This window comes from Cupressus sempervirens, chromosome 5, assembly GCF_028749045.1.
Source record: "Cupressus sempervirens isolate cs-2001-9-10 chromosome 5, ASM2874904v1, whole genome shotgun sequence".
In the NCBI taxonomy this organism is placed as follows: Eukaryota; Viridiplantae; Streptophyta; class Pinopsida; order Cupressales; family Cupressaceae; genus Cupressus; species Cupressus sempervirens.
In genome coordinates, this window is record NC_143122.1 from 895,607,132 (window position 1) to 895,751,310 (window position 144,179).

Consider the following 144,179-nt stretch of genomic DNA (forward strand, 5'->3'; position numbering starts at 1 on the left):
CCAACTCTATTTTCTCTATCTTCACCATCCTTCAAGAAATGTCAGCTATCTCCTAAAGAATAAATCAACTGCAAGACTTCCACTCATCAAAGGATTAATTATCAGCCAATTTCTTTTAAACAAAGTTCTTCAAGCTCTGCAAGCTAAGAAATCTTAATACAAGAAATACCGAAAACTAGAACCATTGTGAATCCTCACTTGCAAGCAACATGTAATTCATAAAACTAAGTTCTTATACCAATTGAAGGGAAATGAGAGCACCCTAGAAAGTCATCTAAGATCAGCATGTGCATCCCATATACAATAGTTCCTTGAACAACTTCTAATAAGAAAATACAAGTGCATACTACTATGACATAAGAGCAGAAATAGACATTGTTGATCTCCTACAATTAAAACCTTAACGAAAAGTGATTGCAATTTACTAATCTAAATAAATTTCAGAAGCATTACGACATACAAATTATTATTCTGCAATCATGAAACTAGAAGAATGAGACAGAATAGAGAACATAGATATATGTGGAGAAAACCTTTCCAGGTAAAATCTCCACCCTCAAAACCATCAAGCTAATGTATTATTCAGCAACAAGTTACAATGCATTTTTAGCCTTCACATGGAGATTTACATCTTGCTCCATTCTAGAGAAAATCTAGCAGCATAACCTTGTGTAAATAACTTCTCATCTCTCTCTCTCTCTCTCTTTTATTCTCTACAACAATGCTTGTACTTATAGAATTCTCATACAAGAGAAAACAATTTCTGAAACATCTACATTCAATGCATCTACAAATTATTTTAGAAACTTCTTTTTGCACAACTCTTGCATAAAAAAAAACATAAGAGAATAAATCACCAAAAAATAGAAGATTTCTATTTTTCTAATCCAAGTCTTTTCTTGTGGAAGAAACTAGCTTCATTTAGAAACTTTATAGGAAAGCACAAATAAAGCAATAAAACATGGTAAGGTTGAGTCACGTTATTCCAACACATGCCAACCTTAGTTACAAATGATGTGAAAAGTCTATCTAGATTACAAGTCAATAAAAACAAGAGGTGTTATGTGTCAAAGTTCTTGTTTCAAAGAGACATGTTGTAAAGCAGGATGAAATAAGGAAGAAAGGGGATAAGAAAAATAAGTAGTGGTTGGAAGAGAGAGAGGGATGATGAATTTTGAGATAAGAGATAAAGATATACATAGAAATGAGTGAAACATTTGAAATCATTAGATGTGGGTGCAACATTTTTAAAGAATTATATTAAAAATTAATTATAGAAATTTGATTTTTCATCTAACTTTTAATGAGGTATGTACAATTATATAAAGTAATATTGACTCATGTGATAATATTTTAATAATTTTTTACGCAAGAGCTTATAGGACAATGCTAACTTGCGAGGGGTCTTCACTTTGAGTGTACTCAACCTTAACATATAATATTTAATTAATCTGACCAAATAATCTATCAATTTTTTGATACTTTTTATTATATAACTACTAAATAAATGTATTTTAATTTTTATTACATATTTATCATAAACTTTAAATACTTGAACACTTTCTTATTTTTTGATTAAATAAAAAAATTAAAATATTAATTAAACTTTGAAATAATATTTTATTTTTATTTAGACATGAAACTGATTTTTTTTAAATATTAAAAGAAATCATGCTTTAATTTAGTATTATATACATAAATATATTTATTCAAAAGATTAGAAACGCATTTTATTTTGTGAATAATCCTTTTGATAATAGAATATTTTATCAAATTGAAAAATTTATTATTTCAATTATATTTGCTTAAGTTAGTCATGTTTTGTACATATGGTTTATATATGTTTTGCAATTTAAATATGGAAAATTTTAATTTTAGCACAACTGAATTTAATTTATCAATAACTTGCTTCTTATATGAAAATAATTCAACTGTAGATAAAATTTTAATTTTGTATAGATAATAAATATAAAATGTTTAGAATCTTTAAAATATAATAAATTCTATAAGTAATTTTAAATGGATAATAAATATAAAATTATTTAAAATCTTTGAAATATAATAAACTCTATAAATAATTTTGATTATGATTAGAAATAGCAAAAAACTTATTTTAAAAATTTAAAATACATTAAAATTATATTATATTATATTACTATCTTTGTATGAACACGTAAGCATACAATCTATAAGAGTTGGTTCACGTGCCTTGTGACATTCTATCCACTTGACATTTTGCATGTTTTCCTATGAAAATAGTTCAAAGATAGTAGGTGCAAAAGTCAATGGTGTTTGGAGATAGAAAGGCTTCTCTATGATGTTTTCAACCTTGGTCTATTGGCCGCTAAATCCATTTATGTTATATTTCTGAAATGTTGCATACTTGCTATAGAAAATTATTATTAGGGAAAGCATTTGAATTCATGGAGTAGACAACGCCAGACATTAAAGAAGTTCTTGGTTATGGCGGCAACAATGTAACTGTAGTAATACGGATTTTCATTGCATGACTGATCATGTCATTAGCAAATGGCTTCCATGTGTTGGAAGGCTCTGGAGAGTCCTTCAGCAGCCAAGAAACTTCTAGCAGAGAGTTCATGAGTAGCTCAGAAACTTGGAGCCACGAAACTTCTAGAATCATACACAATATAAATTTAAAAGAATTATAATCTTAGCTCTTCTCTATAAAAAAAATTTAGTATTTATTTGCAATGAAAATTAATTTTCTCCCTTGCTATTTTTGCTTTCAACCAATAAAAATACATATAATTAACATTTATATAATTCAAAAAATATACAAAAATTAGTAACATAGGAAGTATGGATATGTTAAAAAAAATTCTTGAATATGATTGGCTAATGTAATTTGACAATTTGCATCACACGGATGCATATGTATCCTAGTGTAGCCATGAACTAATAATTTAACTACTAAATATATGGTGCAAAAAACTCTTAGACAAGTTGTATCTTCATAAAGTTTTCCAAATACAACCAAAATATTATGCATTACTTCATTTGTAGAGAATGATACATTTTCTCATATAAAATTGTTATCTTAGTCAAGGAAACTTTCTATGACATAAAATAAAAGAACTAGGGAGAAGGAAAAATGAGAATACAAAATTTGGGCTATATATTTTAAGTTCCTCCGGAATACTTATGCATTTGTGGCATGCATAAAACATAATTACTCTAACCAATACCATTTTAGAATTAAATCATTACTAAAGTATGTTCAATTTTTTATTTTTTTTAATACATTTAAAAAATTAGAAAATCATTAATTATCTAAACTTTTATTGGCTTCCATCAAAAAAGGCAAGGTGAAAAATCTATTTCCCCAAATCGAAATTGGAAAAAATATTTAAATAGAGTTTAGCATTAAAGAACACTTTTACTTTAGCTAGAACATTCTATCTATTTTTTAATAATGTTTCTTTACCCACCACCACATCTACCACCCTTATCTTCTATATCATTCTAAAATTGAGATCTCATCTGTATATGCACACCTCATCTATATTCTAGAATGCCAATTCTATCACTTAGTTTTCTCGAGCCTGCAAAGAGGGAAAAACATGTAGGTCTCCCATGCTTCAAGCTTTGCATCGGGTCGATGGGTATGTGCAGGATCATGGTGTACCAGACTATGGCCTTAAGTGGCAGTGAAAAATCAGCAAATCAGGGTTATGTCAACTTGACACATAATTTTAATGTGGTTCTGGACTTTATATCAAAAAATTGTAAGAAAATAATCTATAGGAAATTGAATATAGTTTCTAAACTACAAGGCCTTATCTGGAGAAAAAATTATTTGAATTGTCAAAAGTTTGGATTTTAATGCAGTACTACAAAAATTTCAGGGCAAAAATAAAAAGTAGGTGTATGTCTGACCACCTTAATCATAATCAAATGATAATATTTTTAAATATAATTTTAGATATAAAACGTAGGCTCATGCCTGGATGTGACGCATATTTTGGGCAATTTTTATTCCAAATAAATAATTAATTATGAATTTTCTACTATATTGTTTTTAGAATTAAAAAAATTCCGTGTCTAACCACCTTAACTAGTTCAAAAAAAATAAAAATTAAGTTTTTCTTTTTTTTTTCTTATACTAGTCGAAGCATATAATATGACGCATCTTTTGGATTTCACAAATCTTATACGGTTTGAAAGTTATAGCTATTTTTCAACCAGTATGTTAATCAACACTTTGTAGCTAACTCCATTAGAAAATAAGTAATAATTACTTACTGAAATCGTAATTTGACAAAACTTACATTTATGAAAAGCTAAGAACATTCTTAAGAAACCCTTTTCATTACATCAAATTTTGGTTTTAAAAAAGTCGTCAGCTACATGCTTGAAGTAAAAAACACATAAGAACATGCCAAAAACACATTTTCGAGATGTTTGAAAGATGACCATATAAGGTTGGTATTGAAAGATATAGTAGGAATTATAAAGGTATTAATTATTTTCATTTAGTATTAGGATGGGTGGGATAAAAGTGGGAATATATTTTGAAATTCTTTGAGGCATTTTAGAACTACATATTTTTCAAATCGCCACTTTTTGGCACACCATGATCCTGCACATACCCCGATATTTGAAATGAGATGTCACGCTAGAAATGGTGAGGGTAAAGGAGGAGGTCTGGCATTATGATAGAAAAATAGAAATGGTAGATCTGACTGTTTTCCTATCACAGGCACCTTCTACCATTGGTAAGACAAGTCATCCTGTATGGCCATTGTTTGCTGTTGTTTTTGAATTTTTTTTAAAAAATTTCTCAAAGTTAACTTATTGAAACTTTGAAATGAAAAAAAAGGGATCTTATATTCTGAATAGGAATTTGGGCATCGTTTAGTATTCTCTTTTCTATGACTCTAGATTTCTTTGTGAGCGCTCTTGCTTGATTCTGGACAAAAAAATAAGAAACTAAACTCTGAACCATCTAGATTTGATGACCAAGTATTTAGCCTCTTCAAATAATGATTTATTTTTCTCATGTACATTTGATGAGCCATTTATTTCGGTTTATTTCTATTATAGTATTTAGAGAAATAAAATTTTGAAATAATTTATGTAGCTTTGATAGCCAAGTATTCATTATTTCCTTGGATTACCAAACTATTTATTGGTGTTGTATACATGCTCTGCAAGATTCTGTCACAAAGAAACTTTGGGCTACAAATTATGAATTCAAAATACCATAAAATATAGCCATAAATAGCTATTAATTCATATTATATTTAACTATGGTGAATACTTCTTGAGCTCATGTCCTTGCTGGAACATAATCGATATTCTCTTTAGCGAGTTTGGTCATCTCCTCATCTAGACCTTCTATGAGCTTACAATCATGGATACTATGCATGTGTCCTTTACTACTCCATCTTAGGCTATCACTTGTGATACCCAAAAAAATCAGAGATCCATGTGAGATAATGCTTCCATTTAGACACTCTGAACCTATGATCCTCTATTATCTAATGGATTTCAAATTTCCAACAAAGTATCTAGGAGACTAAGGCTCATAAAAGAAAAACAACTAGACCAATGTATTACTAATCTAGCATCAATGAATCCACATTGAACATAGATTTATAAATGAATTTTTTTAATATGGTGAATCTGCACCAAAATAATGGTTGGCATTTAACTTATAGAAGTCTCCAACCTATTCACCTAAAGGTGAGAACAATACAAAACCTCAATATGAACCTGCATTTTCCCATGATTCCTGTATGGTTGGACTGAGTTTTGACTTCGTTGATGGGTGTATTTTAGATATGGAATTCCCACCTATAGAAGAACTCTGGCTGTACAATTGGACAAGCCTATTAGTTAGCATGCTTGTAGAACAATTCAACACAAATATTAGAGTTAGACCAATATATAAGGATAATGATTATTAAAAAGGTAGTATGTGTACCCTTTGAAAAATCAAAGAATCTATGAAAAATACCATCAATTACATCCTACGACCATTGTAATCCTTGTCACATTTGGGTAGCACAACTTGTGGCACTAATATTTTCGAGATGACTTCCTGCCATCACTAAGTTCTAGCACAAACACAACCCTTGATCCATCTGTACAATATGCCCATTCCATGCCATTCATATATTCATTTAGTACACAATGCACCCTTAAATCCATCTTATCTTTGGAAATAACACTCTGTAACTAATTTTCTAAATTAAACTCACTAAGATTCAATTGTCATCTCACAATGTTTTCATGGAGAAGTTAAATTGTAACATTATATATTATCTAATGGCAATGTAACTACAATCATTTTCCTACAATCAATGCTAGAACTATTCAATCTGACATGTTATTCCATTAATCTGTAGTAGGGAAGGCATAAGGATCCAATTCTCTCCAAAAACATTTGCTTGTAACGCATGAAGGAATGATGCCCATTTCCCATTACAATCAGCTCTTGCTTTTAAATTTTAAATTCTTTTTTTTTCTTGCCAAGTGTTCTTTATGAGATAGGTGTGCAAAATGGAAAGAATCAACAAGGCATGCAACTTTGTGCTTTACTTCTTTATGAGACAGGTGTGCAAAATGGAAGCAATCTCACACATGTCAAATTATTATCAAAGTTGTTTTTCACATTGAACTTAAATAAGTTTACTATTTTTACACTACCTTCATTTGCTTCACGCGGATCGCATGTTTTATATACCAATTTTTTTTTAATACACAACTTTGACACCTTACCATCCTTCCAAAAATGTGTACCAACATAAATAATATTTTTTATTTAATTTGAAGTAATTTTTTTATTACCAATCAAGGATAATGGAAAAATGATAGTTATTATTTGTAGCTATTTTTATGTCATTTTGAATTAATGTTGGAAGTATGATTTCCCTAATAAGGGTATTTATATATTTTATAAAGAAGAGATTAGTACAGTCAACTACCTCAATAGATGACAATGCAAAATATGAAATTCTAGGAGAGCCACCTGCATCATGAGGTGCATTTTAATGTTGATGATTTTATTATTATTGAAATTTATAATATCTAGGTGGTTTAGCAGTTAACAATTCTACAATATATTTAAATATTATAAATAATATCTTTTATTTTCTAAAGCAATATTTTGATGTGGATATGACTTCAGTACACATTGTAACTCATAAAATATCAAACCAATGTTGATAAATAAATTTTCACTATAGAATTTTATTACTATTTTATGATTTCAATCTTTGATGTTTTAATTGTCAATTATAAATTTTGAAAAAATATAGGTCAATATATGTATTTATGCAAAACAAGTAAAATTGGGATTCTCAACTTCTCAAGAAAGTTTATTTTTCCCAACCAATTATCTTAGTGTTAAGTTTACCTTTGAGAAAATCTACCTAGAATTTAGCAACTACCGATCTACTTAACCACCATATACAAAATGCATGTACCACTTTTTTTTTAAATATCTACTAACATAATTGTTATCTTGTCAAAGGAACATTTATGTTCTCTATCTTTTTTTTTTTGACCTATCACTTTATATCTTCATTTCATCCTCTTTCATATTTCTTCTTCCATCTCTCCCTATATTTATATCCTAAACTTTTTATTCTCATCTCCTCTTTCTATCCATCTTAACCTCTCTTGTTACATCTTTATCTATTTTTCTTTCTATCTATTTTCCTCATCCTTCTTCCATCCACTACTTCCACTTTCACTTCTATCTACCTTCAACTATCACATTTTAGGCAGGAACTTTGATGCTTTGCACCTCTTGTTTCTAATGCGTAAAAGTGTAAAATCATTTTTCTTAATTTAAAACCATTAAAACAAAACTTTAATTAATTTTCAAGAAGGGGATTGTGACTCACCAATAATCAGAGATGGAACATATTATTGAGAATCAATCCCAAAAAGGACACCAATTGGATAATACAAACCAATGTTAACACAAGATTTTTGTACAATTGAAGAAATATACAATCAACCTTCAGTTATAACATTGGCAATGGCTGATTTTTTTTTGGAAATGCGAGACAATATAGAATAATAGATATAACAAGGAAATTTCATGTTTGGAAGTATAGGAGAAAACCAATGAGTATAAGGACAAGAAGGAAATTTTAAAACATGACCAACCCCATTAGAATATTGATATTTTTGGTGTTCAATTTATTGCATAAATTCATATATAAATAGGTATGTAGTTTGAGAATATGTCTAGGTTCTAAGACAAATTACTAGGCAATGTGATGAATTTAGATCAACATAGTAGGTTTAAGGGTAGGAGTCACTTCTTAGGAGAGAAGCATTTCAACAAGGGTGACATAAAAACTACAATGATATTTAGGTTAAGATACTAGAGGTTAATCTATGGCTATTATTGAAAGTTAATGTAGTAATTTAGGTCATTAGTAATATAGGCATGAATGACTAGATTTCAATTGCTTCTCATTTACCTTATTTATGTTAAGTTTTTAGTGAATTTGCATGAAGAATGGATGAATTAGTTAAATTAGCCAATGTACACTTCAAAGAAATTTTAGTTTTGAACTTATTGTTTGTCAATTTTTTTATAAAAACATACATTTGTTCTATATGGGTGGTCTCCCTATTTGGTGCAAGCAATGTTGTGCATGCCCATTTTTTGTTTTGTGGCTTTAGAGAGAGGCATCAAGTAAAGTGTTAGTAGTAGAAGTAGGTAGACATGTTACAAGTATACATTGATTGGGAAAGATGGAATGACATGACATTCATTACATAGTGGGGAGTGATATTTTGTTGGTTATTGGTAGCCATATTGTTAAAGGAGGTGCAAATCAAAGACAAACAGAAGAATATAGTTAGGTGAAAATGGTAGAGACTTATATTCGGTAAGTGAAGCTCAGTTGACTTAGGTTTTTAGACCATGTTGTGAGGCAACACTTTTGCTACTATTTGTATCAATAATCTTTAGAGAGTTACAAGGAAGAGGTACAGACAACATGTTAGAGTACATTTTATTGATATTAGCATAGATAATTTTCTAAAGGATAGGAAACAATAAGATGTTGGATTACAAGGTAAAAATAAGTACCTTTTTATTGAATGCTTAGGTGGTTTTCCTTCTTTGAGTGATGTGATCCATGGTATTTTGTTGTTTAGTTATTTTGTAGATGCAAAATAGTAATTGGTAAGAAACAATAGTTGTAGAGATTGTGGAAGCCTTGCAGATGTTAATGTAACAAAAATTTGTTGTAAACAAATATCATTGGTCTATGTAGTTGTTTGGTGCAACTGATCTAATAGGCTCATAGTTATGAGTCCCACAATTTAGTTCACTAAGACATGAGAAGAAAAGGAATGTAATCAATAATTTCTAAGCATAATACATGTAGCCTCTTGTAGGTGGCACATGGTTATGTCCAAGATCATGGTGCGTAAAAAAGTGGTGATGTGAAAAAAGTGGACTTTGAAAATGTCTAAAAGTGTCTCAAAATTTGCTTTGACTTTTTTTCACCATCCTGATGCCAAGGCTAAAAAGTTAAGCACAAGCATTTTTTGGGTATAATATTTTTTATTGGGTATCAGATTTGAAATCAAATACTAAAAACCTACAACATAGATTTTTTAAAAATGAGAGCAATTTTTGCATTGTGTCTTTTATTTGTTTGGTACATTCTCCATTTCAGGCATCAAATAATGGTAATATTTTTTTGTATTTTTTTAATAATTTGTAGGAATATTAATATCAATTAGTTATTTTAAATAGAATTTTTTAGAAAATATTTTTTTTCATAGAAATTATTGAAATTTAAATTTTTTTAATAGAAATTATGTTTTGCAAATTAATAGGTATGGCTGACCCGAATGATGACAGTGAGCTAGGAAACAATGTTCCTCATAACCTCTACCAAATGATCCACTACCTCCTCAAAATTTTCCACCAAATGATCCCCTACCCCTTCAAAGCCCTCCTCGAATTGAAGATTTTATATTTGAAGATCTCATTGAACTAAGGGTTTTGCAAACCACATATAATAATATACATGCATTGACTCCCATTTTATCCATGTTAAATACCATAGTGGATAATACTCAAACACTTACCAATCAACAAAATTTTGCTATTCACTAGCGTAACCAAATGCATGTCATGTTTAATGATGGGTTGGACTATGATGAGATTGTGACCCTAAATACAACTAAAGAGGATATAGTTAGCCTTTTTATGAACCCAAAAATTAGTAAAAAAGCATAACACACAAAGCCCAAATCATCAATTAAATGGTGCACAAATGAGGCTATGCATGCAAACTGTTGGGACCATTGGTGGATGGTTTTTGACAAACATGCACACAACAATTTAGAGGTGCCATTCTATTTCATAAAACAATTGTATGCCAAATTTATGTTGCACCTCAAGGTGAACTACTAGGGCATGTGACCCAACATGGGTGTAGGAGGAGGATCTCCTTGGGATAGACTCTTTTCCCAATGGAAGAAAGCTAGCACTATTGTCCCACTACTAATTCCCCCACTCCTCTATTATAGAATCCTGATATAGTTGCAGAGGCTAGCTCTTTGACTATTAGAGTCATCCATAGTTTATGTAGCTTATTGATATCCCAGGCTAGGTCAGTGTTTCCTCCCCCTATTGATGATTTTTGTGTGAGTTCATCATCAATGAGCTCATCACATGTTTATGTGCTCCATACTTACATAACATGCAAAAATATTTGTCTAGGTCCCATAGGTGATCTTTTTGACTATCAATTTTTATTTTAGGAGGATACACCTGATGTGTGTATAGAGACTACACACCAATATGTGATACAAAAGGGGCATGTAGAGGCATAAAATCCTATTGTGTTAGTATGTGTATACATTTTTTTGTTATGACATATGTGATTTATAGTTAATCTTTATAATAGAGTAATTTTAACCAATATTGACTTATACATGTATGTGATCTTCATTCATGTTTAGTTGATGACCGAGGAGGAGCTAAGACAAGTTGATAATGTTACGCTCTTGGCTATTTCATTTGGCCTTGATAAATCTATGGTACATTATGTTGCGTTCTCATTATTTTTCTATTTGATATTGGAGCATATATGGTTTCTAATCTTTATTTTCTCTTGTAGGTATCACCTATTAGTGGGGGGTAGAGTGCAAGGGCTGAGGCAAAACCTATTGACAAGTGAAAGCTAATTATATTTTTTCAAATTGATTAAATATTGATGCATTCTTGTAAAATATTTGTGGAATTAAAATTTAATTACATTCTTTATTGTATAGGGTGTGGCTAGTGTTGAGGAGTCGAGTCAGATTTGAAGTTGTAGACCCTCTAGCATTTGCATTCATAGTGAGAGCCCCTATGTATGTATATCTATCATTTATTTATATTTTTTCTTATTTTCATAAAAAAATTAAAAACTAATTTCTATGGTATTAACAACTAGGCTTTTGTATCTCATAGGAAGCACCTAGTGCACAAGAGTTTTGATGTCAAATTTTTGGAGCTAAGATAGGTTGATGATGTCACATTCTCAACAATTTTATTTGGCCTTGAGACATCTACGATATATTATGTTGTGTTCTCATTATTTTTCTATTTGATACTGGAGCACATATGGTTTCTAATCTTTCTTTTCTCTTTTCGGCATCACCTATCAGTGGGGGAAAAGTGCGAGGGGCAAGGCACAACCCATTGATAAGGGAAAGGTAAATAAGTTCTTTTAAAGTGATTAAATATTCCTACATTCTTGTAAAATATTTATGGTAATGAAATTTAATTACATTATTTATTGTACAGGGTGTCGCTACTAGTGACGAGTCAAGGAAGATTTGACATCATCGACCCTCTGGAATTTCCATTCACATTGAGAGCCCCATCATATGTATAACTATCATTTATTTTTAATTTTCATTATTTTTATAAAAAAAATTCAAAACTAATTTTTGTGGTATTAACAAATAGGCTTTTGTATCTCATAGGAAGCACCTAGTGCATAAGAGGTTAGATGCCAGAGTTTTGTATCTTTTCTCATGTGTCCATTTATCTAGAGGAGGAGTCGACAAAGGTAAGTTGTAGTTTGAATTCTTTATTATATGCTATAAATTTAGTATTCTATGAATTATAATGTTATAGTTTAAGTTGTCAATCCATCTAAAAAATATAATTGAACATATACAGGCCACAACTGACTAGGTTCTAGGCATATTTATATATGAGAGGACTCTTGACCAGCATAAGAGGTTAATGAGAGAGGTATTTACTATGAAAGTTTAATACTTTAAATCTTCATTAAAAGATGGATCACTATGCATTTCAATAATTCAATGTTAGATACATAGAATCATATAAATTTAGTAGTCTAACTTTTCATTTTCCTCTTTTGTTTATGTAGGAGGCATCTGATCCACCTAGTGCAGCAAAGAGACTACATTTTAGTCATCCACTAGTTGCATCTAAGATAGTATATTTGTCATAGGATGCATCATGAGACATTTTGAAATGACATATGCCAAATTGTATACAAAATCATTGATATTATACACATTTTGTTGTCATGATTAGCCACATTTTGTATATGGATCTATGTATTTTAATATATATTTTCCTATTTTGTCTATGGATACATGAATTTTGATATACATTTACAACTTGAAATTTTTGTATTGATACATGTATTTTGACATATATATTTTTCATTTACATGTACAATGATAAACATATTAATTTAGTATAATATAGTTCAATTTATCATGGACAATATGTATTGTACATGTTTATGGAATATCATTCATTTTGGTCATGTTTTTTATACTCAATTCAAATGCAGTAATTTTTGAAGAATATTTTAACAACCTTTATTATAAAAAATTTATGCAATGTTTAATTTTAAATTATATCATATGTATTTAATTTGAAATGATCTCTACAAACTCTTAAGATGTTACTATGGTTCAACCGCCCAAAAGAACTTAGAGCACCTTGGAGACTCTTCAATACGAGGTGGTTGCAAACGATGGATATTCTCTAAAGCTAGAAAAAGAGTGTTACTAGGGTTCACCCACCCATCCAGAGCTAATGGTGTTGCCAATTTCATGCCAAGATCAGTCATTTCAAAGTTACTCAGTAATGCACTTGTGAACTAAGGCACATTATGAGTTTTGGCATTGAGCGAGATCGGTGTGCCAAATCCAAAAAAAATGTGAAATCTCAAAAATGAGAAAGGTTATTGTATCCCTTAGCATGATCTTATTTTACCATTTGATGTTTTACCAATATCCCCCACGAGTTTTGAGTTATGACCCTCGAAAGATCAACCTCAAAATGCACTTAGAGCACCTTGGAGACTCTTCAATATAGGGTGGCCACAAATGATGGAGGCTCTCTCAAGGTGGAATGATCATGTCACTATGGTTCACCCACCCATCTAGAGCTAATGACAGTGATGGTTCAATGCCAAGATTAGTGGTTTCAAAGTTACACAATAATGCACCTATGAATTGAGGCACACTACAAGTTTTGGCATCGAGCGAGATCAATGTGTTGAATTCAAACATAATTTGATTTCTAAAAAATAAATTATGTTATTATAGCACTCGAAATGACCATCTTTTTTTATTTGATATTTCACTGATAGCCCCCATGAGCTCCAAGTTATGACCCTCATAAGCTGACCTCGAAATGAACTTAGAGCACCTTGCAGACTCTTTGGTATAGGGTGGCCACAAGTGATGGACACTATCCATAGCTAGAATAATAGTGTCAATATGGTTCACTCGCCCATCTATAGATAATGGCACTAATGGCTTAATGCCAAGATCAGTTGTTTTAAAGTTACATAGTTATGCACATATGAATTGAGGTACACTATGAGTTTTAGCATCGAGTGAGATCAATGTACCAAATTCAAATAGAATGTGATCTCTTAGAAATGAGATAGGTTATTGTATCCCTTGGCATGAATTTCTTGTAGAATTTGATGTTTCACTAATATCGCCCACAAGATCCAAGTTACAACCCTCAGAAGATCAACCTCAAAATGTAGTTAGAGCACCTTGGACACTCTTTGGTACAGGGTGGTCATGAATGATGGAGGCTCTCTGTGACCAAAAAAAGGGTGTTACTAGGGTTAGTATTAAGTAAAATAATTATTTCTTTGGTCTCTTAATTTTTTAGCATTGGGCACAATACAAGTTTGGTGTTAGTATGTATTAAAATCATAATTTTTTAGGCCCCTCAACATGAATTGCATTAAGTAAAAACATCTTTGTTTCTTACATTAATTCAAAAAATTTACATTTACAATATCTCAAGTGTTCCATCATTATTATATCAATACAAAAACATCAAAAATCATAGTGTCAAAAATTGTACTGTCAAAAACTGTAGTGTCAAAAATAGAATAGAATTTTCTTCATTTTGCTCCTTATTTAATTTTTTATCTTCATGCATGGCTACTCTTCATGATGTACCTACATTCCCATATCATAAAAAATATTAGTAAATGATTTTATTAAACAAGATAATCATCAATTCACCGAATCATTATGAACAAAAGAACATAAGAAGTAAATATACCTAGTTGAGTGTTCTTGTAGGGTCCTCTCTTTGTTTTAGGGTCTCCAATAGCACTTGATGATCAACATTAGTAATACTAAAAAGTTCTTTTACTTTTGGTCTTCCTTGATGCTTCAACAACTTCACATTTGTTGCTAAAATAAGATGTGAATATATGAGAATTGTTTTGTGCTTCTAATAGTCTTTGAATCCAGGAATTTTATTGCTTCTAAGCATGTATGTTCATAGCCATGTTCCAAGAGCAACAACTGAAATAGTAGGATATGTGGATACATCATCATCTATGATTGATTGTCTAACCTTTTTTTTACCTCTTACACAACGTGCTAACAAATAATATGATTTCTCATCATTCCCCTATGGTGCAACCAATTCAAAGACATGTCCTAGCTAAAAAAGATTTGATAGATGGTTGTGCTCAAGTGAACTTTCCATGTCATCATTTATGATAGAGGGTATGATAGACAATAGTGTAAGATAATGTGGATCCCAAGTGTCCACCCACTCACTTGACTCAAAGTGATCCTAATCACACTGAAAATAAATAGGACAAAAATGAGTTAGCTATCATGTCCAAATGGTCCATGTACTAGAATCAAAGCTCTAGAATGAATCTATTTTTGATGAGCCTATAACAATAACACAATCTGATCTATCACCTATGGACCCTTCCTCAATCAACCAAAACAACTTGCACACTAATGAATCAAGAGTCCCCCCTATGATAATATTGAATTACATCAACCAACAATGCTACGAGCATTAAAAAGCTTTGCTCATAAAATATTTATTTACTCCTTAACTAGAGCTCTCGTCACACATGCCCTTGCTCCATCATGTTCCCCTTTCCCATGGATGGACTCAAAAGAACTCCAAATATGAGGCACCCCTCTCTCTATGTGCATCCTACACAACCAATTAATTATGTGAGCATTCTTGAATTGACCTATGCAATTATATAACCAAATGATATGTCTATCCATAGCAATGTCATGCTCGAGTAAGAAAACAAAATAATTCTCAAAACAATGTTGCACAAATTCATGAGAGTGAGATCTATCATCACTCATGTAAAAATGGTACTCTCTAATAATATTCTGATTATTTTCTGCACTATCAAGGGTATGTCTATATGTTATGTGGACAAAAATAGTAATATGAATGGAGTTGTAATACTAAGATTGTGTCTCACTTTGTGGTTGCAATGTGTAGTTTTTTGCAAAGTCAACAACTGATATGATAGTACCAATTTAAAAGTCTCCTTACACATTCTAAATTATTGATCCAACCACTAAGACCTATGACTATACCTTGCACACTTGTAGAAAAGATCTATCTTGAAATCTAAAATAAAACTAGCCACTGTGATTTCTTTTGCAATGAATTCACATCTAGAGCCATCACCTCCACTCTACAATGTGTATTTCACAGTTTCATATACCATTTGTTTACTATTGTCCTCCCAAGATCTTGTGTGCACCCCTCATGGAAACATATGTCAAACTTAGATAAGCCACCACATTCTAAACACTTCTCATTTAAGCAAGAATTTCTATAAAAGAAACATCCATCAATTGTATGACATAAAAATTTATCTAGCAAGTCTCTTGATGATTTTGGAAGCCCATTAGCACCACAATTCTTCAACATTTATTTATTATACAAAGTATAACAAATGGAGCATAATATTTCATTGTGTATAGAAAACTCCACATGATATTTGCAACATGTATTTCAAATTTTAAGTGGCACACAAGAAAATAACTTCAAAGATTCAAAAGCGCTCTGTGATAAATGAGAACTTGGATGAATTTTTATAGAATTTTTGAACAACATAGTTTGACTTACCTCCAAATAATGTTTAGGATTTGGTGTGTGGTATTTGATGCCAATTCTCAACTTCACCATGTTTATAGCATTGGGTGATACTCTTGAGGTAAAGTACCAAAACTATGTAATTTCTTGCTTCACATCATTAGATAGCTTTAAGTATCAAAATATGGAAGTCTCCCACCAAAAGCCCATGTTTCATTTTGGGGAGGATCATCAAATATTTTCCATCTACTAAGTGTTCTTCTCAAAGTAGTATGATTTATACTTAAGGAAATACACGTTTGTCTCATATATCTACCCTTTCTCTAGTGATGACTTACCAAATCTCTCTTATCCTTCTCCCTACTATTTTTCCCAATGCTATTGGTATTTCTTTCCAAATTTTTTATTGACATGAATCTTCAATTTGGAAATCATATATCTCATATTTTTCATCTTTAATAAGTGCATAAAAGGTTGACATTGCTCCACCACTATCTTGTTGCCAGAAAATATCTTATATAGTCTTGAAGCCCATAACTAAATGGTTCTTTTTGAATTTTTTCCTTCCAAATTGGTAATAATCATTTCATCAATTTCAATCTCTATTTTGGTGTTCTAGGACCTTCATGCCAATTATAATTAGGAGATATGTGGCTTTCATGTGCATTTTTATTTTTGACATGGTTAATCATGGCATTTACATTATGAATTGGTAAATTTTCATTCTCAAAATTTTCAATCCTAGCATTATGATTATCAATTGGTACATTTTCATTTCCCAACTGTACATATTCATTATTTGAATCTATGATTTCACCTTTGACCAATAAATCATCAATTTGATTCACATTTAACATACCTTGTCTCTCCCTTCGGTGATTTACCTTGTCCTTTTCCCTATATGCTGTAATGTCTTCATTCTATGCCTTTCTTTTGCATTTAGCCTTTTGACAACTGTTTCTCCCCATTTAGAGAACAATATTGGACACCTTATCATACATTATAGCAACTTTTTAAATTGTATGGGACCCAAGCAATCATTTTTCTCCAAACCCATGAAAATGGCCCAAAAGGAATGTCATTGTTGGGTCTACAATGACAGAGAATATTTTGGAAAAAGTATGCCATTATTTCAAGTATGCAATCCCATATCAAGTATTTGATCAAAAATAAGATCCGGATTTGATACCAAGTACCCAAAATGGTCACCCAAATTTCAAATGCAAGTCAAACTTTAGCAAGTGTAGATAATGTGAACTAAATTGTATATTATTATTTGTTAGTATTTATTAGTATTTTATTATATATAATATAAAAATTTATTATTATTATGATTATTATTAAATATATCATAGTAATATAATTATTATCATGAATATTATTATTAACTATAATATATTAGTATATATGATTATTATTATATTTAATATTTAGTAATATATTATAATTTTTATGTAATATATTGATGTTTTATTATTATAAAGAAATGGGGTTGTAGGTTAGGGTAATCCATCTATAATTGAAAAAGTTATCATTAAAAATATAGAATGGGTCTAAAGGGGCCATAGAATAACCTATGACCCCTTTTGATGCATTTCATGACTACATATATTCATAGGGGTTCTATCACCCATAGGGACCTATTTGGTTTGTTTGAGTGGGTCAAAAGGGGTCATAGGATAACCTATGACCCACTTCGATATATTTCATGACAACATATGGCCCTAAGGGTCCTATGATCCCTAGTGACCTATTTGGTTTGATTGAATGGGTCGAAAGAGATCATGGGGTAACCTATGATCCCATTCAATGCATTTCATGCCAACATATCTGCCTAGGAGTCCTAGGACCCCTAGGGACCTGTTTGGTTTGTTTGATGTTGAAATAATTGATTAATTGTGTATTTTCTTTGATGTTACACAAAATGTCATATCATTTTCTATGGCTACCAAACAATCTAGAGTTTTCCTAGTTTAGAAGGCAACATCTACCAAGTTCACTTGAGCTTCAAAGGAAAGTTTGTAGAAGGTGAGTGTCAACCAAGCTCACTTGATTAATGAAGGAAACATTGGATGGAACCACTATTAATTGAGCTCACTTAGTTATCAAAATAATTTTGCTAGTATGCAGTGTTGACTATATTTCAGTTGGTTAAAATAGGAAAATTATTTTTGACTTAGTATGTATAGAGTTGGTTACTCTAAGTTGTATTTTTGACTGAGAAGATGAATATTAGTTATTCTAAGTTGTATTTGAGTCAACTTGACAATATGAAAGATATAAATAAAAGGTCAAGTGGAGAGTGTAAAAAGTGTGAGAATGTGAATGCATGGAAGATTTTGAAGATGTAATAATGCAAAGAGGAAGAAAATTAGAAGGATAATTTGAATATCCTTGTGAAGCTGAAAAGATATATTCGATCAGGAAGGATCAAGTACAAGCCATAATTGAGATTTGTAATAAAATATTTATTTACATCTAAATTAGGTAATGTCATTGTTAATCTCTAGCCATTGTAGCAGTGATCTAAATCTCTTAAGAGAGTTAGCTTAACAAGTATTTGTAAATCTTCTAACAAGGCGATAGTTCTATTGAATTATCTAAAGACATCTAACAAGGCCACTCCTAATAGGATGATTGAATCCTCTAATAAGGTCACACCTAATAGTGTGTTTTGTGACCTTTAACAAGGTTGGATCCTAATAGGGCTCACTTTAGAAGAGTGAAAACAATAAGTAGTTGCAATTGTTGGTTTTTCTCAAATTGGGTTACCACATTCAATCTTGGTGTCAAATGGGTTCATGCTATTTATTTTATGTGCTTGCAACTAAGTTAAATTAATAATTAATCACAAATAAAATCTTAATAATTTTCATGTTAAGTGTTTGTCAAGCAATTATAGTGTTTACCAAGTTATAACATTTGTTTGTCTACCAAGCATCAACAAAATTAAGTGTTCACATAATTGTTTTGTACCCACATCTAAGAGATCTAAGATTTATTTTTGTAGTAACTAATTCACCCCTCCCCTCTCAGTTACTCCTCTTATATTTCCAACAATTGGTATTAGAGCTTGTGGTGATTGTAGAAAATATTTCAAGGACCTAAGCTAAAGATTAGCATGTCTTACAGAATAGAGATTTTCAAGTTGAATAGAGACAACTTTATAGCATGGCAAGGACTTATGAGATTACATATGCCAATTATAAGTGATTCAAGTTGTAAGTATCTTGATGTTTGATACAAGACTCCTACTAGAACATTATTAGTTGAAGATATTGCTGAAATGTAGAATGATAACATCATGACGATTAATATTGCATCTGCTCTTAGTTATGTTGAATTTGATGAAGTAAAAGACTAAAAAATAACTCATGTGATATGGAACAAACTAAAAAACATTAATGGAAGAGATGTAAATGTAAGAAGAGATCAAAAAAAAAGTTTTAGAGGTTAATTTGATTAGATGAAAATGAGGGAGGATGAAAACATTGCAAAATATGTGGAAAGAATCAAAGCAAGCAGGAGTGCAATCAAAGCATCTAGACGAGACATTGATGACAAAATAGTTGTAAGTAAGGTACTTAAAACTCTTCTTCCTATTTATGCAATTAGAGTGTCAACTATTTAAGAAATGAGATGTGATCCAAATAACAAAATAACTTTGGATGCTCTAGTTGGAAGATTGACATCTTTTGAATTGGATAACTATGATAACTATAGTCCTAGTTCCAAAATTATTGAGCTTGCATTTGAAGCCAAACTCTCACTCAAAGAAAAGTGTAAGAAATAAAAGGCCAATTAATCAAGAAGTGAAGAAGAAATAGACAAAATTTCTAACAATGATCTTGAAATTGTTGAAGCCCTACTTGCAAAGAAATACTCCAAAGGTAGAGGAGAGTACAAAGGTAAGATTGCTCTAATCTATTTTTCTTGTGAAGAAGTTGGTCATATTGTTGCTAGGTGTCTAAACAAAGAAAAAAAGGATGAGAAGAAAAGTAATAAGTACAAAGGAAAGAAGGAATTCAAGAACTACAAGGACAATGGTAAAAAATCTTGTTTTATGGCTAAACATTCTGATATCAGTGAAAATGAAATGGTATATAGTGTTGTAAAAGATGATTTTGATGATGAAGGAGATAAGATGGCACTTATCTCTCATGTTAGCAAAAATGATACATGGATTATTGATAGTGGTTGCTCACATCATAGGACTAGAGATAAAACAAATTTTGAACTCATGAAACATTATGATGGAGGTAGTGTAAGATTTCGAAACAATGAAACTTGTAGCATAGAAGGAAAAGGTCATATCTCATTAACCAATGAACTTTTATGTGATAATGCTTATTGGATTGAAGGACTAAAGCATAACCTACTGAGTGTAGCACAGTTTAATAACATTGGATTCAAGGTATAATTTACGAACAAGACAGCCAAACTACTGGATGGAAAAGGAAATCTGGTTGGATCTAGCAAAAGGTAACCTATTTTACCTCAATCTTAGTGAAAGTTCATGTTTTATTACTCAGGTAGAAGAAAGCTAGTTGTGACACAAAAGACTATGTCATGTAAACTTTGATAATCTAGTTAAGATAAAAAAACATAAAAGAGTTAGAGGTATTCCTAGCTTGAAGAAACCTAATATAGGTCTACGTAGGAATTCCTAACTTGGTAAGATGGGAAAGACTAGTTTGAAAAGAAAGAACTATCATTCTAAAGAAGTCTTAGAGCTTGTGCATAATGATTTATGTGGACCTATTGGAATATAAAGTTACAGTGGAGAAAAGTTTTTTATTCTTTTTGTTGATGATTATTCTAGAATGATGACTGTAGTGTATCTAAAAAAATTAGAAGCTTTTCAAAAGTTCAAGTGGTATCTAGCAAGAGTAGAAAAAGAAACTAGAAAGAAGTTAAAATGTTTGAGATTAGATAAGGGTGGTGAATTCATCTCCAATGAATGAAATGAATTCTACATTGATAAAGGAATCAAAAGACAAGTATTAATCCCTAGTACACCATAGCATAATGGTATAGCTGAAAGAAGAAACATATTCATCATGGATTGTGCAAGGACATTGATGATAGAAAAGAATATTGCAATCAAATAATGGAAGGAAGCTATCAACACTATATTTTATACCTTGAATAGAGTACAGCTAAAGAAAGACTCAAATCAAACTCCTTATGAAGTATGGTATGGCTACAAGCCTAATGTAATTACTCTAAAGTATTTGGTAGCAAATGTTATATCTTGAAATAATCTAGAAAAGGCAAATTTGATGTCAAAGGTGATGAAGGAATATTTCTAGGATACTCTTGCAGAAGTAGAGCATTCTTTCTTGGTAAAATACTAGTGTCTTGGACAAGCAAGAAACAAAATTGTATCTCTGAGTCCATAACAAAGATAAAATATGTGACAATAATAGTTAATTGTTCTAACATTGTTTGGTTGAAACAATTGATGACAAGTATGAAGGTAGAGATCAAGGATGTAGTAGTGATATACAATGATAACACAAGTTCAATCAATATATCAAACAATCTAATGGTGCATAGCAAAATAAAACACATTGCTATAAAATATCACTTCTTAAGAGAGTTGGTGCAAGATAAAGAAGTTAGATTGGAATATGCAAATAAAAAAGAACAAGTTGTAGGCATATTCATGAAGCAATTATCTGAGAAAGCATTTCTATATCTAAGAGGCAAGCTAGGGCTCATTCCCCTATATGAAGCTCACTAAATGAAGTTTAGTGATAAATCAACTAGAGCATGTTGAAGATCAATTAGTCGACGCAAAATTGATAAGGGCATATTGAAAATGACTCAGTACTTGACATACATTGATATTCATCGAGTATTTTCTTTTGCATGAGATTTTAAAGAGGGAGAAGTTTACTATCATATGTCATTAAAAAAAATTATTGCTAAAAAGAGGGAGAACTTTGCTGTCATAGAAAGAATTGTAAAAAAGGGAGAATGAACTTGGTAGAAGTTCTAAGAAATAGAAGTTTTTTGATAGAGGGAGAAACTAAAGGTAGAAAGAGTTCACACTAACAAAGGGAGTTCTGATGGAGGAGAATTAGAATAAAACTAAGGATATTTCCCTACTTTATTCTTGTTTCCACAAAATTTCCAAAGAGGGAGATTGTTGAAATAATTGATTAATTCTATATTTTGTTTGATGTTAAAAAAAATCTCATATACTTTCTAGTCAATACATGCCAAGCTCACTTGGGCATTGAAGACAATTTTTTGGGGCTACTGAGCAATCTTGAGTTTTTCTAGTTCAGAAGGTAGTACTACTGAGTTCACTCGGGCATCAAAGGAAAGTCTACAGAAGAAGAGTGTTAACTAAGCTCACTCAGTCTCCAAAATGAAGGAAGCATTGGATGGAACTAGTGTTAACTGAGCTCACTCAGTTACCAAACGAACTCTACTAGTATGTAGTGTTGATTAATTTTTAGTTGGTTAACATAGGAAAATTGTTTCTAAGTTAGTATCTACCAAGTAGGGTCAGCTAACAAAGGACTTTTTTATGGTATAATAAGTTTATTTGATTTATCTTTTGGTTCTTGCAGACTAAGAAGATGAATATTAGTTATTCTGAGTTATATTTGAGCTAACTTGACAATATTAAAGATATAAATTAAAGGTCAAGTTGAGAGTGTAAAAGGTGTGAGAATGTGAATGCATGGAATATTTTGAAGATCTAATGATGCAAAGAGGAAGAAAATTAGAAGGATAGTTAGAATATCCTTGTGAAGCTAAAAATATACATTTGATTAGGAATGAGAAACTATAAGGCATAATTGAGATCTATAATTAGTGATTTAGTTGCATCCAAATAAGGTCATGCTATTATTACTCTCTAACCATTGTAGTAGTGATCTAAATCTTTTAACAAAGTTCGCTTAAAAACTATTTATAAATCTTCTAACAAGGTGGTAGTTCTATTGAATTGTCCAAAGAACTCAACAAGCCCACTCCTAATAGGGTGATTAAATCCTCTAATAGGGTCACACCTGACACTATTTTTTGTAACCTTTAATAGGGTTGGCTCATAATGGGGCTCACTTCAAAAGAGTGAAAACAATAACTAGTTGTAATTGGTGATTTTTCCCAAATTAAATTTTTGCATTAAATCTTGGTGTCAAATGTGTTCTTGCTATTTCTATTGTGTGCTTGCAATTAAGTTAAAATAATAATTAATCACAAATAATAGCTTAAGAATTGCATGTTATGTGTTTGCTGAGAAATTATAGTGTTTACTGAGTTACAACATTTCTTTATTTGTTGAGCATCAACAGAATTAAATTTTCATAGAATTATTTTGTACTGACATCTAAGGGATCTAGGATCTATTTTTTTAGTAACTAATTCACCCCTCCCCCCTCAATTACTCCTCTTATATTTCCAACATTTTGAATGGGTCGAAAGAGGTCTTACAGTAACCTATGACCCCTTTCAATGCATTTCATGACAACATATGGCCCTAGGGGTTATAGGATTACTATGGAAATATTATGTTGGCTCAAATGGGTTGTAAGGGGTCATAGGATAACCTATGATCTCTTTCAGTCATGGACCTATTTGGTTTTATTGAATGGGTCAAAAGGAGTCATAGGATAACCCATGACCCCTTTCAATGCATTTTATAACAAAGACCCCTAGGGATTTATTTGGTTTGATTGAATGGGCTAAAAGGATTCATAGAATAACTTATGACCCCTTTCAATGCATTTCATGACAACATATATTGTTAGGGTTCCTATGAACTCTATGGACATATTTGGTTTGTTTAAATTGGTTGAAAGGGGTCATAGGATAACCTATGACCCCTTTTGATGTATTTTATGACAACATATGGCCCTAGGGGTCCTAGGACCCCTAGGGACCTATTTAGTTTGTTCAAATGGGGTGAAAGGTGTCATAGGATAACCTATGATCACTTTTGATGCATTTCATGCCACCATATGGTTGTAGAGGTCCTAGGAATACTACGAACCTATTTGGTTTATTTGAATGGGTCTAAAGTAGTCATAGGATAACCTATGACTACTTTCAATGCATTTCATGACAACACATGGCCCTAGGGTTCCTAGGACCCCTAGGGACCTATTTGGTTTGATTGAATGGATTTAAAGGGGTCAGAGATCCCTTTCAACTCATTTTATGACAACATACGTACGTAGGAGTCCTAAGACCCCTAGGAACCTATTTTGGTTTGTTTGAATGGATCAAAAGGGGTCATACGATAACCTATGATCCCTTTCAATGCATTTAATGACAACATATGGCCCTAGGGGTCCTAGGACCCATAGGGACCTATTTGGCTTTTCGAATGGGTCAAAAGGGGTCATAGGATAACCTATGACCCCTTTCAACGCATTTCATGACAATATATTTGAATAAACCAAATAGGTGATAGGGGTCATAGGACACCTAGGGATCTATTTGATTTGATCAAATGGGTTCAAACGGGTCATAGGATAACCTATGACTTGTTTCGATGCATTTCATGACAACATATGTACCTAGGGGTCCTATGACTCCTAGGGACCTATTTCTTTTGTTCGAATGGGTTGAAAGGGGTCTTAGGATTACCTATCAACCCTTTCAATGCATTTCATGAAAACATATGGCCCTAGGGGTCCTAGGACCCATAGGGACCTTTTTGGTTTGATCAAATGGGTCAAAATGGGTTAGAGGAGAACTTGTGACCCCTTTTGATACATTTCATGACAACATATGTCCCTAAGGGTCCTAGCACCCCTAGAGAACTATTTGGTTTGTTTGAATGGGTCAAAAGGAATCATAGGATAGCCTATGACCTGTTTCAATGCATTTTATGACAATATATGGCCCTAGAGGTCCTAGGACCCCTAGAGACCTAATTGTTTTGATCGAGTGTGTCGAAAGGTGTCATAGGATAACTTATGACCCCTTTCAACACATTTGACTATATTATATTTAAATAGAATAATAATACATTACTATATTATATAATAATAAAATAAATTAGTAGATTATATAATAATAATAATAATCAAATAATAATATTATTACTATATTATACTTAACAATAATACTAATAATCTTATATAATACTATATTATATTTAATAATAATATATAATATTAAGTTATATTTAATGATAATCATATATAATAATAGTGAATAATATTAATGCCCACCTTTGTTTCTTGCAATCAATTTTGATTTTGCTTCAAATCAAAGTTTGAAAAAAATTTGGACACCAAATTTGTACCCGATTTCAAATCAGGTATCCGATCTAGTTTTGGGTACCCAATTACACTTGGTATTTACCAAACCTCTTTGGTCAACTCAAAAATAATTTTTTAGATAGGTTTCACTAACATTCAAACTTTGTGTAGCCATCTGATAATATTTTTTCATTTAAATTCAATCAAATAAAAAGAGTTTTTTTATAAGACTCTCAATATTCCATTGATATAATTGTTCTCAAATTTTTATTTTGATAAGTAGTTATTAGTTAATTTTTAATGAAGATGTTTATAAACTATTGACTGTCATATTGATTGAAAAATAGCTATAACTTAGGTAAAAGCCTAGCTACAATGCAATGGTAACTTGCAAGCCTCTCATGTGGGAGGTCTTGGGTTCAATCTACCTTTGCTCAACATATAATAATAATTAATTTGAACAAATAATAATTAATTTAGGCTTCGACCGTTTATCGATAACTTTTTTTAAAAAAATAGCTATAACTTTCAAAGAGTATAATACTTTGTAATTCCAAAAGTTGCATCACATTCTATGCTTTGGCTAGTATAAGAAAAAAGAAAAGGAAAAAATTAATTTTGTAAAGTTTCAATTAGTTAAGGTGGTAAGAAACAAGAGTTATTTTAATTTGGAAAATTTATAGTAGAAAATTCATATTTAATTATTTAACTAGAATAAAAGAACTCAAAAATATGTGTCATGCCTAGGCATGAGTCTACTTTTCATATCTATAATTATATTAAAAAATACTATCATTTAATTTTGCTTAAGGTAGTCAGACATAAACCTACTTTTTATTTTTGCGCTGAAACTTTTGTAGTACTACATTAAAATCCAAAATTTTGACAAATCAAATGATTTTTTCTCTAGATAAGGCCTAGTAGTTTAGTAACTACGTCCAATTTCGTATAGATTCTTTTCAAAAAGAATTTTTTTTGATATAATGCCCATAACTACTTTAAAATAATGTGTCAACATAACCCTGACTTGCTTGTTTTGTACTGCCACTTAAGGCCATAGTTTGGTTGACCATGATCTTGCAGATACCCTATTCTAAAATTTCTTCTATTTGCAAAGATGGAAATATTTTTTCGTTGAAAATAATGTCATTACTTTCAACAACCTTTTTCTCCATTGGATCCCAAATTATTAACCCAAATTGGTCATCCCCATAACCAACAAAATAACCCTTTTGTTAAAATCTAGCTTAGTTCTCTTTTCTCTGGGCACATGTGCATAGGCTTCACACCCAAAGACTCAAAGATGTAAGTATGAAGCTCTTCTTCCCTTCCATTTCTCTTCTAGAATTTTGAAGATCAACTTGGAGGAAGGACTTTGATTAATCAAATGCATTGATGCATTACATCATTCAAGATTAAAAAAATAGTTTCTAAAACCTGCATTTGAAACCATAGACCGAACTTTCTCAAGTATAGTTAGATTAAGTCTTTCCATTGCCACATTTTATTTAGGGGTGTAGGGGAGAAATTTCACCCTTTTAATACCATTATCTGCACAATAATTATCAAACTTGAGCAATCAAAATTCTCTTCCATTATTAATTTTAAAGTATTTAATCTTATGACCTCTTTGGTTTTCAATAAGAGTTTTCAAAACTTTGAATTTAGAAAGTACTTCAGATTTATTGGCCATCATATATATCCAAACTTTCCTACCATAGTCATCAAGAAATGTAACAATATATTTTTCACCTCATAAGGAACATACCTTAATAGGGCCAAAGACATCCAAGTGCACACATTCCAATGATTTTGCCTTCATGTCATGCCCATCTTTGAAGAAGCTGACCCCTTTTTGCTCTCTATCTAGAGACAATGTTAAGGTGAAAGTACAAATGTGTGTCACCTTTTTGTAAAGGAAAAGGCTAACAAAAGTACAACTATTCACATTGAATGACATAAAATTGGTATTATTATTTTGAGTTTATAATTGAAGTAAACTAATGAAATGTGTAGAAATGGATGAAGTTTAGGAATATGATTTTTAATAATTATTTAGAATAAGAATATTTTTCTAATTTTTATAGATAATTTTTTAGCTATTGAAAAATGTTGAAAATTAGGGGTCTAGTTCTCACCATGAAATTATATGAAAATAAACTTCTTTCCCTTTGACCTTAGACAATGTTATAGATAACATATATATTTAGAAAAATAAAAAATAAAAAATTAGCTTTAGACCTATATTTGCTCCTTTATAATGATTAAAATTTCAACTCACCTGAAATTAATAGTTTTCATCTCCCACCACATTATTCAAAACAAATCTATTCTAACTCAGAGAAAAATTGTACATTCTAGAAGAAGACTCTCTCCTCTAGAATGTCATATATTGTTTGAATTTTTTTTGATATGATTTAATATTTTTTTATTTCTCAAAATTGACTTTTTTTTAGTGTTAAAATACTTTGTTATAATTTTTTTAATTATAATATACTATAACTAATTGTAAAACTATAAACTCTATATGAGAACAGTCTTGACTCTGAGCTCTACAAAATGGTATTTATATGTTATTAAAAAAAATTTATAAACAATAGTATGAGTTATTGAAATGACACTTTTGTGAAATAATTTTATTTCTTTAGTAGTTGGATACAAACTAGTATAAAACATGCAATAAATAAACATTTTCAATTGAAAAAGTGTGAGACTATAGATAACTTAGCTAGAATGAATTTATCTAGATCATATGTTTGAAAAAAAATAACTTTTACATAGGAATACTCAAATTTAGTCATTCTAATAAGTCAACCTAAAATGTGACATAGCTTTGTACTTTTATCCATTCACAAAACTCCATTTTTTTAAATTAGAGACCTAGTGGTTTATCCCTTTTGAGCATTACCTCAAGTCCTATTGTAATGCCCTACCAAGGGATAAAAAAGAACTAACCTAAAGTTTTACTAAGCTTTCCAAACATTTTCTTTTTAAAGTTAACATATAACAACAATTATAAAGTAGCGGAAGCAATAACATACAATCATACATAGGCAAATATAATAGATTACATTAATTAAGGATCCCAAAACATTGAATCACATTAAAATTTAATTACTGCTAAGCCAAACAAATAATACATCCATGTGAAAGAATAACTAAAAGTTCAATCCATTTTAATAATATACATTTGTTCTAAATGCCAGTTGGCATTAATTTAGAATACATAATCATCCATTGTACATGTCATAGGGTATGAAATAATGAAAGAATATACAATTATAAAATAGATTACATAGTCCCTTTCAGATCCATAACACATAATAAAATACAATAAGTAAAATCATCCATCATAATACACAAAGATAGAATAAAAGAAAATGCAACACAAGGAACTCTAGTCACGGTATCAATGGACAGATCTCGATGGTAAAAGTAAAAAGAACTACCACCCAACCTCTTGGTAACCCAAATAGGTCCACTCTCATTGTGTTGAGGAGATAGTTTCAAGTCCCACACATGATAACAATCCTAAAAATCAAAAGTAATATCTAGGTCAAGGAGAAACTTAGAAGTAATCCAACTCAAAGGTTCTAAGATAAATTGACATCTAAACCTAGAGGTAAATAAAGACACGTAGGGAATCTATACTGGTAGTGGGTAAGTGTCATTGCATGAACCAACTCTAGAGTTACCTGGCTAGTATTTTAATCCTCCAATCTCCTAGTGAATCTATGCGAAACTAGTATCCTTTAGTACTGACAAGGCATACTAATGATGCATGGTCACAACCAAGCATCCTCTCTACTACTATCTTAGTCTTTACTAGTGCTCGAAACATGCGTGAGGAAAGAAAAAGACTCTTATTAGTTTTATTTTACTGTCATTTAGTGTAGTATTTTCACTTATTAACTAGTTACAATAGGTTACCCATTAGCCTCTTTAGGACCTCAACCTCCAATTCAAGCCACTTCCCAACTTAACATACAAACTATCTACCCTAGGCTCATAAAAGTACAAATAAAAGAATCAAAGTTTTCACCTCAACCCTATACAAGTAATTGGAAAGCACCAAAAGAAAATTCACAATAACACTTCAGTATTTTGCAAGCGACTAGAAACCATCCAAAAATAACTGATCGAAGACTCAAAGGTTAAGTCAAATACGTCACACCATTCACCTTAGTTTCACATGAGAACACTGGAAAGCAATGATGAACAATAGATCCAAACTCATCATAGAGCATACCAGACACATTACCATGGTTGAGTATTAAAGATCGAGATCAAAATATCATCACAAAATTAGAACTTTAGAGCCTCTGGTAAACATCCTAGGACTGGTCAACACTCTAGTTAATCCAAACCTAAAACATAAGACAACATATAATTAACAGTGTATTTTCATAGTTTTTTTTTAATTTTGAAGACATACAGTCTAAGCAAATAGTAAGATTTAAGTTTTTGAGTAGACGAGATTTACATTTTACCATTACAACTTAACCCATTCTAGTTTTTGAACATATTTCTCACTTACCCTTATCTTATGACATTACAGGGATTATAATTAAATATTCTAAATTAATTTAACGATAATTATTTATTAGATTACTTAAATAATAATTATTGATTATCTAATAAAATAATTAATTTTTTTTTAAAAATCAAAATCATTAATAATAATAAAATAGATAAATTTAAATTTTATTAGATAATATTCATTATTAATTAATTTTAATTAAACTAAATTAATTAAATTAATTAATAAATGCTAAATTGTAATAGTAATTATTAGTTATTTATATTTAATTACTAATAAAAAGAACTATTATTAAAAATGATTAATAAAATTTAATTTAATAATAATTGTTTTAAAAAGTAAATTTTATAAATTTGAAAAAAACATACAACAAAAATCACTGCAATTTAAGGCCTGCTAGCTCGCTGCTAATGGTTGTTGTTCTAGTAGCTTGTGGTCGTAGCAAGAGTACAAGGTACTGTTGTTGTTGCAGTACCTACTGCGAGTAACCAGGACTAATATTGCCATCGGGTTAGGAGGTGGGGTGTGGAACCCACCTCCCACCCAATTTTAATTAATTTTCTTATTTTAATAAAATTTATTTTTAAAACAACCTCCCCCCCCTCCCCCTCCCCCGAAATATAAACATTGTGAATTTAGTTTGATAGGGAAACCTAGATAAACCAACTAAATTTTTGTTCTAACTTTTAATTTCATTTCAAAACAATTCGTTCTTAAAAAAACAAAATATTCAAATCTCAGTCTCTATGAAATGAACTCTCAATCTCTGATATGGAGTTCTCCCCTAAATTTAGGACACTAATTGTGTGATCACACGAGGAAACTCATTGATGACAATTTTTTAACTCTTTATTTACATTTTTAATATTCATGGACACTTTTTTCAATTTAAAATATCTTTAATAAATTAATTTCTATTTCTTTCTTTAATTAATTTTTAAAGCATTTTTTGATAAAATATTTAATAACTTAAGTAATAATAATATCTAGCATTTATTTTAAAATGATCTCTTAAATATATTATTATTAAAATAAATAAATATTATTACACTCTAAAACTAGGACAACTTTCTCTTTAAATTTAATTCTTTAACTTAATTAATTTCTCAAATAGTTAAATATAATTAAATATTGAAATTATCTTAATAATTTTCCATTAAATTAAATCAATAAATATTCTTTTAACTTGAATTAAATAGTAGAAAAATCACCAAAGACCTACAAGATGAAATATGAAAATCCATCATAAAATACCACATGCAAGATCAAACTCAAGGGTTATAATCATGAATTTACATCATATGATGAATTTGGAAGGGTAATCATCTCATAAACTCATCCTAATTTCTAGGAAATTTGTTTTTAAGGTTAGGATCTGGGCTCAAGAATTTATCTCCCCTCTCTTACCATTGAGATATTTCGATAGGGTATGCCCATCTTGGCAATTCAGAGAAGTTGATACTTAATACCTACAATCTGGATAAAATCCACTCATGTACAAACACATATATTATAAACTAAATAGGCAATGGTAGGAAGTGGTGCATTGTGTAGATCCCGATTAGTAGGTAACTATGACTCCCTTCCTTAACCAGACTAGAAACATCATATATAAAGAAAACATATACGGACACCATACACATGTAGTATGGGGTTAGTATCCATAGAAAACATGTATAAATAATTCATCTAACTAACATCATTAAATAACTGAAATCATAGTAAATAATCATCATCAAGATATAATCATGCATACATGAAGTAACTAGTACCAAAGTAGTCTCATCATATAATCAACTGAGTATGAAAAAAATATCCAATAATCTAGAAAATAATGCTACTAATCATCAAGAATAAACATAAACTAGCCTAAAAGAATTTGGCAATCAAATCAGAAAAGTTAACTAGGGTTAGCCATTACACCTATTTTACTCACATGGCCTAATCTTTGATGCCAAAGTGCTATATTGCTGCCCACAACTATCATAGCAGTACCTACTTTTGTAGGTCTTTCAAATAGATATAAACTACCAACTTTATTGCCTATGAAAATAATGATAGAAGATTTAGTGACTTTTCAAGAAGCCATATGAAAGAATGTATGATATCCTTATGCCAAAAGATGACTAAGAGAAATCACATTTCTCCTCAACTTCACAATATGATGAACATCCTTAAGCGGCCATTGGTTTCTTCCTTCTAGCTATAGCTTAATATCACCTTTAGTATTTCACAAGACTTATAGTCTCCAAGAAATGCTTCTCCAAATTGTCCTTCATAATAGTTTGTAAAATAATTTGTACAAGAAGTGGCATGAAAAGGAGCTCTGGCATCTATCATCCAAGAATTTGATTTGGTGTCACTTGTGGAAAGAGCTAAAATGCTTTCATCCTTCTCATAGGCTCTATTTGCTTTGATATTTTTCACCTTCTCTTGTGCCTTCTTCTAAGCTTGATTATTTCACTTTGAGTGGCCAGGCTTACCACGAATCTAGCACTCTGTATTCCTACCTCTTGACTTCGATCTATTAGGTAATTTAGATTTCCTTCAATTGTAATTGTTACCTCTATGATTGCTTATTCCCCTTGTCTCTGTGTTGACCATGGTAAAAGCATCACCAATGAGGAGTCTTTGTTACTTCTTTTGACATCTTTACTAAGTAAAGTGGCTATCATCATAATCCAGCTTGCTCTCTGTGGAATTTGAAGCACTGATGGCTATAACCATGGCATCCTAGCTGTTAGGTAAGGAACACCACAAGATGATAGCTTTAGATTCATCATCTTGAGTCATATCAACTGAGGTTGCTTGACCAAATAAGGCGTCCAAGTCATTTATATGATTTGACATTGCAGTCCCTTCCTTCATTTTCAGCTTTTAGAGCTTCTTCATAATAAAGATTTTATTTGCAGCCGATGCCATTCGATACATGTTTTGAAGTTTATCCCAACTTCCTTTGTTGTCTTTTTATTCAATACATTGAACAATAACTTCTGAGATAGCAAAAGAAAAATTGATGCCTTTGCCTTGTCATCAATCTTTTCCCAATTTTCATTTGTCATTGTAGGTGGCTTCTTAGTTTTTCTTTCAATTGCAATTGACACGCCTTGCTTAACCAAGAAAGAATGCACCTACACTTTCCACAGCCTGAATTTCTTCCCTTTAAATTTCTCTACTTTTGAACACAACATGAGATTTACCCTGGTTCACTACAAAAGTGACTATGTCCAGACTGAACAAAGTATTGTATATTATTGAGAAAAAGTTATTGAGAAAAAGTTATTCACAATGGCTCAGCAACAATATATATATATATATATATATATTTACTTTGAATTCGAGAGTTACATAATTGGAGGGAAAGCCAATTGTTACTGTTGGTTTTCACATTAACAATCATGAACTTCAATTTCTTTATTTGATTAATAAAAACAATCTTATCTGCATTCGCTGGATAGACAATACTCTTCGTTAAATTTAAGTTGATAAAGTACTTTTCGTGTATGTCTGTTCTGCCAACGGTGCATACAAACCTTAACCATAAAGAAACTCGCGGATGGTCATTTTAGGTTTCTTCCTGTCAAATAGTTGGCTCTTTAAACTCATTAAACCTACATTTGACGTAGGTGATTACCCACATGAACATTCTTCCCTTTGCCAGATAAATTTCCATCTGTCATATGCCGAGGAAGCCTTTTGCAAAGTACGATGAAAAATTAAATATTAGATTGCTTCCCGTGCAAGCCTCGCTCTATTAAACAGTCGGATTTCTCGTGAGGAAATTGAAAAGTGTTTAGAGGCATAGGTATAAAGCTGCATTGATGGTTGATTCTCCACATGAAAAATTCTTCCGTGTCAGAGAAGTTTACCACATCATTTTTCTTTCTAATGTCAGACTGTATAACAACAATACTTTTTCAAAAGTAGCATCTTCCAAAACAGTCTCAACTACTTGTTGAAGAGCCTTTCCTCTGTCTTTTGCAATTCCTCTCCATTTACTATTAGAATTATTACGACCATTGAATTTATACTGTATTGGACCCAAATTCCACATGCGTGCTACTTAAGGAAGTCCTATCTGAATTCAAAATTTCAGTATATATTTATGAATAAAAATAAAATACAAATCTTTAGTCAAAGTCGGAAACAATAACATCATGGATTGGAAATCTAATCTTTTTCCTATAATAAATACTATTCAAACGTACAATGAATTTTAAAGATCTTCAAAGCACATGAATGTTCTCCGAAATGGCCGCAACGAAGCATGTGAGACTTGAACACTATATTATGTAACATGCATTTATTGAATCTCTCAAAACAGACAAAGATCGTGACATTGTCAATTAACGTTTGAATTGATGTTGGAGTTTTCTCAAAGGTCACACGAAGCAGTGACACTTTGACAACAATGATGTCAACATTTTTATAGTTTATGAGAAATCTTCTACACATCCCATTAATTTAGGATTTTACAAGCAATGTATCACCCTATGAATAAACGTGATATTCTCCTATGCTCTTTAAGGCTTTGACAGAATCTTCGACCACCATTGAAGATTTGATGGCTTCATGTCAATCAAGCTTTTTCTACATATTTGATTTTACGAGTTTGCCTTTATTGACTGCTAAATATATCTGGTTGAACATTTTAATTAGGTTGCTATGGATTTGTTTCTTTTGCTTTACCGTCTTAGTTGGTCTAGGAGACATGGCTTATTAGGGATTGACATGAATGTGCAATTGTCATTTCACTAATCTTCCTTCCATTGAAATAATGCAAAGAAGGTGGATAACGTTTTTTGGTATCTGTCTTTGAACTGCCATTTTGTAATGTAACAAGCCTTATTCGAAAGAAAAGAACAATGAAAGTGGTGGACAATTGATTGCATATTCAAACAAGTAAATGCGGTATATCATTTATGTCGACTATGAACCGAAGTGTCGTTTTCAGTTTGGCTGATTTCAGCATAGTAAAGACGCACTACATTCTCCATGTGAGTGTGATTAATGGACTATAACGGCAGGAAACAGAAATATTCTCAACTTCAACGTCAATGGGAATTATAAAGCCTTTGAATTATACAATCTCCTCAATTTTCGGATTTTATGTTCTCCATGGTTTTTTAATACTATAGTTTCCTTATCCTTCGGTCATTGATTGGCGTTCAATTAACGGAGCCAGTTGACCTTAACGAGGGAATTCATGTAATCAGCTTTCTTTAATAAAATATATTATTTCAACTATATTAAAATAATATCTACTAGCTTATATATACCTCTATATATATTAGACCGAGAGTAATCATTCTCGAGGCGCCTATTTTCATTTAATCCCAAGGTTATTTTAATCACAGTTGGGATTTATGAAAATGAAAATAGGCGGCTTGAGAACGATAGCTCTCAGCGTAATATATATAGAGGAATATATAAGCTAGTGGCAATCGTGGCGCAATAGGAAAAGTATTTTTAAATTTTTTTCTATTTTTTTAAGGTAAGTGCTGAATTATTTTTTTCTTTTTAAATACAGTTGTATAAACTTACTATAAAATTATTCTTGAATATTTTATTTTTTAATTCTATATATGGTGTTTATTTGCATAAATTTAATTTAGTTTTACTTTAAGCATATTGTTACGTAAAATGTTATATTGAAGAGTAGAGTTATAGTTAGGGTTAGGGTTAGTGTTAGGGTTGGGGCTATTGTTAGGGTTTGAGTTATGGATAGGGTTAGAGTTACGGTTAGGAATAGAGTTACAATTAGAGTCAGGATTAGCATTAGGGTTAGGGCTAGGGTTATTTTTAGGATTATGAATCTTGTTAGGGTTATAGTTAAGGTTAGGTTTAGAATTAGAGTTAGAGTTAATGTTAGGATTAGGGTTAGAATTTGGGTTACAAATATAGTTAGGGTTAGAATTAGAGTTAGGGTTAGGGTTAAGGAAAGGGCGAGGGTAAGAATAAGGGTTTAGGTTAAACATATAGTTAGGGTTAGGATTAGAATTAGAGTTAGGGTTTGAGTTAGAGGTAGAGTTAGAATTGGAGCTCGAATAAGGGCTAGAGTTAGAGTTTAAATTAGGGTTATAATTAGGGTTAAAATTAGGCTTAAGGTTAGGTTTAAAATTAGATTTACACTTAGAGTTAGAGAAAGGGGTAGAGAAAGGGTTAGTTTTAGGGTGATGGTTAAGATTAGGTTTATATTTAGAGTTAAGGTTGTATATAGAGTTACACCAAGGTTAAGGTTAGGGTAAGGGTTTGAGTTGGGGTTAAGGTTAGGGTTAGGGCTATGGTTTTCATCTAGATTAAAGTAAGGGTTAAGGTTAGAGTTAGGGTTAGGTTATGGTTTTAGTGAAGGTTAAACTAAGGATTAGGGTTAGGATTAGAGTCTAATTATGGTAGAGTTAGATTTACAGTTAGGGTTATATTTAGGGTTAGAGTTAGGGGTAGGATTATGGTTAAAAAAAGTAATTTTCTTTTTGGCATATTGTAATGGAAAATGTTATAGTCAAACATAGATATATGGTTAGGGACAAAGTTACCATTACAATTAATGTTAACCTTAGGGATAGAATAAGGGTTAGGGTTAGCATTAGGGTTAGGGCTGGAGTTAGGGTTAGGGTTTGAGTTATGGTTAAGGTTAGGGTTAGAGTTATGGTTATGGTTATTGTTAGAGTTATGGTTAAGGTTTGGGTTAGAGTTATGTTTATGGTTAAGGTTAGGGTTAGAGTTATGGTTATGGTTAAGGTTTGGATTAGAGTTATGTTTATGGTTAAGGTTAGGGTTAGAGTTATGGTCATAGTTAAGGTTAGGGTTAGAGTTATGGTTATGGTTAGGGTTAGTGTTATAGTAAGGCTAGGGTTAGGGTTTGAGTCAAGGTTAAGGTTAGAGTGAAGGTTAGGGTTTGAGTCAAGATTAAAGTAAGTGTTAGGGTTAGGGTTAGAGTCCAATTATGGTAGTGTTAGATTTAGGGTTAGAGTTATGCTCATGGTTAAGGTTAGGGTTAGGGTTAGGGTTATTATAGGGCTCGAGTTAGGGTTATTGTAGGGATAGGGTTAGGGTTTTAGTCAGGGTTAAGGTTAGGTTTAGGATTAGGGTTAGGGTTTTAGTTAAGATTAAAGTTAGGGTTAGGGTTAGAGTTAGAGTCTAGTTATGGTAGAGTTAGATTTAGGGTTAGAGTTAGGCATAGAGTTATGTTTATGGTTAAGTTTAGGGTTAGAGTTATGCTCATGGTTAAAGTTAGGGTTAGACTTATGGTTATGGTTAGGGTTAGGGTTATAGTAGGGCCAAGGTTAGGGTTAGGGTTAGGGTTAGAGCTTGAGTAAGGGTTAAGGTTCTAGAGTTATGGTTAGGGAAAAGTTTTAAGCCAAGATTACAGTGAGGGTTAGGGTTATGGTTAGAGTCCAATTATGGTAGAGTTAGATTTAGGGTTAGAGTTAGGGACAAATTAATGTTTATGGTTAAGGTTAGTGTTAAAGTTAGGGTTAGGGTTAGTGTTAGAGTTAAGGTTAGGGTTAAGGTTAGAATTAAGGTTAGGGCTAGTGTTAAGGTTAGGGTTAGGGTTAGAGTTAAAGTTAGGGTTAGCATTAAGATGAAAATTAGGGTAAGGGATAGGGTTTGAATTAGAATTAGGGTTCTTGTTAGGGTTAGAGTTACAGTTAGGGTTAGAGTTAGAGTTAGGGTTAGGGTTAGGTTTAAAATTAGAGTTAGAGTTGGGATTAGGGTTAGGGTTAGAATTAGGGTTAGAAATATAGTTAGGAATAGAGATAGAGTTAGGGTTAGGATAAAGGTAAGAATTAGGGTGAGGGTTAGAATTAGGGTTACAAATATAGTTAGGGTTAGTGTTAGGGTTACAATAAGAGTTAGGGTTAGGGTTAGAGATAGAGTTAGAATTAGAGTTAGAATAAGGGTTGGAGTTAGAGTTAGAGTTAGAGTTAGGGTTATATTTAGGGTTAGAATTAAGGTTAGGATTATAATTAGTGTTAGAGATAGGGTTACAGTTAGTGTTAGGGTTATGGTTAGGGTTAGCATTAGGGTTAGGGTTAGGGTTAGTGTTAGGGTTATGGTTAGGATTAGCATTAGGGTTAGGGTTACAATTAGAGTTAGAGTTAAAATTAGAGGTAGTGTTAGTGTTAGTGTTAGTGTTCATATAAGAGTTAGAGTTAGAATTAGAGTTAGAGTTAGGGTTCAAGTTAGAGTTAGAGTTAAAGTTAGAGATAGAGTTGTGATCAGGGTTAGATTAGGGTTAAGGTTAAAGTTACCTGATTAGATTTAGGGTTAGGGTAAGAGTTAGGGCTAGGATTAGGATTAGAATTAGGGTTAGGGTTAGAATTAGCATTAGATTTAGGATTATAAAGGGTTAAGGTTAGGGTTAGGGGGAGAATTAAAGTTAGAGATAGAGTTAGAGTTAGAGTTAGATTTTGTGTTAATATTGCTATTAAGATAATTTTTAGGTTACTAATCATATTATACCTAATAAAATTATAATTAATAAATATTATTACTCTAAATTATAATGATAATTTAGAGTTAGGGTTAGGGTTAAGGTTAATTGTAATGACACTCTCTCTCTCACATGTCCCATTCTATAATCCCCCCCTCCCCCCCAATAATGTATACCCTTCCCACTCCCCCTACGTTGTTCTCTTTGTCCATCTCTTTCTCTACATATATACATGTCTCCCTCCATAATTATTGTCATTGTCTATCACTATCTGTCATACTCTTCCTCTCCCCATCATTGTCTACATCTCTTTTGGGCCTTATATATTCTTTTTCTTATTTAGCTCGTCTCTCCCTACTCCCCTTCTATATATCTACATCTCTTGCCCCTCCCCGCCCCCACTCTCTCTCTCTCTCTCTCCCGCCTCTCTCTTTCTCCCTCCTTATTTTTCACTGCATCTATCTATGTCTACCTCATGTCTCTCACTCTCTCGCCCTTGTCTCACTCTTTCTCTCTACCACATCACCTCATGTGATCTCTCTCTCTCTCTCTCTCTCTCTCTCTCTCTCTCTCTCTCTCACACACACACACACACACACACACACACCATCTTCATGTTTATATATCTCTAAAATGCTCTATGTATGTCTACCTCATGTCTCTCACCCTCTTGCCCTCCTCTCTCTCTCTCTCTCTCTCTCTCTCTCTATCTCTCTCTCTCTCTCTCTCTCACACACACACACACACACACACACACACACACACCCACTCATGGCCTCTCTCTCTCCACCATCTCCATCTCCATCTATTTTGGACCCTTCTTATGCTTTTTCTCTCCATGGCTCATCTCTCCCCCTCTCCCCTTTTCCTTCTACCCCCTCTAAGATTATCCTCTCTCTCTCTCTCTCTCTCTCTCTCTCTCTCTCTCTCTCTCTCTCTCACACACACACACACACACACACACACACACACACACACACACACACACACACACACACATTGCATCATGTTATTTATCTCACTCTTTCTATGTATCACATCGCCTCATGTTAATTCTCTCTCTCTCTCTCTCTCTCTCTCTCTCTCTCACTCACTCACACACACACACACACACACACACACACACGTCACCTCATGTTATTTGTCTCTCTTTAAATTTGATTCATTTCTAAAGTTTGTCCCAATTTATAATTTTTGTTTGTATTTCTATAATATAAAATCAAGTACATTTAATAGAACTTAATTATCTTTAATAGTTTTTTATACAATTAATAAATTTAGGTAAAATTTTATAATTTTTATATTTGATTTAAGTAATAATTTTATTATCTTTTCTTTCTTTAATATAAATATTATGTTAAAATTTATTTGTAAAATCTAAAATAATTTCTAAACTTCAATATTTTACAACATCCAAAATCTTATTATTTTAATAATAAAATAAAATTACATATATAAAAATCTTTATTTTTAAGATTTGAAAAAATAATAAACTTTCATATAAAATGAAAAGTGCAAGCAAAACAGTAACCAAAAAAGATTTATAGAAAGTTTTTCCTTTCTACTTTACAATTCATTACCAAAATAATAGCAGATTTTCAAAAGAAAGAGAATATTTGTGAAAATAAAAACTTTCTGCAGTTATCTCAAACTGTTATTACTAAGTTTTTCTAGATTTAGTACTATTCTCTGGATGAACTCAGAGATATTAATAATTAATATTTGTAATAATTAAATTAAAAACAACATCAAGACTAACAATAATTATAAAAAAAATTAAAAATAGTAGCAACAATAATAATAAGAAAAGAGTAATTTCTTTCAGTGTTTTGTCCCTTCCATGCACCATTTAATCTAATAGTCACACACCAATTCACTGAATAAGGAAGAGAATGTAACATGCAGTTTGAACTTTGAGTTTTTAGAATCATGAATTTACGCATGAAATACAGAGAATCAAGCAGTTATAAATTATTAATCACAAGTTCTATATCTGTCTATGTTTGTTATAACAACAGTTTCATAGGAATCTTGGGCCAGTCTCATTCGATAAAATTAGATTAAGTAAAAAGTTAGTCTTGATTGTAGTGTAGTTAAATAAGCATGTGAAAGTCCATATGAGGCATTTCTCAATATAAAATATGGCAATTGTAATATATTTTAAGCAGACGAATTAATACAAAAACTGAAATATTTTCTCCATTCTTGTTTTGCTATAGCAATTGTGTTTTTGATATTTTTGATAAGTGTTGTAGCATGTTATATTTAACATTAAATTAATCGTTATTATTATATTTAAGAGTAGTTTCAAACATTATTAAAAAGACTCTAAATACAACCAAATCACATAATCTAAGAACTAAAACATAAGTACCCATCACAGGAATAGTTAGAATGCCCAAAATTGTTAAAATAATTGCACCTACAACTGTCGTTATAGAAGCAATTTGTTTCTCCAATCTGTTATCTTTCTTAGACTAAAGGAGCACAAGAAAAAGTGAGATTGATATTATGAGTTACAAAAGAAATTTAAATGTATTTATAAGCATTTCTGCTCAGAGATTTCCTATAACATTGTGTTAAAACCAGATTTCCCTTTTTTTCAGTTATATTGCTAAGAAAATCACCATGGCCTCATTCTATATCTAGAGCAATTATCACAGTGGACAAGTCGTTCAGCATTGACATAATTATTCACACCATTTTCCAATGAAGAATCCCATTAGAATGCCATACGCTAGACATCCTGACAAAATTACAAACCGGTGGGAATGAGCTAGAACCTCTCAATCCGCACTTAACCAGATTAAACCACCAAAAGAATAGGTAGCAGGAAGGAACCTATAAATTGGAGCCATAGCAGAGCCAATTCCAAATGCATATCCAGATCCAGAGTTAGTCATTTATCTTTAATCCATTCCCATTCAGTCCCAGCAATGCGCTAATAGCGTCAGGAAGCTCCATGCATGAATAAGAAGAAAATAGATAGATCTGGTTAGGAAAGTACATATTGGACCAAAATATTTCAAAAATAGAAAAGAAGACACCCCTAAAACACTCCCATCAAGCACCATTAACAATGAAAAGTATTATAAAATATATATATCAAATAGATTTTGAATACAATTCTAAATCTAAATCAAACATGCAAGACTAAACTATTAAATGCAAGCCTAAATAGTTATGAACAGAATTCTAAATCTAAATGAAATTAATTAAAATTGAAATCTAAATCAAAGTAGAATATTATAACTAATTTTTAATTTCAATTTACATCTAGCTCTAAATCTAAATGAAAATGTAAATAAAAAATAGAAATCTCAGCTACAAAAATGTTACTCCTAAACTTCAATTTACTCCTATTCAAAAACTCCAATGTAATTCTCCAATAACCTCCATCTCTTCCTTCCTGCAAAAACATAAAATGAAAATGAAATGAGGAGCCTTGGTTTTATAACTTCTGAGAGGCTCCTCATATCCCCCAATAGATGTCTCTTCACATTCTACGAATTTGTTTCAAATTCCCCCACTCTCCACAAAAAAAAAGCATGAATGTGGATGCAAAATTATATTTAACCAAAAAAAAAGCATATTGAAATTATTTCGCCCCTATTTTTTCGGGCTCTATTTTTTCGGGTCCTACTTTTTTGGGCCCTACTTTTTCGAGCCTATTATTTCGGCCTCCATTTAGCTTCCTATTATTTCGGCCAGCTATTATTTTGAGAATTTCTTTTTTAATATTTAATTTGGAAGTTTGTAACCGCTCCCAATTCTTTTTTATTGACAAGGAATCTTGGCGTATTCCCGTGCTAGGCATTTGTGCTGCCATTGTATAGAATGCCTCTCGGCATAATTATTAAATATTTTTTAAAGAATTTATATATATATCTCATTTCTTATTATTTTTTAGTGAATTCTCAAGTAGGGATAACTTTAAGAAACCCCTCCCAAGAAAAATGCTGGCAAATTCAACATTAAATATGCAAGAAATTTTTTTAATCGAGACCATTTCTTTTATTCAAGCCCAGGAAGAAATTTATTTTCTATTAGCGAAATTTTCTTTTCCATATCAAAATTTAATAATAACTATGGCAAATTAACTTTATTTTATTTGGTATGAAAATAAATATATGCAATTTTTTTTGTTGGTCAAACATTTTTGTAATATAAGAGGCAAATTAATTATTTCTTATGACACAAAATATTAATATAGTTGGCTAATATGTCAATATCCAGAGAGAGATTATTTAATTTTTTGGTGAATTTATAGAGTCACAAGTGGTCTATGGCCCATATGCAAAGTGTACACTTTATAGTGTACTTGTAGTATGCCAATGCATTAAGATTCAATTAATAATGTGTCCTTTTTTATTGCCAAATTCGTCATCATCACTTTTAATGTTATCATTTTTATGGTGAAAGGAATTAATTTGGACTGTCGATGCAATATAGATTACTGGCTATAGATCTATTTTGGGCCTAATTTTAAACACCACACCATAAAGTCTAAATATTCCCAAAATTAGGACACGTCCCAAAGACCAAAATAGTTGGCTAAATGGGGGTAGTTGGAGACAAATGTTAGTATAATCATAGGTGACGCTCAACCTAAGGGAAAATATTATTTTATTTTAAGGACAAAATAACATTGTCCAATAAGAAAACATTAGGGAAAGGTTCGCGAAAATTTTAAAATAATTGTATTCTATATGTAGATTACATTGGTGATTGAACCAAGATTTTGGACCAATTATATGTAAACTAATGAGTGCTTAGCCTTAGATTTGGACCCAAATTATTTAATATCTCAATGACGTGGTTGACCCCATATGTAGGTTATATTCACTGAATTGTGATTAAAAAAATCATTATTCTCAAGAGTTATTGAACATAATTTATCAAACAATTAGAACTAAGCATTATATGAGGGGATTTACTAGGGCATAAACAATTTGAAAACTTTATTATCTTCTTTTAGTAAAATATTTACAATAACTAAGAGATATTTTTTACAAGAAGTCAAATTGTGATATTGCTATCAAGTTTTAACTATATACTTTGTGAGTCAAACTACACTTGTGTTTTCTAGTTTCTAGATTCGATTGTGTAGCTATCTTCTACTTACCATTTGATTAGCTTAAAGGGCTTTCTAATTAATGGTTCATAAGGGACAACACTTGGTGAAGGTTTTGCACATTGAATTTCAAGTAGAGTAGGTTTAACCATGGAGGAAACTTTGTAATTAAGTGTACTCAAGTTGGAGTAGTATTGGGATGGATGACCTTACAGGAAGTCTCAATGCTTCACCTCTGTGAGCATCACCTAGATCCAATGGGTGCTAAGTATTCCATTTACTTTCATAAGAGATGGATTCATCTGAATCACTACACATGAAACATGGGTCAATGTGTTTGACTCAAAAGCCACACAATTAAATCTTGATAGACATATTACAACTATTTACCATCTTTTTTTAATTTTAATTTTTTTCTGAAGTTTATAGTTTAAAAGAGTTTTTTCCTAAAGAGTGTTAAATTATTAACTTTCCAATTTTGCATAAATATATTGTGATTGACCCTTTCTCCTAGGTGACCTCTAATCAACTTTTCAATATTTTAGCTCATCTATGTTTGATTTATCGAATTTCTTCTATAAATTTTATCTTCATACTTTCATTGTCTCCTACAAAGTGAGTTGAAATCATTTGTCACACTTCAATGACTTGAAAATAATAGTAAAATATTATTACATAAAAAAGAAGAAAAGTTAAATTCACAAATGAGTGGCTAGAAGGGGATAGGGAAAATAGACATATTGTCCCTAAGGGTCAAAATGAAGAATTTGGATAGCATATTACATAATTAGGTAATCATTAACATGCATGTTGTTATGTAGGAAGTGTTTAGAGCTAGGTGCAACAATTATGATATATAATAGGCTAAGATATAAAATTAACATAAATGTATTGTAATTTCTTGTGGAAAGATAGAAAAGGATTTCTGATGAACTATAGAAGGATCCTCATTCCTTGTATAATTATCATGCATCCACTAGATTAATCAGAAAGTACATGTAATTGGCCAAGAACAAAGAAATTTCTCAGTTGCCTCTTATCTTTCAAACATCATTACTTTTGTGCTCAATGCTACACTGAAGCACAACCATTGCATGCAACTTAGAAATAGAGGACTCGAAGTAGTCGATAATTCTAAGGGTAAATTTTTTTCTACAGAGACCCACTTAGATAGTATCTTGAGTTGATATATGGATCACATGATGAATAATGGCCCTAGAAATTGGAAAATAATACTCCCAAAATTTTGAGCAATTTTAGGGTTTTTAGGAACTAAAAAAGCCTCATATAAAAACATTTTCATATGATATTTGTGGAGTGCAAATCTATTTTCATTGATATTTGAGGTCATCAAAAGATGCTATAAAATCATTAGTAATATTTAGGAGGCTTTTAATTATAGAACAATATCAAGATTCCATTTTCATCTTTCTAATAAAGTTTGTTGTATCTAATCCTAATATTATGGAGTGCTTCAAGATATGTTGAGTCCATAATGGCCTAACATGACTAGAAGACTCCCTATTGAAATTCTATATTAATCTTGTCTTTGATCCAACATAAAAATTTATAGTTGATCAATAAAATAGGGCTAGGTAGATTGATTCCCTCAATTAACATTTTGGGATTATACAAGAATCTAGTCAAATGTTAATACTAGAAAGTGATAATAGGAGATGACCAAAGTGAGAGTTACTTTGTAGAAATATAATTTTAATGTTGCTATCATTTTTCATTTATGAAGCTATGATATGTTGAAATACTTAGTGTCGCTAAGTGGGAGCATAAATTAATTACTTTTGAAATCTTCTATTTTAAAAAATAAATCAAGAAACTTAAAATAACTATGTGAATATCATATTCATAAAGTAATTATTAACAAAATAACAATATCAAACCACAAGAGCTATTGACACTAATAGTTGAAGTGAAAACCATTGAAAGGGTACAAATCCACTCTTGAAAAGCATTCTAAAAAACATCACGAATTAGTAAATTATAACTTAAAATCCACTCTTGAAAAGCATTCTATAAAACATCACTAATTAGTAAATTATAACTTATATGCCTCTCTGAAAATCCAAATTCAATATTGCATTAGCATAAACACCATGCATCTCTAGACTATATAATGCATTTTATCTAATGAAAAATCAAATTACAAATTGTGATCTATGGTTATGATGCAATTGATAAACTATTTGAGATTTTTTATTCAAATGAATAAATTGTAAGCTTTGTAGCTAAAATCTATATATGCATTTGAGTACATGATAATCTTGCCAAAATTGTTTTCCCACACTCATTATTTCATCATAGGTTTAGTGTGAAAGGAATTAAATTACATGAAAGTTGTTTTGATAAATTAAAACCACTAATTTCAATTAATAACTTTATTAAATAGATCCTCTGATATACTCAACACTTTGTCCTTGTATAAAAACTATAAATTATTTGATATCATTCTCACTCAAAAAAAAAATCATTAGCATGCATACAAGTGTTCCAAGATCTTATGTTTCCTTGTTTAAAATAGTCCTTTGGTTTGTGACATGGCTTAAATTCCTCCTATATATTCTATAAGCCTCTAGTAGTTGTATTGTATATTTGAATGTTAATTTTTTGGTGAAAAAGGCAATATCAAAGTTTGGTTATAGTATAAAATCCATCTATTTCACTAGGTGGAGGAATTTTACAAGGTGCACACTCTTGATATCTTTGTTTTAACTTATCCCTTGAGCTTTTTACAAGGTTTTGCTACCTCTTGTGGATTGTATAAGTATAGTACTTTATCTGGCATTGACATGTCCATCATTTAATATCATGACAACCACACTTTTAGAAATAAGAATATGAATCACTTATATATTTTAAGATCGCATTGATAAATATATTTAGAAATCAAATTTCCAAATTGCCCTAGACTCGTAGCATCTATCCTAAATTATAAATGGTGTATAGATGATTGAATTCATTTCAATAGAAATATTGATGAGATAATCCAATAGACACTTAAACATATGTTGAATGTTTAATATTTCATAAACACTTGTACACCATTCAAAAAATGAGTGTTGATATAATATATATAATATTATATGATAAGAAAAAGAATTAAAGAATATGTTTCACAAAGTAGTCTTATTTAAACATTGACTACCTAGTTTATATTTTTGTTACAATACAACCAATCTTGATTACCTTACTCACAATATGAAGCTATAAAATTTGATTGTAAGCATAAGAATGAAAAATATTTTACTATCAAGGATAATTAATTATTAAAAATAAAAATGGTCATGTTAAGTAACTAGACTTGTATTTTAAATAACTTTGTCTTTAGTGTCATCTATTCTACTCCAATAGAAGAGTCCTAAAATATGTAGATCCCAGTTATAGGTATTGATAGCTCACTAGAATAATATCATGGTAACTCAAGATACCATCATATCAACATACCTCAAGACTCAATAGAAACTTCGCTAAATACTAAGTCATTAAACATTGTCAATTTGGGATCAATTGAATGATTAATTCTATTAGACTTAGTGAGTTTTCTTCATATGCTAACCACAAAATGGTGACGAATAACATGTAGCATAAGAAAAAGTTTATATTTTTAATTGATTGGCAACTAGTAGAAGAGGATTGAGGCATTGTAAGGAAGTGCACCTACCAGTTGAACATATTTTTGGTGATTGGGTTGAAGTCATGGCAAGAGAATAAGTAAAGAAAGTATTGAATCAAGGATCAAGAATGAAGGGATGATGATGATTAGATAGCATGAAAGGATAATGAGAGTGTGATGTGACATGAATCTAAGTCAAAGAGGCTAATGGCTGCTAGGAATAAAAATTGGTCTATGTTTATAAAGGGACTGATATAGGTCTATAGGTATTATGTAACTATTTTAGGTATGCAATTCAGAATTGTAAGTCATCATCTTTGAGTGTGATTTAATTTTGGGTTATGATACCTAGAAATTGAAGAGAGTATAAGGATACATGAACTTCAATTTTCAAAGTTGTTACTCACACTGTGGATACAATTGAGTGAAGTAGATCACAATTGTTGAGTAGAAAGAAGAATAAAAGATTGGCTATTGAGGATAGATAGAAAGAGTGTAACTAGTGTAATTCACAAGAAAAGTCAAACAAAGGAAGAAGATAAATGAATTTTCAAAGGGTCACCACTAAGATCTACAAGGAAAGATCGTATTTTTATTTAGATTGTTAACATAGTTTTATTTCTTACCATTACAACTATTTGCAAGCTATTCACTGAGATAGCTTCAATAGTAAGATTTATAAATCCTCTCACAAGGTACCTCATAGAATGATTGGTGCTTGCAAATCCTCTAATAGAGTAGCTCTAACAAGACTTTGTAATCCTCACAAGTTATCTGTATTCCTAATTGAATGATTCCTCATAAAGAAAAAGCTCACCTTTATTACTTGAAAATGTATTACATGCATTAAAAGGATAGTTGGTAGACTTCTCCCACCATGATTTTTATCCTCTGATTGAAGGTTTCTATGTTCAAAATCCATGTGTATATGTTTCCCATTTGTAATTCCAACATTATCATTACTTTAACTTAGTTGCAAACATAGAAAGGAAATAACACGAACACATTTGACACTAAGATTTAACATGGAAACCCAATTTGGGAAAAACCACCAATTGCAACTAGCTATTATTTTCACTCTTTTGAAGTGAGCCCTATTAGGACCTAACCTTGTCAAACATTACAAAACAAACTGTTAAGTGTGAACTTGTTACAGGATTTAATCACCCTACCAGAAATGGCCTTGTTAGAGGTCTTTAAACAGTTCAAAATAACTGGCACCTTGTTTAGATCATTGGTACAATGGTTAGAGAGTAACAATGAGATGACCTATTTTGGATGCAACTAAATTTTTTGATTATAGATCTTAATTTTGGCTTGTACTTGATCCTTCTTGATTGAATGTATCCTTTCAACTCCAAAAGGACATTCTCCTTATCCTTCTAATTCTGTTCCTCTTAGCATCATCAAATCATTAATGTATTCTGACATTACTTCACACATTCTAACCCAAAACTTGACCTTATATCTTTCGTATTGTTTAGTCAACTAGAATACAACTTAGAATAACTAATATTCATCTTCTTAGCCAGCTACAACCAATAGATAAATTAATTGATCCCAATATGCCAAAATATGGAAATTCTTTGTTAGCTAGCCCTGCTCAGTAGACACTAACACAAAAATGATTTTCTTGTGTTAACAAAGCGAAGCTCAGTCAACACTGCATACTAGAAAAGTTCCTTTTGTAACCGAGCAAGCTCGGTTAGCACTTACTTTCCTTGGGCACCTGAGTTAACTTGGTAGGCATTATCTTCGAAACTAGGCAATCTCTAGATTGCTCAGTAGCCATAGAAAATTGTCTTCAATGCCTGAGTGATCTCAAAATACACTGACTGATAATGATAGGACATTTGTGTAACATTAACGATAACACATAATTAATCAATTATATCCAAAAAATTCCCTCTTTGGCATTGATGACAACACAACATGTCATAACACAATGAAATTTTTGGAAGAAGAATAAAGTAAGGAACATATCCTTAGTTTCCTTCTAATTCATATCCATGAGAACTCCCTTTATTATTGTGAAATATTTCTATCTTTAGTTTCGCACTTTGTCTGTAATATTTTGTCTGCAACAACTTCTCCTGATAGAAAACTCTGCCTTTGATATCAGACCAAGTTCAATCTTCTTAATTGACATCCCTTCATAAAATTTCTATGACAGTAAACTTCTCCCTCTTACAAATATTTTTTCCTAAAAAAATTTCTATGAGATGGGTGAAAGCACAAACCTATGTCACCATTTGTGATATTTGGAGGGGTTATGGCCGAAATGGTTTCAGCCCTAATAGTTACAGTTGAACAAGTTTTGGCCGTACATATGTGGCAAGTTTCCTCGTCGACGTGGCATGTTGGGTTACGACTGAAACACTTTCGGCTGAAATAGTTCCGGCCGTAACCCCCATGTTTCAAATGACTCAAAATATCATAAAAATAGCCAAAAAGTGATTGACGATAATTTTATAAGCTTGGGGGTTTCAACCGAAACTGTTTCGGCTGAAATAGTTTTAGACGGAACTACCTATGTAGCATCCTAGGTGGCAGCTACACAAGCAAAATATGAACTTCTGCAAAATTCTCACTTTGAAGGCCAATTTGACTTACTAAATTGAATTTTTTTAAAAAACTAAAAATATAGTTTTGTAGGTCTAGGAGTCAAGATTATGATTATGTAATTTTAAAATTTTTTAAACTATGGATAATATGTTATAATTTGAAAATAGTACAAGTAGGTATTTTAAGATTCAGGAAGATGTCTATTCAAAAATAAGAAAAAAATACTAAATCATGTTCAAAAATTATTATTTTTTAATGCTGCACTAGAGGAGAGAGTCTTCTTCAAGAATATATAATTTTTTTTAAAAATATGAAGATTTGATGGAAAAAGTTTGACAGGAGAAAAAACTATCAAATTTTTATAACTTTGACTTTGACCAGTTATAACTTCAAAAATATTAGTTGAATTTCAATTTTTCTTTTTTGGTGCACTAGGTATATATAACCTGACTCTAACATATTCCAAAATCAAACCAAAATATGAAAATTTTCATATATTTGTTTGACGGGAAAAAAACTCTATATTTTTAGCATTTAAAAAAAAATTAAAAAATAGATAAAATCTTCACTCATTTTTTTTCAAATAGATTATAGACATAAACTTCATCTAATTTTACACATTTCATTAGTTTACATCATCTTCAAATTCTAAGCACAAATGCCACTTTTGTGTCATTAAAGTTGAAGACTTTAAATTCTGATATCACTTCTCCTTTATAAAAGGTGACACAAGTTTATGCTTTTACCCAAATATGACAACAGACTTGTCTCTATTTGACAACACATGCCAAAGAAAATGATCAATGAATGCCACTATATCTTAAGTACTGATTCATTTGCAATATGCCCTTATCAATACTACACCAACTAATTGATTTTCAATATGGTCTAGTTGATGCATCACTAATCTTCATTTAGTGAGCTTCAGATAGGGGAATGACCCCTACCTTGCCTCTTAGATACAAAAATGCATCTTTAGGAAATGGCTTGATGAATATGTCCACAATTTGTTCTTTTGTATTTACATATTCCAATCTAGCTTCTTTACCTTGCTCCAATTCTCTTAAGAAGTGATCTATTATAGCAATGTGCTTTGTTTTGGTATGTATCACTGGGTTCTTTGATATATTTCTTGCACTAGTTTTATCACAATATATGACTAATGGATCCTTGATCTCTATCTTTATTCTTGACATCAGTTATTAGAAGCCAACAATGTTAAAACAATTGGCTATTGCTACCACATATTCTGCCTCTATTGTGGATTGAGAGATGCAATTTTTTTTCTTGCTTTTCCATGACACTAGTCTTTTACCAAGAAAGAATGTTCCACTAGTAGTGATCTTCCTATCATCAATACATCCTGTCTAATCAGCATCAGTAAATACTTTTAAGTCCAAATTACCTCCTATTTTGTACCATAAGCCATATTCTTTAGTACCTTTCAGATATCTCATGTTTCTTTTGATTGCCATCATGTGATTTTCTTTGGGATTTTTTGAGAATCTTGTCACCATATCGACTACTAATCCACTATCAGGCCTTGTATGTACTACATACTATAGTTTTCCAATTATTGATCTGTATGTGATCTGATCTGCCTCTTTGGAATCATCATTTTTGGAAAGCTTATGTATAGTAGACATAAGGGTTCCAATTGGTCTTGAGTCTTCCATTCCAAATATTTTTAGTATCTCCTTGATATATTTAGATTGATTAATATAGATACTATCTTTCTTCTATTGAATCTATAATCCAATAAAGAATTTTATCGCTCCAAACAGAGACATCTCAACTTCCTTACTCATTTCTTTTGAAAATGCCTTGCAAAAGTCATCAGTTCCTATGAATAATGTGTCATCAATAAATATTTGTACCAATGAAATCTTTTTTTCTAGTCCTTCTTTGATATATAGACTACTATTATCATTTGTTCTTTGAAAACCAATCTATACCAAGTAATTACGAAGTCTTTCATACCAAGCTTTATGAGCTTGCTTGAGACTATATAATGCCTTGTGTAATTTGCAAACCATATTTCTTTTGGTAGGATCTACAAAACCTTTTGGTTATTCAATGTAGACTTCATCATCAATAATTCTATTCTAGAATTTAGATTTAACATCCATTTGATAAACTTTAAATCCTTTGTGAGTTGCATATGCAAGTAAAGTTCTAAGACCTTCTAATCTTGGAATAGGGGCAAAAGTTTCACCATAATCAATACCTTCTTCTTGAGAATAACCTTTACATACCAACCTTTCTTTGTTTCTAGATACTTTTCCACCTTCATTTAGTTTGTTTTTGAACACCCATTTTGTGCCAATTACATTTTTATCCTTGGGTCTAGGAACAAGAGTCTAGATTTTGTTCTTCTCTATTTGTTCTATTTCTTCATTCATTGCTTCAACGTAGCCTTCATTATAGAATGCTTCTTTAATATTTCTAGTTCAAATCCAACAAGTAAACATGTACCTTTCAATTTTCTTCTCATCATTATTCTATCATATTTGTCTTTAATGATCTGATCAGGTGCATGATGCCTTCTGACATATCTTGCTAACATTGGGTCTTTGGATTTGGAATGAGTTTCACTAATTTCATTATGAACTTTATTATTAAGCTTAGGTCCAATTTTCTATGACTCAAGTCCATTAGACTTGGTTTTCTGTTGAAGTATCTTAATAGCCTCTAACTGTAACTCGGGTCCTTTAACTTGTGACTTGGGTTGCACTATCTACAACTCAATAACTATTGGATATTTTGGGGACTGGAGAGGTGAAGCCTCCTTTCTTTCAAATAGATTTTGCAGGGTATCAAGTTCATAGTGAAAAAATCTATTATAATCCTCTAGCTCTTTGTTGCTTTGTTCTTCACTCTTTTCTGCAAACTCATCAATTCTCACATGTGCACTTTCTATGATTTTATAAATAGAAAAATTTAAACATTTTTATGCTTTACTTCTATAGGAGTATCCTAGAAATATGCCTTCATCACCTTTGACATCAAATTTTCCTTTTCTAAATTTTTTCAAGATATAATATGTGCTACCCAATACTTCCAAGTAACTTACATTAGGTTTGTAGCCATACCATAGTTCATAAGGAGTTTCATTGGAGTCTTTCTTTAGCTATACTTTGTTCAAGGTATGAGTTGCAGTGCTGATAGCTTCCTTCTAGTATTTGATTGCAACATTTGTTTCTATCATCAATGTTCTTGCACTATCCATGATGGATCTATTTCATCTTTTAGCTATACCATTCTCCTCTAGTGTACCATGGGTTGATACTTGTCTTTTGATTCCTTTTTCCATACAAAATTCATTGAATTAATTTGAGATCAATTCACCACCTGCATTTGATCTTAAGTATTTTAATTTCTTTCTAGTTTCTCTCTCTACTCTTTCCAAGTACCACTTGAATTTTTGGAAGGCTTTGGATTTTTCTTTTAGATATATTATATTCATCATTCTAGAATAATCGTTAAAAAAAAAATAATGAAAATTTTTTCTCCACTATAACTCTTTATTTCAATATGTCCACATAAGTTTGTATGCACAAGCTCTAAGACTTCTTCAGAATGATGGTTTCTGCTTTTGATAGTAGTCTTTCCCATCTTACCAATTTGGCAATCTTATTGTAGACCCATATTAGGTTTAATCAAATTAGGAATACCTCTTACTCTTTTGTGTTTTCTTATCTTAACTAGATTATAAAAGTTTACATGACATAATCTTTTGTGCTATAGCTAGCTTTCTTCTATATGAGCAATAAAACATGAACTTTCACTAAGATCAAGATAAGATAGGTTACCTTTTGTTTGCTTGCCAAATCTAACCAAATTTCCTTTTTCATCCAGTAATTTGGCCTTTCCATCCATGAATTCTACCTTGAATCCAATATTATTCAACTATGCCACACTTAGTAGATTATGCTTTAGTCCTTCAAAAAAAAAAGAATTATCACATATAAGTTCATTGCTTGATGAGATACGACCTTTTCGTTTTATGCAACTAGGTTCATTGTTTCCAAATCTTAGACTACCTCCATCATAATGTTCCATTTGTTCAAATTTTGTTTTATCTCCAGTCATATGATTTGAACAACCGTTTTCAGCAATCCATGTATAATTTTTGCTAACATGAGAGATACGTGCCATCTTATCTCCTTCATCATCAAATTCATCTTTTACAACAATATACACCATTTCATTTTCACTATTATCTGAATCTTTAGCCATTAAATAAAATTTCTTACCTTTGTCCTTGTAGTTCTTGTAATTTTTGAATTCCTTCTTGCCTTTGTACTTATTACTTTTCTTCTCAACCTTGTTTTCTCTATTTGGACACCTAGCAACAATATGACCAACTTCTTCATAAGAAAAGTAGTTTAGAGGAATTTTTCCTTTGTACTTTCCTCATGCCTTTGGAGTATTTCTTTGCAAGTAGGACTTCAAAATTTTTAAGATCACTATCAGAACTTTCTTTTATTTCTTCTTCACTTCTTGATTTATTGGTCTTTTATTTCTTGGTCCTTTCCTTGAGTGAGAGTTTGGGTTCAACTATAGAGTCAATATATTTGGAACTAGGAACAAAGTTATCATAGTTATCCAATTCAAAAGTTGTCAATCTTCCAACTACAGCATCCAAAGTTATTTTGTGATTTGGATCACATCTCATTTCTTGAATATCAAAAACTGTAATTTCATAAATAGGAAGAAGAGTTCCGAGTACCTTGCTTAGAATAGTTGTGTCATCAATGTCTCCTCCAAATGCTTTGATTGTACTCACACTATCTTTGATTCTTTCCACATATTTTACAATATTTTCATCTTCTCTCATTTTCATCTAATCAAATTATCCTTTGAGACTTTTTTCTTTGGCTCTTCTTACATTTTCATCTTCTTCATTGATGTCTTTCAGTTTGGCCCACATTTCATGTGCAATTTTATGGTCTTTTACCTCATCAAATTCATCATAACTGAGAGCAGATGCAATATCAATCATCACGATGGTATGATTCTTATTTTCAGCAATATCTTCAATTGATAAGGTTCCAGTAGGAGTTTTATATTTAGTATCGAGATATTTACAACTAGAATCACTAAAAGTAGCTAAATGTAACCTCATAAGTCCTTGCCACACTACAAAATTATCTCTATTCATCTTGGGAATCTCTCTTCTCTAGGACATCCTGATCTTTAGCTTAGGTCCTTGAAACCTTCTTTGTAAGAATCAAAAGCTCTAATACCAATTGTTGGAAATATAAGAGGAGTAATTGAGAGGGCAGGGGTGAGTCAATTCCTACAAAAATAAATCTTAGATCCCTTAGATGTTAGGAAAATAACTCTATCAAAACATAATTTTGTTGATGCTTGATAAAAAAAGAAATGTTGTAACTTGGTAAACACTATGAATGCTCAGTAAATAACTAACATGAAAATATTAAGATGTTATCTCTGATTATCTATTGATCTCAGATTGATTTTGACAATTGAGTGTCAACACACTTAAGAGATTTACTTAGTTTATGTCAAACTAGTAATGCTTTTCAAGTATAATATGTAAATACAAGTATGTACCAAGTTGCAATGAGTGCCAAAAAACTCATGTGCCAAGTCCCTCAAGTGCCAAGTAGATAGACCATGCTGAATGATTTAAGTGTTGAGTAAGTAGTAGATGCCACGTAGTTTAGGTGCCAAGTTAGAAATAAAATTTCAGTATATGCCGAGCATAAATAACTTCAAGTGTTGAGAAACATAGATTTGACATACTTGTTTGTGATTGCACAAACAACTATGTAAACCATTTTCAAGATGACATAAGGTCAGATTTTGATTCTTTAAAGATAAGGATGAATCTATTTGTAGAATCTCTATGTGTTTGCATGTAGCCAATCAAAAAATAGGAATGACTAAGTGGCAAAAAGGATGAATCTCAGTCATAGATTCATAACTAACCCTAAGCCACCAAAGTCTTTATAAGGAAGATGAAACCCCAAATAATAACAAATAGAAAGAGCAAGAGATAATTTTATAGGAGGTAACAAGTGGGTAAATAATCAAATTTTCTTATAGAGCATTTCAAGGTTACTTAATAGTAAGAGTGAATTGTAGAATCAGTTAGAGGAGAACAAAGAATAGAAGGATACAACAATTGTTACATCAGATCAGAGAGGATCAAGGGTGACACTCTATGGATTTGATCTTTAATTAGACAACTAGAGACAATCATAAGATCTATGCTAAAACATCCTAACAAGTGATTTTGGTTAAATCCCCTAGGTGGAGTAGTCCTTAGAGATTGCTTTGAATCCTTTAACAGGGTGATATTTCAAGTGGATGTCCTAAAATCTTTTAAGAAAGCACACTTATAATAGGGTGTTGAAATCCTCTAACATGGTGGGACTTAATAGTCCTTGTAAGCCTTTAATAGGGCAGGCCTTTCATAGGGTAGATCATGTTTTATGGTCAAACCATTGTAACCTTAATTGGCTACACTTTATTGCTGCAATAGTGAAGATTTTTGATGTCATCCCCTCCCCAATTTTACCTTCTCTTTGGAGAGTTTTTGGGTAATCATATCTAGTGTTAAGTGTGTATGTTCAAATTGCTTACATATTTTAGATGCATTTACTTTTCATGTTATTTTCAGTTCATACATTACATTCATCTAATGAATGGTGAAAGTTTTAATAGCTAAAGTTTGAACTTTTGATTCACCCACCCCCCCTCACCCCCTCCACCCCCCGCACATTCTTAGAAGTATATGTTTCCTATTTGTAATTCCAACAATTGGTATCAGAGCTAAGTTCTCAGAAGAAGAAGCTTTGCAGCTTAAAAAAATTCCTAAAATTGAAGTCTATAAATTGGGAAAGACCATTGAGAACTAGGAGATTGAAATACATCTCATACTACATCAACTAAATGAATTTAGAGATGCTTTGAAGTTCCCTGAAAAGAAGGAAATAGATTGCTATAGCAAAAAATGGCACACAATACAAAGATATTTACACCACAAAGCCATTGGCAAATGGTAACTTTAATGAATTTGATGCAGCAATTGAAGATATAATGGAGAAGAATAATGCACAAGTTGAAGAAATCAGAAATATCAAGTTGGAGCAAGAATCACAAGCTATATTGTTGTGTGAAGTGACTGAACAAAAGAAAAAAGCTATAGAAGACAAGGCCATGATTGAAGAAGACAAAATAATTTTGGCAAATAGATTGGAAGAAAAGTCAAAAGAGCTATCTGAGATCCCAAACATGCAATTGGATACCTTAAGACAAATGATGAATGCTCATCATAAGTTGAATGTCAAGGACATTGAGATAACTACATTAAAGTTGTAGAATGACTTAAAAAGAGAAAAGGAATTTGTTGAAAGCTTCAACAAGCCAAATGAAGCCATCAAGTACTTTGAGAAATTACTAAAATCCCCTAGATCCAATAGAGATAAATCATGATTGGGCTACACAAGCACTGAAGAAGGAGAATCATCCAAAGTTGTTGAGGAAAGGAACAATAAAGGTAAGAACTCTAGACCTACTTTTCATCATTGTGGAAAGAAAGGACATACCACTAATGTGTGTAGGAACAAGAATACAAATCAAAATGCTAAGCCTAAGAACATGGTCCACTATCATAAGTGTAATAAACAAGGTCATCAGGCACATGAATGCAAAACTAGAACCATGCATGAACCAAAATTTGAATGATATTACTACAATTGTCAGAAGTATAGACATAGAGTGTTTGAATGTAGATCCAAGTCCACATAGTCATCAAGTAAGCCAAGAAAGGTAAGAAACTCTAGAAATTCCTATAACTCGGACTACAATTAGACAAGATATAGTTGTCACTATTGTCAAGAATATGGACATGTACCTAAAAATTGCATTAGGACTCACTTCAGTGGTAATTACAAGAGGTGATTGAGTCAAACTACATATTTTAACTATTTGAAGACTAGTCATATTAGTAAACATTGTCCAACTAGGTCCAATGCACCAAGTTGTAAATTTGATAAAGGTAAAGGCAAGGAAAATGTTGAACACATCAAGAATGAGATGAATAAGACATGGAAGAAGAAAGATGGTTGTAGTACATCAAATGGAGAAGGGATCACTTTACCCAATGGGTCAAGTGGTCACACCTCATAAAACTAAGCAAACAAGAGGTATGCGGGATTGATACTTAAAGAATTATATAATACATCAGTTCCAAAAATAAAATAGCATTGAAAAGAATAGATTAGCATGAAAAAAGATGCATGTTCAAGGTTAAACCTTTTAATGTTTTCATGTTGTTGCTGACCATGAAAAGTTCTTTGTGTATGCTAAGTGAAATACTAGTTAGAGCTAACCTATTAGTTAAGGTTGAGCCTACAGTAGCTACCAAGTGATGATCATGTTAGTAGATGATGAATGAAACTGAAATCATGTTGATGTTGAGTTTATAGTTGTGCAAGCATTAAATTCAATGTTTTGGAGGGTATAAGGTCATTTTTCACTCATTGTTCATCATTTCAAATTCAAGCAATTACAAGGAGAGTAGAAGGTGACTTGAAAACCAAGTTTGAAGTGTTTGCATATATTTTAGCAACAATCCAACATTAGTTCATCAAAATTTAAAGGTATTCTTCATAAGCCAAGTCACACAGTTTGAAATTTGTTAAACCCTAGCTTGTCAAAAGGTATCTTGTTCAAGGAATGTAGAGGTTAAAGAAGTTTTGAATGTTTAATTAGTTACTAATGAAGTGAAGCAACCAGTCTTTAGAGAAATTCTTGACATTGGATATAAACAAGATCCATTAGGTGCACTTTCCATGATTTCTCTAAAGGTCATAATGGTCCAATATGTCAAAAAATGCTATAATAGCAAGATAGGTGGAATAGGAGACATAGAAATAAGGCAAACATATGAAAAATTGTGTGAAAATGACATTTTGAAAGAATAATTTAAGATTGTTGAAAGGAAGGATTTGATCCATGGCCTAGATTTCCCTATGGTGATTAAAATAGAATGGATCATGATAGTGCTAAGCAGAATAAATGTTGGTTGCTTATGGTTGGAAGATGGTCCCATTAAAATTTGAAAGAGAGTAGTTCATAGGGTAATTGGTTTTCAAACCCCAGATCAGTCAAAGACTACAAAGTGACTCAAAGGAAGTTATTAAGAAAAAAATAGGAGCAAAATGGAACAAACATGGAATGACTATTGATACTATCACAAATCCTCTACTAGACTTTGCCATAAGGATAATTTCTCACAAGTTTTATCAATCAAGTAGGTTAAATAGTGTACACTACATTGCAGTAGATATGGGCTATAAAACTGTAAAGAAGGATCATACTTATGATCTAGCTGAACTACAATTGCAACAAATAATGAAAAACCTAGGTGGCATTAGAAAAGCCAAGAGTGCACAATGTAAGTTTGAAGCCATCATAATTTATATATTTTTCTGTGTTCAAAACACATTCCCATCTTTTGGCAAGGTGAGTTGGAAGAAAAATAGATCAGTTGTAGTTCAAGTCAATGAGTGTATTGAGCAAATGGGAGATAACTTTGAGACTATCATGACCAACTATTTTGAGGACTTCAAGAAGTCTATGAAACAAAGGATGAGAATACCAATTTTCTTGGTTGAATAGAATTATAATGACATATGCTTTCTTGTTGATATTGACTATACACATGTATAGGCTGTCATACCTAGGGTAAGATGCCTAAGACCCTTAGGCTTTGGGATTAACGTTGATGAAGCCTTAGATACCAACACTGCACTTCTTGCTAAAGAAGTTGATAAAATAGCCAAAATCTTTGGCAATTATGATGTCATGAAATCCAAAGTTGAGATGAAGTTGAAGACAACATCCACATTAAAGAAGAAAGAGAAATTGGTGAAGAAATTAAAGGCAAAATTTGGTGAAGGCACAGGTTAAGAAGGTGATGATGATGATGAGGATGAAGAGGAAGAACATGAACAAACTCATGAACCTCTTGTGCTAACCCACGGATTGGGAAGAGATAATGATGAAGAAGGAGTAGAAGGTGTCAAGGAAGTAGATGAACCATTAGTACTGGGAGAACTAAAAGAGAGAAAGGCCAAAGCACAGCTTGTGGCAAAGACAAAGGCTAAGAAGATTGCTAAGCCAAGCCTAGAAAATCCAACAACACCAACAACTAGGGCAAGCACATGGTCCACCACACAAAAGGCCAAGGCTATAGAACAAGAAGGGTCAGAGCAAAATAAGCAAAGAAGTAAATACATTGCATAGCTAGAAATTGATGACGAGAGGACAAAATCATAGGATACAAGCCAATTTATAGTGATAAGTCATCCAACAAAATCTGATCTTGAGAATCTCTATGAAAATGTTAGAAATAATGCAGATTTGTCTAGTTTGAAAAGTATTAATTTTGAAAAACTTAGTAGAGAAGAGTAAAATTTGATTGAAGAATCAATATATGAAATGATGTCTAAGCTCAAGAACACCCCACTTGAATTAGATTACACTATGCAAAAATAATTATATAATATTGTTGAAAATAATTGGAATTATTGTTTAAACCTAGAAAACAAATTTAGAGAATCCACACTAGCCTAGGTAATGCCCGAATTATCAAAAGGGCTGATTATCAAGGCCAACAAGAAATATGGTGGAAGGTTTGCACCAAAATACAAGGCATTCAACATACTTCAAAAAAATATTGAAGATGTTGTGAAGAAATTCACACAAATGTGGAAATTGATTTATGGATTGACAACTATCAAAAGAGGAGAAGAAGATCCCTTCGAGGGAAGAAATAATGGTGATGGTAACCATGATAATGAGGAAGAAGATAAAGAAAAGGATAATACTGAGGAGGAGACACAAAAGAAATATCAAGACATGGCTACAACTAAAGAACAGTAGTAAGAATAGAGTGTGCAAGACACACAAATGCCAACTATGAGCCCTCCTCACGACACCAGTATACTTGCAGACACAATAGCTATTAAGGATGTTCCTGATAGCTCAGCTTAGAACATCAATCCTTTAACTAAAAAATATTTGAAGAAGATTATTCACCAATCTGCTCTACAAGCAAGAGTATGTGAAAATTTAGTTTTGGTCAATGTAGATGAGCTTCAGAAGGTAGTAGCTAACATAAAAACGGATAGGGTGAATACATAAGAACCACCTTATTCCATCCCTTTAGCTACTATTGATCAACCCTTAATTCAAAAAACTAAAGATACATCTATCAATGTTGACACAAGTGTCAAGGCTGAAATAGTTGAGTAGGGGCAGACTGCCAAAGAAGAGGAAAAGGAAACAACAATAGAGAAAAAAGGACAGATAGACACATTTGTACCTACAAGACAACCACAATGTACAACTCAAATCATTGTGATTAATGGAAGAAGATCTGAAGAAAGAAATGATAGACCAAAGGAGAATGAGCAAGAAGCTATTCAAGCATTGGTAACATTACCAACATCAAGCACTCCTACAAAAATCCTTCAGAAGTTGAGCATAGAGGAAATACCACTAAAAATTTCAGCACTAGGCTCATGCTCTACAAAAGTTGACAAGGTAACTCACTACAGTAATATAACTTTAGATGAAGAAATAGTAATAGCTCTATTTGATTATGCAATAATGACACTAGAATAAATAAATATGTTGCAACAATCTTTTCAAACAAAGAAACATCAAGAAATACTTAGAAAGGAATTTAGGCAAAGGCAAGCATTACAAGACATAAAGGAAATCTTCTTAGATGGATTCAACCTACCTACACGTGAAGAAATAAAGGCTCTATTGGAAAATTTGTTAGAAATTGTTGAGAGGGTTAATAATGAAGATATTGACACAAGTGCAAAACTTCTTGAGTGGTCAAATAAGAAATTGTAAGATAAAGTAAACGAGAAAATATCTAGAGAGATTGCACTCACTGAAGTTGCACTAACCAAAAAGGTTGAAGATGTGAAGAAAGTATTGGAGAATATTTTTGCATTATACACTAAACTATTTGAACCAAAACTCTTCACTCAAGAAACAAGAAATATAATTCTAAGTCTGGAGAGAAATCTCAATGTATCAGGTATGCAACTACCTTAAAACCCAGCTCAGAGTGAGAAGCATTTTCATGCATTTCTTTAATCATAGAGCCAACTAGCTATCTTAACAGAAAAAGAGGCTAATATAAGAACTAAGTTGACACAAATTCAAGCCTCCCTCAACCCACATATGGAAATACTCCATAAAGAGGTAGGATATGTAGAAACTTTGTTAAAGAAAGATCCTCATCTTTCTACATCAAATGGACTAGTTCACCTAGTTGTCAAGCTGGCAATCTAACTCAAGTAACTAGATGTTGCATGTGACAACTGGCATGCAACTCTAAAGATAATTATGGAGGTCCACATATCCTTTTTGTAAAAATATACTCTAAGTATATAGACCCTTTGACATAAGTTTCAAAAAGGGAGAGATAAAAGAATGAAATAAAGGAGATAAACAAAAAGGGGAAGATAAAGAAAAGAGTAAGGGGGAAATCAACCAAAGGGGGAGGAAATAGGGAAAGGAGTAGATAAAGAAAGAAGAGAATAATGAAAGGGGGAGCTAAATCAGTTTTTGATGACCCCAATGATATACATTTTGAGGAATACAATTCAGAAATAAACACAAAGAAAAGCACATATTAGATGAAAGAGCATCAGTTGAAAATACATTGAAGACAAAGAGTATTAGCAAGAGACAAATGTACTTAGAATGGGGAACATATTTTTGATATAGATTAGGCATATTAACTTAGGGGGAGTTATAAATTTTGAGGTACATAGGTTATTACAAAATTTTGAAATTTGGAAGTTTTGTACATAAGCTGAGTTGTGAATATGATTATACTCAAGAAGATTAGATTGATTATGTATAGTTAAGTTTTTTTGACACTCATGTCAAGGGGGGAGATTGCTTTTGATAAGAAAAATAAGTTTTGAAGGGAGCATGAAACCCTTTTTGAATATGTTTATACTCGAGAAGATTAGATTGATTATGTATAGTTTTCTTGACACTCATGTCAAAGGTGGAGATTGTTTTTGATAAGAAAAATAGGTTTTGAAGGGAGCCCGAAACCCTTTACAAATCAATAAATTTTCAATGAAGCCCTAACCAAACAAAACATCAATCCTAAGCTGAAAAAAGTCACCAAACAAGACATAGTGACCAAGGTGGCATAAAAAATGACATAGTACTCTTCAGCCACACAAATAGGTTTCAAGTGGGTAGTTGAAACCGCAAACAAGTTTTGAATGGAACTTGAAACCCTAAACAAAACAACCACTAAAGGTGAAATGAGTCACCAAACAAAAGGTGATCTATGTGGCAACAAAAATAAAAATAAAAAACTACAAACATAAATTAGGTTTTGACCAGGATCCTGAAACCCCCTAATGAGATACACTACAAAGAACTAAAGGCCAAAAGATAGTACAGAGACAACTGGTCAAAAGCCAAGTATCAAAATTTTCCTTTAGAACACTTCTTATTAGATTGTAGTTCCATATCAAAAGTAGGATTAGATGGCTTGACCTTTTTCCTTTTACTGTAGTCTATCCATCCTCCACCAAACTAGCAGCCTTTTGCCACTTCAAATTAGCTCCTTTAGAACCAGTTCTAGATACCCCTAAAGCTAGGGAGAAGGTTGCAAAAGAGGAAGTGATAGCAAAAACATCACCTAGAAAAGGAACCATAGGAGGAACTACCTAAAAAACACCAAAAATTAGAACAACATAATCAGATGGACCAACAACCACCACTTCCAACTCTAGATCCACCAACAAGATAGGAGTGGATGGACAAATAGAGGCACCAATAGAGTCCATGCAAGAAACCAAGGTAGCAAAATCTAGAGATGGACCAGTTACCATCATACAAGGAGCTATAGGAGGGGATGAACTAAAAGGGACAACAACAGAATCCACACTAGAAGTTGGGATAGTAGAATTTAGAGATGGACCAGTTGCCAACACAAAAGGGGCTAGAGGAGGATTCTTCCTTTGAGAAGATATTTTTTGAGAAATAGTAGTAGAATCCACCACTAAAGTTTCTTGTAGAGAGTCACCATTCCCCATAGAAGGGACCTTGTGGAACATGTAGTGGTCTTCTGAGACCCCCTTCCACCAAGAAGGGGACATTTTTAGTTTAGATTTATTGAAAGAGCACCTTGCAGCTAGGTGACCACTCAAGTCAAAATTCCTACAATGGAAGGGGATGCCCTCATAGTCTAGAAGAATATTCAAAGAACCAAGAGTAGAGTCCAATGAAATCATTTCTAGGAGTCCCTTAGAAATTTTGATCTCAACTAGCACGTAAACATACACCATCCAAAACAGTTTGGAAGCAGCCCTATCAGACATCGCAAAGTATCCAAGGGTATTCCCAACCTCCCTTAGGATAGATCATCGCCAAAGATGAAGGGGGATATTCAATAGCCTTACCCATAGAGGGAACTTATTAAAAGTTTCTATCAATGGGTTGAAATCCTTATGCAAAATTTTAGCCATCAAGGGAAATTTCTCATCTTAAGAAAACTTGTTGCTAAAAATAGCATTTCTTTCTTCAATAGTATTAAATTTCACAACAAAAAAACCCCTTGCCAAAGGGTCAGTCTAGGCAGTCTCTAAGATGAAGGGCTCCAAAACATAAGAAATCCATGCATGTAAATCTGAAAGAGAAGGCTAGAAACCCTTAAAGTGAAAGATAACAATAATATCCTCAAAGTCTACCATAATGATACAGATCTTATCAACTATAGTAGAATTTAAAACAAGCCTTTTAAGGTTACATACTACAACTAGCATAATGTCATGGAGCCCTAAATGCATAGTATCACAATACACTAGATGCACCACCTAACCACCAATATCAGCCTCATAGGCTACCACATCAGCATAAGAAATAGCTGAACCACCCACAACACTTGGTGAACAAGTATTCCCTCTAGGATCAAGAGAAACCCTAGCCCAACAAGCAAGACTAGAAGTGATCACAATAAAGTTAGACACGAGAGTAGAAGCCAAAGTGACCAACAAAAAGACAAACAAAACAAGACAAATCTAGATGTGGAAGATAGAACTAGACTTAGGAACCAAAGTTGAAGCTAGGTATAGAAGCTAAATCCAAAGTCGAAGCCAAGCATAGGATGTAGGAGCTAGATGTGGGAACCAAAGCTGGATGCAGGAAACCCTAAATCATAGCCTCAAAGGGGGAGATTGTTGATCTTAGATTGGTTTTGACAATTGAGTGTGAACACACTTAAGACATTTACTTAGTTTATGCCAAACTAGTAATGCATATTGAGCATAATATATAAATACAAGTATGTGTCGAGTTGTAATGAGTGTCAAGTCACTCAAGTACCAAGAAAATAGACCATGCCAAGTGATTCAAGTGTCGAGTAAATAGTAGATGCCGAGTAGTTCTAGTGCCAAGTCAGAAAAAAAAATTTAGTATATGCTAAGCATTAATAACTTCAAGTGCCAAGTAACACAAATTGGACATACTTGTTTGTGATTGCACAAACAACTATGTAAACTATTTTCAAGCTGACATAAGATTAGATTTCAATTTTTTGAAGATAAGGATGAATCTATTTTCATAATCCCTATGTTTGTATGAAGCCAATTAGAAAATAGGAAGGATTAAGTTGAAAAAGGAATGAATCTTAGCTATAGATTCATATCTAACCCTAAGCCACCAAATTCTTTATAAGGAAGATGAAACTCCAAATAATAACATATAGCAAGAGTGAGAGATAATGTTATAGGATGTAACAAGGGGTTGAATAATCAAATTTGTTTATAAAGCATTTCAAGGTCACTTAGAAGTGAGAGTGAATTACAAAATCAGTTGGAGGAGAACAAAGAATACAAGGATACACAAATTGTTACATCTGATTAGAGAGGATCAAGAAGGACACTGTATGGATTTGATCTTTAATTAGGCAACAAGAGCCAATCACAAGATCTATGCTAAAACATCCTAGCAGGTGATTTTGGTTAAATCTACTAGGCAAAGTAGTCCTAATAGACTATTGTAAATCCTTTAACAGGATGACATTCCAAGTGGATGTTCTAAAATACTTTAACCAAACACACTTCCAATAGGGTGTTAAAATCCTCTCAGAAGGTGGGACTTAACAATCCTTGTAATCCTTTAATAGGGTAAGCCTTTCATAGGGTAGATCATGTTTAACCATTGTAACCTTAATTGGCTACACTTTATTGCTGTAGTAGTGAAGATTTGTGGATGTCATCCCCACCCTAATTTTACCTTCTCTTTGGAGAGTTTTCGAGCAATAATATCTGGTGTTAAGTGTGTATGTTCAAAATTCTTAAATGTTTTAGATGCATTTACTTTTCATGTTATTTTTAGTTCATATATTACATGCATCTAATGAATGGTGAAATTTGCAATAGCTAAAGTTTGAACTTCTAATTCACCCCTCCTCCCCCCCTCTTGGAAGTATATGTTTGCCATTTATAATTCAAACATTATCGTTACTTTAACTTAGTTATAAACATAGAAAGGAAATGGCATGAACACATTTGACACCAAGATTTAACATGGAAACCCAATTTGGGAAAAATCACCAATTGCAACTAGTCACTATTTTCACTCTTCTAAAGTGAACCCTATTAGGAGCCAACCTTGTTAAAGATTAAAAAATACACTATTAGGTGTGAACCTATTAGAGGAATCACCCTATTAGGAGTGGCCTTGTCATACGTCTTTAGAAAATTCAAAAGAACAACCACCTTATTAGAGGATTTATAAATAGTTGGTAAGCCAACTTTATTAAGAGATTTAGATCATTGGTACAATGGTTAGAGAGTAATAATGAGATGAACTAATTTTGATGTAACTAAATTTGCTAATTACATATCTCAATTTTGGCTTGTAATTTATCCTTCTTGATTCAATCTATCCTTTCAGCTCCACAAGGATATTTTTCTTATTCTTTTGATTCACTTCCTTTTAGCATCAACAAATCATTAATGTATTCTCACATTACTTCACACATTCTAACCCACAACTTGACCTTATACTTATATCTTTCATATTGTTCACTTGGCTAGAATAAAACTTCAAATAACTAATATTCACCTTCTTTTTTGGCTAGAGCCAATAGATAAATTAATTGATCTCAATATGCCAAAATAAGAAAATCCTTTGATAGTTGACTTTGCTCGGTAGACACTAACTTAGAAATTATTTTCTTGTATTAACCAAGTGAAGTTTGGTCAACATTGGATACTAGAAAAGTTCATTTGGTAACTAAGTGAGTTTGGTTAGCACTAGTTCCATCCAAAATTTCCTTCATTAACTAAGGGAGGTTAGTTAATGCTCATCATCCACAAACTTCCCTTTGGTTCTTGAGTTAACTTAGTAGACACTGCCTTCAGAACTAGGAAAACTCTAGATTGCTCGATAGCCATATAAAACTATCTTTAATGGATGAGTGAGCTCGGTATACACTGACTGATAATGATATGACATTTTTATAGAATGAAAGAGAATGAACAATTAATCAATTATATCCAATACAGGGAAGATCTAATTGGAACATTTAGAATCTAGAAACAACTTGACAAAGATTTTGACACTATTAAGGGTTTCAAGGATAAGTTGGGAGAGTCATTAAGAAAGAGAAAGAAGAAAATAAAAAAGATCAATAAGATTCAAAAATTTATTGAACACTTTGAAGATCATAATGGATCATAAGGTTCTAATGAATACCTAATTGATCTCATGAATGATAATAAAAATCTTAAGTAAACCAATCCATATATGGAAAAAGAAAAGGAAGAGAAAGAAAAAATAATGAGAAAAGCACAAATGGGATGATATATTCCCATTCTATTCAAGTATGAAGCTGAGAAAGCACTAAGAATAACCCTAGAGGATAAGATAATAACTAAGCAAGAAGTATGAAGAAAAGATTCATAAATAGTGTAGATTGGAGAAGAACACAATCATCCTTGTTGGAAACTTGAAATTGGAACAATTATTGCTTTGTCAATGGTGTCAAATCTATTGGTAAGACATATTTATACCTAATATAAACATCATATCCATTTGATTGATGAAGAGGATTGGATAAATTGCTCATAACAATAGCTATGAAGAAGAAGGGTATGTGCAAGATCATGGTGTGCCAAAAAGTGGCGATCTGAAAAATATGTAGTTCTGAAATGCCTCAAAGAATTTCAAAATCTATTCCAACTTTTTTCCCACCCATCCTAATACTAAATCAAAATAATTAATACCTTTATAATTCCTAATATATCTTTCAATACCAACCTTATATGATCATCTTTAAAACATCCTGAAAATGTGTTTTTGGCATGTTCTTATGTGTTTTTTACTTCAAGCATGTGGTTGACGACTTTTTTTTAACCAAAATTTGATGTAATGAAAAGGGTTTCTTAAGAATGTTCTTATCTTTTCATAAATGTAAGGTTTTTCAAATTATGAGTTCACTAAGTAATTATTACTTATTTTCTAATGGAGTTAGCTACAAAGTGTTGATTGACATACTAGTTGAAAAATAGCTATAAATTTCAAACCGTATAAGATTTGTGAAATCCAAAAGATGCGTCACATTGTATGTTTCAACTAGTATAAGTGAAAAAAAAAAAAAAAAACTTAATTTTGATTTTTTTTGAACTAGTTAAGGTGGTCAGACATGGGAGTTTTTTAATTCTGAAAATATTATAGTAGAAAATTCATAATTAATTATTTATTTTGAATAAAAATTTCCAAAAATATGCATCACATCCAAGCATGAGTCTAATTTTTATATCTAAAATTATATCTAAAAAAATTATCATTTGATTATGATTAAGGTGGTAAGACATACACCTACTTTTTATTTTCGCCCTGAAATTTTTGTAGTGCTACATTAAAATCCAAACTTTTGGCCAATCAAATAATATTTTCTCCAAATAAGGCCTTATAGTTTAGAAAATAGATTCAATTTGCTACAGATTATTTTCTTACAACTTTTGGATATAAAGTCCAGAACCACTTTATAATTATGTGTCAAGTTCACATAACCCTGATTTGCCAGTTTTTCACTGCCATTTAAGGCCATAGTTTGGTACACCATGATCCTGCACATACCCAAAAGCTACAATGGACATTTGATTAGATAGAATTTGATAAACAAAAGTGATTTTTTATGTCAAAAAATTTATGTGAAGTTGAGAAATAGAGTAAAAGGCTAAGGAATTTTAAGTGATGCTAGTGTCAGCTGAGCCATAGTAATTGCTAACCAAAACTAGTATTGACCAAGTGTTAATATTGATTGACTAAGATAGTCGATGTTGAGCCATAAGATTTACATTGACCAAGTAATTCACCGATGACCAAGTGTTAGATTTTGGAGATTTCTAAGTAATAATGTTAAGAATAAATTTGATGAAATCATGAGATCTAACAAAATTAGTTGATTCCCTAGGGGGTGTAAATCATGTTGAAGATAAGATTGATGAGTTGGATCATTATATTCAAGGTAAGGATTAGGTGAAGACCTAATAGATATATTCTAGAGAATTTTCTAGAAGAAGATCAAGAAGATGGATAGATACAATGAATTTTGTTGAACCTTATCATAAACCCTAAGATCTACAATGATCATGAAAAATAAAAAAGGAATGACTTCATATTTAAAGAGGTATAAAGCCAAAACAAATGGTTGTTGAGATTTGATTGAAAAGATCATTGTTGAGAGAGATTATTGAAAGAGGGAGATTGTTGAAGAAGAATATGTGTTTTATTCATTGTTTTGTCACTGATGTCAAACTTTCTATTTTCTTGTAAAACAACTACATATAAGTTTCAGGTACTATCACTTAGTTAACTAATGAAGAGGATTTGATCAATAAGACGTAAGAAAAGAACCTAGAGGAAAGGTTGAGTTAAGATTATGTAATGAAGTACATGGATAAATTGAGATAATGATGACATGATGTATTGATAATCTACTCAAGGTTACAAATGTTGGCTACACTTAGAAAGTGTAGAAGAACAAGTTACAAAAAGTTTGTCTACCAAGCTTGATCGAGTGGATAGAAGGTATCAAGAAAAGTTAGTGAAAGCCAAGTATAAAGTTAGTTGGAGCTGAGTAAAGGTAAAATTATAATGGATGCCAAGAAAGATAGTTGATCCCAAGTAAAGTTTAGTTCATGCCAAGCATTAGTGAACTTTAGTTGATGCTGAGTGATTTCATTATAGATGCCAAGCAATGCAGTATGTGCCAAGCATCAAAAGGTTTTCAATGCCATGCTATTGCATTATTTTAAAGATCAAATATTCACTAAATCTAAGCTAACAAGTTTATTTTATCAAATCTTGAGAACTAGGTGGAAGATAAGGTTGATGAGTTTGTGGCACAAAATTTGAGGTAAACCATTTTAAGGCAAATTCAAATGGATTCTAGGAGAAGTTTCAAGAAGAGATATGAGATATGGTGTAGATACATTGTATCCTATCTAATCCATCCAAACCATAAATTTTGACAATGGAAAATGAGTGGGAAAATATCCTAATTTCCTATTTATAGGAATGTCTGGTCATGAAGTAAAGTTGTCATGTGTAAGAACCTAAGGAAGAGAAGGAGTTAAGGGTTTTGCTTCATCAAGTGACCTAAGAGTATATTCTACAATGGCATGTTAAGCAAGAAGCCTTAAAGAGATGAATTCTTGAAGGGTGAACAAGCTATCAGAGCTACAAAGTATGAAGCTCAAGCAAAATTGGGGATTGAATAGAAATATGTAATCTACAAGAGAAGTTGTAAGTTGTATCAGATCAAAACTCTACTATTACTCTCTAACAATTATCTCAGTCTAGTGTAAATCATTTTCTTAGGTGGCATTCTAAGTGAATGACCTAAATTCCTCTAATAAGGCTCGCTTCTAATATAGTAATTGAAATCCCTTAACTAGGTCACATTTAATAGTGTGTATTGCAACCTTTAATAGGGTTGTCCTTTCGTAAGGCATCACTTTAGAAAATTGAAAAGGAGTAGCATGTTATTGGTGTTTTTTCCCAAATTGGGTTTCCACGTAAATCATTGTGTCAAATGTGTTAATGAATCTATTATGTTTCATGATTTACATTTATGTAAGTTGATTTGATAGTAACCTACAAGTTTTAGTGATTGCATAATCTTAAGGATGCATGCATGGATATTTTATGGGTTCACTAAGCTATGAAAAGTTTTATTTACACATTTAGACCTTGTATAATTGATTGACACCCCTCCCCTCCATTTATTTTAAAGTTATCAGAGCCATTTACTTAAGAGGACTAGTTTTAAGGTACTAGAAGCACAAAGATGAAGATGTCTAAAAGAGAAGTACCCAAGCTCAATAGAGATAAATTTCCTACATGGTAAAGTTTTATGAAGCTATGCCTTGGAGGACTTTAAGATCATGCATAATCTACCATTTTAGTGAAAAATGTTGATCCAATAGGACTCCTGACTACTAAAGATATGAAGAAGAAGAAACACAATCAGGTGATGTTGGAGATTGCCTTTGCCCTAAGCTATGCCAAATTTGATAAATTCAAAGGTCTTGACAGTGCAAAGAAAATGTGGGATTCCCTAGCCACCATCTATGGAGGGGATAAAAATGTTCAAAGATCCAAATCTAAAAGTCTCAGAGGTAAGTTTGATGATATGAGAATGGAAGAAGGTGCGAGTATTGCTCAATATGTTGCTAGAATAAAAGAAGTTGTTAGTGCAATAAATGGAGCTACTGGTCAAATAGATGATGGTAATGTGTTAAGAAAAGTCTTGAGAATCTACTACCTATTTATGCTATTAGGGTTCTTTTGGTTTCTAGAAGATGACAAGAATTGGCTTTTTCAAAATTCAGATTTGAAAATTTTTACATTTTTTCTAAAATTGGTAAAATGGAATTATTATACCAAACTTCCAATTTTGCCTCAAAACTAGGTTTTCTAACTTCTTACTAGCAAGTAGGAATTGAAAATCAAAACCTAGTTATGTTTTTTAAGGAGTGTAAAAACAATAGATTGGACTAAGTTTTGAAATTTTCCTTCAACTCCAAGCTTAGAAATAAAAATGTGTCTTCACATGCATCTTCTGAGTGGAAGAAATGGTTCAAGTAAAATCCCAAAAATTGGAATGAAGATTTGCAAAACCTTGATTGGCTAAACCAAAGTTTGTAGAAATTCAAGTTTTTTAAATTCCATGAACCAAACAGACTATTAGAGTTTTTGCAATTCAAGAAATAAGACATGTTCAAGAAAATAATCAAAGCCTTGAAGGTTTGGTACATAGACTCATTGCTTTTGAGCTATCTAAATTTGATAATTACAAAACTAAGAGTCTTGAATCTACTTTCAAAGCTAAGTTGTTATTGAAAGATTCTGATAAGGTGAAGTAGAAGAATAAGAGAAAGATAAAATATGTGTCTTGTGATAGTGATAAAGATGAGGAAGATGTTTAACAACTAGAATCACTATAGGAAAAACTATTCCAGAGAAGTAAAGACAAGTTTGAAGTAAAGGCAAGTTCAAAGGTAAGTTACCCTTCATTTGTTTCAATTGCAATGAGGTTGGTCATATTGCTACAAGATGTAGATAGAAGAAGAACTACAAAGGTGGTAATAAGTAGAAGATTAGAAGAGAAGATGATAGCAAAGATTACAAAGATAAAGGCAAAAAGTCATGCTACATTGCAATGAACGATGAATCTACTGAAGATGAGGCAACTACACTCGCAACTTGTGTAAACAAAAATGATAGATGGATCATTGACAGTGGATGCTCACACCATATGACTAGAGACAAAAGTAAGTTCATTACCTTAAATTGTTATGATGGAAATAGTGTAAGATTTGGTAATGATGCACCATGTTTAATAAAAGAAAAAGGTTCTATCAAACTCATAGAAAATATTTCATGTAATAGTACTTACTATGTTGAAGGACTAAACTATAACCTATTGAGTGTGTCACAATTGAACAATTTGGGATGCAAGGTTGAATTTGAAAACAAGATTGCTAAGATATATGACACAAATGGGAAACTGATTATAAAAGGTCATCAAACTAGAAGTAATCTATTCTATCTTGATATAGAGGATGCTAGTTTTTTTGTTGTAAAATTTGATGATGCATGGCTTTGGCACAAAATGATATGTCATGTTAATTTTGATAATTTTGTCAGTATAAGTAATATGAAGAAAGTTAGAGGTTTGCCTAAGTTGAAGAAGCTTGATAATGTAGTGTGCAAACAATGTCAGCTAGGCAAAATGACAAAGTCAAGTTTTAAGAGTAAAATTTATACCTCTAAAAGAATGCTAGATATTGTTCATACTAACTTGTGTGGACCAATCGAGGTGCCAAGGTAAAAAGGAGATAGGTACATAATGCTATTTTTTAATCATTACTCTAGGATGATGACAGTTATGTTTTTGAAATAGAAATCTAATTCTTCTGAAATGTTTAAGTGGTACTTGAAAAGAGTTGAAAAGGAAATATGTAAAAGTGTAAAATGTTCAAGATTTGATAGAGGAGAAGAATTTGCATCAAGTGGATTCGAGATGTTCTATAATGAAAAAGGAATCAAAAGATAGACATCTGCCCCTAGGACCCCTCCACAAAATGGAAATGCTGAAAGGAGAAAAAAATCTATAATGGACTATCCTAGAACACTCATGATGGAGAAGAATTTTACTCTAAAATATTAGAGAGAAGTTGTAAGTACAACTATCTATAACTTGAACCATGTGCAAATCAAGAAAGATACTCATTCAACACCTTTTGAACTATGGTATGGATATCCACCCAATGTAAATACTTTAAGGTATTTAGAAGTAGGTGTTACATTATTAAAGACATGAGGAATGAAAAAATTGATGCAAAAAGTGATGAAGGTATATTCCTAGGATACTCCACAAGAAGTAGAGCTTATAAGTATTTGAATACTAACACTAACAATATTGTGGAAAGTGAAAATGTGAGTTTTAATGAATATACAGAGGTACATGAGGGTGAACCTATGAAAATCTAGACGAATTCAAATCATTTGTATACTTTTATGATGGAATGCCTACTGGAGAAGATTCTAAAAATCAAGTTACAAATCAACAAGTTACTGTGACTACCGAGTCACACACTATGAATGTCAAGTTGCATTCAGGAACTGAGCTAGATTCACATGTTGAGTTATCGAATGAAGTGAATGCACATTCTAATTTTGATATTAGTACACATGAAAGAGATGCTGAGATACTTGACAGAGATACACATAGTGATTCTAAAATTGAAAGACAAAATGAAGAAACAAAAGTTGAACCAATATTGTTTAAGTATGTCAAAAGACATCATGCTACTACTCAAATAAATGGAGATGAAAATGCTAGAACAATGACAAGAAATAGATTGAGAAGTGAAACATGCTTGTTGAGCATGAAAGAACCTAAAAAAATAAAAGATGCACTAGAAGATGTTGAATGGTACATAGCCATTGAAGAGGAGATTGAACAAATAAAGAAGAAAAAAACATGGAGTCTAGTTCCTAGACCAGAGATAGGAATGTGATTGGCACCAAGTGGATATTCAGAAACAAACTAGATGACAATGGTGAAGTCACAAGAAATAAAGAAAGATTAGTTTGCAAGGGATATGCACAAGAAGAAGGAATTGACAATGGGGAGACATTTGCCCCTATTTCTAGAATGGAAGGAGTAAGAACTCTACTTGCTTATGCTGCATACAAAGGTTTCAAAGTTTATCAGATGGATGTTAAATCTGCATTTCTGAATGGCATATTAGAAGAAGAAGTTTACATAGAATAGCTAGAAGGTTTTGTTGATGATCTAGCAATAAGAACATGGTATGTAGACTGGAAAAAGCTCTATATGGTTTGAAACAAGCACCAAGATCATGATACAAGAGACTTCATAACTATTATGTAAAGATTGGATTTGAAAGGATTGATGATAACAATAATTTGTACATAAATATAGAGAATGGAAAAGGAATTTTGTTATTTGAAATATTTGTTTATGATATCATATTTGGAGGTCAAGATGCTTTATGTAAGTATTTTGCAAATTAGATGAAGAAAGAATTTGAAATGTCTATGTTTGGAGAAATCAAATTATTTGTGGGTTTTCAAGTCTATTAGATGAAGTATGGTATACACATCACTCAGTCAAAGTATGTCGAGGAGATATTGAAATATTTTGGATTAGAGGATTTGAAACTAGTAAGTACACCTATGGTGATAGGATATAAGTTGTCAAAGAATGATGACTCAACTAAGGTAAACCAAACCATGTATAGGTCTATGATTGGCAAATTGCAATATGTAGTACATAGAAAACCTAATATTGGATTATTTGTAGGGACATATGAAAGATTATCTACTAATCCTAGGGAAAATCATTTAATGGCTATGAAGAGAATAATGAGATATCTGAAAGGAATAGAATAATTTGGTCTATACTACAAGAAGAATGAAAAGTTTGAATTGAGAGCCTACATTGATGCTGATTGTGCTAGAAACATTGATGACAAAAAAAGCACCAATGGAGGAACATTTTTCTTAGGAAAGAGACTAGTTACATGGACTAGCAAGAAACAAAGTTGTACTTCACAATCTACTATTGAAGCTGAACATGTTTCTCCTATTGTAAATTGCACAAACATTGTATGGATCAAACAACTAGTCAAAGTAATGAAGGAAGAAACCACAAAAACTATGATGCTTTATTGTGATAATAAAAGTGCTATCAATATATCAAACAACCCAGTGATGCACACAAAGAGAAAGCATATTATTGCAATTAAGTATCATTACTTGAGAGAGTTAGTTCAAGATAAAGAGGTGAAGATGGAATATGTTAGCACACATGAGAAAATTGTTGATATCTTCAAAAAATCATTACCTAAGGATGCCCATGAGTATCTAAGTGGTAAATTAGGGGTCATACTGCTATCAAAGGCTATCTAAGTAGCAAGAAGAGTGCCCTACATCAAAAAAGTTGATATTCATATAATATAAATTGATGCAGTGGACCTTACTTTAGGATTTGCTTAAATTAATCATAAAGCTAAAACTTCAAATCAGTCACAACCAAGGTGATAGAGGGAGAAACTAAAGAAACTACAAAAGCTTATATCTACACATTTAAGATGAAAAGATGATATATCTTTGGCATTTTTGTCAAAGAGGGAGATATTCTACTAATCAAGAGTCATAATAGATATGGAGATATTGATCAAGAGCTAGAAAATAGGGAGAGATTTACTAATCAAAAGGGACATAGATCAAAGCTAGAATGTATAATCAAAGAGGGAAGTATCAAATGATTATTACCAAAAAGATGAAGAGTGTTACTAATCAACAATATCAAAAGAAATCACATATGATGAAAATGATACAAGAAGGAACTTAGATGAAGTCATAAGAAGGAGTTTTGTAACCTAATCAAAAGATGGAGAAATTTTGATACAAGTTTTCTTTTTTGGTATTTTCTTACTAGTTTAACCTAGTCAGTTTGGTTGAATAATATGTTCATCATTTGATTGACTCAATTGATTAGTTTGATTTGCCCTCAATGCCAAAGAGGGGGATTGTTGAAAGAGGTTATTTAAAGAGGGAGATTGTTGAAGAAGATTATGTGTTTCAATCATTATTTTGTCACTGATGTCAAACTTTCTATTTTCTAGTAAGAGATCTTCTTATAAGTTTCAAGTATTATCAGTTAGTTGATTGATGAAGAGGATTTTATCAATAATATATAACAAAAGCACCTAGATGAAAGGTTGAGTTATGAATATGTAATAAAGTACAAGGATCAGTTATGACAGTGATGACATGATGTATTGATAATCTACTTAAGGTTACAAATGTTGGCTACACTTAGAAAGTTTAAAAGAACAAGTTACACAAAGTTTGTTTGTTAAGCTTGACCGAGTGGATAGTATGTGACAAGAAAATTTAGTTCAAGCTGAGCAGAAAGTTAGCGAGAGTTGAGTAAAAGAAAAATTCTAGTGGACATTGAGCAAGACAGTTGATGCCAAGTAAATTTTAGTTGATGCTAAGTGATTTTATAATAGATGTCGAGCAATGCAGTGTGTGTCGAGCATTAGAAGGTTGATAATGCCAAGTTACTACATTATTTTAAAGATCATAGATTCATTGAATATGAGCCAACAAGTTTTTTTTCTTGAATTTTGTGAACAAGGTGGAAGATAAGGTTGATGAACTAGTGGCACAAAATTTGAGGTAAACCATTCTTAGATGATTTCAAATGGATTGTAGAAGAAGTTTCTATAAGAGATATGAGATATGGGGTAGATACATTGTATCCTACCTAATCCATCCAAACCCTAATGTTTGACAATGGAAAATGAGTGGAAAAATATCCTAATTTCCTGTTTATAGGAATATTTGGTCATGAAGAAAAGTTCTCATGTGTGAGAACATAAGGATGAGAAGGAGTTAAGGGTTTTGCTTCATCAAGTGACCTAAGAGAAGAGTCTTCAATGACATGTTAAGAAAGAAGGCTTAAGAGACAAGTGCTTTTAGGATGAACAAGCTATCAAAGCTACAAAGTATAAAGGCCAAGAAAAATTGAGGACTAAATAGAGATATGTAATCTACAAGAGAATTTGTAAGTTGTATTAGATCAAAGCTCTACTATTACTCTCTAAAAATTGTATTAGTCTAGGGTATATCCTTTGGAGTAAGGTTGACCTAAAAGTCATTTGTAAATCCTTTAACTAGGTGGCATTTCATATGAATGGCCTAAAGTCCTCTAACAAGGCTCACTTCTAATAGAGTGCTTGAAATCCCTCAACCGGGTCACATTTAACAGTGTGTATTATAACCTTTAGTAGGGTTGTTTTTTTGCAAGGCATCACTTTAGAAGATTGAAAAGAAGTACCATGTTAGTTGTGATTTTTTACCAAATTGGGTTTCCACATAGATAATTATGTCAAATGTGTTGATGAATCTATTATGTTTCATGCTTTACATTTCTGCAAGTTGATTTGACAATAAACCTACAAGTTTTAGTGATTACATAATCTTAATGATGCATGCATGGATATTTTATGGGTTCACTAAGCTATGAAAATTTTTATTCTAAAGTGTTCCAAAGTGTTCCAACAATGGTGTGGTGTGGCATGTATGTGAAAGAGGCAAATATAGAAAGGTGGATCAGAGATGCAAAAGGGTGAACACATGAGTGTGTGTGAATATGAAGCTAAAGAGGATTACTTATATAAATGCTAATTTTCATAAAGAATATAATAAGAAGGCTTACGTGTTTGTAAATGGAGAAGGTTGATTGCTTGAAGGGTTGCAAAGAAAATCAAGATTAGAGATGATAATGGGAGGATTATCAGTGAATCAACACATGAACTGCACAATGATCTAAACCTTTTAAGTGAGTTGGAATCATATAGATCAAAAATTAGTGTTTTCTTTCTAATAATTTTAAATAGCTTGTATAGAAATCCTTTTAATAAAAGTTGACCTAACTGTCATTTGAAGGACTTAACAGTCTATGTAAATCCTTTAACTAGGGGACATTCTAAATGGAATGATTAAAGTCCTTTTGTAAGGTCACTCCTAACTGGGTGATTAAATACTTCAATAAGGTCACAATAAATAGTGTGTATTGTACACCTTTAATAGGGTTGGCTCCTAATAGGGTGCACTTCGAAAGAGTAAAAAATTTGTGACATGTTTCCTAATAATTGGTATCAGAGCTCAGTGCTTATAGAGAAAAGGTTGAAGTTACTTTAAGCCAAAGATCATGACATATAAGAGAGATGTATCCAAGCTAAACAAGGAGAACTTCCTTGCATGGTAGGCCTTGATGAGATTTCACATAAAAATTATTATTAATGTTGCTATCACCTTTGTGGAAAATGAGTATCTAAAGGTAACAACCACTTCTCTAATAGAAAAACAACCTAAGTAGAAGCAAGAACACAATCATTCAATGTTGGAGATTTTATTAGCCTTAAGTTATGTCAAGTTTGATGACTTAAAAGATTGTGACTATGCAAAGAAAATGTGGGACAAATTAAAAACCATATATCAAGGTGATGACAATGTCTTAAGAGCCAAATCATAAAACCTAAGAGGAAAATTTGATGACATGATAATGATCGAAGGTGATAATATAGTACAATATTGCATAAGAGCTAAAGAAGTTGTTAATTCTATTCATGGTGCAAATGGAGAAATCAAAGATGAAACAATAATAAGAAAGGTATTGAGGACTATACTACCTATATATATTATTAGAGTTTCTACAATTCAAGAACTAAGATGCACAATAGGTGAAACTTTGACCCTAGAAGGTGTAATTAGTAGTCTTACTTCTTTTGAGATCAAGTCTAACTTTGATAACTACGCAACTTCTAATATTGGCAAGTCTAATTTTGGCTAAGAGATGTAATTTTTCCACCATCCATATCAAAGGTGATTCTCAAGTAATTATAAGCTCTTTTTTGTCACGTTATTATCATACCTATAAATTAACCCATATCCTTCAACAATGTTGGGATTTAATTGATTCTTTTCATGCTACTTGTTTCTCTCATACTCTAAGGGAGCGCAATAAACAAGCTAATTGTCTAGCTAATCTTGGTTGTGAAGGCTCCATATTTGAATCTTTCCATGTAGAGGTTATTTTTTTGAAATTCCCATGCTTAGAAAAGTGTCATATTTGGGACACAAAGAAGATTAATGAAGCTTAACAGAAACTAGTGCTATAGTTGTACGACACACTTATAATTTATTTACCTATTAGTTTTCAAACTCTTTGTTCATGAGGATTGATATTTTTGCTAAAAATGGGAAGTATAGAGTTAGCCTTCATGGTTCATGTCCCAAATGATGATTTGGATGGTATTTTTTTGTTTCACAAATGCTCCAATTAGATAGGCAGTTCACCACTCTCTTGATTTTAGTAAAATCTATTAGAAAGGGAGGTTCATTGGCATAATTTGACCCTAATCAATGTAGAGTATTTGTATATACCATGTCTTGGGACTCTTTCTCAATGTAGAGTAATTGTATTTTGGTGTAGGTATCAACCTTTAGCACTTTTTTACTTTGGCAAGGATTTAGAATTTTAATGCTAGTTCTTTCTCTAATGAGCCCTTGAACTAGTTTATTAATAAATATAATATATAAGTGCTATGCAAGGTTTTGATTACAAATAAATTAAAAACAATGTGTTAATTTTGTCTTAATTATTTTCAACTTTGAATTTTTTTGAGCTAGACTAGTTTTTCCATGGGTATATATTGACCTACAAGAAATTTTTGTTTCTTTACAAACTTTATGAGAATTTACTACTAGATTCAAGACTAGTGTTAATAAAGAGGTTTTCAATCATTCATTTTTAGCATGAGATCAAATGGGTACAATATGTAAATCACATGAACTCATAAAAAGATACATTTTAATGAGTTTGACTCAAAAATTATATAGGTAAATATTAATAGTAATAACGTAATTTTTCAATACTACACCTTGACAATTGTAACTATGTTGAATATGTACCTAATTAATCATATTGATTATGATTACAAAATGTCACCGATATAATTAATTCACAACCTTTTATAAGGAGAACATTCTCATTTTCTTCTATAACAAATATCTCGTAATCACAAGGAAATCTTCTCCAAGGTCTAATACTCTAGAATATTAATGTGGTAGTATACTATCTTTTTTAGGGTACCAAGTTTACTAAGTTGATTTATTGTAAGTTCTCCTAGGGGTAGTTTATCATTAGGTGCCAAAACAAGAACCCTACATATATGTTAGTCATGGGCATTTTTTCCTTTAAATTTTTGACATTTTTCTTTAAAATCATGAATCATTTATTTAGTCATTTGTTTGGGTGACTAATTATTAGTGACTAATTATCTAGTCATTTATTTGATTACTTATCTTGGTCTAAGCTTGTGATTTTACTTGATGGCCAAAGTAGTCATTTATTTAGTCATGTATATTCATACATTGCAAAATATTACTAGATTTCGATCACTTTAAATGATGTGACTAGAAATTTTGGTCACAGGACTAAAAGTTTTAGTCACATAGTCATTTATTTACCAAGATTCTTCTAGTGACTATATCAAATTTTTGGATGACAATTTAGGAGATTGGCATTGCCGTATTATAAAATACCCATCATATAATAGTTGTGAGGCCATTATCTACTACTTCTAGGATATTAAGAGAATGAAGAAAAGTGAAATAAGGATGATTCCATTGTAATACTTCAATGAGATAGTCACTCAAAAATGACAAACAACTTCAACTCTTTGATGTTGTGTCTTGAAGGAAAGTAAATGTTTCTATCTTCTAATATCAATGTGTTGGCCCACATATAGACCCTGAATTAGAATCTTCCAAAATAAATATCTTCTCTTGTATACTATTATGTGATAAATAAAATCTCTCTAAATCTGCATAATATGAAGTGTAAAATAGATGGCCTAATAGAATCTTTGCAACTTGCAATAGATGAAAAAGTCTTTATATAACTGGTGATAAAGTAGAAGGAAAGTATTTCCAAATATTTGCAACCTCAAAATAGATTCAAAAATCTAAAAATGATATTGACTAACCAAATAGACTTGGTGGTTTGAAGAACAATATCAGTCCTTGGAATCTAGTCAAAGACAAAATAATAGAATTCCTTGAAATGCAAATATTACTTGTAGAATATGCAAAAGATATTTTGAATAGTATACTTGAGTCCAAATGCATGATGTCATTATAAAGTTAAATGGCTACATGAGGTCATTAAAAAGGTAACTAACTCTGTAATGCCATCCAAGCTCAAATGAAAAGGTAAAGGAATGTAGTAAAAAAATTCATTCTATCACAATAGTCTCTCAATAGGAAATTGATGAATAGATGTCTTTATGATGTTTTGGAGTAAAATGCAAAGAAAATTCTCATCATTTGAGAATTTAATAAAAATATTTAATGTACAATCATAGAATATTATGGATTTCCTTACAAATAGTGCACTATGAAGGCTTCATTCATTGATAAGTCTCCTACTTACATTAATCAATGGTTATACTGGTGGTATAATAATTATTAGAAGAAAAATAATGGCTTGAGGCTAAATTTTTGAGGGAAAACCATACATAGTTGAAGATACTAGATAAAAGTATGATCCATACCTAAAGTATCGAATTACAGGCTTGGTGTGGAATCCTATGATATAGATAAAAAGAGCCATGATATTTCATGATCATGAATAAATGATACAATAGGGAAATATGATAATAAACCAAAAAACTTGGTACCTATCAAAGATCTCTAAGATTGATATAACCAAAAGCTCCCACATTTTATTGAGCATTGGGTTTTCAATTTAAGAACAAAAAAATATATCACTTGTTAAAGGATTCTAAATTCAGCCACATTAAAGCAGTAGCAAAAACCAAATCCTTCAAAAGCCAACATACCATAGCATCTTGCCATAGGCATTAAAGGGAAAATCATGTGGAGTAATTGTACATAATTCATGACATATGTAGATGTTTATGTTTTACTTGACAGAAGAATTTAATGGATTTCTAAGTATGGTAATGTATTCAAAATAAAATCATACTAAGATGAAGATTTCAACCAACGACACTGATTACAAACTTAGAGTGCATTCAATGCATCTTTTTCTTGAGCCATGTCAAGGATTCCACACACATGCCAAATATCCAATTAGGTAGTACATAGACATCATTTTATATTAGATATTAGTTAGATTGTTTTGTAACATTAGTTTTCTATGAATAGTCATTTTATATTAATAAATAATATACTAAGAGTATAATTCATAAAAAAGGGTTGAGGGATACAAGATCACCTTGTGAATAAGTTCACATGGTCGTAGCCAAAATTAGACACTATTCATAAAAAAAAGCATATAAAGAAACCTCAGGTGGCCAAAGTAGTGCTAGTTGAGGGTGGTGGTTCATCATAATCATGAGAGCCCCAATCATCTTTGGGATTGGGGGGCATGCTGGGAATAGTCTAGCCATCATCAATAGTAGTAGCAAGAGGATCAGTGGTAGCCTTTATATCTTATCTCTAGCCATGGAGGAGAAATCACCTAATCCAGGAGAGGCCATTTCCCAAAAAGCACCTTCCAAGCACCAAGAGGAGGAGCTAGGGACCTACTAGAGCCACCATGGGGTGAGGAAACTAAGTGACACCTCCATCCACTATTGACACTACTAGGAGAGTGACTGCAGGAAGCCTGGGAGTGCGAGGTGCATGAGTGGTGACTGAGTAATGGCTCCACTGATGACAACCACAAGGCATAAAAGTATCTACTGAGGAATCTAAAGGAACTCTAGCAATAGTGTAGGGGGCATTACCCTAGTGATTTAGTAGCTCCTATAAGTGAGCCACCTCTAGGGAAACATTATTTGCTTGTACCTAAATTTGCATAATTACATTATTACATATGCATGTCTTAGTGTACATGGAAATATTAATATCAAAAAAATTGTGGTATTTGCAACCATCTCTTTCTCAATGGAGAAAACACTTTGATACCATTTGAAGAGCTATTACATAACCCAAGTTTGCCATTTTTCTTGGTGTCTTTCCTTCTAAGGTCTTCCCTTGGGGCTTGGGCTCAAGAAAAATGGTAACATTAGTTTTGACTAGGTAAAGTTGCAAACCATTTGACAAAATGTTAAAAATTAGACAACTTTACCAAGGTTAGTAATGGTCAAAAGTAAAGTCTCCAAAAATTTCTTGAGCATAATGTTATCAGGAAAAAGAACTCCCAATCTACCTAAGATAGGTATGTGATTGAGATAACTACATAATTCTAGGCTTTTAAAGTCCATAACTCAAATGATGGTAAAAACTATTCTCAAAGGAAGTGTGATAGAAGGTTTTTGATGGAGACATAACCAAACACTAGAATAAATGCACAGGAAAAGGGAAATCTTATTATCAATGAAAATTCCCTATGGGCTTATAATAGTATGATTCTGGAGAAACAAATCCTTCGCAAAATACCTTCTCTCTAACTCCAATGGGAGCTGCCTTTATAATGCCAGAAGTGTTCTTAAATAAGCCCCAAATGATTTAGGGTTAGGAATACATTCTAGAATATGCCAGTTGGCATCCAACACCAAAACAGAAGGTTCCAACAATCACATTAGTAGTCAGTGTAAAATTAGAAGAATCCAGAAATGGTAGTCCAACTTTCAAGAGGCATAACTTTTGAACCATGACTTTGATTGATAAACTATTTACATTTCTGGAAAGCTATCAAAGCACTCTACAACCTTGTTAACTAGCTTCACTTGTCCCCCATTTTTGGCCCCGTATGAGGCCATTTAGTGCTCCAAATCTAACTTTGAAGCACTCTTAGGAGGTCTTTAGGAAAATTAGAACTACAATAATTTTCTAACCATAAAGCCTTTTGACCTAATTCTTTTTCTAAAGCACTTTAAACTACAATTCTAATCATCCCTCCAAATTAAACCCTCTAACTCATCCTAATTTTTGCTCAATTAAAAAATAACTCATTTTTTGCATTTACATATATCCCAAGGTGCTTAAGGTGCTTAAAAACTCTAACCCAAAAAAGTAATAGTGGAACTGTGAGTTTTGGAACATTTATTTGACCCAAATGGGTATCTAGAAATGAAAACACATTAAACAGAAACTATCTCTAAGCATTTTTTTTTTCGGGGTGATACATGATTACCCTTACACTACTGGATGCTCCTACATAATTCTTTCAATATAAATTGTACCTAGTCTCAAGATTATCAAAAGATTTCTAAATATCTTTATTAATCATTAATGGAGTCATAACTACAATCCAAGGACTCAAATTTAATGGAGATCAAGTTGTTCATGCCATACACTAAGAAAAATTAGGCATTGAAGACCTTGAATCCAAATTTTTTTTGCCTCCTTTGGGATTTAGTTTGGGGTTAATTCTTCATAGGATATGCTTCATTTAGATGGGTATTTCATTTTACACTTGGTAAATTTTACATGAATGCAAAATTTGTGAAAAGGTTGGACAAGACTATATAAAACACTATGATAGTCATGCTTAGGGTCATAGAGGTGTGGCCATTGAAACCCTCCAATTCAACTATCATCAAGAAATGTCAAGGAAGTAAAGAAAAAAAGTGATGAAGATGGTTTGGAAATAGAAGAAAACATTTGATACCATGTCATTATCAGAAAATCTTAAGTTTTAGGTGGTCTTGCAATGAAAATTTTCTATAGTTACAACAAATTGAATTTTTTTTAGAGGATATTGTTCAAGTAGATCTAGAAAGGCTGATACTTAATGATAATTATCTTATAGATGCACACAAAATTGATATAGAATATTTATCATATTTTGAAGTTAATGTGGTTGTTGCTGGTATCATGGAGCACATTAAACAAGTCGGGATATACCTTGGAGATTTAGTATGTTCACTTCTTTAAAAAAAATCTATAATATTATCTTTATTTTCTATGTAAGTTTTTTATTTCATTCTTCTTACTAATAGTATATTTATATGTTGTTAACTTACTACATGCCTTGTGAATAGGTAAGGATTATAGTGGTCCAAGATCTCATTAAAATAGTGATAAGGTTGGGGAATTAGGTGAGACTTTCAGATTGCAAATATATGAGTTCCTTCACATACTAGCTCAAGGTGGAATGCAAACAAATTTTATGGAGACACATCTTAGTAATGGTGAAGACTAAGTAGAAAGTGGCATTGGTCTTAGTTCTATAATTTCTCTAATGTTTAGGGTCCTAGATAAGATGTACAAATCACAAGATAAGTTGATTAAGTGAGTTCTAAAATCCTTTTGAAGTATAAAAAAATTACAAGTTATTTATCTATTTTTTTTTGTTTGTCAATGTTGTTCACTTTATTAGTTTACATGATTAGAGAGATGAGGAATAATGAAAACAACAAGTAGGAGTGGATAGTGATGAACTTTGAAATTTTTATGAGACCCATGAGCATCTTCTCAATCTTTTTCTCTTTATTTTTTAATCCTCCCCATTCCAAGTATTTGCCTCTCAGTCCAATAAGTTCAAAGCTAATTGATATTAATCAAAATTTTCACTATATAGATGTTGCAATTGGCTTTAATGGTCCAACTATTGTACAGGGTATTTATGATCTCATTCTTGATAGAAAAATTGGGCAATCTTAATATACATTAGTCAATATGGAAATTGCAAATGCAAGGGGTGCACATTTTAGTGATGGTTTTTTGGGTGATGATGCCCCAGGTCTTAACTTGGTAAACAAATATCTTGTGGGAGTAGGTATTGATGCTCCTAAAGTGGAAGAAGAAAACTTAACCTCTCATGCATTTGTTAGTTATGATGATATGTTTGTAAAAACACTTCTAGAAAAATGAAATGGGGAGGAAGATGATGCATGATCTTTTGGGACATCCTCCCCCAAATCAATTGCATCATTTGAAACCTTAGTTTGATTTTATTTTTCTACTATGAATTATCCATCATTTTTTACCTTTGGATAGTATTCTTATGGAACAACTTCATGAGTAGAGCATAAGTCTGTACCTAGACAAATTAGATTAAGTAACCTTTCAACTATAGATGAGCTATAAACACAAGAAATTTTAGAATTAGTAAAGGCTTATAAGATCTCTAGTTTTCCTTGAAAGTATGTTGGCTTTTATAATTATTCTTTGATGTGGATTCAAGAAAAACATAAAACTTGGTTTTCTACTATATCAATATTCTATTTGAGGAAATGATTACATGGATGACAAAAAGGGGTGAGCTATCTAACATCTTCACTCATATGATCTTCATGGAATATTCCTTAGAGTATAAAAGCTTATGTTGTCTTAGCTTCACACTTAGATGAAATTATACTTTTCTTGGGTATTTTATAAGGGTACTTTTTTTTATGATTATTGAGTAGACAATAACTATGTTTATTTTAATTTTTACCCCTAGTGCCTTTTGAGGATTCAAATTGGAAATAATTTCTTCTAGTGTGCATTTGATATTCTGGCTTCTTCATATTTATTGTAAATTTAAAATTTTTATTATATTTATTATGATTTCAAAATCTACCATTTTTTAAATGGATCTTATCTAGATAGATTTTAATATTGAGTCAAGGTTCTCATTTTTTCATTTACAATAGACTTATTTATATTTAAGATATTTTCCCACAAAAATTTTCTTGAAACTATGTGACAAATAGATGACCAATAGATGAAATGTGATTGTAATATCCCTTAGTTATTTACAATTAACATTCCCTCTTCAAAAGAATTTCATTAGATAGTTTGCATGGTCTCAAGACTCAGAGAAATTTATATTTGGATATTCACTATGACATTTGTTATACGCCTTCTTAGTTTTCTTACCATATATGTGCATAATAATATCCCATATTGGAGAGATACTACGAATAGAACTAAGTTTATATAAATCTTGTTTGAAACAATATATTCTACTATTGTTTTGAAATTATGCATCTTAACCATTCATGAAACCTACCTTCTGACTCTTCTTTTTGTTGCATATGTTATCGTAGGATATCACTTCTAGATGCAAAGTATCGATGGCAATAGAAATAGTATGCGTTATACCTATAATGATCAACTTAAGTATATTGTTATTAGTTGTATCTTAATATTTATAATATAAACCATTGTTGTAATAGCTATTTCATCTGAGGGGATTGTATTCATCATCTATAATACCTAACCATGGTGGTTTACACCTATCTTATCCTATATATACTAATTATGGAGGCTTTAACAAGTAGACTCACTCTAAATAGTGGCCTTCTAGTATACAATCTATAGTGTACATTGTAGTTATGGGAGTTGGTTGTAACCTCAACTATCATATGTGCTTCTATAGTAATCTTCTCAAATATAGTCACCAATAATATAAAACTCTTATTCTTTTGGACAACAATGTTTGACTAAGGAATAAGTCCAATTGTGTTACATGATATGTTTAAGGACAAGTGGACTGTGACCAAAATCAAAATGTTTGATAGCCCACTCAACATAATGCAAAATACTATTCTATAAACTTGTAGCTATAAGGAAAGAACTGTTATAACTCATGTAGTGAACATCTACAATTCTATCCTAATTTATACCATACATTTTTATTCCAAATAAATTTGAAGTTAAAGCCCTTCCTATTAGAACTCATAAAAATATTTTTCATCATATGTATCTATGGTGTCACCTCATATACCATTTTCTTAATCTTTATCCATTCAAGCACAAAAAATTGTAGCCCAATATAGTTCAAATACTAATGCTCTTACAATGCTCTCCCAACATCGTAATGTCTATCATTGACTTCCATGTAGAAACCAATCTAATATTTACATTTATACATGCTTTATGTAGTTTGTATATACAATGTTCTCATCTTGTCTATTTGGTTTTCATTACATCTATCAGTGTTATGCCTTTCTTTTGGCCCCCAATCATAGTAAAATGATGTTGAGCAGTGTATTTCTGTGCAACTCCTTCCATTTTTGACAATGCAGGCTCATTTAGAGATGCCTTGTTGCTTATTTTCCACCTAGATATATGAATGAGAAAAGCTCAATTATAAATAATTAAATGATATATTAGATAACAAGACCTCAACAAAAGTATATGACATTCAATCATACAAGTCTAAATCAAGAGGGAGAAAAACTACCAAGTCAACTTCTTGTTCCTCAATGACTCCTCATATTTCACAAGCCGAGCATCATCGTTTTCTCTATTTGAAAAGCTTTTTCTTATTTCTAAAAGGGTTGGGCATTTTGTAGAGAGTATTTGATTGTCAATTCTCACAATTTTACTTAACTAAAATCCCACAAATAATTAACAGTCAGATCACCAATGATATTCAAAAGAGATAAATTGAAATATAAATTTGTAGTTTTCTAGATGTAAAGACATAGGTTAATCTCCCTTCTTTTGGAAAAACAGAACTTACCATAAGTTGAAACAATAAAAAAAAAAAAATGCATTTCATTTCATAGTTGGAGACAATCTTAACATCTAAAAAAATTGTTAATTGAGCTCAATTACTTCTTAACCTATTGATTGTCAATTAATTGGAATTTCATTAATGAAAAATTAACTCCTGATGACATATCTACGATCTCATTAACAAATTTATTGAAACTATTGACATATCTTGTCTTGTAAATTCCATTTATTCAACTATAGTAATCTCGGTATTCTAATAGGGATAATCATCTTAAAGAATAATGGAGATTTCATTTTGATAGTTCATTTTCTAAGTTTGGCAAAGATATGAATTTTATAAAGAAATTCACCCTAGTTGCAAGCCATACATATTTGTTGCATGCATGGTGTTTTTTAGTATTGGATTTGTTGTTGTATAACTAAAAATTGTCCCCCTAGTAATAATTTAATCACCAACCTTCAATGCAAAGTAACTCAATCAATTTACCCATCCAATGCTGCCAAGATATTAGAGTAGTAATAGTAGTCTTGTGCACATGTTGTTTGTTGCTGCAACACCATGACTTCCCCTTTCCAACATCATAGACTTGTTGGAACTTTTTGTTGTGATAGAAACAAGGAACTAGTACCATTTTGGACCTCCATGGGAATAGGTTGAACTAAAAAATGAGCATTCAAATGGGTACATGTCTATGCATGTTTTCTTTCCTAAAAGTGAAGTATTGTGTAATCCATAGAAGAAGCACAAATTTGAATCCAAGAAAATTAGGTGTATTGTACCCAATATTTTTTGGTTTGATATTTTTTTGGTCTCATGGTTAATTCAAATACATTTATGTTGAAATCTATGTTTTTGAAAGTTTTTTGGATGAGGCTAGAATAAGTTTGCAAGAGCTTGTGGCAGGAATGGAACCTAATGCTCTAGAATTGGTACATGTGGATTTTATCAAGGGTTCAAATATGAAAAGATGTTAACCCAAATAGAAACACTATTTTGGATGGCTTGGAACCATTGTTGAAAATTTGACAAAGGAAGATGCTGTACATTTTCTAAGTGATGTTCTAAAGCTATTGGATTCACTTGCCAACTGCTTATCACCATGGGTAAGACACCAATGATACCATATTAATTGGTTTTAGCATTTTACCTATATGAATCTAAAGATGATTTTTAATTGTGCATTTTGGGATAACTTTAGCATTATATTTGTTTCTTGATTCAAAAAAGTAGCAATAGATTCATTACTTATAGTCAACATTACTAAGGTTTTCTATTATCAAATTTCTATATTCTGGGTATGTGCAGCTAGTTTCTAAACTACTAGGACTTATCTCAAAAAAATAAAAATTTATTGGTCAAAATTTTGAACTTTAATGCAATATTACAAAAATTTTAGAAAAAGAAAAAGAATTAGATGTATGTCTAACCACCTTAATCAAAATCAAATGATAATAATTTTTAATAATATTCTAGATATAAGTAGTAGACTCATGCCTAAATGTGACACATATTTTTGGGTATTTTTAATCTAAATAAGTAATTAATAATTAATTTTTGACTTTAGTATTTTTGGAATTAAAAAACTCCCATGTCTGACAACCTTAACTAATTCAAAACTCTATAAAATTAAATTTTTCATTTTTTCTCCTTACAGTAGAAGAAACATAGAATTTGGTGCATCTTTTGGATTTAAAAATTGTTGTACCATTTGAAAGTTATAGTTATTTTTCAAGTAGTGTGTCAGTTAGCACTTTATATGTAACTCCATTAGAAAATAAGTAATAATTAATTACTAAACTCATAATTTGACAAACCTTACATTTGTGGAAAGATAAGAACATTCTTAAGAAACCCTTTTCATTTCATCAAATTTTGGCAAAAAAAAAAGTCATCAGCTACATATTTGAAGTAAAAATCACATAAAAATAGGCCAAAAGCACTTTTTTTGGATGTTTTTAAAGTTGACCGTATAGGTTTGGGATCAAAAAATATAATTGACCTTATAAAGCTATTAATTCTTTTCATTTAGTATTAGGGTGGGTCGGAAAAAAATTGGAATAGATTTGTAAATGGTTTGAGATATTTTTGAACTACTAATTTTTTAGATCACCACTTTTTGGCACACCATGATCCTACACATACCCTTCTACAACATACCCATATCAGCAAGGTATGAAATTTTTGTTAGTTAACATTACTTTCAGTACTTGTTCTTTAGTTTTGATAGTCATTCTTGGTTTTGCACTATTACTATATGAATCATTAAGTGATAAATACTTATAATGTCTCTTTAGTTTGTTTGGCTAAATTCCCTTTCCCCTTACTTGGGTTATTAAGAGTGGCATGCGATCTTCAAGTCACATTCATCCATCCCATGTCTTCAATATACATCCAAACTATTTAATCTCATGGTATGAGTACCATGGCAACATTTCCATTCCCTAAATCCCTTTCTTTTTTCCCTTATCAAAATGAGAATTTCTACTCATAGAAGAAATAATTTCTAACACTAAAGATTTTTATGCTTATTAGATATGTGGAAGAATCCTTAAATCCTTTATTCAACATACCATGACAAAAAGGGAGTAACTGGGTGCTACATTAATGTATTCCTCCCATTCCCCATTTCTAAACTAGAGTAAAGAAGCATCAATAGTAAATATTGGGTTACTTTCTCTTCACTAGTCTCAACAGATACTTCTTGAGTTGTTCCCTTCCCACTTCTAATTCTTGGAATGATGTTAGTTGGTGTTGTTCCAAATTAATGAAGAGGACTATAACAATTGCCTATCATGGATTATACAAAATCTTCCAACTCCTTGTAATTTTTATGATTATTGATGCAGGAATAGTGATAAGTGATATGTCTATTTCTTGAGTTCTTTTGATATTTTATAGTAACGTATACTAATTATATATAGAAATTAGGTATAAATCACAAAAAAAATTATTGGGATGAACTCAAAAGATAAGAACCGAGATAATGTAAAAAATTACACATTGTATGATCATTTTTTAAAAGGTGCTAGGTCAATGGAAGAGCACCTCCTTTACAAGGAGATGGATGCCAGTTTGATTCTATCATACCCTATTATGTCTAAATACACTATTAAATATGTAACTAAATATTTTATCAAATATACTAATAGATATGATACTAAATGTACCACTAAACATTTGACTAAATAAACTAAATATGTGACCAAACATACAATTATATATGTGACTAAATCAACTGTCAAATATACAAATAAATATATTATTAAATATACTACTAAGTATGTGATTAGTCACATCATTAAATATGCTACTAGATCAATAACAAAATCAATGATCAAATACATGACTAAAATTGCTTACTAGTAAATTTAGTAGTGTTATAACTTACTAGATATTAACTACTATTAGTCACGTGGCTAAGTTTAGTCACATATATAAAAAAATTAGTTTTTTTTTTAGTCACATATTGTTGTTTTTGTACCAATGAAATCAAGATAGATTACAACAATCAAGTTCTCACGTTTTGTTCAGTAATGGAATGAATATTCTTTTATTTTATAGGAGAATTCCTAGGGTTTCTACCCTTCAATTGGCTAGAAGAATGACCAATTACTACATAGATTAATAGAATTTACAAAATACTTGAGGGTAAAGGTAATGTCATTATGTGGGAGTTTTCAAAGATCCTTAAAAAGGAATTACATTAGCATGAAATGATTAATGTAATTCTCATTGAGAAATAAAAATTAACATATGCTTTATGGAAAACATAGGCACATGAATTGTGCAAGTTATGCAACTAACTCGTTAGTTAAAACTAGTTCAATATTGAGAAATTACTAGCTATACTAGAAAATGTAAATCTTACAAGCTTTTGAACCTCTACAAAGATATGAGATATGTTTCTCAACTAGAAAGAGGCATGGGAAATTATTTCTAAGAAGAAAACAAGAAGCCAAGTAACAAGGTCATACAAAGCCATAGAAGCTGAAGAGATAGATCATGAATAAATGCAAGTTAAAATTACAAGTGGATTCCCACCAAAGACTAAATTTTATATGGTTGAGAAGGAATCCCCACTGATACCATGGGAGAAAGGTTCGTTAGAGATGGAGACTAATATTGAGGTAAGAAAGATAGAGAATAAAGTTAAGAAGAAACCACCCATACTCCCATTACATGAAAATATAGATGATATAATGAAGAATAAAATTTATTTAAATGTGAAAAATAGATTCTCTAAATTTAATAAATAGAAAAAGAATAAAATTATAAAATAAGTACTAGAAAACTCAAGATCCACTAGTAAGTGACCACGATAAATAAATAAACAACTACCTAGGGATAGAAGAGATACAATATATGAGAAATTGAGAACATGTGTGCAAATATTTGTAATGATGCTCTATGATTATCTATCCAAATTGAGACAAGAAATAGAGGAAATGAATAAAACGACACTAATAGATGTATACCAGAAAAATTATAGTATGAAGAAAAACATATCAAAGATAATCATTGAAAGTCAGTTTCCAAGGAAATAGATGAGGTCATAATAAATAATTGGCAAGGAACCACAAAGGAACATGAGGACTCAAAATTAAAAAAAATGAAGAGTAAACAAATAAGAAAACTGAAAATAATGGATAGGGAAAGGCAAAAGAAATAGGTGAGGTAGGAAAAGTTGAAGTCACAACTATTTCTATAAGAGAACAAGTGTCATAGGAGGTGGACACCATAAAGAGTCCCAAGTCACTAGTAAAGTTTAGTAAGGAATAACAAGAAGAAATTATTAAGGAAGTATCCCCTAGGCCACTAGAGAAATAAAGTGCAGTAAATATTCATACTCTTTACTATGAATGAGAAAGTAGTGATCAAATGGATACATAGGACATAGTGCTAGTAAAAGATTCCCAAAAGGTCTAAAAAATAAAGATAAAAGTGAATCACATATCATCACGACTCAATGTGGCATAAAGGAGACCATCAGAGTGGCTACAGAAGAAGTCAAGTCATCTTCTAATATAGAATAGGAACTAGAAAATGGGAAGTTTCCTAAAATGACATAGGTCCTGGCTAGTGAAGACATACCACTAAAGGAGAAAGATACCAAATAGGAGAAAACAAAAGGACTAGAGGAGTCACTAAAGAAAGGAAAGTAAAACTCAATAGTAGAGGAAGTGTAACATGAAAAAGTAGGGTCACCTACAAGAAAAGTGAAACTATTGAGATCCAAGGTGTCTAAAAGAAAGACACTTTGATAGAGAATTATAGGAAGTAAGTTGAGGATAAAGGACGTGAACTAGAGAAGAAAAGAAGATGGAGAAGTTTATGTATGTCACCTTCATTATCATCATCATACATCTTAGAGAATGAAGGATAACTATTTGAGTGTGGTGTACAAATTAAAGTAAAGAAGACCTCATTTGATGAGTTAATTATGAAAATGATGAAAATAATCGAGAGAAAATGAGCCTACTAGAGCTCATGGAGTACTCAAGACTAATTGTAAAGAACAAAAATCTTAAGGTAATGAGTAAAATATAGCGAGGACTAAAACACTAGCCAAAACTAGAGACATAATCACATAGCTAGCTAGCTTTAGAGACCACCTATGATCCTAAAACTGATTTAATAATTTAACATACTCATTTGAGTCCATAGTAGAAAATAAAATACAAAAAAAGAGAGTTAAGAAGATCTGGAACCCCATCAAGCTTACAAAAGTGATGTGATATATGAGATAAAAGATTAAATGATAAAACCACTTATTTAGAGTAGACAATATAGAAATTTCAATTAGAGCTTCAATAGATACAAAGGACATTCAACTCAATAAATAATTCAACTACAATATATGAAGCTAAGACTTAGAAGACTCATCAACCAACTAAAAGAGTAAAAGATGAACAAGAAGATAAGACCCTTAAGCTCTTTGAACATCAAAGAATTTTTTGACCACTGATAGGTATAATCTAAGGGCATATTATAGATGTAGAGGAATTCATCACCTATCTACTGATTAGTACACTAGATAGGATTAAGAAACACTTGGCTAATATTAGAGATGAGGCCATTTCCCTCACCTATCTAAAGGCATCATAGGCAACACACATTGCAAGTGCATAAAGTCAATACAAATATATATTTGACAAACTATAACCATTTTCTAGTGATCATGAAATTGGGGAGAATGAACAAACAGAATGAACAAGGAAGAAAATGATACCAAAAATGAGAGAAATCATGTGAAAAGAGGAGAATAATTTGAAAATACATGAATGGGGGAGACTGAAAAGACAAGACAATGAACAAGGAAGAGGGTAGGTGCAAAAAGTTGTGGTACCAAAAAGAGGGTATACGATGCCACCTTTTTTGCTAAAATAAATAAATTCTAAAATTTTATGAGAATTTGAAGATAGTTACACTACCAATTTCAAGATATGACTAAAAAAAAGGTTGTAGTCTTGTGGATCTAGTTTTTAAACTACTATTGTTTTTTTTTAAATGATCTATAAAAACATAACATAGGGAAAATTTTGGTTCCCCAAAAATCCTCTTTTTTGAAAAAAAACTTTAATCGCTCCGGTCAAAAGTTAGCTAACATCATTTAGTTTATCACATATTTTTGGGGTTCCTTTTTAATGTATATTTTCCTTTTATGAATTTTGTAAGTAAAAAATCCTAAAAACATGAAATATCTATTTGCTTCCCCTAATAATCATTGAGAACTAATCAAAAATCAAAAAAATAATTTTAAATTGTTTAGAATGGAGTCTAGTTGAATTTTTTTTTGCAAAATTAGAAAAAGGGGCTAAAAATCTAACCCGCAAATACTACACATTGGGTTTAGACAGAAAATAGACATACATTAGAAATAAATTATAGTTGAAAGGCATAAAATAGTATAAAATAAAAATAGATCATATGCTTACATAGCTAACATAGAGATCTACAATATCATGCAACATGATTTTATCAATATTCAAGCACTGTGAAACCTGGTGGAGAGCACAAAACAAAATCATGGATTATTGGTATGCTTGTTGGAAATCACATTTCAGACCAATTTGACAAGACCAATCCTTTGGGTTGGATCTACAATGAAAATATAAGCCTAAGGTTTGGTAAATTTGAATACATTATAAGGTGTGTACATGCTATAGAATGTCCACATTATGTAAAACATAGTGTGACTACACTATAGTGCATATACCCTATAGGGTTTGTGTCCTACTAAGAATACTAACATAGGGAAAAGATAAGGAGGGAGGTAGATAAGGTGATAAGAATAAAGAGGTGGAAAATGATTAGTATAAAGAGACATAGAGAGAGGATACGATGGAGAGAGAGAGAGAGAGAGAGAGAGAGAGAGAGAGAGAGAGAGAGAGAGAGAGAGAGAGAGAGAGAGAGAGCATCATTATTTAGGTGTTAGCATGTTGGACAAGATAGGCTTCCATTAAAGAAATGAAGAAGCATCATTCTATATAATGATTTTTTAAAAATAAATTTAAAGTGGAATAGAACCATTCACATGCTAAAAAATCTAGAAAATGTGAGAAAACCATACATCAAACCATTCATGTAGAACTAGTCACAAATTTGAACAAAGAATTCAAAAAACATAAAGGTACTGAACTTTGTAAACTATTGATAACTATATATATCTAAATGCACAAACATCCCCATAGGTTTAACACAATTTGCATTAGGAAATTTCTTAATTTTCCAAAGAATTGCATCTTAAAATTCACAACCATCAAATCTTAACATCCAATAATACAAGAATAAAATCCAATGTGATAACATAAACTCAAAGTTGTTGCCATAAGCTCTAATAGTTTCAATATCCAGCAATCTCATACAATGTCATATAATTTCATACATCAATAATCTAAAACATCATAAGAATATGTCTAATAATTTCATGCATGAAATATATGTGAAAAACGGAATACATCAAAAACAATATACAAAATATATGTCTAATAACACCATATACACATTAAACATACATCCCTCAATATCTACTCTTTCCCACTAGGGTAAGAAAAAAGTTCCTTGGTTGTCTTTGATTGCTAAGAAGAGGGAGATGTTGTGGATGACAGTACCTTCCTAACATGCTCACTAGTCGATCCATCTAGACTGTTCTATAACTTGACCTACTATAGTCAAATGTATATGTGAATCAATAGCTATTATATATTTAAAAAATGAATTATTTGTCCACATAAAATAAAATATCTTCTTACCACTAGATGATAATCCCTATGTACATCCATCTCAAGGGCATTTGGATGATCGAGAGTAATAAGACCCTATGTAACAATCATCAAAGTTATCACTCAATTATACTTATGAATATCATATCTAATATCAAAACTAAGTAAATTATAATACAAAATCTTTCATACCCGAGTTAGTGTTTTACAACTAGCAACTACAATAGTGATTCCTTGATGAATACAGTGATAAAGATGTGGATGAGTCTCTAATGCCAATAAGTGAAAATGAGTAGAGTACAAGAATTAGCTATAGTCATGAAGAATAAATATTTTCTTATGCCACATTACTAATTAAAGTATTTGGGTACCTCTATAAATGTAGTACCACATCCTTCAATGTGTGGTCTCGATCCTAAAGGTGCAACATTTACCTATTGAACATGTATGTAATTCTATTAGGCATAACATTAATCACATTATGTCGAAAATAATGTACTATAGACATATAAATTAAAATGCATTAGAACTGTTAGGAATAACCTCAAATAGAAATAACAGTTACATGCAAATATAACCAATATCAACAAATAGTAGATCACAAATAAGAGAACAAAAGACACCAAGATTTAACATGGTTCACACAATCGCCGGGCTAAGTCCACCAACAACAAGTCCAATATTATTATGATATGATGTAGGAGCATCCAAAGGTATAAGGGCAATCTTGTGTCACCCAAAAAAAATGTACTTATTCTTAGTTTCTATTTCATTTTTTTTTCATTTTTGGATAACCATTTGGGTCAAATAAAGGTTCCAACTCTCACAGTTCCATTATTACCATTTTGGGTTAGAGTTTTTAAGCACATTCGGATACGTGTAAATGCCAAAAAAATAGGACTATGTAATTGAGCCATAATTATGGTGAGTTGGAAGGTGAAAATTGGAGAGATGATTAAAATTATAATTTAGAATATTCTAGAAAAAGAATCAGGTCAAAAGGCTACACGATTTGAAAGTTATCACAATTTCTTAGTTTTTGGAGACCTCCTAAGAATGCTTCTAAGTCAGGTTTGTGGCATTAAATGACCTCATACAAGGCCAAAAATTGGATGACAAGTGAAGTTGGTCCTTAGGGCTATAGAGCGCTTTGAGAGCTTTCTAGAAATGTAAACGGTTCGTTCATCAGAGCTACAGTTCAAAAGTTATGCCCCCTGAAAGTTCGGTTACCATTTCTGGATTCTTCTAATTTTATGCTCACTTCTAATGCAACTTCTGGAGCCTTCTATTTGGTTGGTGGATGCCAACTAGCACTTTTTAAAATGTATTCCTAATACTTAATCCTTTGGGGTCTATTTAAGAACATTTCTGGAATTGTAAAAGGTAGTTTGGAGTGGAGTCTAAGAGAAGGTATTGGGAGAAGAAATTATCTCCAGATTTATGCTACTGTAAGCCCATAGGGCATGTTTTGGAGTTTGTTTCTCTGCACTAAGTGTACTAGCATATTTTCATAGTTAATAAAATTTTCCCTTTCCTATTGTGTCCATTCTGTGCTTGGGTTGTTGTCCCCATCATGATCTAATGATTACAACCTGATTAAAATCTATAATCCCTTACAACTCAATACTACTGCAAGAACCAAATTTTGCATCACACATTATGAAAATCTTTAACCCTAAGCCTTTTTATACAATATTTTTGCCACTTACAAAATTAGAGATAGAATAATAGAACAATAGTAGCCAATGCCTTTTACAATATAAGGTCATTTTTAGCTTCAGGGGTGCTACCCCCTTAAACCCCCACAATGGCATTACCCCTTAAGCCCACCTTGTACTGCTACAAGGAGTGCACCTAGGACACTATCCCAGGACCCTACAATGGTGTTGTCCCTTGAACCCATCTTGGGGGAACTACCCCAAACCCCCATAAATATAATTTGGAGGAAAATCATGCTAGATAATTGTATGAGGCTGATTAGGCTCCAAATCACAAAAATCTCCCACTTGGAGATTGATCATACTCCACAATAATAACCTCCCACTTGGAGACTAATCATAGCACTACTAAACCTAAAGCTCCCATTGGAATATTAAACCACCCTGGACTCTACTCTTCTTTGAGTCATTTTAGTCTAGAAGACCAATTGAAGTTGAAGAGGATTTCAACATCTCCCTTGTCACTACCTTGTAAACATATCTTTTGGATTTTCATTTTTATGTATCTTCTCTAGCTTTAACTATCCATCACTGAAAACTAATTGAATGAAATGGTACCACAACTATATGTGTTTTGTCTTTGAATGGAAAGCTGAATTCTTTGTAAGATGAATGGTACTCCAACTATCCATGAACAAATAATTATCCATCTGTGGGTGTCCCAATTCTTCCATGAAGAAATGAAGTCATATCATCTCCTTGGCTACCTTTGTAGAAGCAACATACTCTACCTTTGTAGTGGATAAAGCATTAACCTACTCTAAGAGAGAAACCCATCTCACTATTGCCCCATCAATAGTAAATACATAACCTATAGTACTCCACCTAGTATCAATATCCCCTACCAAATCTAAGTAAACATATCCCTATAAAGTATTAGTAGAGCCCCCAAAGTGTAAACACTTACTCAATGTTCCTCTCAAATATCTCAGAATCCATTTAACTGCACTCCAATACTCAGTTCTTGGATGACTCATATACCTACTAACAACTCCCACTACATGTCCAATATCTAGCCTAGTACATACCATAGCATAGATTAAGCTTCCTATAGCTGAAGCATAGGTACCTTAGACATCATGTCCTCCTCTTCTTGTGTATTTGAAAACATCTCCTTAGTCAACTTCAAATGACCAAGTAAAGGTGTGTTGATAGCTTTAACATTCTCCATAGAGAAATATTGCAACACCTTCCCAACATAATTAGCCTAAGATAAGGTCAATTTTCTATTCTTCCTATCTCTACAAATCTTCATCCCAAGGATTAGTTTTGCTGCCCCCAAACCCTTCGTAGCAAATGCATGTGCTAACTAGTATTTCAACCTCTTAATATGATCCATGTTAGACCCCACTACAAGAATATAATCAACATATAAACATAAAATAATGTAGCTATCATCATCGAACCTCTTAAAATAAACACAATGATCTGAACAATACTTGCTATATCCATGTTCATGCATAAACCTATCAAAATTTTGATACCATTGCCAAGGTGCTTGTTTCAAGTCATATAAACTTTTCTGTAACTTGCACACTAATTTCTCCTTACCTTTAACCTAAAATCCCTATGGCTATGCCATATATATATCTTCATCTAAATCACCATGAAGGAAGGTTATTTTAACATCAAGCTGCTCTAAATGCAAATCTTTAGGAGCAAAAATACTTAAAATAGTGCAAGTAGAAGTCATTTTAACAACAAGAGAGAATATCTCATAAAAATCAATTCCTTTTCTCCATGCAAATTATTTTACAACTAACCTTGCTTTAAATTGTTTCTTACATCCATCCTCTTCTTTTAACCTATAAACCCATTTATTCTACAAAGCATTTTTACTCATAGGCAACTTGCATAAATCTCATGTCTTATTTTTCAGCAAAGCGTCCATTTCTTCTTTCATTGTAGAATCCCACTAAATCTTTGTATCTACCAACATATCTTCATCATAACATTTAGGTTCAACAAAATTAGTAAGTAAAATGTAATACAAGGAAGGAAAGAATCTTTATAGAGGTCTTCTTATCCTTGTTGATCATCTAACATTCACTGGGCAGTGTGGTATTTGTTGTTGTGGTTGTTGTACATCATGAGGAATTGTTGGAGCATCATCTTTTGGAATATCATCTAGTACTACATAATCATCTTCTTTCTTCTCATGTTGCTAAAACAAATCTTTGTACAATAGTTTCTATTGAATATGACATCCCTACTTCCTACAATTTTATGATTTTGAAAACCCCAAAGCTTATAACCAAATTCATTAATGTCATATCCAAAAAATACACATTCCTTTGACTTACCTTCCATCTTGGTTCTATTTTCAAAATCTATATGAGAAAATGCTTCACAACCAAAGGTTTTGAGAAAAGAATAACTCACCTTCTTACCAGTCCATGATTTCTTTGGAATACCACAACCCAAAGGAGTAGAGGGACCTTTATTAATCAAATATATTGTAGTATTGATAGCCTTTGCCCACATGTTTAAGGGTAACCCTACTTGCAACCTCATGCTTCTTTCACGGTCCATTATAGTCTTGTTCATTTGTTCAACCACTCCATTTCCTTGTGGAGTCCTTGGAATAGTTTTTAATCTATGAATACCATTAGCGAAGCAACAATATTCAAATTCATGACTACAATACTCACCATCATTATCAAATATGAGGCATTTCAATTTCTTTCTAGTATCATTTTTGACCAAGCATTTCCATTTCTTAAAAGTTTGAAATATATTAGATTTATGTCTAAGGAAATAAACCCATACTTTTCTAATTGCATCATCAATAAATGTAACATAATAATGAGAACCACCAAGGGAAGATACTTGTGCTGGTCCCCATACATATGTATGCCCAAGCTCTAATCTCTCACTTCTTTTTTCCTTCCGGATCTTCACAAAATTCACTCTACTTTTCTTTCCATACACACAACTTTCACATAAATCCATATTGAAACATTTTAAACTTGGTAAAACTTTCTTTGAATTTAGGACTTTAATACCTTTCTCACTCATGTGCCCAACTCTACTATGCCACAATATTGTATCAAAATCTACAACATCTATTTATTCTCCCTACTCACCTACAACAACTATTCCTGGACATTCATTTTCCTTGAAAACAATCAAAGTAGAAGGAACAATATAACCTATACAAAGATATAAGGTACCTACTTTCACACCTTTTCCTACTACAAGGGAACCTTATTAAACCTTCCATTTTTTATCATTAAAAGTAACTACACAAGCCTCATCATCAATTTTCCCTGCTAAAATTAAATTCCTACTTAGCCTTGGAATATGTCTTACCTCATGTAGTAGCCAATGATTCTCATTTTGCAACTTAATCTTAAGTTTTTATTTTTTAACAATCTGATAGGATTGATTATGCCCCAGATAAACAAGCCCAAAATCCCCTTGGACATAATCAATAAAATAACCTCCATGAGGTGTAGCATGAAATGAAGTACCATAATCTAAAACCCACGAATCATCAACACTTTCTAAAGATAGAAGCAAAGCATCCTCTTTAGATTTGTTACTTACCACATTTTCCTCCTTGTTATGTTCTAGTTTATCTCCTTCATTTTTCTTCTGAGTCCAACAATATTTCTTCTTATGCCCCATTTTACCATACTAATAGCAATCTTTTGGTCCTTTGGATTGATACCTCTTCTGATTTGACTTTCCTCTTGATCTCCCATGATTTCTAAAATTATTTCCTCTCTTAATAATTATGTCTCTACTTTGTGCATTCAAAGAACTTCCTGATGTAGATCCACCTAAGGATTTCCTATGAGTTTTCTCACTCAAAATAACATTGATCACATCATCGAATTCTAGGGTATTAGATCCAGAAACAGAATTACTCACAACCATTACCAAGCCATTCCAACTAAGAGATCCCTAATTTCTTTATCAAAATTAATACTGAAACAAGATAACTGACTACTAATAGTATTAAACTCATTTAAATGATCTGTAAAAGATTCACCTTCTACCATTTTCATACTAAATAAATGCTTCATGAGAAATACCTTATTTGAAGGAGAGGGCTTTTCATACAATTTTGCTAGGGTTTCCATAAAATCTTCCATCATCTTCACTTTTGTAATGTTAAATGTCATTGATGGTGCCAAGAATAATCAAATGCTTCCAAGTGTCTTTTTGTCTAAAATCTCCCAATCCTAATCTAACATAGTTCCTTTTTTCTTTGATTTTCCTTCCAATGGCTTCCATAAATCCATTTGATAAAGATACACTTTCATTTGTATCTTCCATAACTAAAATTTATGCCCATTAAACTTCTCCACCGTTAGCTTACCCTCGTCTAATAGAGCTCCCACTCAACTATGAGACCTTCTTGTAGAGGATCACTAAAAAATATTGATGATGGTCTAGCTTAAAAAAATTGATGAATAACTTGGCTCTAATACCACTTGTTAGGATTAACCTCAGATAGAAATAACAGTTACATGCAAATATAACCAATATCAATAAATAGTAGATCACACATAAGAGAACACAAGACACTAATATTTAACATGATTCACCTAATCCCTGGGCTACGTCCATAAACAAAAAGTCCAATATTATTATGATCCAATGATTAAAACCTCATTAGAATCTATAATCCCTTATAGCTCAATACCGCTGCAAGGACCAATTTTTGCATCACACATTATGAAAATCCATAACCCTAAGCCTTTTTATACAAGCTTTTTACCACTTACAAAATTAGGGCTAGAATAATAGAACAATATTATCTAACACCTTTTACAATATAAGGTCATTTTTTACTTTGGGGGTGCTACTACAAAAAATCCTCACAAGGGCATTGCCCCTCAACCTCACCTTGTGCTTCCCCAGGACTCTAGCTCAGGAGTGCTACCCCCAAACCCCTATAAAAATAATTTGGAGGAAAACCACACCAGATAAAACTATGAGTCTGACTAGAATCCACATCACAACAAGAACATGTATATACCTTTGGAGAAAATGAACTCATCTAAAAGCTAGGTGAGTCATAAACAACATAATCATTAAGACTCTGACTCTTCTTATGATCATGAAATAAGAAAAATAAGCTAATTATTCATTCACTTATTAAATATACATATTAAATTGAATCAAATTAAAATACAAATGAATATACCTCTACATGAGTGGTATCGTTCCCACCCTCATAATCCACTGTGAATGTTGATGGTCTAGCAAAAAATTAGTACACATGAAATTTTTTTTTGAGTCAACCATTGATATGATTAAATTATAAATAGATATATTTATTTAAATGAATACATTGATACAAGCTTGTGGAGTTTTCAACATGGTGTAAAATGAGGGTAGGGGAATAGTGCTAGTGCCAACAATACTCTTACACTAAATTTCAAATAATGTCAAGACATAGTAATTTATTAGTCATTCATATACATATGAGATGTTATCAAAATAATTTGAAATATAATTATTTATATTTAAACATGTGTATCAATGCCAAATGTTGGATTGAAGAAGTCATATGTCATCATCCCATTATCACCATCATCTCTATTAGAAGTGTTATAGATACATAGAGATCCACATAATGTGCACATGTGACCAATACTTTGAGTAGGATCATCTATAACCAAAGGAGTGGCACACTAAATGAGGCTCTGAGTCAAAGATATAATTATTCCTATAAGTTTGACTTCTATGTGTTCCTTTATAATATAAGGAAGATTAAAATGCTCTACCTGTGGCTTTCCAATAGGTGCGCTAACAATAGTATGGTCACATAGTTCTCCTAACCTATCAAATAATGATCCCCCACCTCTACCTTGAGAAGGAAGAATATCAAAATAATTAGGGATTTGATTAATTAATTTGTCATCATCCCATTATCATTATCCTCTATGTTGGAAGTGTTAAATGTGCATTTCATAGAGATCCACATGACATATACATGTGACTATTACTCTGAGTAGGCTCATCAGCAACCAAAGAAGTGTTACATTGAAAGAGGCTTTGAGACAAATCTCTAATAGTTCCTAGAGTGTGAGCCTCTACATATCCCTTTATAACAAAAGGAATAGCAATAAGCTCCACCTATGGGTTGCCAAAAGGTGGAAAAATAATATTAGGTTCAAATGATGATTCCACGCCTCTACTTTGAGAATGAAGAATATCAAAATAATTGGGGATTTTCACATGGACATACTAATAATAAAATTTTAGAAAGAAATACTTTGTAACCTCAAGATTGTTACAAGGAGGGGCATCAAACATCATCCACCACCTATCCCAAAAGTTATTTTTAATACCTTCATGAATGCATCAATGGACAGGGAACTTTTTTGTTGTAGTTATTAATGTATTTTGTTCTCTAGGATTTTTAAACAAAGCATGTATATTATCTTGGGTAATTTTTTAATTTTTTTTATATCTTATTAAAATAATTTATCAACATAATATATTCTTTCTTCTTCTATTTTACTATTCCATAGATTTAGTTGACTGTTAACAGATACTACCTAACCCACAATGGTCTCAAGGGATTGTGCCAACTGTGCTCTACTAGGATTATATTGAAGGAAAATCTTTAGACTCCTAATAATTTTTTTTAACTTAGTTCTTCCTCTTTTAGTTTCATTCATCAAATTTTATTGGGTCCCTAGTTCAGGTATTTCTATTGGTGGAGGTCATGGAAGTGGTTTCTCTTCACTTTGAGGGTTTTGTGGTAGATTTTGTGGATCTTGTGGTGGATTTTTCACACATGGATTAGTCAGTGGATTGTCTACATTACTTGAAAATTAAACTAATACTATTTTAAAAAACTAAACACATCCCAATTGAAATTCAAAAAATCTATTTATCAACACAAAATTTAACAAAAAAGACAATTAAATCCATACCTCTTTGAGTGGTTTGTGATTTCTAACAATGTAGAGCCATCTCTAATGAAAATTGGAGTTAAATACTACTTTGCACGAGGTGTTCATGCTCCTTGGGTATAAGAGAAGTGGAAACCTATGTAGATAAGAGGGAGAAGAGTGAGAAATAACACTTAGACTTATTTTTTATAAAAAATTTCAACAACATCATCACACTATAGCATTCATGTAGTGTGGCTTTGATTAGAAATAAAAAAAACTTTGGCATCTTTTTGGTCCACAACATTCTACACTTACCCATGAATCAGATGATAAGTATAAACAAAGTGTGACAATGAAATAAATTTAAGGCTAAAAGAAAAGAAATAAAACAAAAGGAAATCCAAGAGTGGAGACAAGGGGAGAATTAACAAAGGACACATCCAAATTATAGGGGTGAAGTAGATCCAAAGAAGAGTATAGAGAGGGACTCATAGAGAATCTAGAGCCCTACTAGTAGGTTTCATGGGAATTTTGTGACTATCCTGAGTATGCAAGTCAAAATTTGATTCATCTACTTTTTACAATATTTCCTTTCTGGTTATAGAACCTAGACATTGAAGAGTGTAAAAAATACTTGAACTTCATATTTTGAATTTTTACTTTACATTGTGAGTGCAAACTAGTGAAGGATATCACAATTATAATGTAGAGAGAAGAATACTAGATTGGCTATTCAAAAAAAAATATAAGAGGTGAAATAGCACAATTCACAAGACAAAATGGAGAAAGAAAGAAGTGTTGATCTCATTGTGGTTTTGACAAGTTAGTGACAAAACACTTAGTCATTATTTCGCAAAGTTAGTTGATCATCACTATGACTGAGCTATTACTTAGGTAGAGAAAATTGAGCAAGTTGAGCATAAGCATTTAGACAATACAAGTCAGACTTCAATATGATAAGTTAGTATATGCTGAGAAAATGGAAAATGTTGAATCATTTAGGCATTGAGAAAATAGTGAATTCCGAGTCAGTTAGGCATTGAGAAAATAATGAGTATCAAGTCATTCAGGTGTTGAGCAATAGTTAATGTCAAGTTATTCAAGATCCAAGAAAAGGTATGTGCTAAGCTATTTAGAGGCCAAGTGACAACAAAGAGCATAGTTAGGGCCCAACATCAGAAATCTATTTATGTTGAGCAACCAGTTTTGGACATGCAAGTTTGTAATGGCACAAACTTATATGTATGTAAACCATTTTTGGCCAAAATAATCTTTAATTTATGATACTAAGAGATAAGAAAGAATTCATGTCATGCATCCCAAGATTACCTAAGCAATGAATAAGAAAAAGGCTAGCTTAGGGGAGTAATAATAATCAACCATAGCCATTTATTATGACCTAAGATCATCTCCAAATGCCTATTTAAAGAGGTAAACCCTAAGAAGGAGTTACATGAAGAGAAGAGAAGTATCATATGTGAAGCAGAGTAAATTCTAAGTGGAGATAAGGCATTCATGATGGAGAATATGCTTAAGTGAAGGATCAACAATACAAACCCAATTGATAAGAACAAAGTCAGTCGAGAAGACAAGTAGTGAAAGGTTAGAGAAGAGAAATTAGATCAAAAGGATCAGGATGAACAAGGAAAGAGGAGATTTATTATCTAGTATAAGGTGATAACCAAGGGATTGGGTACTAAATAATTTTTACAAGTGATATAGGGTAAATCTCTTAATAGAGTAGTATTAATAGATATTTGTAAATCTCCTAACATATTTCTTACTTAATTGTGAGTTTAAATCCTTTCATCAAGGTAAGACCTAATAGTCTTGTAAGCCTTTAACAAGGCAAACCTTTTATAGGGTATGATCATAGTTTGTGATCAAAAATTTATTTCCATAATTAGGCACACTTTATTGTTATAGTAGTGAATATTTGTGGGTGTGTTCTGCACCCCAATTTTACCTTCACCTTGGATGGTTTTTGGGTAGCCAAAATATATATTTTTTGTGTTGATTTACGTTATGCTATGGATGTGATGCATGATTAGATATATTTCAGTTTATTTGATAAGTTATGGGATGGATGAATGGTGAAATGTTTTTGTTGTAAAAGTTTTAAGTTTTGATTTTCCCCCCACCCCCTCAGAACTTACTTTCCCATTTATATTTCCAATAATTATCATCAGAGCCAAGTTCTCTAGAAGGTAAAGTTTGATAGCTTGAGAAGTAAGATCTCCAAGATGGAAGTCTACAAATTTGGAAACACTATTGGGAACTAGAATATTGAAATAAAAATTTCCCTATATCAACTAAAGGAGGCAAGAGATGAACTGTAACAATCATTAAAGAGGAATAAGAAACTCAATCAGTATTGGTGTGAGATATTTGACCTAAAAAAGAAATCTGAGGAAGACATAGGCATGATTGAAGAAGAAAAAATATTACTAGCAAACAAACTTGAGGAGAAGTAATCAGATGTGCAAAAAATAATAAACACTCAACTCAATTTAGTGAATTAGTTGATGCTTGTAACTTTGAAATCATAGAATGAGCTATTGCATAATGAATTGAAAAATGAGAAGGAATGAATTGAAAGGTTTAATAAGTCTAATGAAGCCATAATGTAGTTTGAAAAATTGTTGAAGAAACCAAGAACAAATGGTGATACTAGTGGATTGTGATATTCCACTACTTAGAAAGGAGAATCATCTAAAAGTGGTGAAAAAAGGAGCAATAAAGGAAAGAACAACAAACCCACATCTCATCATTCTAGAAAAATAGGTCACATAGATAATGTTTGCAGAAGTAACATTGGAAATGAAAACCCTAAGAAAAAATACAAGATACACTACCATATCTTCAAGAAGCAAGGACATCAAGCACAGAAATGCAGGACAAAGGCTATCAGCAGTTAGATATTTGAAGGATATTGTTACAATTGTTAGAAGTATGGACATAAAGCATATGAATGTAGAACCAAACCTAAGTGGACATGAAATAAACAAACAAAGGTACATCATCATTGAAATTCTTACAATTGGGATTATAATAAAAGGTACAGTTCTCACTATTGTGGAGAATATGGTCATGTTTCTATAAATTGCATAAGGACTCACTTTAGAGATAATTAGAAAAAGTGGTTGAATGGTGAGATTGAATTCTTTAGTTTTCTTAAGGTTAGTCATGTAAGTAGAAACTATCCAACTTGGTCACTTGCACCGAGAAATGAACTCAACCAAGCCAAAGGAGAGCTAGATGCTAAAAAGGTAAAGATCTAGATTAACAAAACATGGAGAAAGAAAGTAAATTGTAGTATATCAAGCCAACATGAGGTCACTTTATCTAATGGATTAGGTGATCACATCACCCCCAACTAAGAAATTAGAGATATGTATGGAACTAATATATTTTACATCAGTTCCAAGGATTTAAGGTATGAAAAGGTTTTATCAACATAAATCAAGATGGAATTTAATGGTTAGAAGGATGAGACATTCTATCGATGTGAGATATTCTATGTTATTTCTAAATACTAGAGGTAATGTTATGTTAGCCAAGTAAGCTATATTGACCAACCACCATGTAAGATCTATGGAGACTAAGTTGACAACTATGTAAGCATTAAACATTAAGTACACTATTTTCAAGGCTATATAGTCAATTTTCAAGTCATTTTCACCCACTAGATGATCAAGAGAAACCAAGTAGTTTGTGCAAAGAGATTCAAGCGACTGTAAGGTAATTCAACTATGTTATTTGACATTTTCATCAAATCTTGATGTATTTTACTTGTGTCAAGTTACTTTTATTTTGTGAATTTCAAACCCTAGTAAGTTACAATGGCAATGACTTCTTTAGTGGTAGAGAGGAAGGAAGGGAAATAAGTTACAAATGTTCAACTAGTTTGCAACAATGTACAACAACCATAAAAGTTTCATGTTATACCTGAAATAGCTTACAAAGGAGATCTATCAGGTGTGTTTTCAATGATTTCATCGAATGTCTTGATGACACACAATGTGAAATTTTGTTACATGTGCAAGGTTCAAAATATTGAAGACCTTGAAATTAGAGAAGCATATTAGAAACTATGTGACAATGGAGTTCTAAAGGAGGAGTGCAAAATTGTTGAGAAGAAAGGGTTAACCTGTACCCTAGATTTTCAGCAAGTATTCAAGATGAAATGGATTAAGGCAATTTTTAGTTGAATACATGATAATAAACTATGGTTGGATAATGGTATTATCAAAATCTCAAAGAGAATTATATATAGGGTAACATGGTATCCTACCCTAGGCAAATCCAATACCTTTAGGTGTGATGCCAAGGAAGTGATTGAAGAAGCTATAGGAGCTACATGGAACAAGAGGGCAATGCCCATAGACACTATCAAAGACCATGTTATTATATTTGCAGTATGTGTGATTGCACACAATTTCTACTAGTATAGTCAACTCAACAGTGTACCATGTATTATAGTAGACCTCCGTTACAAAACCATCAAAAGGGATCATAATTATGACCTCACTAAGTTGTAGCTACAACAACTATCAAAACATCTTGGAGTAATTAGGGAAGCCAAGAATTCCTCATGTAAGTTTGGTTCACTTATTGATTTTATATTTTTCCATGTGAAAAATACATTCACCACATTTGGTAAAGTTGTATGGAAGTTAAGCCAGTCCATGACCCAAAAAATAGGGGATTACATTGATCAATTGGGATAAAACTTTGACTTAGTAATAACTAGTCATTTTGAGAACTTTAATAAGCCAATGAAGCACAAATTAAGAATACTTGTATCTCTAGTAAACTAACATTATAATGATGTTTCTTTCCTAGTAGATGTTGACTAAACTCATGTACGAGTAGTTATTCCTAGAGTGAGATGGTTGAGACCTCTACCTTATGAGGTGAATGGAGATGAAGCATCTACAACCATCACTCATTTTCTAGCAGAAGACATTGACAATGATGCTATGGTATTTGATAAGTATTAAGAGACAAAGGAAAGGATAACTATCAACTTGCAAACTATCACCATAGGCAGGAACAAAAACAAAATGATGAAGAAATTGGAAGAGCAATTTGGTGAAGAAGAAGAGGAAGAAAGTTAAGGACCTTTACAATTAACTCAAGGGTTGAGAAAGGCTAAAAATAGACTAAGGAGGAATCTTAAACTACATGATGAATTAGATGAATACAATATTGAATCAGATGATATGAGTCAATTCAAAGTGGTAAGTCACAATTCTTGATTTTACAAAGATAATTTTTGTGAAAATATAAAGATTAATGCAGATCTATCATGATTTCAACATATTAATTTTGATAAGTTAGATAATGGAGAAAAAAATAATGTTGAAGAGGCTATATATGATATGATGTATACATTCAAGATTACTACATTAGAAGTTAATAATTCAATACACAAGACCTTGTATGAGAAAGTAAAACAAAAATGGAAATTCAATATGATGACTAAAAAGAAGATAAGGGAGGGTACTTTAGTATAAGTTATGCCTACCCTAGATAATAAGATGATTGAAAAATCCATAGAAATACAAAGGGAGATTTTCTCTTGAATATAGGGCTTTTCACATTTTAAAGAATCAAGTTGAAGAGATGGTAACCCAAAGTACATTACCTTCAAAATAAATCTATGGTTTTACCATAAAAGAAGGACAAGAGAAGGAAGAAACAACAAAGGAAGTTACACAAGAGGACACTAATGTTAATTTTCTAGACACCAATCTTCCATATGAAGAGAAATAGAGTGGATAGGACTCTATAACTATTGAGGACATAACTAAAAATAGTACATAGAATGTTAATCCACTCAGTGATTATGACATCAAGAAATTAGAATGGGAATATAATAATACACCTACTCCATGTACTAATCCTATCTTGATAAGGGTTGATGAATCTCCTAAGGCTAAGATCTCATCCTCTGAGAAGCTAGAGCAAGATACATCTACTGTGTCCCCATATGTTGCAGAAGATAAGGATAAAGAGTCACATGAACAAGTAACATGTAAGAGTGAAGTTTTTGAGAAGAAATATGAGAATGATAAGGACTATAATGAACCAAATTCAATGCAAAAATTTATCATTGAGATGAAAGAGAAAGAGGTAGATATAACATCCACATCACTTCCTACTCTATAAAGCTCAAGACTACTAGCAATAGTGGTAATTGATAAAGAGGGTTGTACAAAGAATAAAGGTAAGTAAGATAGTCCTACACCCACATCACTAAAACCTATTCAAGAAAATAGGGAGGATGAACAAAGAGAAGAGGATAATAAGACTGCTGAAACTAAGGAGTAGGACATAATATAGACACTAGTTACCTTACCAGTTACTACACCACCTACCAGTAGCCATACTCTTCAAAGAAAGAGTACATAAGAAACTCCATTGCAAATCTTAGTACCAAGTATAGGCACACCTAAGAGTTCTGATAATATGTCATTTGAGGATGTTGGCTTTAATGAAGTGATTGTGTTGCAATGGTTCAATCCTACAACAATCAGACTTGAAGAGATAGAAGTTCTTCAAGAATCTCTACAAAGGAAATCAAGGCAAGAGAATCTCAGGAGGGAGCATAAAAAAATAGGTTCTTCATGATATTAAAGATATATTTGTAGATGCTTTTTATATTTTAGATTCATTACCAAATAAGCCTATCATTAAACAACTTGTACATATAGTTGATAGGATAAAAGATGAAGACTTCAAGACTAATGCCAAATTATTAGAATGGTCTGAAAAGAAGTTTCACACTAAGGTTACAGATAAAATCTCTAGTTCTATCAAACTTAGATAGGTTGAATTGTCAAGAAATATGGAGTGTGAAGAAAAAATTTGGAAAATATATGTTCTATGTATACTAAACTTTGTAATGTTGATTTCTTTACTCAAGAAAATCAACAAAATATTGATGGATTACAAGGAGAACTAAAGTCTATTGGATCTACATTGAAAACTTCTCTTGGTACAAATTAATTACATTTTAAAGATTACTCCTTACATAGGAAAGACTTTCTGGGTTGCAAGCTAAGGATGCTAACATTAGATCAACTTTGATTATTATTCAATCCATGTTGACCCATCAAATGCAAGTTTTGCAAAGAAAAATCACATTCTCTAAGATATTGTTGAAGAAAGATTCCCATATTTAAACTAAAGAAGGCCTAGCGGAGATGGAAGAAATTTTGGAAATTCACATTCAATCTTTGGATGTAGCCAGAGATAATTGGGATTTTGCCTTGGGAATCATTATGTAGGTCCATAAAACACTTTTGGATAAACATATTGTAAGTGTACAACCCACAATGACATAAGTGTAAAAAAGGGGGATTCTATGTAAACAAGGGGATCCAATAAATTTTGATAATATATACTCAAGCGGAGTTACAAAACCAAAATGCAGTATCTACTGATGGGGGGAAATAAGGTAATGAGACAATATTTTTGCATATTTTGAAAGTTTGTATAAAGATCGAGTAGTTATTATACATTGTCTAAATTTTGTGTGCTACACAATATATATGCAATGACAAAGTCTTTTTTCCACTCACATCAAAGTGGGATATTGTTGATCTCATTGTGGTTGTGAAAAGTTAGTGACAAGACACTTAGTCATTATCTTGAAAATTTCATTGGTCATCACTACGATCGAGCTACTACTCCGGCTAAGAAAATAGAGCAAGCCAAGCACAAGCATTCAAACAATACATGTGAAGCTAATATGACCAGTTAGTATATTTTGAGAAAATAGTGATGTTATTGTTATATCAAAAGGGGAGATTATTGATCTCATTGTGGTTATGACATGTTAGTGACAAAACACTTAGTCATTATCTGGCAAATTTAGTTGGCCATCACTGCAACTGAGCTACTACTTAGGCTAAGAAAATAGAGCAAGCTTAGCACAAGCATTCAAATAACACATGTCAAATTAATATGACAAGTTAGTATATTTTGAGAAAATAATGAATTCCAAGTCATTTAGGTGCTAAGAAAATAGTGAATAACAAGTCATTTGGGCACCAAGAAAACAATGAGTGTCAAATCATTCAAGAACTTAGAAAATAGTTAGTGCTAAGTCATTCAAGATCTAACAAATAGTATGTGTTAAACTATTTAGAGGAAAAGTGACAACAAAGAGCATAGTTAACGTTAAGCATTAGAAGTCTATTGATGTTGAGAAACCATTTTGGACTTGCAAGTTTGTAATGGTACAATCTTGTATATAAACCATTTTGGGCCTACATAATCTTTAATTTATGATATTAAGAGATAAGGACCAAGTCATATCAAATATCTTAAGATTACCTACACACCTAATAAGAAAAAATAAATCTTAAGGTAGTAATAATAATCAACCAGAGCCATTGGTTATGACCTAATATCATCTCCAAATGCCTATTTAAAGAGGTAAACCCTAAGGGGAAGTTATCATGAAGAAAAGATAAGTATCATATGTGAAGCAGAGCCAATGCTAAGTGGAGAGAAGGAATTCATGATGGAGAAGATGCTTAAGAGAAGGATTAGCAATGAAAAATTAGTTGATAAGAACAATGTTAGTTGAGAAGAGAAGTAGTGAAGGGTCAGAGAAGAGAAATTAGATCAAAATTATCAAGATAAAACTAGTAAAGAGGAGATATTTTATATAGTAGAAGGTGCTAACTAAAGGATCAGGTACTGAATCATTTTGATAGGTGATACAAGCTTTTGTAAATTTCCTAATAGAGTTCTTAGTTAATTGTGAGTTTAAATCCTTTCATCAAGGTAGGGCCTAACAATCTTGTAAGCCTTTAATAGGGCATGCCTTTCATAGGGTATGACCATATTTTATGTTTAAAAATTAGTAGCCATAATTGGCTACACTTTATTTTTGTAGTAGTGAAGATTTGTGGGTTTCATCCTGACCCTAGATTTACCTTCACCTTGGAGGGTTTTTGGGTAACCAAAATCTTTTGTGTTATGTTTTGATTTAAATTATGTTATGGATGCGATGCATGGTTAGATATAATTAGTTTATTTATGATCTATGAGATGGATTGATGGTGAAATATTTTAAATACTAAATTAGACCCCCCTCTCTCCCCCCCCCCCACCACTCCAATCAAAACCTACTTTCCCATTTATATATCCATAAAGAAGATAAATCAACCTTCAAGGACTTACTCAAAATATATAAGGCATGATAGTATTTTTGTTTAGATCATTTAGTTAGTTTTCTTTCTTGTCATTTCATATATATGTAAGATCTTAATCGAGCAAGATTCAATAGAAAGATTTATATTTCCCCTCATAATATACTCCTATAAAGAGTGTTTGTAAAACCTCTAACTTGGTAACTTTAAAAAAAATTCTAATCCTTATAGGTTATATACATTCCAAAAATAATCTTTTCTTAGAAATGATAATAATATCTTTTAATAGGAAAACCTTTTACAAGAATTAATAGGCTAGTGGGTATATTAATTCTACTATGATTTCATTATCACACCGAGGGATTCAACATGAAAAATTCATGTTTGATGCATGGGTTTATTTGTAAGATTGAATGATTTAATTGTAAATCAATTAGTATTTTGTTGTTTCTTACTACACTTATTTCAATGGTTTTACGCTATGGAGTACACATAACTAGTTCAAAAGTTTGTACTGATTCACCCCCCGACTAGTACCAATTTTATACAAAAAAATTTCACACTATCTTAATGTCATTATATGTGTCTTCTTGTGACTATCAAGTACAAAACTTGATTATTCATAAAAAAAAGTTCTTGTGATATTATTAACAAATAAGTAAGAAAAACCACATTTTTTATGATATTGAATATAATATATTATAAGGCATGATAGTCTTTTTGTTTAGATCATTTAGTTAGTTTTCTTTCTTGTCATTTCATATATATGTAGGATCTTAATCGAGCAAGATTCAATAGAAAGATTTATATTTCCCCTCATAATATACTCCTATAAAGAGTGTTTGTAAAATCTCTAACTTGGCGACTTTAAAAAAAATTCTAATCCTTATAGGTTATATACATTCCAAACATAATCTTTTCTTAGAAATGATAATAATATCTTTTAATAGGAAAACCTTTTACAAGAATTAATAGGCTAGTGGGTATATTACTTCTACTATGATTTCATTATCACACTAAGGGATTCAACATGAAAAATTCATGTTTGATTCATGGGTTTATTTGTAAGATTGAATGATTTAATTGTAAATCAATTAGTATTTTTTTGTTTGTTACTACACTTATTTCAATGGTTTTACACTGTGGAGTACACATAACTAGTTCAAAAGTTTGTATTGATTCACCCCCCCACTAGTACCGATTTGATACAAAAAAAATTCACACTATATTAATGTCATTATATGTGTCTTCTTGTGACTATCAAGTACAAAACTTGATTATTCATAAACAAAAGTTCTTGTGATATTATTAACAAATAAGTAAGAAAAACCACATTATTTATGATATTGAATTTAATATATTATGAACATAAAAACTCATAGACTTTATACAAAGACCAATTATTTGGAGATAATATGATCGCAATGTAAAGTATCACCACATTTTCAAAATAAAAGTTATTTCATGAATAAATCTAAAGCTTCATTCTTATCACACCATCTAATACTATTATGAATATGTCAAGAGGTATCTCCTCCTATCATTAATAAGATAGGAATGCACTACTACTTCATGCATTCTTTTGACATAACTACAAAAAGTAATGATTAAATCTAAACCTACTTTCTTATCATACCATCTAATAGTATTCTAAATATGTCAATAGTTATGTGGACTCCTATCATGAATATCCTAGGAATGTACAATTACTTCATACATTCTTTTGACATAAATGCCAATATGAATATCACTATCAGGAATCACCCTCCAAGAATTGATGAGTTAAGCACTATCAACTTTCCTTCTTCTATTTTTTTAACATCAATTATAGTAAAATAGATCAAAATAAAAAAAAAAAAAAATTTGATATTAGCAATGGTGAATCCTCTTGAAAAACACTTTCTAAACAAAATTATAAAAAAAAAACTTTAAAAAAAAAAAAAAAAACTACTATGCTATCCATAAAACTAGCATTGTTGTTAACTATTATATCCTTCAAATTGGAACATCAATACATAAAAAGATATGGATAAAATGTGAACACAATCTTATTATTATAAGAAACATAGGAACCAATAAAGAGAGATAAAAATAATGATCTCTGTGACTCTTCACCAAGTAGTCTAATAAACCATAATGTGATCACTACAACCTCATGAAGTATATTGAGTAGGTTTCCAAAATATTTCAATCATGTTGAGCATTCTGGATCTTGAAATAGGAGATATACCACAGAGAAATGAATATCAAATCAACAACATGACTACAAGAAATAAGTATCCTTATCAAAATTGACACCAACATTTAGTCATTATAATCATCAAAACTTTGATTAATGTTGGTAAAAAAGGATGTCCCATTCAACTAGGATGCCAAACCCACAATGATGCCCTTGTTAGTGAGTTGGTCTGAAGTTTTACTATGGCTCATTGAATTTTTGAGTATAGTTGGTTAAAAGTTTGACCAAGATTGATCAAAATTTTGATGAATATAGAAGGTTTAAACAAAACACACTTGAAGATAAATATTGAGACTAATCACCAATTACATCCTAGTTGGTAATTAGTCTAGATATTTATCCTCATATCTTACTTCGCATTCTTAATACCCAATCCATGAGAAGCCCCTCTAGAATTTGTATTCAGAAGTTTGATCAGAATTAAAGGCATCTAGACTAATTGTGTGGCAATATAGAAGAAGGATAAGGAGCAACTCTAGAAAGAGATTGCACAATAGAAAACAATAGCTAGACAACATAGAGGATATTTTGGGAGCACTAGATAGAGTCCAAGAAAGTGTTGCAGTAGGTACTATGACATTGGAATCACTTGCAAGTGCCTTTGAGAATTTACAGTCCAAATATTGAGAGGGCTACAAGTTGTACAATTTTTCATGTATTGCATCTCCATTTTCTTTGTCTTTGAGAATTTACAATCCAAATTTTGTGAAAATCTAATCAATTTAAAATGTTCCACAATGTTTTTTATGAAATCCAACAATTAGCTAATCTATATTTTTAAAATAGTGTAAATCAACGAAACCCATTGGAAAAGTGATAGACTAATGATAAACACGGTATTGGGAGCTAAGCCAAAATTTGGCAACAAAAGGGTATGTGCATGATCATGGTCAACCAAACTATGCCCTTAAGTGGTAATGAAAAATCAGCAAATTAGGGTTATGTCAACTTGACGTGCAATTTTAAACTTGTTATGAACTTTTAATCACAAATTTGTTAGAAAATAATGTATAGGAAATTCAATTTAGTTTTTGAACTACTATGCTTTATCTGAAGAAAGAAAAAACTAATTGGTCAAAAATCTAAATTTTAATGTAATAATACAAAAATTTCAGGCCAAAAATAAGAAATAGGCATATGTCTGGCCACCTTAATAAAAATCAAATGAAAATATTTTTTAGTAAGATTCTAGATATAAGAATTATAATCATGCCCATATGTGACACGTATTTTTGGGTACTTTTATTCTAAATAATTAATTAATTATGAATTTTATCCTATGGTATTTTTGGAATACAAATACAAAAACTCTCATCTCTAACCACCTCAACTAATTCAAAACTTTACAAAATTTAATTTTTATTTTATTTTCCTTATAGTAGAAGAAGTATATAATGTGACACATCTTTTGTATTTCAAAAATATTATACCATTTGAAAGTTATATTCATTTTTCAATCAGTGTGTTAATCAACTCTTTATGCATAAGTCCATTAGAAAATCAATAATAATTACTTGTTAAACTCATAGTTTGGTAGACATTACATTTATGGAAAGATAAGAACATTATTAAGAAACCCTTTTCATTTCATCAAATTTGGATTAAAAAAAGTCATCAAACACATGTTTGAAGTAGAAAATACACAAGAACATGCCAAAAACACATCTTTGAGATTTTCTTAAGTTGACCATGTAGGGTTGGCATTCAAAGCAATATTATGTGTTATAAAGGTATTAATATTTTGGTTTGATATTAGAATGGGTGGGAAAAAAGTCTAAATAGATTTTGAAATGCTTTGAGGCATTTTAGAACTACATATTTTTTAGATCGCAACTTTTTGGTACACCATGATACTGCATATACCCAAAAGCATTATTTAAAATTGTCACAATTCAAGATTTTTACTTGAAAATATTATGACTACATAAGATATTTTTCCATAACTAGAATAAGCTTTAACTAACCTACATGATTTTGTGCACTATAGTGACTAAATAGCCAAATTGAACCAAAAAGTCTAAAATTGCACCAACACCACACCCTGCAACTACCATTGTCCCCCATGGAATAGAACTAAACCATTCAACTTGCTTTAATTTTACATTAAATACCTATATGAAAATATGAAAGTGACTTTATCTTATATGTGATTGAATTAAAAAATAGTTAAAATTTTAATTTGAATGAACTAAAATTATATTCATGACTCTTGCGATTTTGGTTTTACATATTACTTGATTAATCTTACTTTTTTAAAGAGTACACATTGAAATTAGAAGAAATGTTTTAATTTTGAAATATATTTGCATTGAAGAGAGAATAAAAAAATAACCCTAAAGAAAATAGAAGAAAAAAATATTTTGTCTTCCCATTTGAAGGATGATTATGTGGAGGATCGACTGGTTTGTTTGTCTTTGGATCAACTGGCTTGGAACAGTTGGTTTTCAATCATCTTTAAAATGTTAAATATGTTATATTATATATTTATAGGGTAAAAGTATGAAGTTGTGTCACCTTTTAGGTTAACCTATCAGAATGACTAAATTTTAGTATTTCTATCTACAAATCAATTTTGTTCAAACATATCATCTATATAAATTCATTATAGCTATGTTATATATGTTCAAACACTTTTCCAAGAGGAAATGTTTATTAAATGCATGTTTGATACTAGTTTGTATCCAATTACTAAAGAAATATAATTATTTTAGAAGAGTGACATTTCAATAACTCTTACTATTTTTTATGACACTTTTTCAATAACATATAAACACCATTTTATAGAGCATAGATTCAAGAATATGCTCATATAGATTTTATAGTGTTTAAATTAGATATAGTATATTGTAATCAAAAAATTCTAGAAGCACACATTTTAACACTTGAAAAGACATTGGTTTTGAGAAACAAAAAATTACTAAATCAAATATTAAAAAAATTAAAAATTATGTGACATTCTAGAGGAGAAAGTCCTCTTCTAGAATGTATAATTTTTCTTTAGTTTAGAATAGATTTTTTTTGAAAAATGTGGTGGGAAATGAAAACTATCAATTTCATGCAAGTTAAAATTTGAATCATTATAAAATAGAAAATATAGCTCTAAAGATTTTTTTTAAATTATTGTTCTAACTATATATGTTATCTATAACATAGTTTGAGATCAAAGGGAAATAAGTTAACTTCCATAAAGTTTTGTGGTGGGAACTAAACCCCTAATTTTCATTTTTTTTCAAGAGGTAAAAATTTGTTTATAAAAATTAGGAAAATTTATCAATTCTTATTCCAAATAATTATTAAAAACTATAATCCTAAAATTCATCCATTTCTACACATTTCATTAGTTTACTTCATTTTCAAATTCAAAATATTAATACCAATTTTATGTCATTAAAGGTGAACAATTATACTTTTTTTATCATTTTCCTCTACAAAAAGGTGAAACAGGTTTGTGATTTTACCCTACACAGATCACCAATTAGTGCATGATTACATTCTACTTAATACTATCATCAAATACCTACTTTTCCCCTCTTTTGGTTCAATTACCTTTGAATTGCCTTGCATGAAGATCCTTGGAACAAGGATAATATAAAAGCTAAGATAATTTCTTTTTTACAAGTACAAATGCACATGACAACATCATACAGGGATCACAAAGATCACAACAAAAGACTTCACCGACAATCCCAACAACCAATGGATCTCTAAATGCAACAACCCAATTGACACAACCAAATTGAAGAATGAAAACCCAAGACAACATCAAAACACAAAATCTTTGATCTATCAAATCATGGAACCACTTCCTAATGTTAGAATTCTTAAGAATAACTAAGAGAGGGGGTGAATTAGTTATTCAAGGTCCAATAATGTCCAATCAAAACTTTCTAATAAAATTAGAGTGAATCAGAAGTACTATCCTGTTTACTTTCTTATCATGCATGCAATTAAATATTAAACAATCATGAAAGGAAAACATGCATCACACCATAACACAAAGGATCTTGGTGACCCAGAAACCATCCAGGAATAAGAAGTTAAAATTGGGGTGGGGATGACACCCACAAAATAACTATGCAATTAATTTCAACCACTTCTAATGGTCTTCCCTATTAAAGGCTTGCTTTGTTAAAGGCTTTACACACTATAAGATGTGACCCTGTTAAAGGATTTCTACACCTTGTTAGGAGTGTGCCCTATTGGAGGACTTAAAAACATTCAACTTAGAATGCCACCCTATTAAAGGATTTACATAGAGCTATTAGGCTCACCCAAGTCCATGGGATTTACAGTTACCTTCTCAAAAGAATCTTTTATCCCTCTCTAAGGATATCCTATCCTCCTCCTAAGGATCTCCTATCCTTCTCCTGAGGATCTCTTATCCTTCTCCTAAGGATCTCTTTATCCTTCTCCTAGGGATCTTCTATCCTTTTTCTGAGGCTTATCCACCTAGCTATTAAGCTAACCTAGCAATGTAGGATTTCAATATCTAATACAATGGTAACAGAGTATTAGAAGGGTTTTGATCTGAAAAAGATTGTAGCCCTATCCTTGCAGATTTGTGATCACTCTTCCCTTCTTTTCTTTTCTTGTTTTTTCTTCCTTGCAGTGCTAATAGCTTGTTCACCCTTCAAAATCTGTCTCCTTGAGTTCTTCCACTCATTTAATGCCAATACACTCTTATGGTCACTTGATCAACTCAGAGTCTTAATGCTCTATTATTACTCCTCATTGTGTCCTCTTCTTGACAATTCACACTAGCCTTCTCTTGGATTCTTTGCATGATGACACTTATGACCAACTCCCTCGCGCACTCTTTTGATCTCTGACCTACAACTCCTTATAAAGAAGTTATGTTCTTCATTTCCCACTCAAATCTTAATTTGATTTGAGAAAATGATATTGTTTTCCCTTCAAATTTCTTCTTCTAGAAACTTCATGATAAATCCATTAGCATTCACCTTGAATTGGTTTGCATGGTTCACATAAAATTTTGTGACATCTACTCATCATCCTTATCATCCAACTAATTCAAAAATTTCAATGTAACAAACTTATCATTACCAATCTGGCAAATCTTTCACTTAACAAATAATGCAGCAACTCAGCATCATTGGTTTACTAATGCTCGACACCTTCTGTGTTACTCAGCTCCTACTATATTTACTGACACTTGGCACCTGAAAGAACTTTCTCAGCATCCATTACCTTTTTCTTATACTTGACACTTGAAGGATTCTATGTTACTTGGCACCTGAATAATCACTCGACTCACACTGAAGTTGAACTTGCTTGGCTTTGTCCAATGAACTTAGTTAGGCTTTATAAATGACTTAGTTAAATAATACATCTTTGATGTGTCTTAGTGTGTCCATCCTCTTAGAGTATGCCATCAATACACTATTTCATCAATGGCTTAGCTGACCCTTATACTTCATTACAACATCATAACTTCAACCTTTCTCTAAGTGCTCTAGCTACATTTTATTGATTGCCTCCTCCTTGTCAATCAACCAATTGATAGTATTTGGATCACTTAAGAAATTTTCATTCCTACAAGTAGAAATTTTTACATCAAGGACAAAATAATGATTGAAAGCATTCTTTACCTATTCTATTTTTCTTCATTCATGATCCTTTCAATACTTTCCAACAATCTCCCTCTTTTCCATTGATGGAAAACCAAACTAATCAATTGATTGAGTTGATCAACTTAGTTACCACCAAAATTATATACGTTTTCTATTTGGTATATAACTCCCTCTTTTGCTGATACTGACTAAATCCTTTGCTCCACTTCTCCCTCTTAATTGTTGCATCCTCACTACTAGTCTCATACATCTCCATATCCCTACCTTTCATTGATCATTTTCTCATAAATCTCCCTCTTTGACATAAATGCCAAAGATGTAGCATCTTTAACATGCTAAATGTAAGCTTTTCATCTTATGTTTTCTCCCCCTGTCACCATGCTTGTGACTGATCTAGAGTTTTTGCTCCTGTTGTCATCCTCTGCATCATTCTAATGATCTACCTGTTGATGCACGTTAGCTTCTTTGTTTCTTTTAGACTTCTTGAGTTAGGGGCTTTACCCCCAACTTGCCTCTAACATATTGATAAGGATCCTTATGCAAGGGTTTGGTGAAGATATCTACAATTTGTTAGTGATACTTGATTGCATTATGCTTGGTTTTTGCATACATTACTAGATTCTTGGATATGTTTATAGAACTTCTATTATCACAATACAGTATCACAGGTTTGGTTATCTCTTCTTTTATTCCTTTCAATAGATGTTTAAGCCATACAATGTTTGTTCAATTGATCGTTGCTGCCACATATTCTACTTCTGTAGTAAACTGAGATGTGCTAGTTTGTTTCTTGCTAGTCCAAGTAACTATTTTTTTACCTAAAAATAATGCTCCTCCACTTGTGCTTTTCTTGTCATTAATATTGCCTCCCCAATCTATGTCTGTGTATGCATTGAGCTCAAACTTCTCATTCTTTTTGTAATATAGGCCAAAATCATTAGTTCTTTTGAGATACCTCATTATTCTTTTTACTACCATGAGATGATGTTCTTTAGGATTAGTAGAGAATCTAGCAACTATTCCAACTGCTAGTGCTATGTCTAGTCTGTTATGTACAACATATTGTAGTTTTCCAATCATGGATATGTACATTTTTTGATTGACTTGAGCTGATTCATCATTTTTTGTTAGCTTATATCTTGTTGCCATTAGCGTGTTGACTAGTCTGGAGTCTTCCAATCCAAACGTCTTGAGTATCTCTTTTATGTACTTTGATTATGTCACAAATATACCATGTTTTAGTTGATGTACTTGCAGTACAACAAAGAACTTGATTTTTCCAAACATTAACATCTCAAACTCGTGTTTCATTTTGTCAGCAAAACTTTTGCAAAGTGGTTCCTTTCCTCCAAAAACTATGTCATCCACAAAGATTTCAGATACAAGGATATCCTTACCTTTTTTTGATTTGATGTACATGTTGTTGTTATCATTAGTTCTTTCAAATCTTATTTGCACTAGATAATTGTGAAGTCTCTCATACCAAGCTCTAGGTGCTTTCTTTAATCCATATAGAGCCTTGTGTAATTTTCATAACTTGTTTTTGTTATTTTCATCAACAAATCCTTCTGGTTTCTCTATGTAGACTTCCTCTTCAAGTAAACCATTCAGAAATGCAGACTTAACATCCATTTGATAGACTTTAAATCCTTTAAAGGTTGCATATGCCACTAAAGTCCTTACTCCTTCCATTCTGGCCACTGGAGCAAAATTTTCTACATAGTCTAGTCCTTCTTCTTGTGCATACCCGTTACAAACTAGTCTTGCCTTGTTCTTTGTGATTTCACCATTCTCATCTAACTTGTTTCTAAACACCCACTTCATTCCAATTATATTCTTTTCAGCTGGTCTCTAGACTAGGGTCCATGTCTTGTTCTTCTTAATTTTTTCTATTTCTTCTTTCATAGAATTGTACCATTCATCATCTATTATGGATTCACTTACTATTTTTGGTTCCATTTTGCTGAGAAGACATGTCTCACTTCTGAGTCTATTCCTTGTCATTGGTCCTGTCTCTTTGTTTCCAATAATTTGATCTACATGATGATGTCTTCTTACATACTTTGCCAATACTAGTTCTTTCCTTGTTAGCATGTTGTCTCTTTCAGAATCTGAATCCTCATGCATATTTTCATCAGGTATTTGTTCATTTCCTTCATGTTGGTTGTTCTTAGAATCTTAATGAACATTCTTTGTATTTTGCAGCACATCTTTTGAATGTGTTTGTTGCTCGGCATTCACTATCTGTGACTTGACAAATGCTAAATTTTGTTGTTGATTGCCATTCTAAATTGTAACTTCACCATTATTAGGTATACCTTCATAAAAGTATACAAAGGTCTTGTATTCTTTTGCTTTCTTGGTGTTCTCAACACTTAGAACTTTTGCAAGGTCATCAAATTTCACATTTGCGCTTTCTACTACTTTGTTAGTGTTAACATTCAAACACTTATAAGCTTTGCTTCTATTAGAATAACCAAGAAATGTGCCTTCCTCACTTTTTCCATCAAACTTTCTATTTCTAGACTCTTTATATATATAGCATTTGCATCCAAATATTTTGAAATGTTTTACATTAGGAGAATACCTATACCATAATTCAAAAGGTGTGGCATTTGTACCTTTCTTGACTTGAACTATGTTGAGTGTGTAGACTGCAGTACTTACAGCTTCTCTCTAGTACTTGAGTGCAACATTTTTCTCCATCATTAAGGTCCTAGCATAGTCAATAACCGATCTATTCCTTCTTTCTACTATACCATTCTGAGGTGGAGTCCCTAGTGCTGATGTTTGCCTTTTGATTCCTCTTTCATTACAGAATTCTTCAAATTCTCTTGATGTAAATTCACCTCCTCTATCAGATCTAAGACATTTTAGGCTCTTCCCAGTTTCTTTCTCAACTCTGGCCAAGTAACATTTAAACATTTGGAATGCATCTAATTTTTGTTTTCAGGAACATGACTGTCATCATCCTTGAATAGTCATCCACAAATAGAATTATGTATTTTTCACCTTTGTAGCTTTGCACTTCAATAGGACCATACAAGTTAGTATGAACTAGCTCTAATACATCATTAGAAGTATAAGACTTGCTTTTGAAAGTTGACTTTGTCATCTTCCATAGTTGGCATTATTTGCACATGGTGTTATCAGGCTTCTTCAACTTTGGTAAACCTCTAACTTTCTTCATTTTGTTGATGCTTATCAGATTGTCAAAATTTACATGACATAGCCTCTTGTGCCATAACCATACATCATCAGTTTGAACAATGACACAAGAAGCATATTCCATGTCTAGGTAAAAAAAAATTACTCCTGGCCTGATCACCTTTTCCTATTAGACTTCCTTGAGAATCATAAATCTTAGCAACTCCTTTTTCAAATTCAACCTTGCCTAACTGTGAGACTCTTAGCAAGTTATAATTCAAGCCTTCAACATAGTATGTATTATCACATGATATCTTTTTAGTAAGCTTGATACTAACTTTCCCTTTGATCTGACATGGTGCATTGTTACCAAATCTAACACTATTTCCTTCATATTGAGTAAAGGAAATGAACTTACTTTTATCTCCAATCATGTGATGAGAGCATCTGTTGTCTATGATCCATTTATTATTCTTGTTTATGTAGGTTACCAGGGTAGTTGCTTCATCTTCATCTAATTCATCTTTCATAGCCACATAGAATACTTCATTATCATTCTTGTCAAAGTCTTCTTCAACAATGTAGCATCTTTTGCTTTTACCTTTGTAGTCCTTGTTGTCCTCCTTTTTGTTCTTGAAGTTGCCTCCATCCTTGTAATTTTTCTTTTGTGTGCATCTGGCTGCAATGTGACCTACTTCATTACAATTGAGATAAATGATTGGTATCTTACCTTTGAATTTTCCTCTTCCTTTTTGAAATCTTCTTGTTAGTAATGCCTCCAATTGGTCTACGTCATCTTCATCAGTGCTACTATCACTAGATACATACTTTTCTTTTCCACTCTTTTTCTTTGTTTGCACTTCCTCGTTGTCTTTTATTTTCATCTTGGCTTTGAATGCAGATTCAAAGATTTCTAGCTTGTAGTTGTCAAAGTTGGATAGCTCAAAGATAGTGAGTCTTCCAATTATTCATTTAAAAGATAATGTGTTGCCTGGTACACACCTTAGCTCTTGGATGGCTGAAACTCTTATAGCATAGATAAGAAGAAAAGTTTGTAAGTATTTGCTACATACTATTTCTTCTGCTAACTATCCTCCTAGGCTTCTTATGAAACTTACTACTTCCCTCATCCTTGCACTGTATTGAGAAGCATTCTCTCTTTCTTCCATTTTTATGTCATCAAATATTCCTCTTTCACTCTCTCTTTTGGCTCTCTTGACATTATCATCTCCTCCATAGATTCTTGATAATGTTTCCCACATATGATGTGTAGTACCACATTTTTTTATGTCATCATAGTTGACATAGCTTAGTGTTGAAGCAATATCTAACATCGCTTGGTTGTTCTCTTTCTTCTTGATCATCTCATCTACAGTGAGGGGTGATGCAGGGTCTACATGATCAACTGTAATTGAGGTCTATGCATAGTCACCTATTGATCCAAGGTGTAGCTTCATCAAACTTTTCCATGCAACAAAGTTATCTTTGTTTAGCTTGGGAACTTCTCTGTTGGACATCTTGATCTTCCTACTGCTAGTACCTTGAAACAAATCAGTAGTGTTCTCTAATATCAATTGTTAGAATTCTTTAGAATAACTGAGAGGGGGGGTGAATTAGTTATTCAAGGTCCAATAATATCCAGTCAAAGCTTTCTAATAAAATGAGAGTGAATTAGAAGTACTATCCTTTTTACTTTCTTATCATACATGGAACTAAACATTAAACAATCATGAAAAGAAAACATGCATCACACCATAACACAAAGGATTTTGGTGACACATAAACCCTCTAGGAATAAGAAGGTATAACTTGGTTGGGGATGACACCCACAAAATAATTGCACAATTAATTTCAACCACTTTTGATGGTCTGCCTTGTTAAAGGCTTTAAACACTATAAGATGTGACCCTGTTGAAGGATTTCTACACCCTATTAGGAGTGTGCCCTATTAGAGGACTTAAGAACATTCAACTTAGAATGCCACCCTATTAAAGGATTTACATAGATCTATTAGGCTCACCCAAGTCCATGGGATTTATATTTACCTTCTCAAAAGAATCTTTTATCCCTCTCTAAGGATTTCCTATCCTCCTCCTAAGGATCTCCTATCCTTCTCCTAAGGATCTCTTATCCTTCTCCTAAGGATCTCTTTATCCTTCTCCTAGGGATCTTCTATCCTTTTCCTGAGGCTTATCCACCTAGCTATTAAGCTAACCTATCAATGTAGGATTTCAATATCTAATACAATGGTAACAGAGTATTAGAAGGGTTTTTACTTGATAAAGATTGTAGCCCTATCCTTGCAAATTTTAGATCACTCTTTCGTTCTTTTCTTTTCTTGGATTTTCTTCCTTGCGGTGCTAACAGCTTGTTCACCCTTCAAAATCTATCTCCTTGAGTTCTTCTACTCATTTAATTCCAATGCACTATTATGGTCACTTGATCAACTCAGAGTCTTAATGCTCTATTCTTACTCCTCACTATGTCCTCTTCTTGACAATTCACACTAGCCTTCTCTTGGATTCTTTGCATGACCACACTTATGACCAACTCCCTTGCACACTCTTTTTATCTCTGACCTATAACTCCTTATAAAGAAGTTATGTTCTTCATTTCCCACTCAAATCTTAATTTTATTTGAGAAAATGATATTGTTTTCCCTCCAAATTGCTTCTTCTAGAAACTTCATGATAAATCCATTAGCATTCACCTTGAATTGGTTTTCATGGTTCACATGAAATTTTGTGACATCTACTCATCATCCTTATCATCAAACTAATTCAAAAATTTCAATGTAACAAACTTATCATTATTGATGTGGCGAATCTTTGACTTAACAAATAATGCAACAACTAGGTATCATTGGTTTACTAATACTTGACACCTTCTATGTTACTCAGCTCCTACTATATTTACTAACACTCAGCACCTGAAGAAACTTGCTCAACATCTATTTCCTTTTTCTAATACTTGACACCTAAAGGATTCTGTGTTACTCGACACCTAAATAATCACTTGGCTCACACTGAAGTTGAACTTGCTCGGCTCTGTCCAATGAACTTAGTTAGCCTTTATAAATGACTTAGTTAAATCTTACATCTTTGATGTGTCTTAGTGTGTCCATTCTCTTAGAGTATGTCATCAATAGACTATTTCATCAATGACTTAGTTGATCCTTATAGTTCGTTACAACATCATAACTTCAACCTTTCTCTAGGTGCTCTAGTTACATCTTATTGATTGCCTCCTCCTTGTCAATCAAACAATTGATAGTATTTCAATCACTTAAGAAATTGTCATTCCTACAAGTAGAAAGTTTGACATCAGTGACAAAACAATGATTGAAAACATTCTTTACCCATTCTATTATTCTTCTTTCATGATCCTTTCAATCATTTGCAACACCTAGAGGGTACTCAAAAGTCCAAATTGATTTCTCCAAAAAATAGGAGAGAGGCCTCCTATTTTTTGTATGAAAAAATAACAACTAAAATTCTCACATGAGGAACTACCCCTTCCCATGAGAAAGTACATTGATCCACACAAGGAAACACTATCTCATGCAAGGACATGTTGGGATCAGTAGTCAAAAGAACTGCACTAGTGTGGGCTTTTGCATGAGGATTCACCACAAGTCATGCAAGGAAATCTAACACACCACATGAACATTTGCATTTTCATGAAATAAATTACAATTTTGTGAGAGGATACAAATCAATAAGCCAGAAAATAAAGGTAGAAAGATAGGAAATAAATTTCCTCCACACTAGGGAGTATCGGATCCACAATCAAGGCAAAGACACTTGAATGAAATAACTAAAAGATGGAAATTGCATCTAACCATCTAACATAGTAGTGAAGGGAAATTACTGAAAGCAAAATCACAATGTATAGAAGAAATATTACAATGTACTAAAATAAAAAACTAAGTGCACAATTCCTCCTAGCCATTAATAGCATCATGAGACCATTATGGGTCCTAACTATCCCCCACGCATAACATCCCAAACCACTGACTAGATTATTATATCTATCTTATGAGGATGTCACTACTAATACATGCTAAAACATAAGAATAAGGAAATATAACATGCTAGAAGTAAAGCATAAGATTATCAAAGAAATTAACCACATCATCTATCATATGCTAAACATCATATGAATAGGAAATCTAACATGCTAAATTGAAGCAATACATACTCCAACGAAGAAATTTACATCATCTAATCATATGCCAAACATCATAATATAGGAATGTGTCAAATAAAATAACATCATCTAAACATGATATGCAAGCATTCCAATGAAAGCATAAATCATAGGAAAGCATACTCTAGAACTCGAAGTATCAAGTGAAAACTTCCAACAATGGTCACACTAGCACAATATACCATCTTTATACACTAGTTGGTAGTAGTATTATAGGTAGCTACACCTCCCAACCATGTGGAACTCATAGGTCCACTCCTGCCATGTTGATGGAGATAATGGTCCAACCACAAATACACACATAAAGAAAATGTCCATGGCTAACACTGATGCTAGATAATATGATGATTGAAACCAAGAACATAAACAATGATAGTATGATGATTGAAACCAAGAAGATAAACAATGCATAAAATACAGGTCCTAGTCAGACACTCAATGGGGTACTAAGTAGGGGATGACATCATGGAGAGTGACTTGGCATTGACAAAACTAAGCCAGTTTTGGTGGCTACTCTCCTTAATGGAAGATGCTAAATCTAGTTTTAATTATCTTAAGTTTTATTACCACTCACACATTTCATTTAGTTATCACTTTAAACTTCCCATGCCACCCTACCCTACTCATTCTCATCAAATGATGAGTGCCAGTAGGAATCCATGATTCCAACCCAACCCCAAATGATCATAACTTTTAACAAGTCCATAGAAGATCGGGCCTCGCAAGTCACTCAAAAAATGTACATCCACATACTCATGTTTGGTGTAAAACCATCACAAATATCATAGCACAAGGATTGGATGAGAACACAAGAAAAATATCACTCAACCTAGCACAATATGGGAGGATAGATTGTACATGAATCCCAAAGACAATAAAACCATACATCATGAACTCACTCAACTGACCTCAATCTGGGAGTATGGATTCTACATGACTCCTAATGATGTAACAAGACTAAACATCATGAACTCACTCAATTGGCCTCAATTCGAGAGTATGGATTCTACATGAATCATAGTGTCCACGACACAACAACAAGGGCCCAAAAGAAATAATAACATCAAGTATAAAATCACTCAACTAGACACAAAGTTGGGAGTACAGATATGACATGCATCTCAATACAATATAAAAGTGCAACAATACTTTGAGTGACATCAAAATGGATGATCGGGGTCCATGACCAAAATCATGCAAAGAAAACCCAAGAAAATAGGGTGACACAAAAAATGATGTAAAAATCCCCCAAAATTGGAAAACTTTTAAATTAAAACCCATTTGGTATTTAGGCACAAAAACCTCAAAAATCCAATAAAATTTGGGGTCAGACACTGTATACAAAAATGTCTAGTGTAACAATGCAAAATCACAAACCTCCATCCCAAAAATAGGGAAATTGTTCATACCTAGCCAATAGGGTAGAACCAACAAATAGAAATAGAGGGGAACACTAATTTTCAGCCTCCTAACAAACAACTTCCAAAAAGAGAAGCTAAAACAATGCAAAGAAAATAAAACAAGAGAGCCCTACCTCATAGTCCAAAGAGAAAAATGGGAATCTGAACCATAAAATAAAAAATCTTGTAGAAGTAGCTGAAAATTGTGACAATCAAAGGTCTCCCTAAGCTAGATCCAACAAGACTAATCTCGTGACAATCCCATACCCGTAGCTCCAACAATGAACAAAAAAATAATTCCACATAAAGGGGATTTGGGTTTTACTCTCAAACTTTGTAATTCAAAAGTGTGAAGTGAGGAATTAAATTCCTTTTTGGACACTTATTCACTTTTTGAGTGATTAATCAATTAGGGAAAATAACTAGCCAACCTAGTTAAACTCTAAATCAACCCAAACAAAATAGTCGATTCCTAGTAGTAGGAATTCATCTATAGCAAAGCTACTACAAATTAAAAATCAAATAAATAAATCCTAAAAACTAGAAAACACAAAAATTTCCTTAACAAATTTTGCGACAATGCAAACCTCTAAATACATAGACACACTCACTACTCTTATCACATAATGCAAATGAGTTTGGATTTAATAATCATAGAAAGGTTTAATTAATCAATTAAAATAAGAATATATCAACCATACAAGGATGACATTGGTAAAATATGAATGGTTGAATCACTAACTCCATGTGCCACTATGAGGAGTATAAATCATGCACACTAAACAACATGATCAAGTGTAATTACATATAATAACATAGCCAAAGTAATAAATGTACTAAATAACTAATTTAACCACTTATTAAATTATACCAAAATAGTCCATTTACATCACTCACATTCATATATAGTGTAATAAAGAAAGAATGAACTAAATAACCATAGTATTAAATCCATCACATTATTAGTATGAATGTTGATGCTATGAGAAAACATTGCAAAATAGTGTTATGACTTTATTTGTCATTGATGACAACATAGTAAGACTTATAGAGCAACATACTAAGATCTATGTGTTGAAGACATCACATTGTGTATCTACCCATGCATAGTTGAGAACATATATTAAAGCATGTATTTCACATGTGGTCAAGTGCATAGAACTTGAATCAACAGCGTATAGAAGATATTGATGATTTACTGAGAATCACAGGAAAATAGAGTATTGGAAAAATAGTTTTTGTTGTATGATCAATATAACATATTGTGCTTGGAATAAAGAGTTACACAGTTAATTGGAGGAAGTACACTCACCACTGATGATGTAGGCAAGTGTATAGGTATGAAAGTCACACGTGTGAAAGTTTGGAAACAACTATGAGCTAACAACATTAATTAAATGTGTATTTCATTTAATTAAATATGGAGCCAACTCAAATGAATGGTAAGTGTATGAAGTTAACTCTAAAGATTAATAATTGAGTATGGTATAAAGGAAAGGTGTTTTCCAATTTCTAAAAGTAGTAGTTGTGATTGCAAAGTAGAGAAGACTTTTGAATTCTGAAGTAGAAGAGCAGAGTAATCTACTAATGTGTGTAAGTGACCTTAAGGGTTACTAATGAGTTCCAAATATATTTGCATGATTTGAAGGTGAAAGATTACAAAATTGTAGATAGAGGAAGAGAAAATAGATTCTTCCACATCAATTATTCTGAAAGGAATAAAACTAAGATCAATTGAATAGTGGGTTCGTTGATTTGATCTTGAAGCTATTTGGATAGTGGGTTCGGCTAACTCCTAACAAGGTTGGAATCTCCTAACAAGGATTCAAAGTCTCCTAAAAGGGACTCTTTGTACTAAGCATTGTAACAAACTCCTAAGAGGGTCTATCCTATAACAAGGAATATTTAGATTAATACATTATTCTATGTGTATCACTCCCACTAGGGTTTTCCATCTTATCAAGGGTTTCCCTAGTCAACATATCTTATGTATGTGTCTATGCGCATTACTTTATGATTTTTGTTTACCTTGGTTGATAAAGTAAGAATTTTTTAAGATTGATACATAACTGATTCACCCCCCCCTCCCCTTAGTTATATTGGTAAACTATTACTTCTAACAATTGGTATCAGAGCCTTAGGTCCTTGAAAGAAAGTCTAACAATTTTGGGAGATCCAAGGAAAATATGTTTAGAAAGGAAATTTCTAGATTCAATGGCACAAACTATGACAACTGGAAGGATAAAATGAAGACTCATCTTTTTTGCATGGGACTAGTCTTAGTTTCAGAATGGTTTTTGACATTTGAGTCCCATCACAACTTAACCACTTTCTACATTGAATCCAAGTACACTATGTATGTCGAGCTAAAACTTGTTTTGAGTCAAGAAATCCATCAGGTGTCGAGTGATCTTCAAGTGTTGAGCAGCCTTTATGTGCCAAGTGAAGATCAAGTGCTGAGTGACTTCAGGTGATGAGCATGATACAAGTGCCAAGTAACATTTAGGTGTTGAGTCATAGACGATGCCGAGCATCAGAAATCAGTAAGTGCTAAGTAACATAGAATGCACATATGAGTTTGTAACTTCACTAATTCAAATGTAAACCATTTTCATGGCTGACATATGCTAAATCTTGAAAGATTTAAGTGATAAGATTGAATCTTTTGTATCTTCTATGCAATCTACATGCAGCCAATAAAAAAAATGGAGAAAGCATGCAACTAATAATAAAAGTGCAAGGAAGGAGCGGGAAACTAAGATTCAATATGGATCATAGATCCATTTCTAACTCTAAGTCTTCAAATGTCTTCATAAGGAAGATGAAATCTCATTAAATCATAGATGGATGAAGGAGTGAATGGAAAACTCAAGTGGAGTTTAGAGTGAAGAGTAAAAGACTTAGAGGAAGAGAGCAATAGTTAAATATTTAGTTGATCAAAACCAAGCAAGATATATGAATAGACATCGGATTTCATAGAATCAAGATTATAGAAAGAAAATGAAGTTCCTATATTCAACAATCAAAGGATTTTAAGCTATCAGGTTTATTATACCTAATACTCTCTAGCAATTGTATTATAAAGGAAACCCTATGGAGATAGGTTAGTTTAACAACTATTTTGTTGATCCTTTAAATAGGTGATTAAATCCTTTAATAGGGTAACACTTCATGTAATCCCCACCCCAGTTTTACCTTCTTGTTCCTGGAGGGTTTCTAGGTTACCAAAATCTCAAGTGTTATGTGATTATGCATATGTGTTTCTCATAATTGCTTAATGTTGATATGCATGCATGTTCATTTCAATAATATGTTATTAAAGGATTTAAAAATAGATAGAAGCTAATACTTCTAATTCACCCCCCCTCTTAGAAGCATTCTTTCATTAAGATATTCCAATAATTAGTATCAGAGCTGCAAGGTTCTCACAAGGAGAAGTCTAACAACTTGGAGAAAAAGATCTAAATATGGAAGTTTTCAAACTTGGGAAGATTAGTGACAATCAAGTGACTGATGTGCAACTAGCTCTACACAAAGTAGAGGAAGCTAGGCAGGAACTGAGAAAATCCTTGAAAAGAAGGAAGGATATAGCCATAGCTGAAAATGATATAAACTACAAGGAGATTGATACCGCAAAACTATTTTCCAATGGAGACACAAAAGAGTTTGATGCAGCAATAGCAGAACTGATGGAGAAAAACAAAGTTCAAGTAGATGAAATAAGATCTCTCAATATGGAACATGAATCATAGGCCATAATGTTATGTGAAATCACTGAACACAAGAAAAAAGCAGTTGAGGATAGAGTCATGATGGAAGATGACAAAAGAAATCTTGCAAATAGACTTGAAGAAAAATGTACTGAATTAACAAGGATCTCAAACATGTAAATGGATACACTTGCCAAAATGATGAACCTTCATCATGAACTTACTATGAAAGATATTGAGATCTCTACTTTGAAGATGCAGAATGAACAATTGCAAAATAAATTGAACAGAGAAAAAGAAATAGCAGAGAATCTCAACAAGTCAAGTGAAGCCATCAAGTACTTTGAACAGTTGATGAAATTCCCAAGATCATCCCATGATACATCAAGACTTGGATACAATAGCACTGAAGTAGGGGAATCATCAAAAGGTGTTGAGCAAAGAAGTGACAAAGGTAACGATTCTAAACTCACTTGTCATTATTGTAATAAAAAGGGGCATACTGCTAATGTTTGCAAGAGTAGACGAATCAATCAGCTAAATACACCCAAAAGCAAGGTTTACTATCACAAGTGAAACATGCAAGGACATATGACACAAGATTGTAGATCCAAAGTCATCAAGACACAAAGATTTGATGGACATTGTCATAATTGTAAGAATTATGGACATAGAGCATTTGAATGCAAATCAAAGCCTATGTGGACATCAAATCGACTAGCAAAAACAAAAGGGAATAAAAGTCACTATCATCGGGATTATAACACTAGGTATAGCTGTCATTATTGTTAGGAATATGGACATATCCCTAAAAATTGTATAAGGACACACTTCAAAGGGAATTATAGTAGGTGGCTAAGTCAAACCACTTGTTTTAGCTGCTTGAAAATTGGTCATATCAGTAGAAACTATCCTACAAGGTCCAAAGCAGCAAAAACTAAATCCAACAAAGGAAAATAAAAGATTGATGTCGAGAAAATAAGAAGACAAATGAATAAGACTTGGAAGAAGAAATATGAGTGCATCACATCAAGTGGAGGGATCATTTCACCGTATGGGTCAAGTGATCACACTTCATCAAACTAAGCATAAGAGAGGTATATGGGATTGATATGCAAAGTTACATCATACATCAGTCCGAAGACAAAGAAGTACTATAAAGAAGAAATAAGCATGAAACAAGATGCCAAGACAAAATTTTAAATGATGATGACAAGATGTCTTTGGATGCCAAGTAAAATTCTAGTGGATGTTGAGTTCTTAATAGTGATCGAGTTGATAACTAATGCCAAGTTAAATAACTCCAATGGAAGTCGAGTGAGTAGTACAAGCCGAGTGTGCAATTGAGCATTTAATGGGATGGAAATAGGGTATAATATCACATTTTAGTCACATTTCTTTATCATGAACTACAAGAAAAGGAGAAGAAAAGAGAAAATCAACTTCATAGTGGAGAATCCAGTGTTCCAAACAAATTTCAACTTCTTTCAACAGCTATTAAGCATAAATCTCATCGATCAGAGGTACTTCATTCAAGTGCTGAGCTATGTAGAGTTTGGAAGCTTGTTTATATTTTAAAACCCTAGTTTGGAAAATAATTGCATCTGGATTAGGAACCACTAAAGGGAAGGAAAGTTATGAAGTACAACTGGTCAGTAATGAAGTCAAACAACCTCAATTCAAGCCCATTCTAGAAGTCACCTACAAAAATGACCCTACCAGTGCATTATCCATTATCCCATCCAAAGTAGTTATGGTCCAGGATGTAAGGAAGTGTTATAAATGTAAAATTGGTGCCATAGGTGATCTTGAAATTTTCCATGCCTATGAAAAACTATGCAAGAATAAGATTTTGAAGGATGAATACAAAATAGTTGAGAGAAAGGGTTTGACAAATGCCCTAGTGTATCCTATAGTATTCAAAATTGAATGGATATGGATTATTTTAAGCAGAATCCACAATGGATGTTTATGGTTGGAAATAGGTCCAGTTAAGATCACAAAAGGGATAATACATAGGGTTATAAGTTTCCCAACCCTAGATTGAACTAAGACCCTACGCAGTGAATCCAAGGAGGTTATTGAGAAAAATACAAGTGCTCAGTGGAATAAGAGAGGGATGACAATTCACACCATCTAGGATCCTCTTGTTGAATTTGCTGTTAGAATCATTGCCCACAAATTCTACCAATTTAGTCGATTGAACAGTGTGTCATGCATAGTTGTTGATGTAGCATACAAACTAGTAAAGAAAGATCACACATATGATTTTTCAAAACTTATGTTGCAACAGATAAATGAAAACCTAGGAGTTATAAGAGGATCAAAAGGTGTTCAATGCAAATTTGGTTCAGTTCTTCTGTGTATATTCTTTTATGTTATGAAAGAGTTTCCTTCTATACTGCAATAACACAAATCAATGAGGTCATTGGTCAGATGGGTGATAACTTTGAAGCCCAAATGATGAGCTATGTGGAGGATTTCAAGAAATCCATGAGGCAAAGGGTAAGAATACTAGTTTCCTTAGTGGAGAAACACATCAATGACATATGTTTTCTAGTTGATATAGATTTCACCTATATCCAAGAAACAACTCCAAGGGTGAGATGGCTAAGGCCATTTGGTTATGAACTAGATGTGGATGAAGCATCTGCAACTATCACTGCTTTTCTTGCAAAAGAAATAGACAAGTTTACCAAATATTTTGGCACATATGATATGGTTAAATCCAAGATTGAAATAAAATTAAAGACTACCTCTGTAATCAAGAAGAAAGATAAAATGGTAAAGAAAATAAAGAAGAAATTTCGTAAAGGAATTGAGGCAAAAGAAGAATATGAAGAAGATGATTATGACAATTAGGATGAACAAGAACAAGGACCAATGGAATTAACTCAAGGCCTGGGTGAAGACAAGAAGGAAGATACCGAGGAAGAAGAAGCCAAGGAAGCACCAACTCAAGCTGAGCCAAAGAAAAGAAAGAAAATAGAACAGCCTCCAACTCAGCCCAAACCAAAGAAAACTGCCATGCCATCACCTCAAAATCCAACAACCAGAGCTGCAATAATAGCCTCCACACAAACGAGAAAAAAATCAAGATAGAATAGGAAGAGCGAAGGAAAAGAAGAAAATATGTGGTTCAACCTGACACTGATGAGGAAGATCAGTCTAGAAAGGTAAGCCATTCTCCTAAGTCTTTAGTTGACACATTATGTGAAAAGATTGGTAATGGAGACTTAAGTAACATGAAAAAAGTTGATTTCAATAAGTTCACTAAAGAGGAACAAGATAGAATAGAAGAATCAGTCTATGGAATGATGGCACAATTCAAGTATACTCCTCTTGAACTAGATGGACAATTGCTAAAGGAATTATCTAAAATTGTAGAAGACAGATGGCATTTTTGTTTGAAAATGGAGAAGGAGATGAGAGAATCAACCCTAGCAAGAACTATGCCTAATTTTTCTAAGGAGAAAATAGAGAAAGTAGTCAAAAGGCATAACACTAGGTTTACACCTAAGTACAGGGCATTCTTCATTCTCCAAAACAAAATGGAAGAAATTGTACAAAGAAAAACAAAATCATGGAAGAATTTGTATAAAAAGGTTGAAGATTTTCTTGAAGAAGAATACAAGGAAGAAGCTACTACTCCACTACAGGAGAGAAGAAAAAGGAGAGAAGAGAAGACAAAAGTAGAGAAAAATATTGAAGAGGAGGAAGGAAAAGATGAAGACGAGGGTCCTAATGAGCAGCAAGAAAAGAAAAGTGTGCAAGACACACAACTTCCACCTCCTAGTCCTCCTCACTCTACTACCACACCTGCAAAATTCATAAAAATTAAGGATGTTGTTGACACCTCATGTCAGGACATCAACCCATTAACTGTAGAGGATCTCACTAAGATCCTTGACCAAACAACTCTATAAGCAAAATTATGTACAAGTCCAATTTTGGTCAGTGTGGATGACTTGCAAAAGTTAGTAGAAAACACAGTTAGAGATAAGGTGAAACCAAAAGAACCACCTTCCATAATATTTATAGCTACTAGTGGTCAACACCAAATACCAACAAAAGTTACATAAGGAACGATTGACACTACAGTTTAGAAGCCAAGTGCAGAAGGAGAAAAAAATATAGCACAAACAAGACAGACTATTGCTTTTAATCCTATAGCATAAACACAAGGTGCACCTCCTCAAATTCTTATTATTGATCAAAGTAGCAGACAGGAGGAGAAGGAAGTAGAGAAAACCCCCAAAGATGAGAGGCTATACAAGCATTGGTAAATTTGCCTACCTCTAGGACTCCTTGTAAATAGCCTAGAAATGCTGCAATGCCACTATAGATGTCAGCACTAGAGTCAAGTACTAAAAAATTTATAAGGGTGCTTCATTATGGAGAACCTAAATTAGATGAGGAAATAGTCATACCAAGTTATGACTCAAAAAAATAACCATTGATCAAATCACTAAGGTGCAGGAAGTATTGAGCAAAAGAAAGAGGCAAGAGATACTCAGGAAGGAGTATAAACAAAAGCAAACATTACATGAGATAAAAGAAATCTTTATGGATGCCTTCAGTTTGCAATCACCAGATGAGTTCAAGCATATAATGAAAGAATTGATAGATATTGTTGACCAAGTGACAAATGTAGACCAAGAGACAAATGCAAAACTTATGGAATGGTCTAAAACAAAATTACAGGGAAAGTAAATGAGAAAATATCTAGTCAAATTGCACTTTCCCAGGTTGAATTGGCCAAAGTAATAGACAAAGTGAAAAAAGGTACATGAGAATATATTCTCATTGTGCAAAAAGTTGTGTGATTTTTCATACTTCAAATAGGAGACAAGCTAAAAAATAAGGAGCATGGAGAGGAATCTAAATATTTCAAGCATATAGCTACCAAATGATCCAGCTCAAATTGAGAAGCATTTTTCTCAAAAACTTCACACCCAAATGGAAATAGTTGTATTAACAATAGAAGAGGCTAACATCAAGGCCAAACTAATGCAGCTCCAATCTTACATTACTCCACATTTGGAAGTACTTCACAAAGAATAGGTCTATGCTGAAACCATTCTCAAGAAAGATCCTAACCTTTCTACCTTAGACGAACTTGTTCACCTTGCTGCAGAGACCGCCATCTAGCATAAGGCATTAGAAATTGCTTTGAATAATTGGGATGCAGCTCTCAAAATGATTATGGATGTAAATAGCACATTTTTGTCAAAATATGGTCTTAACCCTTAGCACCCTTTGACATAAGTGTCAAAAAGGGGGAGAAAGTATAGATGAATAGGGGAGACAAGTTAATAGGGGGAGACAAGATAAAAGGGGAGCATGATATAAAACACAAAATTTTGGCTACCAAGATAGCACAGATAATGGCTCAATTAACTCAGAGGGAGTTATAATAATTTTGAGGTATATACTGTAAGTTACAAAATTTTGATCAAGTTTTTTAAACCTCTGTATATATACGGAATAGATTAGTGAAAGTACTCATAAGGTCAGATGAATAATGATCAGTTAAGTGTTTTTGCTACTCATGTCAGAGGGGGAGATTGTTAGTTTCAGAATGGTTTTTTACAGTTGAGTGCCAACACAACTTAACCACTTTCTACATTGAATCCGAGTACACTATGTATGCTAAGCCACAGCTTGTGTTGAGTTAGGAAATTCATCAGGTGCCAAGTGATCTTTAGGTGCCAAGAAGCCTTCAAGTGCCGAGTGATCTTCAGGTGCCGAGGAGCCTTTAGGTGTTGAGTGAAGATCAAGTACCAAGTGAATTTAGGTATCAAGCATGATAAAAGTGCCGAGTAACATTTAGGTGTTGAGTCATAGACAATGCCGAGCATCAAAAATCAGTAAGTGTTGAGTAACACAGAATGCACATATGAGTTTATAACTTCACTAATTCAGATGTGAACCATTTTCATGGCTAACATATGACAAATATCAAAAGATTTAAGTGATAAGATCGAATCTTTTGTATCTTCTATGCAATCTACATGCAACCGATAAGAAAAATGGAGAAGGCATGCAACCAATAATAAAAATGCAAGGAAGGAGTGGGAAACTAAGATTCAATATGGATAGTAGATCCATATCTAACTCTAAGTCTTTGAATGTCTTTATAAGGAAGAAAAAATCTCATTAAATCATCGATGGATGAAGGAGTGAATGGAAAACTCAAGTGGAGTTCAGAGTGAAGAGTAAAAGACTTAGAGGAAGAGAGCAATAGTTAAATATTCAGTTGATCAAAACCAAGCAAGATATATGAAAAGACATTAGATTTCATAGAATCAAGATCAAAGAAATTAGATCAAGTGCATGTATTCAGCAATCAAAAGATTATAAGCTATCAGGTTTATTATACCTAATACTCTCTAGCAATTGTATTAGAAAGGAAACCCTATGGAGATAGGTTAGTTTAACAGCTATTTTGTTGATCCTTTAAAGAGGTGATGAAATCCTTTAACAAGGTAACACTTCATGTAAAGTTTTTGTAAAGCCTTTAACCAGGTCACTATTGATACAGTGTTTAACAAGGCAGGCCTTTAACAGGGCAGACCATCAGAAGTGGTCAAACATTATTGCTGCAGTGATTTTGTGGGTATCATCCCCACCCTAGTTTTACCTTCTTATTCATGGAGGGTTTTTAGGTTACCAAAATCTCAAGTGTTATGTGATGATTCATATGTGTTTCTCATAATCGCTTAATGTTGATATGCATGCATGTTCATTTCAATAATATGTTATTAAAGGATTTAAAAATAGATAGAAGCTAATACTTCTAATTTACCCCCCCCCCCCCCCCCTCCCCCCTCTCAGAAGTATTCTCTCCATTAAGACATGCCAACAACTAGGTTATTGGCTTGTGACCAAGACATCCAAAAATATTGCACAAGAAGACAATCTTGAATCCTACACCAAAAAATAGAGAGAAGTATTTATGTGCAACATAAGAGCAAGAGAAGAAATATTGTTAGCATTACCTGAAAGTTAATACAATCAAGTAAAACTAATGAAAACTTCTTATGAAATTTGTAGAAGTTTAGAAGTTGATTGTGAAGGTGATACACATGCAAAAGGAGTTAGATTGCAAAATTTTTATTGTGCATTTCAAGATGCTAGAATGATGGAAGTTGAATCTATGAGAAGCTCTGTTGGAAGAATATCTAAGATTCTTGTAGGAATCACATCTCTTGATGGAAAGAAATTTGATAATGAAATGATATGGAAGATCTTGAAAAGTTTGACAACACCTTTGGAGTCAATGGCACAAATGATTCAACTGATGATACCTTGCACTACTAATTTCAGTAAAGAGACATTTCCTGGTAGATTGGAAGCCACGTAATTTGATCTGAAATAGTCTGGTGAATTGGCAAAATTGGAGATAACATTCAGTGTATTAAATATCAAACCTAGTTTGGAAAGGAGCACAAAAACATAGGGAGACATTGCTAGCAACATCAAATTCATTGGAGAAAGGATCCAAGAAGGAGTGGCTCTTCTTTTGGAAAGAGAAAAAGATGGTAAGAATATCTTTAAATGTTGGACTTGTAATGAATATGGTCATTATGCATCTAAGTGTCCTAAAAGAGAAAGGAAGTTTAAGGGTAGATTCAAATCTAGAAGATTTAGAAATTATTTATATGCTAACAAAGAAGAAGATGAAGAAGAATTTAATCATATAAAAAGTGAAGATGAATTAGGATTTGTAGCTATAAAAGAGGATGATCTTGACAGAGAAATCAGAGAAGAAGTGTACTAATTTCACAAGTTGAAAAGAAAGACTGGGTTATTGATAGTGTTTTTTCACATCACATGACTGGTGATATGATCAAGTTTGTCAAATTTAGAAGCTATGATGGAGGAATTGTCAGAGTAGGGAATAATGTAGCCTATCATATTATAGGAATTGGATCTATAACACTTGATGGTAAAACATATACTAGTAGTGTTTATTTTGTTGATGGACCTAAGCATAACTTGTTGAGTGTTAGACAAATAATGAACAAAGGCTATCAACTAAAATTTGGAAATGATACATGCATTGTCAAGAACAAGGAAGGAAAACTACTTGGTACTGGCATAAAAACTAGAGGTAATTTATTTTAGTTAAACTCTACTAAAATAACACATTTAGTAGCAAAGATTGACAATACTTGGTTATGGCATAGAAGATTTTGTCACATTAACTTTGATAACATTATGAAGGCCAGTAACACACTTTCTATGAGAGATTTGCCCAAAATCTCTAAGCTCGCTTACACTATTTGTAAGTAATGCATTTTCACTAAGCAAAAAAGAGTCTCATTTCCTAGCAAGAAATTTTGTACTACACAAAAGATGGAACTAGTACATACATATCTAAGTGGTCCTGGAAGAACAAGAGGATTCTATGAAGAGAGGTACTTTATGATTTTTTGTTGATGATTTCACTAGAATGATGTGGGTAGCTTTTCTTAAAGAAAAATTAGAAGCATTTGAGAAATTCAGGATATTTAAGAACAAGGTTGAAAATGAATCTAGAGTTAAGATCAAAAGCTTAAGATTAGACAAAGGAGGAGAATTCACCTCTAGAGAATTCAATATCTATTATGAAGAACATGGCATCAGGAGACAACTATCCTCACCCCATACACCTGAGTACAATGGGATTGCTGAAAGAAGAAACAAATCAACTATTGAAGTAATAAGAGCTATGTTGTTTGAGAATGATGTACCAAAAACCTTTTGGAGAGAAGTAGTCAATACAACAGTATACACACTAAACTAAGTGTAGATTAGGGAAGGTATGGATAAAACACCCTATAAGTTATGGTTTTTTCAGTCACCATCAATCAAGTACTTTAGGATATTTCGAAACAAATGTTACATTAGAAGAGATGATGATATTGGTAAATTTGATCCAAGGAGTTATGAAGGTATTTTTTTTGGTTATTCATT